This window comes from Brachyhypopomus gauderio, chromosome 8 (assembly GCF_052324685.1).
Source record: "Brachyhypopomus gauderio isolate BG-103 chromosome 8, BGAUD_0.2, whole genome shotgun sequence".
NCBI lineage: Eukaryota > Metazoa > Chordata > Actinopteri > Gymnotiformes > Hypopomidae > Brachyhypopomus > Brachyhypopomus gauderio.
The window spans coordinates 1,225,284-1,369,462 of NC_135218.1; the positions used below are offsets into that span (position 1 = coordinate 1,225,284).

Sequence of the window (144,179 nt, forward strand, 5' to 3'; positions counted from 1 at the left end):
TGAACCTTTTCCTTGGCCACCTCCTTGGCTGCCATATGAGCCTGTCCAAGCTCTCCTGCAAGCTTCACCAAGAAGTCTGCCCATCTCTCTTTTACACCTGTGCATGTTGTTGCTCATCTATTGTGATATGCCTTCCTGGGTTGTAAGCATTGAAGCAGTTGGCAACGAAAGACCCCCAAACATTAGAGACTGCAGCAAACGGGTCAGTTGCAGCTCGTTCACTGCGTGTGTCCATGCTGTACACACATGCGTGTGTCCTGGAACCGGTATCGCTGCATAATCTTCATGATGGAGGGCTGCTGCATTGCTGGATGAGGATGGCAATGAAAGCCATTAGTTCAGGGAGGGCCATGAACCAGTTTTCATGCTGTGTCGTCTGGTGTGCATGCTGAACAGTCCACTCCTGTATGGTCCGAAGCATTTTCAGAGAGATGAAACAGAGGAAACTCTGTAAGCGACTAGACACTTCACTTCTGGCAAAAGCAGTTGGCTCTCCATTCATGGGATGGCATTCAATTGGGCTGTGATGCCTTCCATAATGTCTACCAATCTGTTCCTCATGCCACACTGTGCCGTCTTTTGCCATCTCTGTCAGCTGCTCGTGTGACTCCATGTGACCTCTCTTTTCTGGAGGTGATGAAGTCTCGTGATCCACAGGAACATAGGTTTGAGATTTGATTAGTGAAAGGTTGAAATAATGTGAAATTGACACAAACATAATATTTGAATTATAATTCCAAAACATTTCAAGTAAGCCTCTTTTGTACTTATGTAGGATTGTTCTCACACTGCAAAAAGTAGCATTTAATTAGTCAAAATAGCTCTGATTTGTTTTACCTTTTTTGAAATAGTTTTCGTCTTTTGAAAAACTGCCACTAGGTAAAGATATTTTTACATTAATTTATACAAAAAAAACCCCTTAGCTTCTTGAAATAGAATAATAATCTTGAGCTATTTTAACTTATCAAGATGGTACTTTTTACAGTGTGTCTCTTCCAAAAACACAACAGCCATAACCAGTAAACAAAAAAGGACATTTAGTAAATCTTACCAGAAGAGATCAGCTGCTCGTGTGTCTCCATGTGACCTCTCTTTTCATACATATTCACCCAAACACATATACAGCCTCACACACACACACCCACAAACATTATTTTCAGTAGTTTTTAGCACTTTGAGTTGCATGTATGTATGAAAGGTGCTATACAAATAAAGGTTATTATTATTATTTATTATAAAAAAGGAAGGGCAGAAAAAAAACACAGCTCAAATGACCACTGCAATGGGGGAGGCCAGGGTTTTTTTCTTCTCTATCTGAGTCAGTGAACACATCCAGCAGAACAATGAACTGACACCATCACCCCCCCCCTAAGTGGTTGCATGTACATAACAAAGGGTGGCCTAATGGAATGCAAATGTCCCCAGAACTGCCCCCTGGTGGAGACCAGGTACAAAATTTTGGAATGAAAATGCTGGTAGTCCTAGTGTTAAGGTCGTCAGTAGAGCCAGTATCTGAATAACCGACAATGGTGTAAATGGCAGATATTAACTTACCCTGAGATGGATTTAGAGCAAGGATTTTATCCATTCTGGACTCAGGTGGACGGTTGGGAAAGTAGGGGAATAGTTTGGACACAAAGTGTCTAATTTGAAAAAAACGAAATAAGTGGCGGTAAGGTAGATCAAACTTTGCCCTTAATGCTGATAGAAAAACTCCATCAGCATACAAATCGTCAATAGTCTTAATGCCCTTCTCAGACCATACACGAAAGGTCGGATCAGTAGTTGAAGGGAGAAATTGATGATTGTGTGTAATGCGAGTATAAACTGCACTGCTTTGTAAGCCTAAACACTTTCTGAACTGGAGCCAAATCTTAATAGAATCCCGTACAACTGGATTGGCTGGTAACCATTTACTAGAAACAGGAAGTTGGGAACAAATTATGGAGTTAAGGGAGTATTGGGATTATGACAACTCCAGCCGAGTCCACAATGGACAGTCACTGTAAGAGGTACCCTTATTCCAATAAATTATTTTATGAATATTGCATGCCCAATAGTAATGACGAAAATTAGGCAAAGCTAATCCCACATCAGCCTTCCGAAGTTGAAGAGACGCTTTTTTAAGACGTGCAGGTTTGTTACACCAAATGAAGGGAGTCAATGCGCAATCGAGTTTATTAAAAAATGCTTTGTTAATTAAGATAGGGATATGCTGAAATAGGTATAAAAATTTAGGTAGTATGTTCATTTTAATTAAATTAATACGGCCAATTAGTGATAAAGGTAATGATGCCCATCTATTCAGATTGGATATGGTTTTGTCAAGCAGAGGGATAAAGTTTTCTCCCATTAAATCTTTAAAACAACGAGTAAATGTGATACCCAAATATTTAAATTTTCTATAAGCAACTTTAAATGGAAAGGAGGATAAGGGAAGCAACTGAGCAGCTGAATTGACCAAGAAAAGCTCACTTTTCTGGAAATTCAACTTATAACCTGATATATTGCCAAATTTTTGAAAAATGTCCAATATAAAAGGAATGGAAGAGCATGGATTTGAAACGTATAACAGAAGGTCGTCAGCATAAAAAGAAAGTTTGTGAACAGAATTGAAACGTGAAATTCCCTCGAACCCTTGATGCTCACGCAGCCATATCGCCAAAGGTTCCAATGCCAAATTGAATAACAAGGGTGAAAGAGGGCATCCTTGTCGCGTTCCACGGTGAAGAGGAAAAGAGGGTGAGATGGTACCATTTGTAAGAACAGAGGCAGTTGGAGCTGCATATAACAGATGAATCCAGGAGATAAACCTGGGGCAGCAACCAAATTTTCTCAAGGAGAGAAACAAATAATTCCACTCCACCCTATCAAAAGCCTTCTCAGCATCGAGAGAAATTACAACCTCTGGAGAGTCTGATGGCTGAGAATATAAAATATTGGCTAGTCTTCTGGTATTGAAAAACGAGAGTCTACCCTGCATGAAGCCAGTTTGATCCTGAGCTATTAGATCTGATAGAACCTGCTGCAGTCGGGATGCGAGAACTTTAGCCAGGATCTTAAAGTCCACATTAAGGAGTGATATTGGTCTGTAACTGTCACAGAGTGTAGGGTCTTTGTCTTTTTTGAGTAGAAGTGAGATTGTAGCATTAGACATGGATGTGGGTAGAAGACCGATATGGTATGAATCGTTATACACTCTTGCTAAGACAGGAGCGAGCAAGGAGGAGAATTCTTTATAGAATTCTATTGTAAACCCGTCCGGGCCAGGAGTTTTTGCAGAATTCAGCGACTTTATAGCTTGCTGTATCTCAGAAATAGTGAAAGGGGATCCCATTCCGTGAAGCTGAGAGGACAACACCTGAGGAAATGGCAATGAGTCAAGGATAGAAAGATCCCTCTGAGTTAAAGGCTGCGACTCTGAAGCGTACAAGTTAGTGTAGTGATCTGCAAATATATGATTAATTAATTTGAGGTCAGTGACAATGTCACCGCAGGTAGATTTGATTCTGGGAATTAATCTAGATGCACAAATGGATCATGCCTGGTGAGCCAATAACTTCCCAGCCTTGTCCCCCTGTTCATAAAAGCGTAACCTGGATTGTCTTAATTGCGTTTCAACCTTACGGGTCATTAAGATCTCATACTCTGAGCGAAGTTGGAGACGACGTTTATAAAGTGATGGAGAAGCGCTCACTGCATAGTCAGCCTCCACCTTTTGCAGCTCATCTAAGATCTCAGACAATCTCCGCTTTTCAGTCTTCCTCGAGTAAGAGATGAATGAGATGATTTGACAACGAATATATGCTTTAAACGCCTCCCAGAGAGAGTGGATGTTGACCTCAGGGGAATCATTACATGAAAAGTAAAGATCTATTTGAGACGCAATAAAATTTTTGAAATCAGTATCTGATAACATGTAAGAGCTGAATTTCCAGTGCCTATGATTAGGCCTGTCAATGGGAAAGTGCAAGTCTATGGATGTAGGAGCGTGATCAGAGATAATAATTGGATGATATGAGGATGAGGAGACTTGCGAGATCAATTTATTATCTAACAGAAAAAAATCAATTCTGGAATAAGTATGATGCACAGCCGAAAAAAAAGAAAAAGCTCTGTCTGAGGGGTGATTAGTTCTCCAGGGGTCTGAAAGACCCAATTGGGATGAATACTTTAGAACCCGACCCGAAGATTTAGACAAAACTGACTGCTTGGGGGAGGACCTGTCCAAAAATAAATCCTGTACCAGGTTAAAATCGCCCCCAATAATAATACGATGGGTATCTACATTAGGAAGACTACATTAGGAAAAAAATTTGTATCATTCCATGTAGGAGCGTATACACAAGCTAATGTAACCGAGAGGCCCTGCAACATGCCAGACACCACAGCAAAACGACCATTAGGATCCAAAACAGTATTTGTTGGCTCAAAGTTGAGATCTTTGTGAATAATAATGGCCGTCCCTCTCGCTCGAATGGAATATCTTGAGTGAAAAATATGGCCCATCCAGGGTTTTTTAATGCGGCGAACTTCTGAAGATTTGAGGTGCGTTTCTTGTAAAAAAATGATATCCGCCCGGAGCTGTCGTAAGTGAGAAAACACCCTACCTGATTTGACTGCATTGTTTAAACCATTGACATTCCAGGAGATCAATCGCAAGCTGCTAGTTCTGGTATTCATAGCATGGCTCTAAGGAGAGAGGTCCACTGCACAGTACTGATGTCCATTGTAAAGGCAAGGAAAAAATAAGAGAGGAAAGAGAGAAAAATAGAAATAAAAGGGAAAAAGAAGAGAAAAAAAAAACAAACGGGAGAACATACAAAACAACACAACATATACAAATACCACACAAAGCCCTAATCCTAATATGGTCCAATAGGCTAAACGCCGAGGTCCTAAACATCTTTAGTACACTTGCTACCCAGTCTCCAGTACACACTCAAATTATAACAGCAAAAAAAAAACTATGCTGAAAGGCATCATTATATATTCCCTTAATATTAAAATATTGACATAAAACAAGAACAACACCTCAAACCTAAACAGTAATAAATGGCAGAATCCCAGTAATAAGACAGTAAAGTAACAAACAAAAACATTCAAAATAGTTCCAGCATCTCACTAGTAGTTTCAATGCTGTACACACTAACTTAAAGCACATTTTACCGGTTACGATGTGAACTACCGGATTGTGTAGATTTAAGAAAGTCCTCCGCTTCACTGATGGAGTTTAACCTTCTCTTGCCGCCGTTTGGTGATGAAATAAAAAGTCTGGCCGGGAACCGGAGCACCGGTCTGTGACCTGACTCATATAACAACCGCATCACATCTCTGTATTTAGCTCGCTGCTCAAGGACCTCCGGAGCGTGTTGGAAAAAAGAAAATTAAAGGCTAATAACTTGATGTGTCAATTTGGTGTTTTTCAGGAAGACTGTGGGAAAGCAGGAGTAAGGAGGCCTCAGTGGCCTTGAGGAGAACAGAAGGGGCCTATTCAGTGCAGGATGTGTAGCAAGCAGTTTTTAGATAACCAGACACACAGGCTGGGAGAAGAGGAGCAGGTGAATTTCCATGGAGAGCAGCCAGGATTGGGGAGTTATCGAAACTTAACAAATCGAAACTTATGGACAGGGAGTATGAAAGAGAGGACATCGCCCAGCACGGGAGGCTTTTCGCTTGGACACTGCTGAGATCCACTTGGGTTAGGTAGATTCCTAGGCAACTAGCACCAGTGCACTGAAGAGTTTGTACCACATATACTTTTATTATATTGCATTCAATTATATTCTATATAAATCATTTTAAAAGAACTTTTGTTGTCAAGACTTTGCTTGGACCACTCAGTCAAAACCCAGTCGGTTCATCGGGGCGGTGTTGGGGCCCGTCTGGGTCGGAGAAGAAAATTCCCAACAAATTGGTAGCAGAGGATGGTTTTTGGCTGGAGTCGAATTCTGCAATTAGAACAAGAGAGGAGGTCAATCCGTCCGTGAGGTGACTGAACTAAACCGCGCGGTCTGAAAAAAGGTAAGGAGCCATTCTCTCCTATTGGCTGATGTTACTACGTCATAGGCTAAATTAAAGTTCAGTCACTAAATGGTCGAGGCGAAATACTCTCTGTAAATTTAGTATTGAAATTGTATACGTGTTACAAACTCGATATATAGACAGGAGGATTGCCCTACGACTCAAAGTCGGGAGGAGGACGCCCTGTAACTGCAGTAAACGGTTGAAGAGCAGGTAGCCCACGTTCTAAAAAGAACTTAGGTTCTAAAAGGACGGTGGAGGACGCGCTCAGGTGACGAGTAGGTAGCCCACGTTCAAAAAAAGGGGGGACTATTGTTCTAAAAAAAAAAAAAAAAAAGAGAGAACGGTGGAGAATGCGCTCGGTCACGGTTAAATGAATGAGTAGGTAGTGTCAGAATGGGAGATGTAGGGGACGGAATCTCCCGCGGTTGTTTTAAGATGGCGAACCCAAGCGCCTTGCCCGTACACTGAATAATCGCACGAGCGCGAGGGAAACAAAGACTCGGCGCGCTGGGTATTCAGTGCTGACGTAGAGGGTGAAACTGAAAGTAATCGCGGAGAAACTCGACGCGTGTAACGGGGGAAAACAGAAAACAATAGCGGAATACTCAACGCGAGAAACGGGGAAAACAGAGAACAATCGCGGAATAACTCAACGCGTGGCGAACACACAGAAAACCAAAAGGAAAAAACAAGGACGCCAGGGAAGGTAGCTGGCTAGCTGGCAAACGCCGCGAGGAACAAAAAACCCTTCCCAAAACCAAAACCAAACGGACAGGAAGAATAACAGCGGGAGGAAAACTTGAGAGAGGCCAGGGAGCGGCGCAGGAGGTAAGTACTCGAATGGACAGGAATACAAACAAAACAACTGAAACGAATAAGAGGCAGGGTGGCGAGACACCGAGCAGGGACAACAGGGAAATGGCGTGAGGTTGACGACATGAAGCAGACAACTCAGCGGTGAGGCACTGCGTCTGTCATCCTTATAAAGACGGGATGACAGGTGAAAGCCATTACCGCTGATTTGTCTGAGGTCTGACTCGCGGGCTCCTCCTGGTGGCAACCGGAGGGGCCGCCCTGGGACCAGCCCTGACAGGTAGCCTGGGATTCCAAGAATAATAGATTATTCAAAGAAATCCCGGAGGACACGCTCAGCCGGTTTTGGGGGGCCCCCGTGTGTTTTGTTAAAATTGCGTGCGTGATTGGTGAAACTACAGCTGTATCTGTGTATGCGTGTTTGCAAATTTGCAGTGTTTTCATGTATCGTGTGGTTTTATGTTGAATGAAGACCTGTATAAGTTGTTTGAGCATACGTGCTATGATAAAACTTGAGAGCCTTTCATTGGGGGACTTATAAACCCACGCCCATAAATCCATGAGCCTCTTATGTGAGGACATTTGAACCCCTGAGTAAATTGCATGAGCCCCCAAGAAAGACGTTCATCATTGTGTACACAAGCACAAGAGAAACATTTCATAAGAGGTTAAAGTGTAAAACAAAAATTATTATATATTTTCATGCATGAAATTATAATTTGGTTTATGACGCTCCGTAAACGTACGATTTAAGTGCTGGAAGTGAAACTCGCACGAGCTGTGTTGAGCTGAAGTTGTTTGGAGTGTGGAGATATTAACTTGTGTCTGTCCGCCCTTGGGGTGCGCGCTGGCGAATCAAAGCGCTTGCGAACACGACGATAAAGTGATAAAGTTTACTGAATTAATTCGGGGGTATTAAAGCGCTAGTGAGTACAACGAAAAAGGTGTTTTTACGGAATCGAATTGCAGAAAAAGTAATTTGGAAGTAGTTATATCATGGACAATATTAAGGGTTTGGAGGATTATTTGGTTGATACTATGGAGAAACGTGCTGTGCCGAGAATGAGGTCTGACACGGTGATGTATGCGAAAAAATGTTTTGAAAAGATGCAATCCGAAGGGTTGTGGCCAGACCCGGACGACCGTGGTGTGTATCAGGTTGATTGGGAGCAGATTGAGAAGTATTGGGTCACACAGGTTAATAAAGAGAAAAAAAGATTAGAGGCTAGCGGAGCCCTAACTAAGCAAAAGCGTAAAATCCAGCTGGAAGAAGCTGAAACTTATTTGTCGTATGTGAGAACATTTCGAAAAATTTGTCAGAAGATTAATGATAAAGAACGAGTTGAAACCAAAAAGACAGAACCCCCTGTGCCCCCTCCCTATGTAGAAAAAGCGTGTGAACCCAGTGCTCCTCAATGTCCGTGCGCAGCGCTGATAGCGCCTGTGTCTGTGGGAGAAATGAGTGAAATGAGTGACGTTGATGTGGACGGGGCTTCTGCACGTCCAAAATCAGTGAGAGAGCGTGAATGTGATGAGGGGAGACAAGTGGTAATGGAGGTTGTCAGTGATGTGGCTATGGATAAAATAGAGAGTAGACTAGCGAGGCTCGAAGACCGTGATCGCGAGAAAGCTGGAGAAACAGATAAATAATGCATTGCAAAGAATTGAACAGCGAATGGATGAGAGTTTGAGTCTGAGTGCCCCCACCCGGTTTGAACAGACGTTGAACAGAGCAGAGAAAGTGGTCTGTGACGTGGAGAAAGCCATCAGGCAGGAAGAGGCTAAGTTGGAAAAAGAACGTGCGAGACAGCAAAAGAAATGCGCTGCGGATGATAAAAGGAGAAATAGAGGCGCACCTGACTGTAGAGATACATTGATTGTGACTGGTGAAAATTTAGAATGGGAAGCGGAGAATGACGAGGGTGGGGCGAACAGACGAGTGAAAACTCCCTCTTCAGAGGAGAGTGAGGTGGGAGATGAATGTATTATTAACCTGACTGAATCCGAGCATTGGGTGAGGGTGCCCGCCCACTATGATAGGCAAGGTGTAGTCACGCGATCAAAAGCCAAGAACACGTCGACCCCTGGTGGTCATTACCCGCTAATGGCAGTACCAGGGAGCAGTTACGCACACACATATGCACCGTGGACACACAGAGATTTGCACACCATGATAGATAAATTACCCAATCCTAAAAAGGGCGTTCAGTATTTCTTGTCTAACAGTGCCCAATTAATTTGTTAGGTAGAGATTTGTTGTGTCAATTTTCAGCTATTATTGAATGCACACCGAGTGAAGGTAAATTAGCTGTCTCTGTCACCAACCACGATGAGCGCCTCAGAATACTTAATCAACAAGCAGCGGACGGTCCAGCTCACATTTACTGGGCCACACTACAACATCCTGAGGAACAAACAACTGCAAAAATTTTGCTTTACACGTTTAATTTATGGAAACCATGGTTCCTGTCACTTCAGAGTATGACCCCACCAATAGACAGCACACACTGCACTTTTAATTACATCAGAGGGGAGGATGGGGTTTACGGACAGCTGTGGAATAACATTGAAGGTCAATTACAAAATATAATTTGTGAATCAATGATTGTTGGACCTGAAGGTGTGGCTGCACTAGTTGTGTTAACAGGAGAACAGATGACGTACTGGAGAAACCCGGACCAGCAGGATTCACTACCACATGTCTCGCTGTTGGTCTCGGCTGGACACCCATGCTGGCCACTGCCATGAAGGAACAGTTTCGCCCAACCTGTCTGCCAGGGGTAGAGGGTACGTCGGATGGTAAGTACTGGAGAGTCGCATGTGACACCAGTGACTTGGCGTACTTCTGTAACCAGCCCCTGACAGCCACACACGGCAGAGCACTGTTGGATCACCCCCAGGCCAAAGAACAACTAGAGACGGTCCCAGCCAAATTGTGGACCACGACAAAGGTAGATGTAGGATGTGCATCACACCACATGGCTCCTATTAGGTTAAAGCCAGGAGAAACAGTTGTTCATCAGCCACAGTACCGAATCAAGCCAGAAGCCATGGCAGGTATTACAGACACCATTGCAGATTTAATCAAAGTTGGAGTTCTGAAACCCACAACGTCACCGTGGAACACGCCCATACTACCTGTTAAAAAACCTGGAAAAGATGAGTATCGTATGGTGCATGATTTGAGGCGCATTAATGATGTCACCGTAACTGAGAACATACCAGTACCTGACCCCTATCGATCTTTGCAGAACCTGTCGACTGAACACTGCAGCTTTTCATGCATAGATTTAGCTAATGCTTTCTTCTCTATACCAATTGATAAGAATGTGAAAAACATTTTTGCGTTTACCTTTAAAGGTCAACAGTACACATACAACAGGCTACCTCAAGGCTACAAAGACTCACCAGGCATCTTCAATCAATGTCTGTTGAAAGATCTGTCTAGATTAACTGAAATTGATTTGATTGACCCTAACACCGTACTAATTCAGTTCGTGGACGATTTGTTAATAGCTAGTACTTCACCTGATAAGTGCCTTAGAGACACCATAACCATTCTAACATTGTTAGCTGAATTAGGTTACAAAGTGAACAAGTCAAAACTCCAGGTGGCCAGGCTGATGGTCACCTTTCTGGGGAGAAACATCTCACACAAAGGTCACACCCTGACTCCAAATCAGAGACAGTCAATACTGTCATTTCCAAAGCCCACTACAGTGTCCCAAATGATGTCATTTTTAGGCCTGACAGGCTACTGCCCCATCTACATACCTAACTACAGTGATTTAGCTCACAGCCTCAGAAAACTCGCAGTGTCAAAAGGTCTGAGTAACGGGAAGGTGGAGCTTGACTGGACGGTTGAGGCAGAGAGGGATTTCATAACTCTGAAACAAGCACTTGCTAGCGCTACTGAATTAGCAGCACCAGACTACACACAACCTTTTCATTTAAATGTTTCTGTAAGAGACAATCATGTTCATGCTTGTCTCTTTCAGAAGGGGGAGAGTGAAGGAAGGAACATTTTATTTTTTCACAGTTCCAAATTAGATCAACCAGTGATAGGAACAGGACCATGCACAACATACATGGCAGGACTCACCACAGCGATAGAGAAGACAGCACACTTGGTAATGTGTCACCCACTAATAGTCAGCACCAATCACGGAGTAATGGCGTTCATAAACTCACAAGCCTTTTCTTTGTCAAGAGCACGACAGAACAAGATAAAAGCCATACTCACACAGCCACACATCACGTACAACACTGCGTCAAAACTTGTGAATCTGACTGATAACATTGAAGTAGCAGAAGATGCGACACCACATGACTGCGCTGACGCCACAGAGAGATACATTCAGCTCAGACCAGAACTGCACAAGGTCAGAATTACTAAACCAGGAGCATGGGAACTCTGTTCAGATGGGAGTTGTTGGAGACAAGGTAACGAACTGAAGGCCTCCTACGCTGTGGTACAAGCATGTGGGGAAGAGTGGGAGGAGGTGGAATCAGGAGTGGTTCCACAACCAGCTTCAGCTCAGCTGGCAGAAATGGTCACACTCACTAGAGCACTGGAACACGCGTCAGGACAGATTGTGAACATTTACACAGATTCAGCATACGTGCACGGGGTCATCCACCATGAACTAGTCAGGTGGATGGATAATGGGTACACTAACGCCACAGGACAGCCAATCAAACATTTAAGAGCAGTACATGAGTTGAGTGAAGCTATCATGTTACCCAAGGAAGTGGCAGTGATAAAGGTAAGGGGACATCAGGGTAATGACAGTTTTGTTTCTAGAGGTAATGAAGCTGCTGACAGAGCAGCCAAAGCTGCTGGAGGGTACAACCCACAGAGCTTGTTGTTGCTGGAAACTCATAACATGCCTGAGTTGACAGAGGGCCACCTGGCACAGATCCAAGAACAAGCCACAGTCTATGAGAAGCAATTGTGGATAGACCGGGGAGCCACAGTCACTAAAGGACTCTGGAGGAGTCCAGAAGGAAGAGTAGTTTTACCCTTAGAGAAGATGAAGTTGATACTACGCGAAGCACATGGGCCTACTCACTCCGGAGTGTCGGCCATGGTGACCAAATTAGAATGTTTATGGTGGCATCCATACCTCAGAGATCATGTGAAGCAATACGTGAGCGAATGCGATATCTGTCAGTCATACAATGTGAAGAAACCATACCGGGTGAGAATTGGAGGATACCCAGTGCCCGCGGGGCCATTTGAGGAGATTGTGATCAATTACACAGACATGGGGCCAGACAACAGGGTAAGGGGGTACAGGTACCTGCTGGTCATGGTAGACAGATTCACCAAGTGGGTAGAAGCTATACCCACCAAAAAGTAAGATTCAAAATCAGTCATAAAATGGTGGCAAAATGAGTTGAAAAGTGATTAGGAGTGACAAAAGTGATTAGGAGTGACAATGGGTCCCACTTTGATAACAAACACTTGGCAGAAGTAGAACAAAAGCTGGGCCTAACCCACAAGTTTGGCACTGTCTATCACCCACAGTCACAGGGGTTGGTGGAAAGAGCCAACCAGACCATTAAGACTAAACTGGCCAAAGCGTGCGCAGTAGGAGATATGGACTGGGTTCAGGCGCTGCCACTAGTGTTGATGTCTATGAGAGCAACCCCCACGGGAGAATACAATCTCTCACCACACCAGCTCATGACAGGAAGACCCATGCCAGGGTGCCCTCGACCGAGGATTGAGGGACCAACTTTAGAAATCCAGGAACAGGAGATGTCAGAGTACATGAGAGAATTAACCAAATTGCTTTGTGAAATCAATAAGTCTGTTCAACAGGAAAAAGGAAAAGAAGACCTGGAACCACCCAAGGTGAAGGTGAAGCCAGGGGATTGGGTAAGGATCAAGGTGCACAAAAGGAAGTGGAACGAGCCACGGTGGACAGGCCCGTGGGAGGTCGAAGGTGCCAACGAGCACTCAGTGAAAGTGAGGAAAGACAAAGGTAAGACTTGGTACCACATTTCACACTGTGTTGCAGCAAAAGAACCAACAAGAACCACAGGAGAGATCAAGACACACCTGGAGGAGACAGGAGAAGCCCCAGGGAAGGAGTTGGTGGTAAGTACCGACCCCAGTGTAGCTTTTTACAGAGAATACATCACAGCCAAGGACTGGTGGGAGGAAGGTGAAGGAGACCTGTTGGAGACTGACTGTGAGGCTATAGCACACTGTGTGAGCGCGGACCTGAACCTGGGAGCTGGAGTGGCTCTGCAGATCAGACAAGCGTTCGGCACTACAGGTATAGCCAAGGTGCCCATAGGCAAGTGTGCCACACAAACCACACAGACACACATTATATTCCATTTAGTGACCAAAAGATACTACAGGGAGAAGCCAGAATTAGGAGATCTGATTTCAAGCATACAACACCTGGACACATTGTTAATATCATTGAACATTAACACTCTAGCCATACCGAAGCTGGGTTGTGGACTAGACGGATTAGACTGGAGGACTGTGAAACCAATCATTAAAACTTTACTTAAACCAACCGGTACCAAGGTGGTGGTGCACCATCTTCCATCCTAGGATGGAACTGTGGGAAATAAGAGACATGTTGTCGGGACGTGTCGGACGTCCAGATGAGGCTCAGTACCAACAATATGTTAGAGTAGGGAGATTAACTTTGAGAACATGGACTTGGCTATGGGGGGGAACATTTCTAGCCGCGGTGATAATAGGAGCGGTGGTAATATTTAGTGTAGGAAATCAGAAACAACCCAATAACGTGAACGTAACTTTGTGTCGGTGGGACGACAATCGCACTGTCTGCAAAGAAGTGAGGCCCGATGAGATCCACAGCCCTAACCCGCTAGTAAACGTGACCAAACCAGAGAAAATAGACTTTAAAGTAAGAAAACCAAGAGAAGCTGGAACCAGGCCAGTAGGACAATCCAAGGACTGGTGTGTACGGACCTACGGAGGTGTGGAGTTGAGTTATAGAGATGGTACAGCCTCAAGCTGGACTTTTGACTTATGTGAGGTAGTGGACTGCGGGGGAGCCAATGCCTCATACAGAGGATGTGATTTGTACATATGTTGGACCAATCAAGTTAATGTGGGCTGTCAAGGAAGGGGGAGTTTCTATAGTGCAGACTGGTGTCCTGGTTGGGGGTCAGTGATAAAGTACTCGGGGAGATGGAAACCGACATTAGGAGATAAGAAGGGTAACCCGTCCACGACCTCTTTGAGCAAATGGTGGGTCGATGTGTCGTTTCAGTGAGATTATCACGTGTCCCAAAATCCAGTAACTTTTTCTGTCAGATGGAATGGGCAGATATGGGGTAATAACAGACCATTGTACTTCACCCTGGGGGTGGAACAATCAGGACGTGACATATGGGGAATAATTAAACTCAGCTATTTAGCCAAACCCAAGCCGCTCAGTCCAGCAAAACCTGAGGCAGAAATAGAAGAGGTGGAGGATTCAGCAGACAAGTTCACTCTAACCACAGATTTCACTAAATTATCATCCCAGCAGTTAATAGAATTAGCAATCGGTTACAGCGGCTCGAATTTGTGGTTGTCATGGCTAGAACAAAACAGTAGAGAAAATGGGTTAGAGGGTTGTGTGGCTTGTGCAGCGGCCCGACCCGCGTTAATAACCTCACCAGCCCCACTGAATCCTGAAACAGATCCAGTAGGATCACGGACGTAGTTTTGGGGGGGGGACGGGGGGGACATGTCCCCCCCACTTTTTCAAAAGCCGGTTTTGGTCCCCCCCAGTTTTTACAGTTAAAACCAAATATTTAAGTAGCGACGAAGTCATGTCCCCCCCACTTATGAAATGAAAACTACGTCCATGAGTAGGATATCAGTGTATGTTGAATTTAACTAAGGTGAGAAGTATTACGACCCCAAATTGTTCCAGCCTGGACAGTATTTTTCCGTATGTCAAAAATTTGGAAGGAGGTAACGCTCCTTTCGTGCCAGTAAAACTTACAGGGCAATACCAATGTTTTAACTTGACCGAGAAAGACACAATCATGAGTGTGGGAGAAATAGAACCAGACTGGTGTAACGCCACAACGAAGGTCCTGGGGATAGGGAGAGTAGCCCGGGCAGGGATCTGGTGGTACTGCGGAGGACACACTCTGTTGGCATTAATACCAGGAAAAGCTAAAGGAATCTGTGCTATGGTTAGACTAATCACACCAATAACAATGATAGGGCTGAGGGAAATCACACCGCAGCCTGCTACAGCCCAAGGGAGAAAGAAGCGTGATGCCTTTGATTTGTCCATAGGGTCACCAACATACATTGACTCCATAGGAGTGCCTCGGGGGGTTCCCAATGAATACAAGCTAGTTGATCAAATAGCTACGGGCTTTGAGAACATTCCAATTATATCAGCCTTGTTTCCAGTAACACCGAACAAGAATGTAGATAGGATCAACTTTGTCCATTACAATGTACTAAGATTAACCAACCTAACGAGAGACGCAATAGAGGGGCTGAGCGAACAACTGAGAGCTACCTCACTGATGGCCGTACAAAACAGAATGGCTCTAGATATGCTCCTAGCGGAAAAAGGGGGTGTATGTTTCATGTTTGGCGACAACTGTTGTACCTTCATTCCCAATAACACCGCACCGGACGGGTCGGTGACCAGAGCTCTGGACGGACTGAAGGCGTTATCTAAGGAGATGCAGGAGGCCTCAGGTATCAGTAACCCCATGGAGGAGTGGTTCACTAAGGTGTTTGGGAAATGGAAGGCACTAATTATGTCTTTGTTTATGTCAGTAGCAGTGTTTATTGCAATTGTTGTTATTTGTGGATGTTGTTGTATACCATGTATCAGATCTCTCACCCAAAGGTTGATCACAGCCGCGATTGAGAAGGGGGAAGCAAAGAACCCACCACCATACACTATGCCACTGATGGCGGAGGATGATGATGACATATCATCTGAAGAAGACGATTCTGTGTAAAAAACTTGTTGTTTTTGATTAATTATGCTTGCTTTGTAGGTATTGGCAGCGTCTGCGACTGATGAAGAATGAAGACGCACCACACATTAGAGCACAACCAACAGCACATGAAAGCCGATTCACTAGTTTAAAAGTAATATGCATGACACATGGGCACATTAATAGAACGGGTCGAGGTGATCTCCCAACAGGCGGGACCTGGGTCTCGGGGACAACGTCAAGTCACGAGACCGTGGGAGATGAAGGGGGGCATCTCCGAATAGTCTGAAAGGTCTCGGCCCACGACTGGGGAGTGATCCAGAACCCACAAATCACGTAAAAGAACACATAGATGTTGTACTAACTGACATAGTCACACTATGAATGTATACACATTTAGGGATTTTTATGATTGTCTTTCTTTTAAAAAAGTGCACTGGGCTAGATAGAATTTTGTATTAGACTAGAGTTAGACCAATGTTTTGGTCTAAAAGGGGGAATGTTGGAAAAAAGAAAATTAAAGGCTAATAACTTGATGTGTCAATTTAGTGTTTTTCAGGGAGACTGTGGGAAAGCAGGAGTAAGGAGGCCTCAGTGGCCTTGAGGAGAACAGAAGGGGCCTATTCAGTGCAGGATGTGTAGCAAGCAGTTTTTAGATAACCAGGCACACAGGCTGGGAGAAGAGGAGCAGGTGAATTTCCATGGAGAGCAGCCAGGATTGGGGAGTTATCGAAACTTAACAAATCGAAACTTATGGACAGAGAGTATGAAAGAGAGGACATCGCCCAGCACGGCGGGCTTTTTGCTTGGACACTGCTGAGATCCACTAGCACCAGTGCACTGAAAAGTTTGTACCACGTATACTTTTATTATATTGCATTCAATTATATTCTATATAAATCATTTTAAAAGAACTTTTGTTGTCAAGACTTTGCTTGGACCACTCAGTCAAAAACCAGTCGGTTCATCTGGGCGGTGTTGGGGCCCGTCTGGGTCGGAGAAGAAAATTCCCAACAAGCGTAATCCTCATAGATTGCAACAGAATGTCCACGATACTGTAGTTTACCTCATCTGGAGCGAGCTGCACGAATAATGTTCTCCTTCACCTGGTAATAGTGCAGCCTGATGATAACAGCCCGCGGTCGGTCGCCCTATTGCGGCCTGTTAACCAGAGACCGATGCGCTCGGTCTATTTCTGGAGGTGAGGAAAGCACGTCACCAAACACCTCCGATAAAAACTCAGAGAAGAAAGCGGTGGGACGTGGGCCCTCCATAGATTCAGGTAGGCCGATAACACGGATGTTATTGCGTCTGCTACGGGACTCAAGGTCGGTAACTTTAGCATGTAGCTTAGCTTTAGCATCCGTTAGCTCCGTGCAAACCGCCTCCAGCGCTTGGATTCGTTCATCCACAGAGTTCGCGTGGGTTTCGAGAGAGGAAATTTTTTGTCCGTGATCAGTCACAGTTGTTTGTAATTGATCAATTTTCGCCTCCAGAGCAGCGAGAGCAAGTCGGTGGTCGGCACAGATAGCGGTGCGGTGTTCCTCTAACAACTTAGTTAAGAGGGCGACACCGACCTGTTGATCCGGAGCGTCGTGAGTATCAGACTTTGTTGTTGCATCTTTTTTGCCTTGTTTCGCTGATTTGGAAGCCATTATCAGAAAAAATGTGACGTCCAAAATGAGCAGAAAGCATTAAAATATGATGAGCAACTAGAATATTCGAGCTTTAAGGTGTTGCATGCGGGAAATAATATTGTTCTGAAGACCGTGTTTAAAGCGTCCTAGTCACTAGCCGCCATCTTCCTCAGCAAGACAATTAATAAATTTCTCTTTCCAAAAAAAAGGCATCTTGTTTTATGTTAATAGTGTTAATGAACAAATGCAAACAAAATATTCCCTTAACTAAAGTAAGTGTTTGCATACATGTCCCTCACAGCTCTACCATCCATGTGGTCTGCAATTAAAATGTTGTCTTCCCATTGCTCCAACTGCACTCTTGGCATTTCTTCTTTTTGCAGTATTGCCACATTGTGCAAAACTGCACAGGGTGCTACAATATCACAGGCTCTCTCAGGGGTGACTCTGAGATGGCGCAAGCAGTTAAATCTGCTCTTTAACTGTCCAAATGCCATCTCAATGCATGCCCTTGTCTTTGAATGTGCACAATTGAACCTCCTCTCTGCATCTGTTGTAGGGTCTGCATATGGGGTAAGGAGAAAAGGTTGTCAGGGGTAACCCCTATCCCCAAGCAGTAAGCCAGGAAAAGCACCTACGATTATAAGGGGTAGAGTTAAACACTGAGGCCAAATCTGCACTATTTTGTGTGGTTGGAGTATTTTTACCTTGGGCAAACCTCTGTGCCAGTGATGAGGCACGAAATATCCTGGAATCGTGCACCGAGCCGGGACATTTTGCCTCAATGTTGGAGAATAGAAATTGGCTGGTGCAAACCATTTAGAACAATGGCAAAAGTGACAAAGGGTGAAAGTTATTCAAACCCATAAACTGACATGCTTTACATTTTCTGTTGGGTAGGCAAAACTTGCATGTACCTGTACATTGATGCTGTGAAATAATTTTTTGGTTCACATAGTCTGCCTCCATGGGTACAGATGGAGCCTTTATCCAGATGTGAGTACAGTCTATAGCACATTTGGAAATCCTAGAGAATTCAATGCGTTTTGAATTGAATGAATTTTAGCATGAAATAGTTGATTAAGATGAATACAAAGCACTTCGGTAAGTGCTCTGGATAAGAGCATCTGTTAAAGTCATATACATTTAACTCCAGTGCCAGCCCCCTACTGCCTGACCGGATAAACCTACACCATGATGGACATTACTACATCTTTTCCTTTTCTTTATTTTCTTTCTGTCTAAATTGTTGTTGTCATGGTGACCGGTGTCGGCCAGAGGAGGATGGGTTCCCCCCCTGAGTCTTGGTTCCTCTCAAGGTTTCTTCCTCATGCAAAAAAACTAGGGAGTTTTTCCTTGCCACTGTCGCCTTTGGCTTGCTCACTGGGGGCTAGGACTCGCCACTTGTAAAGCTGCTTTGTGACAACAACTGTTGTAAAAAGCGCTATATAAATAAAATTTGATTGATTGATTGATTGACTCCAAGTTACTGATCAAACCAACACTACTTCTCATGAATACATGCCAGCTGTTCTGAAAAAGATGGGAAGGATGCCTCTGTGACCAGGGAATTTGATGAATATATTAAGGAAACGCTTAAGCGCAAGGTAAACCTTTCGAATTTCGCGGCAGACCGTTGCCTTACTAAGATGTTCTGCATCCCCAATGCTGTACAGAAATGCACGACTGGCAAAGAAGCGCAAAGCGATACAGACCGTTTGGGGTTTGGTAAGAGCTTTACTACGTCTAGTGGTCTTCTCAATATATGGCCCCAGTAATTTACAAAGATATATAATACTGTGTCTTCTGAACAAATAAGTAGTCATCCAGGAAAGCCCAGTGGATCTGTCTTGTCCTGGAATGACCTTGGAACTGGTAGCATGAATGCTCTGTGCACTATACACGCTCCCTCATCTACTGGATTCTCTACAAATGGGCATGCCATGGTCAATCAGCCTTCAGCCTTCACTGTTAGCTGCTCTTTTATAGCATACATTTTGGATTATTTGTATCACCTGTATGAAAATCTTGGTAAGGTAGTTGTCTGTGTCCATTTCCTTTTTGCACCATTAAGTTAACCACACATTTACACTATTTATACTGAACATATATAAATTGCAGAGTGATATGATTTGCTTGTAATCTGAACACAAAAGAGGAAGTATGGGGATAAATATATACCTAAAAGTATCTTCACCTAAATTACTCAGTATTAATAATTATTAATACTCAGGTACAAAGAATTGTATTTTTTGTGATATAGAGTTTATACTAATGTATGTTTCTGCAACATAACTGCGATTAGACACTGTATTCCAACTCTAGCCTGGTACGGAGCAGGTTAGTTCAAACGTATATGTTGCTGTAGTAACTGAGCGAGGCTCAAGTCTAGCCTCTTTCATGGAACCGAATTTGAGCAAAATGAGCCAGGCTTGTCTTAAAAAGCCCGGCTTACTGAGTTAGCTATGGAGTCAAATTAGGGTCTATAATGGTGACAAAAAAAAAATAATATTGCAAATATAAGATCAGCATTTTGCATTTTACGTTCCTAATTTGTTTCTGCAATACTTTCCCTCTTTTGCGTTTTTCTTTTCTTTGCGTTTCACATTTTATGTTGCTTTTTTTTGCAATACTTTCTCCCTTTTGCGTTTCTTTCTTTTTGTTTGTTTTGTTTTTGCTTTTCTTTGCGTCTCGCATTTTACGTTCATAATTTTTTTTTGCGCTTCTCTCTTTGCTCCGGTTTTACCCTCTGTGTGGGGGCGGGGAAAGAGGCGTGGCCAAGAGCGAAAGGCGTGCTGTGAATGTTCAGCGTCAGTTCAGCTTCCTTCCACTCGCTGAACTGAACTGCTGCTGCAGCGCATCTGGTGTTAAAGGAAGAGAGAGGTCGGGTGTGTGCGAGGTGTTGGCGCATTTCAGGGCATTGTTTTTATTCGCTCAGGTTTTCAAAAGATCATTTCAAACCGACCTCAGTAAAATGTTAATAATAATAATAAATATTTTTTAAACGAAGTTTTAAAAGGGCACTTTCGTTGATAAAGGGCAGAGTTGGTGGTGCTTTAGCACCTGATGTCTATGTCTGCACGCATATACCTGTGGTCCAGCTGGGCGACCGTCTGCCATGATACCAGTAACCAAATTGCCGTGCTGTGTGACGGTTCAACTGATGACGCTGAACGTTCACAGCACGTCTTTCGCTCTTGGCCACGCCTCTTTCCCCGCCCCCACACAGAGGGTAAAACCGGAGCAAAGAAAAGAGAGAAGCGCAAAAAAAAATTATGAACGTAAAATGGTGACGCGCAAACAAAAGAAAGAAACACAAAAGGGAGAAAGTATTGGAAAAAAATGTATATGTTATATGTATATGTATAAATATTTAACTTAATTAAGTTTAACCTGCTGGGAAATATTAAAATGGACCTTGAAAGTGACATACAAGTGCTTTAATTCCACCTTATAAAGGTGTATGAACCCTGCAAACGTGACTTTGTTCATTGCGCTGAGGCGCGGCGCGGCAAAGTTCCAAATTTCTAGAGGTGCACGACCTCGCGAATCGACAGCGCGCGAGGCCCTCGTGCACGGGCGGAGCCACCGCGATTACGTCAATGTACATTGTGTGTTCTTAAATACACAAATCTCTTGCTCTCAGTAAGCTGTTAGAGACATGTGCTGCTTTACGTAACACTGCTTTAAGCACTTTGTGACAACGTGTTGTGAAAAGCGCTATACAAATATATTTGATTAGATTTTTGCTGCGCTGACCCTCGCGCCGCTCGCAACGCTTCAAGTATAAACCAGGCTTTATCGCAAGCAAAAAGAGTGTGACAAATTTTCTCCTCGCGAGAGTAGGTTTGCTCACGCGAGAGCATTTTTGCCCGCGCGAATAAGCACTTTTCCTCGCGCAAAATGATTTTCCGCGCTCACGATTTTTGAATTGGACTTGAAGCCATAATATATCCCTTTCTCACTCACGCACACAAAACGTGCTATCTCACCCCGCCCCCTATGCTTTCCCCCAATCACACACTTGTTTATGCCCTAAAGACAACAGAGCATTCTCAACCATTAATAAACACAGAACATTCATGCAGATTCGTTACATTACATATAGACTTGTAGACAAACAATTACCGACAACCCAAATGGTAAAACACAGGACTCGAATACACAGGCAAACCAAGAAACAAACGAGACACACCTGAAGATCATGATGAGGGGGCGGAGTACAAGGGACAAATGTGAAACCAGACACAATGATGAATTTCAAAATAAAAGTACACAAAGGAAATAAACCAAACCAAAACAAGGGAACTTTTGAGGGAACCGTAACAGAAATTAGATTCTTTTTTCAAGGTCATCACTGCAGGTGGGTTACTGAGAAAATGACTTGTGTGGCAACAGCTCAGCAGATGGGAAAATCTGCCATGCCTTGTGCTATGCCCAAACTTGCAGTGCTATCTCACACACGTATTTTTGCCCAATGCTCACACATGTACATTGTGTGTTCTTAAACAAATACACAAATTTCTTGCTCTCAGTAAGCTGTTAGAGACATGTGTTGCTTTACGTAACACTCAAATGTGCGGACTCCATAGGGAAAGTGAGAAAAAGGTTCAGCTCCTCTTTACCTTCCCCCAGAAACAGGTAAAATGTGCATTGAATCCTAATGTTTTTTTCTTTTACAAACTGATACTTTTAGAAACTGGTAATGTTACTTGGGCCAGTTTTAGCTATGGGCAATGTGGGCAACTGCTCAGTCTATTTGAGGCTCACGAGCGCCATCAAAAAAACAAAAAAAAACCTCAAAACAAAACTCTAGTTTTGGGGGTTAGGTAGAAGGTTAGGGTTAGACTACTGCTTATTTCCATGTCAGATTAGTGGAGTGGGCGCTGGGGCGCCCTCACTGTCACGTCAATCTGCTGTGGAGTGAGAGTCATACAGGTTGTGTGTGTAAGGAGGCGAGGGGGGCGAGGTGAGGGGATAGATTGATCCCAGGACACACAACACAACACTGCTTTAAAAGAAATTGTATTTCATTCTTAAAATTAACATATGTTAATGTAATAATTTGGTTAGCTATGTGAAAAATGTAAAATAAAAAAATTAAAAAGTCATAGGCTACGTGATTTTGTTTACGTCACGTGAGTCTGGTTGATTGATGCGGAAGGGACTGTAGTCGAAAGGTAAGATGGATCAAGGTAAAAGACCAAAGAAGCCATCATGTGCAGAGTTTAGAAAAAGAAGAAAATAAGAAGAGGATAAACGGGCAAAGGATAAAGGTATGCAGATTTCTGTGAGTGACTTCACATTATTGATATTGGGTGATATTGATATTGGGTGCTGTCACACCAACATATAATATATTTGAATTGGGCTAAACCTAAACTTGACCAAAGACATAATAACATAATTAAGATGCATTTCATGTTGAATCCACAATAGCAATGCAACTACCTGGAAAATCAGATTACAGTTTGTAATACATACTATAGCGACAGTGAGGAATGAAGCAGAGTGTAAGCCATTGCTCTTGCTTTTCTTTTATTAATGAAACCTCCCTTACATCAATCAGGTGTAAGAGGAAAGAAAGGAAACACACAACGCACATTCAGGGTGGCATTAACTAACTGCGTGCTGCCCTCTGGGGCCGCACAGACCCCTTCCAGAGATCAAAGGTCACCTATTGACAGGCGCTACAATACACAAATCAGATTATGCAATACATTTATTCCAGTAATATTAAACAAGAAAATGCCCTGCAAAACAAAATGTGTCCCATTTTTTATTAATGTGGTTAGTGGTTATGCATGTTTAGAAATTATTTCATATAAATTATATTGGAAAAGGTCCTGCTCAAAACAAAGGTACAACACTTAAAACAATTACCTCTCAGCTAAACACTGCCTCTCTCTGGTCAGAAAATGTATGTTAGGATGACAGCTTGATTTTCATCATTTGATCTCTCTGAGCCACCATACTTTATTCGGAAATGATGTTTAGAGAGTACAAAAAAAACGAGATATCCTACTGAATATAGTCCAGTAAAAGAATTGATATTCGAACACCTATGATTAAACGTACTATGGTCTGCCTTATTACAAAAAATTAAGTAAAATTTGACAATATATTTCTGGTTTTCGTCTGAAGCGTCAATATTGCGAATGCAGTTGTGCTCTCTTGCTCCTTTCGTGATCATCTTTGTTTTTAACGGATGTGACATTGTGAGGTCATATTTACGTTTTACACGTTCTGGTGGCCATAATATCGTTATTGAGGTTCCAAATTGAAGAGGATACTTGTATAATCGCACGGGTTATATTTATTATATTTATGTTTTTCTTTAGAAATCGATATTGAATACTCCATGTGGTCGGAAAAATAACTGTCAAACAATCAATCTACGTCGGGGGAAGTGTCGTTGGGCGAGCCTGCCTGCTGTTGTTGCAGGCTAGCTCGTTAGAATTGGTTAGCTAACTAGCTAAGTGGGTAGCTGGCAGATCTGAGGCGCTCCGCCACTGTTAGCGCTAACTACTATTTAGTGTAAAGAAAGTAGTCATGGCAACTAGGCGCCTGACCGATGCCTTCTTATTAATGCGGAACAATGCTATCCAAAACCGGCAGATATTGGCTGAGCAAGTGAGTACACATGCCCCCCGTCGTACTCTGAATACACGTAGCAATGCTGCGGTGAGTCTAATATTAATAGTCTGAATCGATTTGGTTTGTAGTGTGTGTGATAGCAGTGTGGCTAGCTAGCAAGCACATTCTTGGCTTGCTAGCTAGTTTGTTGTATGCTTACTGTGCTTCAGCGAGCGTTGGCTGATTTGCTGTGTAAATTACCTAGCAAGCAAAGGAGCTGTCTAACCTCTGACTTTGATCCCCTGTTAATTAGTTTAATCATTAATAATATATCTCTTACAGACGCAGTCGTATGGGCCATGCTTACGCTGCAAAAGTGCATCGCGGAACTATTGATATTTGGGTGCATTTTAAGCTTTTACACGTATCGATACGCTTAAATAATTATTTACCTGAAAGTCTTCTGGTTTATGTTGTATAACTATCATAAACAGCACCTACACAAGTTCAATGCTTAGACGCACTGTTGTAACGATGCGTTTGATGAAATGTAGTTTTTAGCTTTAGTAATGCTTGGAAATTGATCAGTGTCATTCAGGCATAACAACTATGCCAAATGAGGTTTATATATCTGTGGTTATTGTATAGTTCCAAAATGATAGATGAAACACAAGGGCTTAGCCCAGAGCGCTGTTTTATAACTTTTCGTAGATAAATAGTTCGCCTGCAATGTTTAGTTACGTTACTGTAAAGTGTTATTTTGTCACATTCGGTGACATTGTGATTCTCTGACATAAAATGTTATTACACTGTCAACCAACTTGGCTGAATGACCTTTCCATTAAAACTACATGGTGCTTGAGTAAGGTTAGAATGTTTTACTTATGGTGTCATGCTTTGCAACGAAAAGAGGTCAACCGAAGTGAATTCTGGCATTTATTCTCAATCAAAATGTATTTACATAGCGCTTTTTACAACAGTCCAAGCTCCCAGTGAGCAAGCCAAGGGCGACAGTGGCAAGGAAAAACTCCCTAAGAGCATGAGGAAGAAACCTTGAGAGGAACCAAGACTCATCCTCTAGGTATGAACTTGTAGTGCTATAGGTAGGCCTGTTTCTCTGGAAGTTTATCCACATGTACTACCAGTGTGAAAAGATAGGTAGATTTGTTCACTGTTGACTGTTGACATGAATTTTCAGGTAGAGGTGGCATGTATCAACCATGTTAAACTGTGAAACTAGTATCCTGCCCAACTAGAGATGACTATGACTCCAAAAATAACCTAACTTTCATTGTGGAGTACATGCAGGTAATGTGAGAACCAGCACCTTCAGATAAATACTGATATGCAATTGACTGGAGCTTGTATCTAGCTTGTACACAAAATGGAGTTTTCTCTTGCAGCCACTTTAGAATGCTGTGTGCTGCATCCCTAAAAGGCTTTTTTTTTGTTTTGTTTTGTCTTCTGGTTTTTCTTCCCAGATAGTCTGTCTAAATGTTTAGCATATACATAAGCTATATGTTAACAGGGATTATAGGATAGCATATAAAGTTATGTTTATACTTAACGTGTCGTGACCTGCTTGAGGGTCTGCGCGGCAAAAATGACGCAATCACTGTGGCTCCACCCATGCGCGTTGTGAGGTGGTGCACCTCTCAATTTTTGTAACTTTGCGTGTGCCGCAGTGCAAAGAACAAAGTCATGTTTGCAGGGTTCATACACCAGTCAACATGTCCATGTGGGCCCCACGTGGGTTTGAAATGGGCTGGCGTATGGGCGCTTTTTGGGCAACCCAGCTGGGGCCCACAAAGATTTGTCCATCGGCTCCACATGGGCCCCATGTGTGTTAGCCCATGTGGGCCAATATTGGTGTCAATGTGGGCCTCAGGTGGGCCCCGTATGAGCAATGATTCACTGGCCCTACAGGGACCTACATCCCCCTTGTTTGTGTGGGATAATAAAGGGGCCAAGGTGGCCAACAAGTAGGGCCCTTACGGTTAACTGCAGACACCCACTTCAGCCCACACCCACTATTAGGGGCCCATATGGGTCCCATGGGCAAATCTTTATAGGGCCCATATGCGTTGTGCAAAGGGAGCCCAAATATCAGCCCATTACTACCATGGGGCTCTCAAGAATGTCCGCTTGCATCACACTTTTGGAGCACAATTACTATAATGCTAACTTGAGTCATCCAATGTGGGTCACTATGGAGTCATAGAGGGCTTTCAGGTGAGGCTGAGCACACCTAAAGCAATATTCAGTTGCTTTTAATACTTTGCAAAACTGTTGGATAAGAGCACAGCATCGAAGACTGTATTATCATAAGTAATTTCAGTCACAGATGAGCTGTTTTTAATAATACTTACATTTAAATGATGACAAATGCTCTATCAATCCTAATAAAAATGTTTTATTGAAAACATACATGAATTAATTCATTAATAATTTGTACATAAAATCCAAAAATGTCCATAAAACCTGTCATATGTCTTCACTGAGTGTTGCTGAGTTGTGTAGTTTCACATATTGCAGAGAGAGAGAGAGAGAGAGAGAGAGAGAGAGAGAGAGGGAGGGGACAATTTTAATTAAAGCAGTCACAACAGTTGCACTGTAGATGATCTAAACCACTTTTTGCAATGAAAAACATCCCTCTCTGTATATGATTTGTGTTAAATCATAAATGTTCAAAAACATTCTGAACTGATTAACTGGTTAACTAGCCCAGCTAGTTAAATAACTCTGGATCACAAGTTTAACTGAAACAGCACATGCAGTTGGCTGAATGAGCTTTCCATTAAAAGTACATGGTGCTTGAGTAAGGTTAGAATGTTGTACTTATGGTGTCATGATGTTAACTGAAAACATGCACGTTATGCCAATAAACATAACATTAGGCATATTTAATGCTGCTTCTGTTTAGGACGTGACTTAATATTAACTGTTAAAATAAATCACTTATAACTAACAGTATAATTTTTTTTAACCAAAGCCTTTAGCAAACCTTCTCTAAACCTAACTAGCTAATTAGTGAACTAACCTAGGTGACTACTGAGTAGTCTAGTGTTTGCTAAGGTAGGCTAACTCACTAGCTTAGACTAATTTAGACTAGCTAGAAAATGTGCACTTGGCTGATCTGGGTTACTATAGTTCGTTATCCGAATGAAAATCTACAGTTAACTATATCTAGGTTAGATACGTAAAAAATGTGTAAACTTAATGTTTAAAATGTTTTAATGTATTTTTCGCTTATTATTAAATTTAGCCATTACAAATTAACTGCTCGTGGTCTAGCTTTCAATACTAACGGCTACCGGTTGCGTTTGCTAGTAGCTAGCTAGCTAACTAATTTATTTATTTTTGAATTGAAGATAATGTTAGGCATCATATCCTCAGGTAATTTTCTTTTTTTGTAAATTTGTTTTTGTACACATAGATAGCAAAAATACAGAAACTGGAACAGAAATTTACCTCAGTGTATGATGTCTCCAAAGCTGTTAAAAATCTTACTTTCAGTCACAGCGGGAGAACGTTCTAGACTTTCGTGGGGATGGGGGCGCATGAGTGAAGGCGAGGGGTATTGGGCCAATGCTTTATTCCACAAATCAGAGGCAGGTACATTTACTTTGTTTTGACTAACATTTTGAATGAATTTAGTTATTAAAATTGCTTCACAAGTTAAACTGAAATGGCATTCAATTCATTTGTTTGTGTGCCAGAGAAATATGCAGTTCTGCCATTCTTTTGCATGAGCTGAGATATAAAATTATGCACAATGGCGCTCAAATTAAAAAGCTAGCATTTTTAAATGCCCATGTGGGACCCATTGGGGCCAGCAACTATAACCCAGCTTAGGCCAGGATTTATAACCCCAGTGGGGCCCACAAATGTAACTCAAGTGGGGCCCGAATACAAACCTTCAAAAAGTCCGCTCTAAGCCCATGCCCAAATAAAACCCATACTGTCCAGTTAAATCACATATGGGGCCCATGTTAACATGTTGTCTGGGCCTTTACAAGGTGGAATTCAAGCAATTGTACGTCACTTTCAAGGTCCATTTTCAATACTTTAATTAAGCTTAATTAATTAATTCATTTTAATTAAGCTTAATTAATCACGAGACGAGACACGATATTAGGTTCACGAGAACGAGAAGAGATGAGATTTTAAGAACACTAAAATGACATTATATGACTGGACAACAGAATTTTATTTAACTGAGTTACACATGCATTTTGAAATTATTTATTATAACTCTTAACATGCATTATGTAAGCATGAACTTTTAATAAACTTCTTCCTCCACAAATTGAAATGAAAATAAAATTTCATAAAAGTTAAAATAAATTTAAATATTTTTCCATTTTTCAAGCACAAACAATATTACAGTGAGTCCCCACTTAAGGACGGGGTTAGAGACTGAAAAGTCCGTCGTAAAGCAGTTTTCATCGTTAAGCGTGACCCTAGATTTAGATACGCTTTGATCATAAATACAGTATAGAAAAAACGAACAATGTTCTCGTGCGTGCATACAGCGTGAGAAAGAGCGATCGCGTTGCCGAGATGGGCTGCAGCGAAGGCTGCACTGGCTCAGCTTATCGTACACAACACTCCACAACACTAACCAGACCCGTCGTTAAGCACTGTATTATGTGCAAAACAAAAAGTTCTTCTCTGTCAATACAGAGTGCAAATGGTGCAAACAGAGCCTGACCAAGTATGCCACTGAATTTGCTGCAAGTACACTGCCATGTTCATTTTTAAGAATATTAGCATCCCCACACTGCTCCCGATATCCCTTGCTGTCTCAACTTGCCAAAGGGCCGTTCTGTCCCTGCTACCTCTGTTCAAGTGAGATATGTTGATTTGAGTACTGAGCTGTGGTGGTGCTGTAAATGTCCCTGTATCGTGCTCGTATTAACCGATGTGTACGGAATTATTTTCATACAATGTTTGCATATGGTCCGTGTCTTATCAGTCACTGTCTTGCCATTTATCATTTCTGCCGGGTACCAGGGTACCCGCGGGTCCTTAAAAAGTCTTAAAATGTCTTAAATTTAGTTTTCCATATTCAAGGCCTAAAAATGTCTTAAAATGTCTGGAATTTTATGAGGGGAGGCATTAAATTATTATAAGTGTGTGTTGTTCAGTTGTTCTGGCGCGATGTGAACTTTGCCGAATCTAGTGCTAATGCAGAAAATAACCGCTCCAGGGTCCTAGTGCTAGATTCCTAGCGTTGGAGTGTACGTACGGCCTCAACAACGTCAACAATTTTCGTTTGCCAACCCCCCCCAACAATTCTCGTTCCCCCCCCCGTCAACGATGTGGAACACACCTGCATCCCCAGTAATAGTATTATTTTTTCTTGTGAGAGGTATTAAAAAGGTCTTAAAAGTCATTGAATTTGAGATTAAAAAATGTGCAGATACCCTGGGGTACCCAAAATGCTGCCAAGCAAATGATTTGAGTGGCGGGGGCATCTTCAATAGTAATACCTGTATTATCCCACATCATTTTGGCTGCTTGTTGGATCACGAGACAGATTTTTTATGCGACGAGAAATCTCACTGATTTACGTCTCACGAGATCTCGTGATACGAGATCTTGTCACACCCCTAATATTTATACATATACTCGATTTATACTATATGATTCGCAAAAATTAGCATTTTTTTTTGTTTTAAAGCTTCTTTTAGAAGAAATTATTTGAAATTAATTCTGTAAATAAAAGTTATGAACAGAATCTGTGACAATGGGCAGCCCTGGCGGAGTCCAACTCCCATTGGTAACCAGTCTGACTTACTGCTGGCCATGCAAACCCATCTCCTGCTTCGTTTGTACAGGGACTGGATAGCCATAGCAGCCGGCCCCGTACGCTATACTCCCGGAGCACCCCCAGAGGAATCCCCAAGGGACATAGTCAAATGCCTTCTCCAAATCCACAAAACATTTGTGTACTAGTTAAGCAAACTCTCATGCACCCTCTCTTCTAGGACCCTCACAAGGGTGAAAAGCTGGTCCAGTGTTCCACGACCAGGACGGAACCCACATTGTTTCTCTTGTAACTGAGACTATCGACTGGACTCTCTTCTCCAGTACCCCTGCATTGACCTTACCGGGGAGGCTGAGGAGTGTGATCCCCGATAGTTGGAGCACACCCTCCAGTCCCCTTTCTTAAAAAGGGGAACGACCACCAGAGGCACTGCCCCCGATGTACACGCGACGTTGCAAAGACATGTCAGCCAGGACAGTCCGACAACATCCAAAGCCTTAAGGAACTTGGGGCCCGGAGCCTTGCAGCCAAGGAGTTTCACAACTACCCTGGTCACCTCATGATGGGCAAACCCCTATGCGAGTCCCCCAGCTCTGCTTCCTCTATGGAAGATGTGATGGTGGTGATTGAGACGATCCTCAAAGTATTCTTTCCACCGCCATCCCCAGTCGAGGTCAGTAGATCTCCAGCCCCACTGTATACAGTGTTGGTTGGGAACCGCTTTCCTTATGATTTCCAGAAACTTCTTGGAGCCAATCAAAAGTCACTTTCCATGGTCTCACCGAACACTTTCCCCCACCCGAGTTTTTGCCTCTGCGAGTCCCACAAGTTAATCAGGACTGATAGGACTCTTTCTTCAGCATGACGGCCTCCCTTTCCCGAGGTGTTCACCATCTGGTTCGTGGATTGCCGCCACAACAGGCACAACAACCTTGCGGCCACAGCTCCGTTCCGCTGCATTGACCATGGAGGCGTGGAACAAGGCCCATTCAGACTCAATGTCTCCGGCCTCCCTCGGGATGCAGTCAAAGCTCTGCCGGATGTGGGAGTTAAAGACCTTTCTGATGGGTTCCTCGGCCAGACTTTCCCAGCAAACCCTCACAATACGTTATAGGTATATAAGGTATATCTGGCATCCTTGCCCGCCATCTGATCCAACTAACCACTAGGTGCTGATCGGTTGACGGATCAGCTCCTCTCTTCACCCGAGTGTCCAAAACACACGGTTGCAAGTCCGACGACACGATTACAAAATTGATCATCGAGCTGCGACCTAAGGTGTCCTGGTGCTATGTGCTCTTATGGACACCTCTGTGCTTGAACATGGTGTTTATTATGAACAGACTGTGACGAGCTCAGTAGCCCCATTAACAAGATTTTTTTATCACTATAATATTATTATCTTTTGCAATACGGTTAGGCCTATCTTAAAAGGCTATGGTTTACCAGTAGTGCTGGGCAGTATGACCAAAATTCTATATCACGGTATTTTTAAAAAATTTTATCGGTTTCGCGGTATTTGACGGTTTTTTCCCCCATGCATGATGTTAACTGCATTGATTGTGAAAAGCATTACTGCAGTATAGTGGTTGAGTACCCTATACCACTGTTAGAAAAATGTCTCCACCCAAGTATTACATGTAATACAGATTTGCATGGCCCCACATGATCAGTTTTCAAATGGCAGCACTAAAGCAGTGAATGAATCATATAGCATGACGGTTGCAGTAAAAATGCAAAACCTTTTAATTAAGGTTAATTAGGGGTCCAAGCACCCAAGGTGCTGGAAACCTATTGTATTTGTTCCGATTATTATTATTCTTACGTCTGCGCTAAAACGCGTTGTGCAGCCTAAACCGTAACACCTACAGACTTCTCCTTTGGCCATCTTGTAGTACTCCTCTCCGCTACTCAGGTGCAACACGCCGGCCCGATCCGCCCATAGGTGGCGCTACAGCGCACACAAACACAAACTTTACACAGGTGTTTCTCCTACACCGTATGTCCTAGAGATAAAATTCAAATTTCATCTGATCAGGCATCTGCTAATCTACAAAAAGTTCTATAGAACCCATAAGCTCCACCTACTTAGATTTCGAGCTAATTTGCATAATATGCAAATTTGCACACATTTTTGAGTGCGTACTAGTCCTAGGGTTTTTCACATACATGCACATATGTGGTATTCAAGCGCTCAGAAGAGTGTGAACTTTAATTATTATGGAGCAAAACTGCACATTTCTGCACATGGGCGTGGCCACATGCCTCACAAGTCAAAGGTCGAAAATTCCTTCGCCAAAAATATAATGTTGATATTGTTAAAGTAAATGTCTTGTGTTGAACGCCAGGTTTTCATTCTGTGTCAGGGCGATGATACTGATATTGTAGGCTCCGACTGCAGTGTTACTCCCCAGCTGAACCTTGGAGAAGAAAGATATATGATGTATGAATATGTAACAGATTATTCAAAGGCCAAAGTAAACAGATGAGTCTTTAATCGAGTTTTAAACATTGAGACCGTGTCTGAGTCCCGAATAGAGGCAGGAAGATTATTTCACAGTTGTGGAGCTTTAAAAGAAAAGGCTCTTCCACCTGCTGTGATCTTTTTGATCCTAGGAACAGTTAATAACCCTGCGTCCTGTGAACGAAGTGAACGTGCTGGGTTGTAATGTTCAATAAGTTCACTAAGATACTCTGGAGCTAGGCCATGCAGTGTTTTATATGTTAATAAAAGTATTTTATAGTCAATACGGAATCTAATTGGCAGCCAGTGTAATGAAGATAGTACGGGACTAATGTGATCAAATTTTTTAGTTTTTGTTAGAACTTGTGCTGCTGCGTTCTGGACCAGCTGGAGTTTGTTTATCGATTTACCAGAACATCCAGCTAGAAGACTATTGGGATTTGGACCCATAGTATTGTTAACCTTGTAAATCCTGTAAAGCGCTTTGTGACAATGTGTTGTGAAAAGCGCTATACAAATAGATTTGATTTGATTATTGCAATAATCTAGACGAGAGGATATGAATGCATGGATTAGTTTTTCCGCATCACTAGTATTTAATGTGTTTCTAATTTTAGCAATGTTGCATAAGTGAAAGAACGCTACCCTAGATATATTATTAATGTGTGTATCGAACGAAAGGTCTGGGTCTTTTGTGACGCCCAAGTTCTTTACCTCTGCGTTGGGGGTTATAGTAAAAGAATGTAGATTCATTGCTACATTACGTATCTTGTCTCTTGCTGCCCTAGACCCAACTATTATTAATCAAATCAAATATATTTGTATAGCGCTTTTCACAACACATGTTGTCACAAAGCGCTTTACAGGATTTTCAAGGTTAACAATACTGTGGGTCCAAATCCCTAATGAGCAAGCCAAAGGCGACAGTGGCAAGGAAAAACTCCCTAGATGGTGGGGAATAGGAAGAAACCTTGGGAGGACCAAGACTCAAAAGGGAACCCATCCTCCATTGGGCGGCCCGTTAACACACAAATTACACAAAAACAAATTATACAGATGAATACACAAGTCACAAACGAATCACACAATCAGGCTAAGTATAAGGTAACTAGAATGAAAGTTCTGGGTGTTGATATTGTCAATGTAAATGTCTTGTGATGAACACCAGGTTTTCATTCCATGTCGGAGTGATGATACTAGTATTGTAGACTCCAACTGCAGTGTTACTCCCCAGGTGAACCTCGGAGAAGAAAGATATGTGATGTGGTAAATATGTAACAGATTATTCAAAGGCCAAACTAAACAGATAAGTCTTTAGTCGAGTTTTAAACATTGAGACTGTGTCTGAGTCCCGAATAAAGGCTGAAGAGATTATTCCACATATTATATAATTAATATAATTCCATTATATAGGTTTTACAGTAAAACCTATATCTGTGTCATATATTGTGGCTACTCCACCTCCACGCCCTGTGATACAGGGTTGATGAACATAACTGTATCCAGGAGGAGCTGCTTCATTAAAACTTACATATTCGTCTACTCTAGCCCATGTATCTGTTAAACAGAGTGCATTTAGTCTGTTATCTGAGATTATTTAGTTTACTATCACAGCTTTTGATGCAAGTGATCTAATGTTTAGAAGTCCTAGCCTTAGCTTAATATTGCTGCTCACTTCATGTTGATTATTTAATTTTAATTACATTTTTAAAACATATCGCCCTGTTATTCCTATATCTGCCATGGTTAACAGACACAGTCTCAATGGTTTGGTAGGTAGGGAAGTAAGTTCTACTTAGCTGGGTAGGGAAGTAAGTTCTACTTAGCGAATGGCTGTTAGAAACCGTTTTTTTTTTCATTTTTGGGTGATGTTGTCCTTAACCGTCTGTCTATCTGTTGTAAGTTGTATGTATCGGCACCGTTATTTTGTTGTTTTGTTGTGTTAGCGCTTGCTAACAACTGTCCGGTCCCTGCTACTTTGTTGCCGTTAGAAACGCAGAGCCGTTGCTCTGCCTCTGCGCTGCTGAAGTTTCGCTCGGTTTCGGCTGTAGTTAAAAATAAACTTTTGGTTTTGTTCTCGGAAGATGCTCTGGTGTTTCTTCTATCCTTTATCATCTCTTACTCTGACATCATCTCTTACTGTGTATGTATAAAAATAACATTCTCCCATGTCTACACCAGAATCTACACGCACACACATGTATTAGCTCTGTTTTATCCGGATTTAGTGCTAGAAAGTTACACGCCATCCAATGTTTTATCTCTTCTACACACTTCTCGATTTTACTGTTTACACCTAAATCATCGGGTTTTGCCGATAAATATAGTTGGGTGTCGTCTGTGTAGGAGTGGAAACTGATGTCGTGCTTATGCATAATCTCGCCTAAGGGTAACATGTGAAGTGTAAATAGAAGTGGTCCTAGGACTGTCCCTTGTGGGACACCATATTTAACCTGCACAGATTTAGAGGTTTTATTATTAACATTTACACATTGGAAACAGTCTGTCAAATAAGATCTAAACCAGGAGAGGGCAACTCCTTTAATACCTACTGTGTTTTCTATTTGATCCAGTAAAATGTTGTAGTCTACAGTATCAAAAGCTGCGCTAAGATCTAACAGTATAAGGAACGAGATGAGCCCATTATCGGACGATATTAGTAAATCATTCACTACCCTGAGTAAAGCTGTTTCAGTGCTGTGGTTCGGTCTAAATCCTGATTGGAACTTTTCATGGATACTATTTGATTGGAGATAATGGTTTAACTGATTGGAAACTGCTTTTTCTAGAATTTTAGAGATAAATGGGAGATTAGAAATTGATCTATAGTTGGCTAAAATCTGCGGATCGAGATTCTGTTTTTTAATCAAGGGTCTAATTATGGCGCATTTTAATTGTTTGGGCACATATCCTAAGTTAAGGGAGGGAGTAAATCATATTAAGTAAGGGCCCTGCAATAGCTGGGAGTAGGTCTTTGAATAGATGGGTTGGAACTAGGGCTGAACGATTTTGGAAAATAATCGAATTGCAATTTTTTATCTATAAATTGCGATTGCGATTTAAAATCGCGATTTTTTTCCACTGTTTTCAGGAAACTCTGTTTCGGCATTTTTTTATACAGCGCAGATACAGGGTTGCCAACTTTTCAAGATCGCTTGGAGTGAGACTTGAACCTGGAGTGGGTGGCGAACTTAATTTGTTGTTATCGGGGCGGTGTAAAATGGACTAAATTTAAGTATTATTATTATATCGCGATCGATCGACCGCCTGTGGTTAGCGTCAGAGCGAACTAGTAACTTTTCAGTCTAAGACGCTCAATGCGTGAGAGTTGGCGACCCTGCAGGTATAGCAACTTGGCTAAAATATGTGTGTGAGGGCATTTGGTAGCGCATATCCAGTGTGTTTAACAAAGCCATGAAGCCGGGCTTGTTCACTATATTAACGGACATCATGTCTTTCACTATGAACTCCGTTACTACCCGAATTATTTCAGCGTGCCGCTTCCAATTACATCCATAAGGAGTTACACTTTCAAACGGTTCGGTCAGTGAACCCTGTCTGCTGGACCGCGGTCAAGCTATCCGCGCTTTCGCGATTCATCCGTGCTTTAAATCTTATTGCGCCTATATGCGTGATTTTACGGTATTTCGCTGCTCACCGCATACTAAAGCTGTAAAAGCGCAGGGAAACACTTTGGCGTATTTGAAGATGCAGCACTGGTCGTTGGCATTTTAGCCTTACAAATATCATACGAGGCTTTGTGGTGTTTTTTTTTATGCTGAAGGAGGTTTGTAGTGTTACCTCGCGTCGTAGCAACAGTAGCAAGACACGTTTTGCAGGGTACCTGACGTTGAGCAGCATCTTTTTAAAAGCCAAAGTAATTTCACACAACTGATGTGCTGCCCCTCTTTGGTAATTAGACTTTCAGTTGTGTCAGCTTCTGTCAAGCCTGAAGCCATTGTGCAACAAGTTAAAGTGTGCTGTGTTAACTTCACTTCTCCACCTCCCTGCCTCCTGCTCGAGTTTGCTCCGTTCGTCCTCGGCTCGGCTCGCTCCCAAGTCACGTGACCAGTTTAAATCGCAGCCTGTGCGATTAGAGAATCGCGTTTTAAAATATCGCGAGATTATCGCAAATGCAATTAATCGTTCAGCCCTAGTTGGAACTGGGTCAAATATACATGATGTAGGCTTAGACGAATTAATTAGTGTTGTGAGCTATTTTTGCGATATAGGATCGAAGCCATTTAGCTCAGTAATATTTTCGGGTGCTTAGTTACTAATACCTATACTACTGGGGTTGGATTGGAGGTTAGTCTGTGATGTATTATGACTCTGTAGTTGGATATTGTCTATTTTATTATTTAAAAAGTTTTAAAATTCATCACTAGTGTGTGTAAGTGCTGTATTAGAACTAGTGTTGATATTTCTTGTTAGTTTCGATACGGTCGCGAAGAGAAATCTATGGTTATTTTTGTGGTTTTCTATTAGTGTCGAATAATATGAGGCTCTAGCTTTTATTAGGTTATGTTTATATTTGATTACAGTGTGTTTCCATGCGATATATGCCATCCAGTTTTTTATTTCCTGGACACAGTTCTCAATTTTGGGAGTAGTGTTAGAAATTCGGTCTTCAGGAATCAGTTTCAGGAGTCAGGAGACTGGACGGCTTCAGTGTTGACAAGGTTATTGACACACAGAGCATAAGGTGGTTCATGACCAGTTCTATCTGTGGTCTATTTGGGAAGCCTTATATACATTGTGGAATGGGGAGGAGGAAGGAGGAGGAAGACGAGGAGCTTAAGGGGGGTAAGTGTGGGATGAAGGTGAGGAGGAAGAGGAGTTTAAGGAGGGGTCACTGTGGGATGAAGGTGAGGGCACTTGGGCAATCAACATTGGGTAAGGTAGTCGTCACCTTAGGGTTAAGACTTCAAAGGATATACAAACAAAGGACGGGGGATATACAAACAAAGGACAGAGGTGCTGGGCATGCAAATGTGGGCAACCATCACACTTCTCAGCCTAGTGGTATCATATACAATGAGAATAATATGGGGCTCAATACAGATCCTTGTGGGATACCATATTGCCGTATTCCGTCCTGATTTGGACTTTAATCCGAAGTGTGATTCTCTATAATGGTGGTGTAGATGCTCCTTTGCTTGCTTTCCTGTCTTGTCTACTGCTTTTCCATGGAGGTTTGCACGTGTGACCTATGGCAAGTGCACTTTGCATGCTAGTTATGCACTGCAGTTTCAGTTGAGCATGTGTCTGGTACCTTGAATTGGATAGAATCTAAATGCATGCTAAGTAATTAAAATGTAAATGGAACAGAAGGGTTTCTCATCTATTCATAAAATTGTAACCTCTTATTACCAAAGTTTAGGTTTTGGTTCTCAAAGAATACAGAGCAAGTGTCTTTTAATCATTAAATTTAATGCGATTGGAATTTCATGTATCTTTTTAAATGGCTCATGGCTCACTGAAAACTACCCCAGCTAGTGTTCTTCTATAATCATTTCAATGGGAATTTTTTGGAACGGAATGGACAAATCTAACATGTTTACAATTGGGGCACTATTTTACTACATAAGATTTGAAAGTCATGTTTTCTGATGTCTTTATGAGTACTGATTTGTCCAGTCCCAATGTGTTTGTGTTCATGCCTGTGTGTTTTGATGCTGATCTCTCCGCTGTCTTGGGCTCCTTTGCTCTCATTCTTCTTCCTGTCTCTACCTTGGTTCTCCCTCTTCTCTTTCTCTCCCTGGATGGAACTCCACTGGGCTCTGCCAATCACATTAGGAGTATGATGAGGTACTGTGCAATGTATTTACTTCAAAGGGGGAGTTGGTTCAACAGTGCCTTAGGAAATCTTCTGTTTTGCTTAATGTGCTAGGCCCAATACGGAAAGCTTTAATATTAAAATCGATCCATTGGTGTGCTGCTTCTTATCATAAACCCTCATTCTTATTCTTTCCTTCTCACTTGGTGATAGCTGGCAGATGACCGGATGGCTCTGGTGTCTGGAATTAGTTTGGATCCTGAGGCTGCTATTGGAGTCACTAAAAAACTCCCACCCAAATGGGTAGAGGGAGTGGATGAGGTGAACCAGCGTTTTCCAGCTTTATTAGTAAATGTACACTAAGGACATATTGTCAATGTGTTCTAAATTACTAAAATACTAAAAATAAGTTTCAGTTCATTAGTATTTTTTTCAGAATGTATGCCTCTAATTTCTCTCTAAATAAATACAGTTCTTAATTCGCTTCTGTTTTAGTAAGTGACTTCTCATCCTTTGTGGTTACTAATACTAAGAATAGAAATTTATATAGTGCCTTTCACTTAGCCTGCTGTACTGCTTAGGCTACTGTAGCTGTATTTTACTTTAAAGATCCTCCACAGTGGATCTCTTTACATACATCTGGCATTAAGAAGATATTTACATACATTCTTTTAAAATACATCAGGACAATAAGAACTACTTCTTTTTTTAGGTATTTAAATGTGCTCTAGGGTGATTCATAGTGTCATTAAGTTGCATGCCTTTAAAGTTATGCAGGCATTCTCAATAAAATGAAGAATAAGCAGCCTAGCAAGATCCTCTTACATAGGCTCACAGCAGAACTCTTGCAAAAAATATATAGAATGAGAGAGGTTAATATTTCAGGTTTATGTGAAACCATTTGGAATGGTTAGACTGGTTTGGAATTTGAGTCTAACAGTGAGTTTGTTATTCCACCAGATTCAGTATGAGATCACACGTATACGGCAGAAGATGAAGGAGCTGGCTGGTCTGCATGATAAACACATGAACCGGCCTACGCTGGATGACAGCAGCGAGGAGGAGCATGCCATAGAGATCACTACACAGGAAATCACACAGGTTAACACTCACATATTTTGAGAACTTCTCCACATAGAATATAGGTCAGCTAATAACTAATATCATAAGAATATCCAGAGGAATACATTTTAGACTCCATTGGTTAAAAGATTACATTTATTGCTGAGCATACAGTAGGTAAATTACAGACACATACATTAACTGTCCACTTTATTAGAAACTTTATTGTACTTCTGTTCAATCATGAATTATCCAGACCATAATATAGGAACAGCACAGTGCCCATCATGTAGCACATTCCAGTCATGCAGATATATGAGCTTCAGTCAGAAAATTACTGTAGCATGGATGCTGATGTTAGACATGCTTGTTTGAAATTCTTGCAATTTCACCATAGATAGATGGATGGATGGATGATGCTTTATTAATCCTCAAGGGGAAATTCACTTGTCCAGCAACATACCAATTACAAAACGCACACAAATGCAAACCAACACAAATTACACACAGAGGTCCACAGTTGTTAATGTGGGGTGTTGTACACCCGTATAGCAGTAGGAATAAAATATTTTTTGAATCTCTCAGTTCTACAACACAATGAGAGGAGCCTGTTAATACGGCTGCTCCTCTGAGCTGCCAGAGTCTCGTGCAGCGGATGTCTGCTGTTGTTAAGGATGGTCTGCACCAGACATCTCACCCTCTTCTCCGCTAGCTCCTTTACATGGTCCACTCTCCCACCCATTACATTCACACACTTCCTGTTCAGCTTATCAAGCCAGATTTGATCTCTTATAGAAATGCTGCTCCCCTAGCAAGCGGCACCGAAGAACACAACACAATAGCTTTCTCGACGTTACTCAGAATGGTGCAAAGGCCAAAATGTTTTGGGTTGTTGTCCTGTTGCGTAACCCATTTCCATCCCAGCTTCCATTCCATCCCAACTCCCTGACTGACGGCTGGAGATTCTGGTCAAGAATTCTGTCCAGAGGCAGAAGAGCAGGCCCAGACCTTCACATGTCCACCACCTTCACTGTTTGGAAGAGGTTCTCTTTATATGTAGTGTTGACTTTTCTCCAAACATTGTGCCTGAGATTGTGGCCAAATAACTCAATTGTGGAAAGGGAGATTCACATCATGGATGTGCAGCTGACAAATCTGCAGCAACTGAGTGATGCTACCATGTCAATATGAATCTGAGGAATGTTTCCAGTACCTCGTTAAATCTTTGCCATGAAGTATTAAGGCCGTTCTGAAGGTAAAAGGGGGTCCAACCAGGTACTAGCAAGGTGTACCTAATAAAGTGGCCGGTGAGTGTATATCCGTGAGACAGACAGGAAGAACATTCCAGGTAAGTAACTGCAGTGATCTTGGGTAAGATAGACAGAGATAGAGATAAATCTCTTGGAACTTTAGAAGCCCATGGAATGAGTGTGATGATTTAAATATCTACTTTTTCATATATAAACTGTTTCATCCTCCTATTAATTCAGAAGAACTTTGCTTGCACAGCTGATGATGGACCTCTGTCTGAAACATCCTGTTTCTCCTGTGTACTTTACTACAATTTTTTATTTCTCTGTCTGTCTCTTACTCTTTCTCTCTCATAATCTCTTTACAATGAACATTGCAAAGATATAGTCAAAAAATTATTTGATACATTCAGTGCATCATGACTATTCAGATACTCAAAACACTGAAGATTGTATATGATTGTATACTTTGCAGCAGGATATCATGAAAAACAACAGTAGATTACATGGTAACATTTGGCAGTATATGTAATGTTGTGTGTGTGTTTGTGCGCGGACAGATGTTCCACCGGTGTCAGAGGGCAGTAACAGGGTTGCAGGCTCGGTGTGGTCACTGTACACAGCAAGAAGAGAGGCTGCTCAGAAATGTGGTATCATCACTGGCTCAGAGTCTTCAGGAACTTTCAACCAACTTTAGACACACACAGTCCAGTTATCTGAAACGTGAGTGTACACACACATGTATACCATGGGTTAAAGTTCTCCGTCACTACGACGGATTTCCGTCATTTGATTTTTTGGGGAAAAAATCCGTCAAATCATAATAAACAACACTCGCACGTGCTATCTGTTTTGTGGCCGAAATATGCTTCTCACTGGCGCTCATCAGCGCTGGATGGATGACGGCGGTGTCATTTGATTGACTTGCGGTTCATTCCGCCTTCAGATTTGCGGATGTTACGTAGAAAAGTTTTTACCCCCCCTCCTGCCTGGCATGACCGTAGCGCGCGACTCTGTACACCTGCGCGAACGGCGGAGGCTACTTGCTGCGTCACATTCTTTTTGCAGTGTAGTCCCCTCAAAAACAGGGGAATGAACATTTACCTGACCAATTGTAATGTTGCATTAGTGCTGGAATTTAGGCTAAAGTACTTTAAAATGCTTGAAAATGTAACTACTTCGTTTCACAACAAATATCTGTCTGACTGAACAGTTATTACGCTAACAAATACGAGCCTCTTGTAATTCCAGGATGAAACATGAGAGAACGTGAAGTCGTTAAGATTGGGCGTTTTGAAAATAAACCACCATTAAATAATGTGATAAAAAGAGAATTATTTCGAATCATTTCGAGTATATGTATAAATATTTAACTTCATTAAATTTAACGTTGAGAACGCGTTGAAATGGACCTTGAAAGTGACGTACAAGTGCTTTAATTCCACCTTATAAAGGTGTATGAACCCGGCAAACATGACTTGGTTCACTGCGCTGAAGCGCTGTGCGCGCGAAGTTACAAAATTCGAGAGGTGCACGACTGCGAGGCTCTCGCGCTCGCGCACGGGTGGAGCCACCGCGATTACGTCATTTTCGGCGTGCGGACCCTCGCGCTGCTCACGCCACTCGTGCTGCGTCAAGTGTAAAGGCTTAAACCAGGCTTAACATGGGTGGTGTTGTTCTGTTTGCATTTAAAAGCTCTATCCAGTGGTGTTAATTTTTTTGTAACATACCTACTTAAAGCAGGTAATCTTACGGCTTATGTTTTTGTGATGGTGAATCTGATAAAAACAAGAGAGCTTCATACCTTTTAAACCAGGATTCACTAAATTTGACTTGATCTTTAAATAATTTTCTGGAAGAGGACCCCCAGATAACTCCCATTAAATACACATTTATGTACATTTACTGCTCAGGTGTTCATTCTCTCTTCTCTCCTTACACAGGCTGTTTAGATAAATATACTTTATAAATGTGTTTATTGTGTAGAATTAGGCAAAAGAGGCCGTGTCCCAACTACACCACATTTTCAGTAATTGCTGGCATTGTCTTTTGCCAAGAAAAAATTTTCAGTCAAATGAAAATTTCTTGCTTTAACCCATGATGTATACATACATTACCCTTCCATATGAAATACAAACACTAATGCTTTGGATTATGCATATGCCTCATAATGCTTCAGTATGTGTGGAATACTTTCAGTATTCCAAAACAAAAGATAAATATCAAAAATTAGGTAATTGACAAACATAAATAACCTCTTGTTCATATAGCCCTTATTTACCTTTTTATAACACAAGCAGCCTGCACCTTCAAACTTCAGTGGGTACAAATTCCGCAGTAGAAGAGTCATCTGTTTCAGAAATACAGTGCTGTGTTTGTCCACAATCCTTTTGCTATGTGCTTCAGGCATGAAGAATCGCGAAGAAAGGTCAAAGCACTTTTTTGACTCTGGTCCTTTAATGGAGGATGATGAAGACATAGCACTCTATGACAGAGTAAGAAGGATAATCATAGAATTCGCAAATATTTGGCAAAGCAAAACAATCAAGAAGTAAAACTGATCAACTTTTTTTTTTTATCCCAGGGCTTTACAGATGAGCAACTAGCTCTGGTAGAGCAGAACACCATGATGGTGGAGGAAAGAGAACGAGAAATCCGGCAAATTGTGCAGTCCATCTCTGACCTCAACGAGATATTCCGAGACCTTGCTGGCATGGTGGTAGAGCAGGTCAGTGTGTTCACCTCAGTCTTTCCAAAGTTATAATCTGAATCATGTTTCTTTTGATTAACATCTGGATCAGATTTTGATATGGCTGCATAGGTGTGGATATATGGTATAAATCAGGGGTGGGCAAACTTTTTGACTTGCGGGCCACAGTGGGTTCTAAAATTTGACAGAAGGGCCGGGTCAGGAGCATTTGGATATGCAATTTAATTTATTATTTTTATACATTTCAATTGAAGATGCAAAGTTAATGAAATCAACATTTACTGCAAAAAGATAAATGAAACACTTTCAACATTCAAAACATATTACCTAACGAAATACTTAAGTTCAATCATTTCTAATTGTTTTAAACCCTGCAAAATCATGGTCAGATTGTCCTGAGAGACAGACTGCATAAAATATCCTGCCTGCAGCAAAAACTAGAAAGAGCTCTTTAAACTAAGAGCAGCGTGTTAATTAAGCTACTGAACCCATGTGAGTAAATGCGCACATTGCGCTTAATTAAAAGAGGCTCCTCAATCCGTGTATCATTCGTTAATTTGATACTCAACTGAAAATCAAAATCGGAAAATCAAAAAAACAATTCATTATTTTGTTTTTCGTTTTGAATATAAAAACAAAAAAACAAACCAGGCTTGTATTTTTCTGGTTTTTATTTGATGATCCAAACAAAAATAGCTTCGGAGCCAAACTTGATTTTGATTTTTTAACTTGACCCATTTGTGTGCCCCGGAAGTTGTTTATCCTTCGTGGTCTTCGTTTGACTGCGGTAAAGTAAAATCCCATATTCGGAATTCTTTCTTCAATAATAAGTGCCAAAATGTGCAAATTCTCATTTCTGGCAAAAATATATATAAATAAATACCTACAACTTTGTTTAAGCCACGAATATACATATTTTAAGTTGTAGACAACATTTTATTTAAAATGTACTATTGTGACCGCTACAACGTCCAAGGCACCGTCTACAAATTACATTAACACGGTTAACACGGACGCAAGTGGCGGTAGTAAAGGCCCCAGAGCACTGCAAACTCTTTTTTTTTTTTTTCTTCAATAATTTCAATATCTTTTCAATGGTCCATCATAAGACCACCAAACAAGTTGTATTACACAAAGTCCATCCTAAATAACAATCTACAATTTTTATATAGTTGTAGATTGTTATTTAGGATGCACTTTGTGTAATACAACTTGTAATACAACAGGCAGTCAAGGTCTGATTGTAGGGAACTGGTCTTGTGACCGGAAGGTCGTGGGTTTGATTCCCAGGCCTGAGGCCATGACTGAGGTGCCCTTGAGCAAGGCACCTAACCCCAACTGCTCCCCAGGTGCCGGGCTAGGGCTGGCCACTGCTCTGGGCACGTGTGCACCACAGCCCCCTAGTAGTCACTAGTGTGTGTGTGTGTGTGTGTGTGTGTGTGTGTGTGTGTGTTCTAACTGCACAAATGGGTAAAAAGTGGAGGACAAATTTCGATTGCGGTAGAAAAAAAATCACAATTGACAAAATATGGCACATTTATATGGGTATTTCTACCTTGCACCAATTTGTGGTGGTCAGTTTTTGTCTAATTATGTCAATAGCTTTTAAACAGTGCATCATAAGATCATAAAACAAGCTCTTATATATTAAGCGCAATCCTAAGCAACAACCTACAAGTCATATATGGGTATTTCTATCTCTTACCTATTTGTGGTGGTGAGTTTTTATCTTATAATTTCAATAGCTTTTAAACAGTCCATCAGAACAGCACCAAACAAGTTGTATTACATTAAGCCCATGATGACCAGCAACCTACAACTCAAATATGGGTATTTCTACCTCTTACCTAATAGTGGTGGTGAGTTTTTATCTAATTATTTCAATAGCTTTTCACAATATTCTTATTTTATGAACAGCACCTGTAAATACTCATGTCTGAGATGTAGGTTGTTGTTTAGGGTGCACTTTGTGTAATACAACTTCTTAGGTGGTCTTCTGATGGACCATTTAAAAGCTATTGAAATAATAAGACAACTGAGTACTACAAATTGGTGCAAAGTACAAATACCCATGTAAGAGTTGTAGGTTGTTGTTTAGGATGCACTTAATATATGACTACTTGTTCTTCCTCCCCATGACTGTAGCATACAGAACTAGACTGAGAGACCAGTTTTAGTTCATTAGCTATTTAATATTGTCTTTAATATTAAATATTTATTATTATTATTATTATTATTATTATTATTATTATTATTATTTTATATTTAATATTGTCTTCAATATTGAACCTTTTCACAATATTCTAATTTTCTTAAATATATCAGTCTGCGTGCAACGAATGAGTATAATATACAAGTTTCACATTTTGAATGGAATTACTGAAATAAATAATATACCAATATCTGTGTAACGTGGTGGGAGTCAGGGTTGGACACAATCGCGATAAAGAGCTGGCACATACTTTAACGTAGCTAGTCTCCTCTAAGTAGGGTGACCAGATTTGGGTTTCTGAAAAGGAGGACAACTTTTGTGCTGGGTGTGGGTCATCGGTGTATCGGTGAATGATTTAGGTGAATGGTGTGTGTCGAACGTTTTTTTCTCTTTAACTCCTCCGTAAACGTACACTTTCGTTTAGTCATTGACGCAGAACCGGCGGATACACGTGCTTTCGCTTGTAAACACTTTTGCACTGTACATGTATTCTGTTTGAGGCAGTCGAACAAATTCCCCCCGGACATTTTTTTAGGTCTCAAAAGTAGGACATGTCCGGGGAAAAAAGGACGTCTGGTCACCCTAGCTCTAAGTGTGCGCGACTTACGAGGCATACGGAACACACTTCACAGAAACACTCACGAAGGAATATAAAGGACCACAGCGATTATGAAAGGAAAACACGTTTATATAAGTATGAATGCTGAAATAATACAAGGCACAGAAAACACAGCAGAGACTAAAGTAAACGAGCACTACAAAACACAACGACAAATATTAACACCGGACCACTATTATCACTGCATACCCATTTGCTGCAACGTGCACGAAATCTGTGCATGCGTCTTACCACCTTCAAATAAGTCTTTAATTAAACTAGTATGTGGTTCTAGTCCGGTCATGTTGTCTATACCAGTGTTTCTCAACCTTTTTTCAGTTGTGGCACCCTTTATATGCATGCAAAATTTTAAGGCACCCCAGTTTATAATGGGGGGTGGGGGTGGCGAACGTAAGTTGCCGACGGGGGGGTAAAATGGACCCAAATTAAGTATTATATTGCGATCTATCGATCCCCGGTGGTTGGCGCCAGAGCGAACTAGTAACTCATTGAATCATAGATGTGGATCAGAGGTAAATAACTTACAGTCAGTGGGAAACCTGTGTAATCACGTGCTGACCTTGGTAAGGGTCATATGCAGGTCATATGCGATTTCACACGCTCTCACGCCACACATCGAATTTCTCACGCTTGAATATTATTTATTTATTTATTTATTTATTTTTAAATAATCAAATCGCCGCACACCGCAGCATATTCAGCCAATCCATCGGTTGTACATTATAACAGGTTGAACCGATCAGAATATAGATCGCGCTGTTGCTTGGTAGACTTTAGCCAGCCCGCTCCCCAACCACACACACACACACACACACACACACACACACACACACACAGCCGCTACACTAACCATCGCGACAGATTCCAATCCCTCCCGCCTGAAAAAAGCTCACGCCCACCAAACTTGAGAGATCTGGTCGTATAAAATAAATTTTAATGATTTTTAAAGCGTATAATAACTTCAATTTTTAAAACTATAGTTTTTTATTTTACATCAGAATATTTTGACGGCACCCCCGATGAAGACAGACGGCACCCCAGGGTTGAGAAACGCTGGTCTATACCAAGCCGGGTTTCCATCCAAACCTTTCGAAAAAATAATGCGCAATTTCCAAGTTTCGGCAGAAAAAAATGCGAATTAAGCCTTGTTTCCATTCATTACAGTTATGCAAATAAACTTTAGATCACGTGAGAGGACGGCAAACAATAGTGATTTTACGTCCATCTGGCAGTTACGCATTTTTGCACGTTGAGGTTTTGAAACATTTTTTTCTTTTTCTTTTCTTTTTAAATTCCATTTTTGCTCTCTCCAGAACTGTTTTTGTATGCATTTGCCATTTTTACATCGCGATCGTGTACAGAACCACATGACTTGAGGCATGATACGTCATCGTTTATGCAAAAAACCCTTTTCCATCCAGTTTTTTCCGAATTTTGGCGATGCGATAGTCTAACTTTTCCACTTCCTCCTAGCGTAAAAATCTTTTTGCGATATTTGGGGCTTTTTTCGAATTTTGGTCTTTTTCCATCCAGTTTTTTTCATGCGCATTTTCAAAATGCGCAAAAACTCGGTGGATGGAAAACCCTATGTTCCAATGTCTAGGCTCAGAGTAGAACAAGTAACACTGCAGTGCACTCCCGCACAAACGAAGCCCATGAAGAATAAACATATCAGTAACTTCCGGGGCACACAAATGGGTTAAGTTAAAAAATCAAAATCAAGTTCGGCTCCGAATCCGATTTTTTATTTAGCTATTTTTGTTTGGATCATCAAATAAAAAACTGAAAAATACAAGCCTGGTTTTGTTTTTTTTGTTTTAATATTCAAAACGAAAAACAAAATAATGAATTTTTTTTATTTTCCGATTTTGATTTTCAGTTGAATATCAAATGAATGAATGATACACGGATTCCCCTCCAAACTTTAATATGCATTTGTGTTCATAACACAGTAGATAAACTGCCGACCTGTGAGCAGTAGCCACTCATCCTTCTGTTGACTGTTTGCTAGTGTAGTTTGCATGCTTCATAGCAAAGTGACGGCTGATATTGCCCTCTTTTAAACTGCAACCGTTTCTTGGCATATCAGACATATAGCCGTTGATTGGACCTCAGTGAAAAAATATTTTGTTGTCCACTCCTTATTAAACACTCAGCACTCAGTGTCCACTTCTCTTTTCTTTGGTCTGCTCATTTTTACCGAAGGGCAAAAACGGCAGCGGGAAAGTTACACTCCAACAGAGGTCAATGTGTCTGGACTAGTGCGCCTTCTATTGGGGAAACGAGGGTATTGCAGGGGAAAAGGGGAAATGTGTGCTGGGGGGTGTAAAATAGACACAAATTAAGTATTATATCACGACCAATCGCCAGTGGGTGGCGCCAGAGCGAACTAGTAACTCATTGAATCATATATGTGGATCAGAGGTAAATAAACTAGATTTTTTTTTTCGGCGTGAGAAATCGGAAGTGTGGCTTGAGAGCGTGTGAAGACGGTCAAATGCGTGTGTTTCACGCTCAATGCGTGAGAGTAGGCAACCCTGTAGTGTTACCTATGGATTTGCATAATTGGATAGTTATAAGTCAAAATGGCAAAATCAGTCAACTGATAAATTCAATTTTTTCAGTACAAGGATTAAACTAATCAGCACAGATGACTGTGTGCTTGAAACAGGGTACAGTTCTTGACCGGATTGACTTCAATGTGGAGCAAGCCTGTGTCAAAACAGAGGAAGGACTAAAACAGTTACAAAAGGTAAAGCTTGTTGGTAAAGATTTTCATATTAATTTAGGTAATTTAGGTAACCGTTTTTATCAGCGGTGTAGTTCACTTTGTGTATTAGTTCTTATTCCTTTGTTTCTCTTTAGGCTGAACAGTACCAGAAGAAAAATCGGAAGATGCTGGTCATTTTAATCCTGTTCGTCATAATTGTAATTCTAATACTTATTCTCTTTGCGACAAAATTTTGATGTATTATATATATGTGTGTGTTTTGTGTGTGTGTGTGTGTGAGAGAGAGAGAGAGAGAGAGAGAGAGAGAGAGACATGGGTACTCTCTTGAAGCAAGGTCCTTTGTGTGTACTTTCTCTTCTGACATTGATGCATTGCTAAACTACAAGATGGTGTCCACTAGTGGCCTCCGTGAGCAACGTCTAGATTGCTATGAGATATTTTCCTTCTGTTATGTCTTGACCAGCTCTCAGAAATTGCTGGAGTTGTAAACAAGATGGCAGGGTCTTCACCTCAGACTTCACTATCCAGTATTAGGAACTCAACTCTCAAAGAAACATGAAACATTTTTATGATGTTTTTGCCTGCCATATTCTTGAATTTGATCTTATCATAATCTCTCTGCATCTTGTACTTTGCCTCAAGTTCAATTGTTAGCAACAGCAGCAGCAACAAAAGCAATGATTCATTTCTTGCTTTAGCTGCTTTTTTGCACTTATAATATTCAGTTATTACATTTTGTGTTTGATATTTGACCAAGGCATATCACCAGTGTGGTTTTTATTTTCCTTTGACACTTTGGAATATGCATGCACACAGTGTGCATTCTGGGTTCTTGTTTGTGTGTGTTCTTTCATACGGTTCCTCATTCAGTTTTTGCTTCATCAGATCAGAAACTCAGTCAGTGCATCTAGGCTGAGGAAAGAGGAACATGCATCACATGGTTATCACATGCTTCAATGTCTTCTTTTTTATTGTGGGGGGCACAACATATTTTCCACCTACTTTGATTAGCTCCCTGTAAGACTTGTCTTGTCCCTGAGAAGCAGCTGAATGAGCTGAATGGTCCAATATCTTTTTGTCATTCTGAGTTGTGGAGCTTCATGTGGCACTTTACCATACACTATAGCTTTAGCATTAAATCTGTGTTGTCATGTTGTCGGTCTCAGTCTGAGTAGCCACCTAGTATATCCAGGGTCAAATGACTCCGTTTACTCCAGCTTTGGTTCAGCAAGCTTTGAGGGAGTGAACACTTTTGTATACTGAACTTGGATAATGTGATGTTATTCTATTTATTGTGCTACTTTGTTTCTTTGAACTGGTTGATGAACTTTGCCACCTTCATTAGCATGACCTTACGCAGGACTGAACTTTGTCTCCTAATCTCCACGTGTTTGGACTGATGCCTGTCGCGTCTAGTCATGTTACTGTACTACTGCTGTCTCCTGTACAATATGAAATTATTTATTTAAATGCAAGAATGTGTGACAAATATGTGGAGTGTGATTGTTGAGAAATAGAAAATGATAGCGAAGGGGTGTATGGGGGGGGGGGAGCTAAATTATATAGTTACTTATGCTTGTAGTATGACTATCCAAACTAATGCTTTTCCCAAAGAGCATTTGGGAAATGCTTTTCAAAATTTATTTTTTTGTTAATGAGTTTGTGTGTACCTCATTTTATGAAATATGTGTTCCTACATGGTTTGAAAAAATATTAACTGTTTCATCCATCATACATTCAGTGGATATTTTAAATAGAGGTGGGGTAATCAAAATCATGGTAAGGGTAAATTGTCTGTGATCTGTTATATTTGGCTCTTGTATGGGCCTAATCCACTCCTACCCATCTTGTTATTTCAGTTTCAGCTTGCGTTGATTTTGACATTGTGTGTTATTGAAAGACTGTGTCTGAAAGGCAGTGTATTCTATTCCTATTTTAGCTGATCTTTTCTAAGGACTGGACGTTAGGCAGTTTTTAAGAAAATAAAACATGGTGACTTTATCGTGTGTGTATCATTTGCATCGTTTTTTTTAAATGTATACATATGTATGTACTCGGTATTAAGTTGCCTACTAATCAATCCTATTTTAAAACTGTTTCAGTTCTACACTTGAAAACTTTTTGGTTAAATACATTCAAAGTGGAATAGATATATGTGTGTATCTTTGTTAGACTTTCTGCTATTTCACGAGTGGTGAAACAATTGACAACGCCCAATACTCGCGAGATCTGCATGAGTGCGGAGGTCAAAGTTCACCATGAGCGGGCTTCAGTCGAAGATGGCGAATGTAGCGCTGGAGTTCAGAGCTTCTGCCGGGGACTCTGAGCCCCCAACCCGGCCAGTCCTCATTGTCGGGCAGCTGGGAAACCTGCAGCAAATCAACTGGAGTAATGTTAAAGGGAAACTACAACCAGTGATCAGCAAGGAGGTAATTATATAGCCTTGTTGAGTATATTCCTAATTAAACTAGCTTGCTAGTTAGCTTGCTTCCTGAATATGTTAGCACGTTAAAGCTAGCGAGCTAAGCGGCTAGCAGCAGTGGGGACGATTCAGCTGGAATATTATACTGGATTATACTGGGTTATACTGGGTTATGTGGATTATACTGGGTTATGTGGGTTATACTGGGTTATGTGGGTTATACTGGATTATGTGGGTTATACTGGATTATGTGGGTTATACTGGGTTATGTGGGTTATACTGGGTTATACTGGTTAGCTCCTTCCAGGTGCTGTTACATTACTGACAGACTAAAACGAGCTTGGGTACCTAATAGTTAGACAAACCTATGAACACCAAGATTACGTTTCGTAGTTTCTGTGAAACATGACCAGTATTCTAGCTAATAGTTGGAGTAGCTATTCATACCGCGGGTTGTTTATTCTGCTAGTACATAAGCATAAATCTGGTAAATCAAAAGATGTACGTGGGTTCTTAAATGTGAAGTCAGTCTTTTGTAAATCTGCTTAACATATAGCCAAACCAGCCAGAGGTGGTTGGAGTCCAAGGGCATTAGATGGTCAAGTTTGGTTTAATGATCAGCAAACATCTTTATTTTATCATAACCTTGAGTAATTACATCCTATGCATAGTTGCCAGGTTCGCGGTTTTCACGCCAAATTGGGCTTGTTTGAAAAACCAGCCGCGGGTAAAAATTCTGGGGTCGCGGAGTGCGGTTTTTTGGGCTACTTTTGAGTTGCGCTACCGCGGGAGTTTCAAGTCAACACAAAGAATCGATCGCGATATAATAGTTAATTTGTCTCCATTTTACAGTCGCCATCCCCCCCCCCCCCCCCCCCCCCCCCCCGGTCAACAGCTTTGGGCTAGTTAAGGCTTCTGAAGGGCGGGGTTTACACTTACTTTGTGCGGGATATATTTGTAAGACCTGGCAACCCTGATCCTATGACCCTTTTGTTCATCACATCAAGTAGGTAAATGTGTTCACAGCGATTGTATTTGTCTTGAACAGCCCGTTTTTGAACCTCTGGATTTTTCAGGATCCTCCTGTGCTGTGAATTTGGTATATCCAAGAATGCAGACACAATCTTCAAGGGCATGTTTTGGACATTCAGGAAATAGCTTGTGTGATATAGTTTTGACAATTAATTAATCTGTATCACTATAAAAATAATAAAATCATTCTCTCTGAACCCCTTTTTTGGTATTTATAATTTAACATGGCCTACATGTATCTCTAATTCTGGTTGCAACTGATCTCTTTTACGTCATCTTTACGGAAGTAAAGCAGGATTAAGGTGAACAGTACCTAAACACATGAAACACATTTGTAACATTTTGGTGGTAGTTCTAGTCCAAAATGATTACAGTAGTCTCGATCAGATCAGATACTATCAGGTGAGGATAGGTCAGTTTTGGAATACCATCATATTCTACCACTACTATGCAAGTTAACAATATAATAACAGTAATACAACACAATGTTTTTTTTATGTGAAACATCAATAAAATGTATATGCTGGCAATATACTTGATAGCAATACAGGAAACAACCTGGTGTTGTGCACTGTTTGAGTATGAAACTAGGTTTTACTTGGTGTAAAACTAAGTATATAACAGTGTACTTGCTTGTTCATACTGTTTGTGGGTGGGTAAATGCTAAAGCAGTGATCTGTTTGGTTCCAGATATGGCAGTCAGCTTTGGGTGCTCTTAATCCCAACCCTACGGACAGCTGCTCACTGTATCTGAACTGTGCGACCGTGGCTGCACTGCCGTGTCGGGTGAGCCGTCACAACAGCCCATCTGCCGCCCACTTCCTCACCCGCCTGGTCCGCACCTGCCTGCCTGCTGGCAACAACCGCTGCATCCTGGTTAGTCTCCTTACAGCAGCCCTCTTCTTTAAGTGTTGGATAAAAGTTTCCTCTTATGTAGATCTGAGATTGCTTTTATTATTGTCTTTTTATGCTTTTGATGATCAATTAAATCTTTTTCTTTTCTGTTTAAACTAATATGTATTGATATCAGAATATAGGCCTGTCATGATAACAATTTTCAGAACGATATATTTTCCAGAAATTATTGCAATAAACGATAATATTGTCATTTTAAAGAGCCATTATAGAATGTTTTCTTGCTTCTGGGCTCCCCAAAGGAGCTTTAAGACAATGTGCCACAATAATAATATAGTAGCATAATAATACAATTACACCAGCTTGCAGTAATGTAATGTATTGTAAAGCTCATGTATGAGGTCATATTTGAGCTTGACCACATATCTGTAGTGGCAGAGTAAAATGAGATGTCTTTAATCTCCTTCAGTATGCCATCTTTCACTTCAATATATAAGGTTGAATGGCAGTTTGGGAGGTATAGGTTTTCTTTGGTAGTTTATACTGCTTGTCAAATCTTTGCAGCATGTTTATAAATGTTTTCTTTTCGACCGTATTTAACGGCAGCATCTCTTTGGCTATATAGCGAGTAAAGCCTGGTTTAAGCCTGGTTTATACTTGAAGCGGTGCGAGGGTCCACATGGCGAAAATGACGTAATCGCGGTGGCTCCGCCCGTGCGCGAGAGCCTCGCGCGTTGTCGATTCGTGAGGTCGTGCACCTCTCAAATTTTGTAACTTTGCACGCGCCGCGCTTCAGCGCAATGAACAAAGTCATGTTTGCCGGGTTCATACACCTTTACAAGGTGGAATTCAAGCACTTGTACGTCACTTTCAAGGTCCATTTCAATAATTCCCAGCACGTTAAACTTAATTAAGTTAAATGTTTATAAATATACTCGAAATGATTCAAAATAATTCGCTTTTCATCACATTATTTAATGGTTGTTTATTTTCAAAACGCCCAATCTTGACGTCTTCACGTTCTCTCATGTTTCGTCTTGGAATTACAACAGGCTCGTATTTGTTAACATAATACAAGAGAACTGTTTGTGAAACGAACAAATTCCAAAGCAACATTAAAATTCGTCAGGTAAATGTTCCTTCCCCTGTTTTTGAGGGGTATTTCTTTATACTACCACACATCGTTTCGAACAACACTGCAAACAATGTGATGCGTCAAGTATAAACGCAGAGGTTCGTGCGAGGTGGGTAGAGTCGTGCGCTATGGTCACTATAATAAACAACCATTAAATAATGTGATAAAAAGCTAATTATTTCTAATCATTTCGAGTCCTATTAGCCTCGAATACGTTCGCAAGCTAACACATCTCCACCTGTGTGTGTGGAGGCACTGTTATTGACGCACATGCTCTCCGTGTACTGCACTCATTTCCTAACCGGTAGATGTCGCTCTCTGATCACAGATTCGTCTTCCCTTAAGGGGGGTGCGAGAGAGCAGTGCCTTTCTGAAATCTCACATAGTTGCGTTTTATTCTCATGTAAACAAATTTGCGCGGAAACCCAATGGCCAATTATCGACATCAGTAAAAATGATCGCGGTTAAAAAAATTATCGTACGATAAGTCGATAATGTAATTATCGCGACAGGCCTCAGAAGCAGTTTTACAGGTTTGGTCTGGTTTTGTGTCTAGTTTGGTAAATTGCCATATATGCCCCCCACCTTCCCTTAGTGTGGTCAGTCTTTCCTGATTTTTCTGTGTCAATAACTGAGAGTTTAGCATAGACATTGTAATGTGTTTAGTGTCCTTTTATGTTTTGGTGTCTTTGCCCGTATTTTAAAGTTAAATTTTGGGACAGTATTTACTCATCTTTTATATTTGAGATACACAGACTTCACCATACATAATAAGTTTGGACTTTTACAAAGGAAGCCTGAAAGATGAGGACTACTGATCTATAACATCCATTTTTAAGATTCCATAACAATAACCATCTGCATATAGTAACCTTCCATCATTTAGTTTTACATGTTCTGATTTGTTCTTTTCTGGGGGGGTCTTAATCAGATGGTGTGTGAGCGTTCTGATATGTTTGTTCTTAATCAGATGGTGTGTGAGCGTTCTGATATGTTTGTTCTTAATCAGGTGGTGTGTGAGCGTTCTGATATGTTTGTTCTTAATCAGGTGGTGTGTGAGCGTTCTGATATGTTTGTTCTTAATCAGGTGGTGTGTGAGCGTTCTGATATGTTTGTTCTTAATCAGGTGGTGTGTGAGCGGTCTGATGTGTTTGCATCAGCGTGTGCCATTGCACGTGCCTTCCCACTATTCACTCGCCGCTCGACCTCATCACGCAGGATGGAGAAGAAGCACGTCACTGTAGAGTTCGTCATCGTCGGTCAGGACAATAACCCCCTGGAACTTTCCACTCTGGAGGTAAGCTTGCTAATTATCAGTACAAATGCACCAAATTTAAATCCTTTCCTGCTAAGTTTACCAAACCTGAAATGACATTTCACTGGGGACTTGCATCCTTTTTCAGCTCAAACCATTTTTTCAGGGCAGCCCCTATTGCTGCTTGTAATTGTGATTATATACCCATCTTAACAAGAGAATGTTTGCTTCCAGTGTCTTTCAAATGCAGCTGATGGCATTCGGCTGGCAGCACGAATTGTAGACACTCCTTGCAATGAGATGAACACTGACCATTTTCTCGAGGCAAGCACCCTCCCAATGCAACAGTTACCCCACTTTTTCCCTGTATGATTTCCTGATGTGCATGGTTTTGCACTGGGTTCAATGTTATAGCTGGAGTTTTAATATTTCGGTAATTTTCTGTGTAGGAGATCAAAGCAGTGGGGAATGAATTGGGCATCACTCCAACTATAATTCGGGGCGAGGAGTTGAAACAGAAAGGCTTTGGAGGTATTGTGAGCAAAATGAGTAGTTTGTGCTTGTTCGTGTGTGTGTGTGTGTGTGTGTGTGTGTGTATGTGTTTAAGGCAATTTTAAGTCATTTAAATATATGTAAATTTTAAATATTATTTGTTTTTCCCCCTCTAAAAGCAAAAACAGAAGTCTGTTTTAGACCAACTACATGTTATAAACAGTTTGTTGTTATTGGTCTCTGTGTTGCTTGAAAAACTATATTCAAAGTGTTTTCGGAGTGATTGCTCTTCTAATGACATTTAATTTTCAATTTTACTCAATCATTTTACAACATGAAACCAATTAAAACTATTTCAATTGTGCATTAATATGGGGCTGCTATGCTTTTCACATATGCATTGACATTTTATATTGAGTTCTATAAAATTTGTAAGATGGAGCATAAAATGTTACTGGTTGGCTTGTGTTCTGCTTTCTTAGGTATCTATGGTGTAGGCAAAGCGGCAGAACACCCCCCTGCTCTGGCCGTGCTCAGCCACACCCCCTCAGGTGCCACCCAGACCATCGCCTGGGTGGGGAAGGGCATCGTCTACGACACAGGTGGCCTGAGCATCAAGGGCAAAGTAGGTAACATGCTTTAGAGCTGTCTGTGAATCCAGATATGGTACCCTCATGGTTTAGGTCTGTGAGCAGTTTGATGCCAACGGTTGTCTTTGTTAGTGTTGTCTTTGGTAAATTAGGAAGTTTAAATTTGGTGTCCAAACTTTATCTCTGCTTTAAAGTGGACAGTTTTATTACTGTAGGCTAATTGATTAAATAAACATACTTTGATGTTCAAAAATGGTCAGCCCATCTTATCTGTTATGACTGTCCATCCACCAGTGCAGTTTCACTCGCGTCCATACCGTGGACATTAGAAACTTGACTAAGTGAATTGTGACCATAACATGTCTATCTAGTGATAAATAAACATTGCCTTATATCCACACATGTTTATGTAAGAGGTCTTGCAGCTGACCTTTTTAAAACAAAACCTTTAGAAACTATTTTTGCTGTCATATTTGTTGAGCCTTGTGAAGCGTACACTTGAGAATTTGAACCACAGCTTAGTTTCAGCCAACAACTACACATGAACACTCTTAGTAGTTTCCCCGTTTGCTTTAAATATCACAAATAACGCATACTTCCAGGTTGTGAACACACATCTTCATTAGGCCACACAAAGATGAAAAGTTCCATCCTTCAGGAGTAAGAACTACAAAAATTAAGTATTAAACTAGGCAAGGTTTTTGAAGCAGTCTGTGAAGTGCCATGCACACAGTTATTTGAACAGTGGTAAAAATTAATATCAGCCAATGACTTTTTATTGTTCTACCTTTGGAACAGAACACAAAAGTAATTTCTCCACTAAACGCTGAAAGCAGTAGCTCCTTGACATGGCTTCAAAACTGGACACATGCTTGCTGGCTTCCAGTAGAGTTCCAACAGACACATGCACACGTCTTATTACTAATTTAAACTAAAATTGCAAAGAAGCCACAAAGCTGTTGAGTTGTAGCATGCATAACAAATAAGAAACCCCCTGATTTAAAGGTTTTACATAATTCCAAGATCAAACACAGCCAGAAAGACATCAAAACCTTATAGGATTCTGATTTGAATCCATATCTGGATATGCAGTATGTCATGACATGTCAGTATGGACAAAAGTTAATTCTGTAGCTGAGAGAATTATTAAAATTAGCAGCCGATTCCCAGATACATTAGTTTATGTAGTTGGTTTCTTTCTGTATTCTAACTTGCTCTAGGTTAGCTTTTTGATGGCAAGTTCATATGTTTTTGATATAGACTGAAACAACAAGAAAATTTTTTAAAAGCTATGTAATGATAAAATCAAGGAATTAGCATAATAATGAAAGTTCACTTCAGATAGTTCAGATAATTCTCATGGTCGTGGTCCAAACACTTTTCCACATCCCCTCACAGACGACTATGCCGGGGATGAAGAGAGACTGTGGAGGAGCAGCTGCCGTTTTGGGAGCATTTAAGGCTACAGTTAAACAGGTAAAGACCCAGACAAATCAGTCTCGTGATGCTACGTTATGATGATGGGGGCAGTCATGGTCCTGTGGTTAGGGAACTGGTCTTGTGACCGGAGGGTCGTGGGTTCGATTCTCAGACCTGAGGCCATGACTGAGGTGCCCTAGAGCAAGGTACCTAACCCCAACTGCTCCCCGGGCACCGGGCTAGGGCTGCCCACCGCTCTGGACACGTGTGATCCACAGACTAGTAATCACTAGTGTATGTGTTCTAACCGTACAGATGGGTAAATGCAGAGGACGAATTTCGATTGCGGTGGAAAATCACAATTGACAAATATGGCACATTTTACATTTAATTTTCATTTCACATCTCACATAGCTGCGTGTACCTTGCCGTTTGTCGCAGGGGTTCAAGGATAACCTCCATGCTGTGTTTTGCCTCGCCGAGAATGCAGTTGGGCCTGCAGCCACACGGCCAGATGATATTCACACGCTGTACTCTGGGAAGTAAGCACTTTACTGTGCTTTTCTCTCCTAATGTTGAATGTTTGTGAAGTCATAACTATGAAATATCAAATCAAATATATTTGTATAGCGCTTTTCACAACACGTTGTCACAAAGCGCTTTACAGGATTTACAAGGTTAACAATACTATGGGTCCAAATCCCTAATGAGCAAGCCAAGATGTAACTAAGTCAATGTTTGGGAAGTTTGGGAATGTTTGTTTTGTGCCATTATGTATTGCACCAAATACAATGAAAATTGCACACAAAGTACAGTATGGCAACATAAGATTTAAGATGGGCATGAGTTTGTCAGGAGCTGATCTTGGATCAATATGAGCAATAAAATTAGTTTCTGCTGTGGCAGTCTTTCACATACGTGTGTGTCTGTCCTGTGCAGGACGGTGGAAATCAACAATACTGATGCTGAAGGGAGACTGGTGCTGTCTGATGGTGTTGTGTATGCCAGTAAGGACCTTTCTGCAGATATTATTTTGGATATGGCAACTCTGACTGGAGCTCAGGTGTGTATCACCTATTAATTTCAAGCATACAACTGAAAATCTTTATCATGTTTTCCACATACAGTAGAACCCAGAACCCGACGCTAATTAGTTCCGGAAGGAGCGTTGATGCAGTCGAGTTCTGAATCAATTTTCTCCATAAGAAATAACTGAAAACAGATGAATACATTCTCAACCATGAAGTTGAATTCCAATGCTAAGTCTGTCACACACGAATGCCTTTTTCATACTTCTCTATGATCGCCTTTTTCAACTCTATTGTTTGTTCTTACTGTTTTCCTCTTCTGCTTTTCTGTCTAAAACACACACACGCACACACTAGTGATTACTAGAGGGCTGTTGTGAACACATGCCCAGAACAGTGGGCAACTCTAGCCCAGTGCCCAGGGAGCAGTTGGGGTTCAGTACCTTGCTCAAGGGCTCTTCAGTCATGGCCTGGGAATCAAACCCTCGACCCTCCGGTCATAAGACCGATTCCCTAGCCATCAGACCATGACTGCCCTACAATCCCCTTTAGCTGCGTGTGTTTTTGATTCATATTCTCTGGGAGGTTTTCAGATATACAACTGCTTTCTGTATGCAATTATATAATTTATATAGATATCTGGTCATTTACTATTGGTTGCTGATGTGTCATGAAGTTCTTCATGCTTCAGTCTTATTTCATTTTTTTGTGTGTGTGTGTGCGTGTGCGTGCGTGTGCGTGCGTGCGCGTGCACGGACATGCAGGGGATCTGCACAGGGAAGCACCATGCAGCCATCATGACCAACAGTGGGGAGTGGGAGGCAGCGTGTGTGAAGGCTGGCAGGAGCAGTGGTGACCTGGCTCACCCTCTGGTCTACTGCCCCGAGCTCCACTTCAGTGAATTCACATCTGCAGTTGCTGACATGAAGAATTCAGTAGCGGTGAGATGGATGAACGGGGAAGGGAGAGTAGGAATAACATTGGTGTAACTGCAGAAATAATAACCAAACTTATTTTCATGCAGATTGCTGCCTTTAAACACATTTCCTTAAACTCCTGGTATAGAAAGTGCTTACAGTATAGCCCAGTCAGGTTCTTGTTAGTTTTACAGTTTGTACTGTTACATGTTTAATGGCTCTATGACTGGTCTAAATGTTGTTTTTCTTTTCTGTGAAGCACGCCTTGCTGGCCAACATGATTGGTCTAGACCAGGGGTCGGCAACCGTTGGCACGCCGAGGCATAATCACTGGCACGCGACACGCTGGACCAGCATCAGCAAAAAAAAATTATAATAAAAAATAGAGCACGATCCTCCAATCGAAATCACTCCTCAACACTCTGCTCGGCAGAGGCGTTTATACTGGGCGATCAATCGCAATATAATACTTAATTTGTGTCCATTTACACCTCCCCTCCGCTAACTATTTACACTCGCCACCCCCCACCCCCCGTCAACAACTTTAAACTCGCTAGTGTCACACTCATTGACTGGACATGTTAAAGTTGGCACTCCATGTCTCAAAGGTTGCCGACCCCTGGTCTAGACTATATGTGAATCCACTTAAGTCTTAGTAGTTGTCTTGGAGAACTTCATATATGTGGAGATGTCCTAATGCCATGATCAGACTACCCTCCCTTTGCATAACATTATGCCTGGTTACATTATCTCATCTGAACACGAAAGTGTTCTTGTTGGTGTCTGATGGAATTTAACATTCTGTGCGGAATGAAGTATCTTCTTGCTCAAGGACTGATTTGTATTTTACATGTTGTCCTTTCTGGGATCTAACAGTTTTTGTAGGCTGAATAGTCTCTTTAGGGTCGTCCTAATGCAGTGGAGCCTTTGGAGAGGCCTCACAAGCCAGCTGGGTGCTGCCCATGTCCTCTACTCCAACCAAGTTGGGATTATCGGTAGAAGCCGTGATCAAAAAATGTACTGTTGGTGAACACGGAGCCTCCCTTTTACTAAGTAGCTGGGCTGGGATCAGTTTTTCACCTCCCACTGATGTACTGATGGGAAGTGGATACAGAGCACATTGTTTACTGGAGCAGCACATTTTTATTTTCTTCTTCAATCCAATGGCCTTGACTTTCCAGTATGTCCTTTGTGTTTGTGGACTTATCACTTCATTCCTTTGAGAGGGGCTGTGTGCCCACGTTTGTGCTTCACTTGTCTCTACATACTAGCATGTTGCTTGTCTGGGAGACTAAAGATGTGTTGTTTCCTGCAGGATCGTGAAAACGCTCAGAGCTCCTGTGCAGGCCTGTTCATCGGCTCCCACCTGAGCTTCGACTGGCCTGGAGTGTGGGTGCATGTGGACATCGCCTCACCTGTACATGCTGTGAGTAGAAAACTTTGAAGATACAAGAAACCATTAACAATGTTTTACTCCATATGGCTGTGACACGTCTCCTCCCCACAAACACTTAATATCCTACTGTGAATCAGGCAGTGGCACATCCTAATGTACTAAATGTTGGCTTACATTTCAAATATCATGTTTAGCTGAATAAACATGTTATCAACCCCTTTTAATGTACAGTATGTAGGCTTACAAATTCATGTTTAACTGAATAAACCGTTGAACACGAGTAGCCTACATTTAATTGAGCATGTTTTTTTTATTCTTCAAGTATCAAAGTAGAACAGCTTCTTCAAGCAGTCATTGATGCATTTTGGAAACAGGAGATGAGCCCCTGGTCTAATGCACCCTCTGTATTAAGAAACCCTATCTCAAAAACTGACTTTTAATCATTACTTGGGTAGCACGCATATGAGCCATTTTAATATAGATTAATTTCAAGATTTCAGTGAGATTAATCTAGACCGCGGACAAATTTAGTTGAGTACGCCTGCTTTAGGACAATCCACCAGGCCAAATTGTCACTCCACATTGCTCACATACGCAAGGGTGTCAAATTTAGGCCTACTTTAGCTTTGTATTCATATTTTCTCATGTGTTGAGGGGTTTGTGGGGTGCTTCCTTTGAATTAGTAGTTTTTTAATATTGGAACGTAAATCCTACAGAATCATTACATGTGCATGTAGTTTAATATTTTTTTGTTCTCAGTACATCATAAATGATTGTAAATGTAGATTTTAAAAGTGAATAAGGCATAACCACTTACTGAAACAACCATTATAAAACTCTTAACTCTAGATGAGATGGTGCTTGCAGTACATCACGTTCTGATCAGTAGTTATAGCTCTCTGAAGTGAACAATAACGCTTTAATCATTCACAAAATGAATACTTAGTCACTGGCAAATATGCTGGCAGATGGTTTTCATGATCTTTAGAATTGGACATTAGCCTAACCTACCTGTGTTTTGTGCAGGGTGAACGTGCTACAGGTTTCGGAGTGGCCCTGCTCCTGGCCCTGTTTGGCCAGGCATCTGAAGACCCTGTGCTCAATATGGTGTCTCCACTGGGGTTCACTGTAGTTAACCCTTCTTCCGTGGACCAGATGGGGAGGGACAGCAAACGCAGAAGACTGGTCTAAATATCAGTTCTGACCGCTTTATAGCTTGTGTTCTGAAGCCAGTCCACAATATGATCCTTTTTAAACACTTTCCATCTTCTCTGTACCAATCATAATTTTTTACACACACACACCAATCTTCCATCAAACACTGAGGAGAAAGAATAACTTGTGGCAATCAAAGTCTTCAGATGTTGTAATGTTTTGCTGAAAAAAAGTGCAGAGTGGATATTTTGAATGTCATATGATGTGTTTCTGGAGAGGGAAGCTGTTTTCTTTCTTTACTAACTATAATCAAAAGGCCCTGTGAAGCAAAATCATGTTGCATCAAATTATGCCAGATTGAACATGTACAATTGTATAGCAGATTTCTCTGCTACGTTTACTGTTACTTTAACTTTGATGCCAATGCTGTAATTGTGGCAAATGCAAATACTGACTGATGTTTTGAAGTAAAGAGTAAAAGTATGAACACGGTGGTATTTTAAAACAAATGTAATTGAATTAAATACATGAAATGGTTATCGCTGTTCTTTTTTTTTTTTTTTTTTGAAGAAAATTTAGAGGTCAGCAGTTTTACACCAAAATATATAAACCGTCTAATTGCTATTAACTAGGGACTAAGCACAAGAGGAATCAGGTTTGCTAATGGTGTTTAAAAAAGAAAAGTACGTTACCAGACCGGCGCACACGAAGTTAATTGCCATTGGTGTGTTTCAGATTTGAGTAAAGTTACGCCCCGACGCGGCTGTATAAATCAAGTGTGCGGCGGTCATATGACACAAGGTCCAACATGGGTCGGGTACAACTACTGCTGCTTCTGTTTACGCTCTCCGCTGTTTTTGCCGGGCGCTATTTTAACGAAAATCAGCCATGTTTCAGACCTCTGGCGCGAAGAACTCAAATGGGAGTCAAGTATGTTATTTAGCCTTTCTTTAACCTCTTCTTTCTATGTTCCCTGGACGACAACCAGCACGATAGCTGGATTGTTGGTTTAGAGACTAGTGGTCGCTACTTCCTTCTGCTCTCTCACATGATCTTCGCTTTTGTTTCGCTGGTAAAAAAAAAATCAGAATACGATGACGCGGCTCAATAAACCGTAACACTAATTTATGTAGATAAAAATTGACCTATTTTGTGTCAACATATCCATCTAAGAGTAATCTGAAATTTAGTTTTCGGTATTGATTTACGCATTTGTCTATCCCGCAGTGGTCCAGGCAGCACGTGTTGCATAATCCAGTGATCTAATGATCACTAACACGGGTGTACCTGAGGTCTGTGGTGTTGTAATGCTCATGAATAAATGTGAACGTTTTCACTGGCAAACTTATAAATCCGTTGACAGGTTTACATGATGGTCGTAAATCTGTTAACTTTTGTGCTCATTTATTTTAGGTTACCTTTAAATGTTGCAAAGACCTTATGGTTATTTACAAAAGGTGCCTCATGCACAACACAAGTCCGATCTATGCTTTCGTACAAAATAGACGATGTGTTTTATAGCTATTGTTAAACTCCGAGGGGAAGGGGTTCCACCTTTAGAAACCTGACTAGAGATACTGAGGATGACAAAAATATAATTTCATGTGGATTCATTAGATAAGTGAAGCCATTCATCTTAATTGGTAAATAAAAGTTGTTTCCCCACCTAGTTGAGTGCTAACTGGTGTAAATGGTGCTGCTAAACGCAGGGGTCACTGTACTTCCTACATGCCATTTGGGTGATGAATAAATGGGGTTTCTTGTTTCACTCTTGTATACACTGCATGATTTGTTTGCTTTTGAAATTTCACCCTTTTAAGCTTGAAGTGAAATCACTACATGGCTTCTCATGTTTCTTGTTTGGATCCATTGTTGCCCAGTGTACTGCAGGTGTCACATGTCGTGGCAATTCGGCGTTTGAAATCATTAAGAGAAAAACACTTCAAAGTGGTGAAAAGGTAGCAAAATTCCCCAAAAATCTCCATAGATTGAAAGTGCTGAGTTCCTCAACCGCATGGTTGTGAAGCACTGCCTCTAAATTTGAAGGCAGGGTTTTTGCCTATGCTCTGCCTTCCTCTTTATGTACTGAGCTATGAATAGCCTGTGCATGTCTGTGTTTGGTGAGCGTGCATTGTGGTCACATGCTGTTTGCTGTGAATGTCTTTTGAATGTAGGAAGCCTGTAAGTTTGCCAGGTTATCAGGGCATTTCAAAAGCTGCCTGAAGGTTTTGGGTAGCCATTTGTTCATGCTGGTATGGCCTTTCAGGTAGCCCACTGTCCATTTCCTTTCCCGTTTGCATTTCAACACAAGTCCTTTTTCCTTAGGACAGCACCACGTCCACATGAATACCTGAACACTGCTGAGCTGCCCAAAGCCTGGGACTGGAGAAACATCAACGGCACCAACTTTGTCAGTACGACTCGCAACCAGCATATCCCCCAGTATTGTGGATCATGTTGGGCTCATGGTAGCACAAGTGCACTTGCAGGTACATGCTATGAAGAACTTAAACAGAGAAACATTCTTCATATTATTTTGTGTAAAGCAGTAGGGTTTTTACAGGAATTACTGAGGCGTGTTGAGTCATGTAGAGATTGTTGTAATGATTGTCGTTTACCACCTGACTTGCACATGACTTCTAAGGAAATGGGATAGAATTAATTCATCTCTTCTGACATGTATAAAGGATTGTACTTGTATCTTCGTTATTTCAGATCGAATTAATATCAAGCGGAAGGCAGCATGGCCATCTGCATATCTCTCAGTACAGAACGTTATTGACTGTGCAAATGCTGGATCTTGTCATGGGGGTGATCACTCTGGCGTTTGGGAATATGCCAACTCCAATGGCATCCCTGATGAAACCTGTAATAATTACCAGGCAAAAGACCAGGGTAATTCAAATACACTTGTTCATATATCATGCAGATGTGTAGATTTCCAGTCAACCTGACATCAGAGAGCTCTCATATAGTTGTTTGTAGCAAGTTGCTTTTAGGTTTCTTATTTAAATTACATTTAAAAGCGAGTGTTTCAGTGACTAGTTCTCATTTGTGTCTGGTTGATTTGCCTAACTGTAGTAACATTGCCTTGGAGCGTTTCACCTATGCTTGGCTCCAAGATTAGAATTTATGAATGAGCATACTCTGACCACACACTCAATTTATGAACGGAATAGGATAAAGTGTCCTCTAATAAACACCAATGGAGGCAAACCAAGTGAAATTTCACAAGTTTAAGGAAGGTGGCAGTAATCTAATACCACGCCATTCCATTATCTACTGAATGACTGCATAGGGAAATTAAGCTGTTTGTGCTTTTGTTTTCAGATTGTAAGCCCTTTAATCAGTGTGGTACATGCACCACGTTTGGCCAATGTAATATTGTGAAGAACTACACTCTGTGGAAGGTTGGAGATTATGGACCTGTCAGTGGCCTAGAGAAGATGAAAGCTGAAATTTATGCTGGAGGACCCATCAGGTACACAAACTGAATATACCTGAAAAAGTTCAGTCATACGCTGGCCTGTTTACAAGTAGGCATGCCTCATTCATTGGCTCATAAAAATGTGGACATAAACATGTTACAAATTTTTTTTTTTTCTTTTTCAAAAGTATATATTAGTTCAGGTAAACATGGTATACATTTTAATACCATTTTGCTAAGAACAAATTATTTATGGTTTCATAAATATTTGTGTGTAGTTGTGGGATCATGGCTACTGACAAGCTGGATGCATACACTGGTGGTCTATACTATGAGTATGTGGATAATCCCTTTATTAACCACATTGTATCTGTGGCTGGCTGGGATATTGATGAGAACGGAATTGAGTACTGGATCGTTCGGAACTCGTGGGGAGAGCCGTGGGTAAGAGAACACTGCACCTATTCTTACCTTTAATGTAATCTGTTCAGTCGTGCCCTTGTACTTCAGAAGCAGCTGAAAATACTACAACTTTCAAAATAACTCATGCAGTTCATTTTCTTGTCTGTGAACTGGTAAGAGAAGCACATTTTTTAAAAATCAATATCTGGTTTGCTAATCTGTACATCAGATAATCACCTTTAAACTGTCTGGATCTCTAGCTGCTTCACCTTTTGAAATGTAGTCAGTAATTATAACAGCAATCCAAGCAGTTTCAGCCTTTAGACTGGAGTCAAAATTAGTTTGGGTTTTTTTGTTTTTCAAAAATAACAAAAATGAACAGTAGATGTATCCAAACATTTGACTGGAAGTGTGTGTGTGATTAAATATACATACACATGTATTATATATATATATATATATTAGTGTATTTCCTGAGTCAGTATGCTTTTATTTTTGATTTATTAAAACAATTACGATTATATACCTAACCATGTAGTTCTGCTTCAGAGGGGAAGTACCTGCTTTCTGTTCTTCTGAATCTCTTGTTGCCGATCACATGTACCTGAACACCTTTGCTCACTGACAGAAAAGCCTATCCGTGCACCTTGGAGAACGTTTGTATTTTATCCCTCTTATGTATAGGGTGAAAAAGGATGGCTGAGGATTGTGACCAGCGCTTACAAAGGTGGCAGTGGGAGCAAGTATAACTTGGCCCTTGAAGAGGACTGCATGTTTGGGGATCCAATCGTACCAGCAGGCTATGTGTGAAATGTTTAGCACAGAGACCAACTAAATTGTACCTAAAAATGACTTTTTTAAGATTTAGTCAAGAAAAGTAATCTTTCAGTGCTACTTTTGGTTTACCATTCAGGGAATATCCAAGTATGGACTGTTAAAGCTGAATCCAAAGAAGTTTTCAAAATTGATTGATTATAAGAATCTATACTGCATTTAGTTAAATTGTGCACTTTTTTTTTATACTTGCTGCATGTAAAATTGATCTCTGCATATTTGCACTGGAAAAAAAGTGTTTTCTTCCAAAGATAGGCCTGTATGAATGCAGTTTGATTTTAATATTCCACACTCAAATTTTACTTCAGCTGAAAGGGATGCACCTCTGTACAACATGGGGAGTCCTGTTTATCAAATCTTGTTTTCAACTTTGTCCAAGTTTTTTCCGGTGCCCAAGTTTCACGCTAGATCAAAACTGTCATTTCAGAAAGTGTGAATGATCTGGTGTTGAATGTTGCTTAATGTTATGTGCAGAACAACAACTTATGACAGTATGTAGAAACTTCAAGAAGAATACCCTGGTGTTTTCTGGAGGTACACTTCTTGAATATTTAAAACAACCCACAATATACAACTCAACTTTATTAATAAAGAAACACAAAAGTAAAGAAATAATTACAAAATCGGACAGTCTAGAATGTAAATATGTCCTGTACATTAGTTTGCCACAGTGTATTTTTGCACCATAATCAAACATATTTGAATAACAGAATTCTGTTTTAATTTCCAGTAACCTGTGAAAAGTTAGTCAGACCAGCTGCATAAAGCGTTCTCTGTAAATACACTTGTGCAGCATCAGTTTCAGTGTCCATAAAACATCTACTTTAATTTGAGTTGTTAAAAACTCCCTTAACTTACATTCTCCCAATTCTGCATTGCAGGATGTGTGTATACTGGTTTTTGTGAGGTGCAGTGGCTCTCTGACTGGATGATATAAATTTCTTACAACATGTACTGTGGTCTTGTCAGCCCAAAGTCAACTGCAAAGCATTCGAGCAGGTTTCAGTTCATCATGATAAAGTTGGATTTGCAGTGTGCTGAGGAAGGAACACAGACAGAAACACACAAATACATGAATACAGGATCGATGGCAAGAGGAAAACACCAGCACGCGCTGCTCGTAAGGTACAAATAGTACCTTCAGAGAAATGTGTGGGTGAGAGACAGTGTATGAGTTTTATAACACCAAGCTCTATTGCATTCAGGAAGTGTTCTGTCACTCAAGGCCTTGTGGTCCCATGATCCACAGGTGTTTTAAGTAATCCGTGATGGACCATCTGCTGCAGCACGCTATAGGACACACTTGTTTCATTACAGCTGATGAAACAGCTCATGTGCAGTCTGAATTATAATTAACAACTTTTGGTTGGCATGGCAAAGTTTGTACTATAGCACATTAGATATGAAATGAAACAATGAGCATAAGTAACTAAAGAAATTGGTTGCACAGGTAGTTCCAGCTGTATGTGAAAGTGTAGACATGATTTTATAGGCAGTATTCACTTATCCAATCTGCCAGTAAATCAGTCCATCAAGAGGTAGATTAAACATAAAAAACCTGGAGAAAATCAAACAGTCTAAACATCAGGAGTGTAAAAAAATTAGAGAAAATAATTTCTTCCTTAAATTGTGCTACCTGCACACTAGACTCGGTTCCCTCAAAGTTATTAAAAGAGGTATTACCAGCGGTAACTGAACCTCTTCTAACTATAGTTAACTCATCCATTACAATAGGTCACATGCCCAAATCATGTAAATTAGCAGTTATTAAACCTCTGATCAAGAAACCAAATCTTGATCCGACTGTACTATCTAATTATAGACCCATTTCAAACATCATTTATATCTAAGATCATAGAAAAAGCTGTTGCCCAGCAATTATGCCTATATCTGCATAGGAATCACATATTTGAAAAATTCCAATCTGGTTTTAGGCCCCATCACAGTACTGAAACAGCATTAGTTAAAGTAACAAATGATCTCCTCCTTGCTTCAGATCAAGGCTATGTATCACTGTTAGTGCTTCTTGATCTTAGTGCAGCTTTCGACACAACTGATCATAGGATCCTGCTAGAAAGGTTAGAACGCTGGGTTGGAGTCTCAAGCACAGCCCTTTCATGGTTTTATTCTTACCTAACAAATCGCTATCAGTTTGTAGAGCTCAATAATATTCCATCTAAACGTACAAAAGTTAAATATGGGGTCCAAGGCTCCATTTTAGGACTACTATTATTTACATTATATATGCTACCATTGGGCACAGTTATAAACAAACATGGTGTCAATTTTCACTGCTATGCAGATGACACTCAACTTTACATATCAGCCAAACCTGATGACAAACTCAGTTTAGGAAAAATTGAGGCCTGTGTAAGAGATATTAAATGCTGGATGTCCCTAAACTTCCTCCAACTTAATGAGGACAAAACAGAAGTTCTCCTTCTGGGCCCTAAGGCCTCAAAACAGAAAATTCCAGATCTAATGCTTAATCTCGCAGACTACCCCATTACACCTGGCACAGTAGCCAAAAACCTAGGCGTCATACTTGACTCTGACCTATCATTTGATAAATACATAGATAATACTACTAGGATAGCTTTTCTACATCTCCGCAACATTGCTAAGTTAAGAAATGCATTATCACAGGATGATGCGGAAAAATTGGTGCACGCCTTTGTTAGCTCCAGATTAGATTACTGTAACTCACTACTGTCAGGATGTTCAAATAGGAATTTAAATAAACTTCAAATAGTTCAAAATGCCGCAGCCAGGGTTCTGACCAGAACTAGAAAATTTCAGCATATCAGTCCAGTCCTATCAGCCCTGCATTGGCTCCCAGTTAAATTCCGTATTGACTTTAAAATTCTTTTATTAACTTATAAAGCATTGCACGGGCTTGCTCCTGAATACCTTCAGGAACTTATTTCCTATTATGAACCCCCACGTCCACTAAGATCACAGGGTGCTGGTCTTTTATTAGTTCCAAAAATTAACAAGGTAACAGCAGGGGAAAGAGCCTTTTCTTGTAAGGCCCCCCAGCTTTGGAATGATCTTCCTAAATGCGTCCGGGACTCTGACACAGTAACAATCTTTAAGTCTAGGTTGAAAACCCACTTATTTAGTTTAGCGTTTGATAATTAATATCCCCCCTTAGATAAAGGTACAGATCCAGGGGTTCATAGGCGAAGGGTTTTACGGTAGACTGGGGCGCTGGTGCTGTCATCCTGTCACTGCTCGAGGTCAAACTGCTCAAGTTTGTTGACAGTGCAGTGGACGGATGCCATTGTCTCAGGATGCCCCCAAGTCTATGTTACCTTCTGGTTCTGCCTTTTTTTAGCTAGGCTGTAATAGTTTAACTTAATGCCGGAGTTGCTGCCACACTCCGGAAATGTTTATAATTTCACCTGTCCTGTATATGTCCGCATGCAGCACTAATTTTCCCTGTTTCATTTCTCCACGTGGCTGCCTGCCTGCTTGAGGAATAATGAGATGAGGAGAGACAAGCGATCCATCCTGGGCCGGCCACCTCCTGCCTAACCGGATGCCTACACCATGATGGACATTATTACATCTTTTTCCTTTTCTTTCTCTTCTTTCTGTATAAATTGTTGTTGTCATGGTGACCGGTGTCGGCCAGAGGAGGATGGGTTCCCCCCCTGAGTCTTGGTTCCTCTCAAGGTTTCTTCCTCATGCAGAAAACTAGGGAGTTTTTCTTTGCCACTGTCGCCCTTGGCTTGCTCACTGGGGGCTAGGACCCGGCACTTGTAAAGCTGCTTTGTGACAACAACTGTTGTAAAAAGCACTATATAAATAAAATTTGATTGATTGATTGATTGAAAATTAAAATGAATTAAAAAACGTAACTTAGGAAGTTAAACATGAGCTTGGCAACAAAGAAACAACTTGACACAAAAACTATTCAGGACATAAGCATAGATGTTTCAAAGACTGCTGTTAAAAGAACACTGCCAATTTACCACTAAACCATTAGTAAACCTACAGGCCAGACTACAGTTTGCTGAAAACTATAACGTCTTTTTAAATTATTATAAGAGAGACTATAAATACAAGCTGTGCCAAATTGGTGTAATAAGAAATTTGGAAGACAAATAAGAAAATATTTCTGCTCCAACGTAAACTACCATATGTGTGAAGCATAAGAAAATGGTGGTTACTGATAACATGACCACTGCCAGACAAATTCTGAAGTGAAGAGTTTTCTTTCAGGCCAGTCCCAAACCCAAGGGATGGTGAAATCAGACATTCTACTAAAGATATGGAGGTCTTCACATCACATCAAGTCATATTTATTTGTATGTTGCTTTTTACAACAGTCATTGTAAAGTGACTTTACGTATGTCTGAGTCCAAAACCCCTGTGAGCAGGACAAAGGTAACAATGGCAAGGCAAAATTCCTTAGAGCAGAAGGAAGAAACCTTCGGAGGGACCAAGACTGAAAGGGGGACCCATCTTCCTCTGATTGACAATGGACAGTACAATAGCAAAAAAAAAAGTGCCAAGAGAATGATATTCTGGTGATGGGTCACATATATTTACCAGGACTGAGCATGACCATTAAAAAAACATTTGTCCCCTGAAATGTATTACTTCTTTGCTACGTAATTCAGTCATAGAAATATTTCAATCACATTTCAAAACTTAAGCAATTTTGTGTTGAAAGATTTCTACCTCTATTCCCAGTCTCCTACTGAATCAACATGCATCAGCCTATCAAGGACTGAAATATTGCAGAAGCCTGTATAGTGAAACGCATCAGAGGTTTACTCACCAATGAATTCAGCCACAGGGTCATGTTCTCCCTCCGTGCGGATGGTTCCAGCTATGCTGTCATTCTCCAGGATTGGTAAAAACAGGTGAACAAAGTCAGAAGTGTATGGGGGAGCAATCACATCCAGAACCTTTGGAAGGCAAAACATTAATTATTTATCTGCAGAAGAAATGATCCAAGTCACCACCAATTTTACTCTGGGCTTAAATAAAGTTGATACAGAACTTGTACCTGATACATTGATAGTACTCAAAATTGCATAATCCAAATGTTTTGGTGAAAGAGGAGCGTAAGATTTAGTGTCATTTACTAAATTCCAACCTCTCACCTCTGTGACAAAGTATCTGATGAGTGAGATGTCTGTGTTTAGTTTTTCAAGACATTTCCGGATGTAGCCGACCACTGGCAAGACATACCCTCGACTTAACAGATGAACCATGCGATCCAGTAAAGTTTTCTTCAGCTCCAACTAAGAAAGTAGATACACATGCATATTCACACGCATTACATTTGTGTCTTGCCAAGTGAGTCTCAGACACTCTTTCATGAGAGTAACCTGGGAGTGTGTGGTGAATGTGTGTACACAGACAAGTGCAATGTTAACATACTTGTTCCATGACATCGAGTTGGGAATGTTCTGTTTCAAAGAGTTTGACAAGTAACTGCAGCACCTGTGGGTGGAGCAGTTGATGACATGCACTGATCTAAAAAGGAAGCACAGGGTTTCTCCAATGACAAAAAAATCACATCCTAGAAACTACAGATCCATAATTACAGCTGTAGCTACTCTATATATGCATAGTAAAAATGTACTGTGCCAAGTTGGCAAATTGCCACAATTATAAATTTGACTCATGTTTATGTAACAAGTACAGCACAGCATCAAAAGCCTACCAGCCCTAATGGGCCAATGCACAGCAGGGTTATTCCTTGCCAGGGTCCCAGGACATTAGATAAAAGTCTGATTAATAATTCCATTATATCTTTGCCAGAGTCATTTACTGCCAGCTGCCGTATCGGTCCGTTTGACCAGTCAGTATTATCGGAGTAAAGCTAGCAGAGACATTCTTTAGTAGGCCAGTATCAAGCTTGGAAGCACAGCAATGTTTTACCTCATCCAGTAAGGCCAGATGAACAGGGGTGTGGTCTGTCTGCAGCTGGAAGTAACGAGGCTCTGACACAGTCCAGTCGACCCACTTCAGCACTCCCATTGCTACTACTGGAAACCTGACACACGTTACACACATGTGCATGCGCACACAAATACAAATCCAAATAAAAAATGTAATGGCCTGGAAACCACTTACCTCACAAATCAAGTATAGGTTTAACATCTAAATGTGTGTATGTAGTAAAAGGCTTCTATGTGGAAAAGGAGGATTAATATATTGATTGTGTGTGTGTGTGTGTGTGTGTGTGTGTGTATGTATATAAACACACCTAATACACTGTGTGTGTGTATAAACACACCTAATACACTGTGTGTGTGTGTAAACACACCTAATACACTGGGTGTGTGTGTGTGTGTTTGGTGTGTGTGTGTGTATATATATGTGTGTGTGTGTGTGTGTGTGTAAACACACCTAATACACTGGGTGTGTGTGTGTGTGTGTGTGTGTGTGTGTGTGTGTGTGTGTGTGTAAACACACCTAATACACTGGTACAGTGTACTAAGTTCTGCCACCAGCTCTGTAGCTCCTTTATTTTCATTACAGCACAAATTATGTACAGTCTCAATGGCCTTGGAGGTGGACTTCAGCTCGTCCTTATTGATATTAACACGCTTGTTCTGGAAGAGAAGTCACAGATACTTAATACAAGAAAGCAAAAATTAGATAAAGGGTATTCTTGTGCAATGTACTTTAAATGTGTGCACCTTAATGTTAATCTTTAGAGAAAGTGAAGCTGTTTAATGCCACCACATCCCAAGTTTTGCTTTTACTAATCACAAAGGTGCAGAATGATGTACAAAAATGATTACCTTAATATTACAGGTCATTTCTATCTTACAATAAATGTAGAATTTGTATTTATTTATTTAGCATTAACATGTCTTCAGTGAATTGGTACCTTCTTCCAAGTCTCCACTACACTGGCTGCATAGGCCAGAATGTGAATGTATTTGTGTTTGTGGTCCTGGTTGATCTTGGCCCCAGGTTTAAAGAGGGACTGCATGAACAAATCCAGGAAAGCTGGCACACGGATCTTCAAGCAAACAAATAGATGCATACTTAATATCACTTCTGCATACTTGTGAAATAGTAATATCTAAATGCGACTCGACCTAAAGATTAAAATACATAACTTGCTAAAGCCTGCTGCTGAAAATGACAATTGACAGTGACCAGTCTTTACTTAGCATTGAAATTGATCATGAGATCCAAAAATGAAGTGAAAACTTAACATCCCACTTATTCAAACATTTGGATGTGATTTAGTTAAAGTAAACAAACCAGCTCCACGGGAGGCGGATCCATGCTGCTGAACATCTTGAAGAGGACTGTGATATCTGCTGGATTGAGTGCCCCTTTGGACAGCATGGCACCTAGGGCCTGGCACGCTCGTGGGTATGCAGCTGCCGTGCCCAGTGCCAGTGTGATCTGACTTGCATCGTGCCCACTTAAAACATCACACCAAAACACAAACACTCTTTTATTAAGAAAATCCCAACCTACTCTCTGAATCTACCTTTCAAACTATTGGGTGCACAAGGCTGCAAAGTTTTTGTTACTTTAAACGTAAAAACTGGGAGTTAGTTGGCCTACCAAAGCAAATCCATTTGCATAGATCCTAATATATAGGAATAGTTTCACTTAAAGATGTTAAGAGTTTGGTCATCTATACATTTTTACATATACAAGAGAGAGAGTGTCACTGGACATCCTCCAGACCTGTCTGGGCCTTTTCTGCTGCCATACCAGTCCTCCCTATTGTAATTACACACAGGATACAATGCAAATATCCTGCACTAAACCAATAATATATGATCAGTGTCACCAGTTCCACTACTTCAACAGCAAGCATTACATTTACCCATTGCAGTGTTTCTGCACGGTCAATCATGACAACTATTATTAACAACAATTATTATTATTACAATATCAATTATTATTAACACAATAATAACTGTAAGATGCAAAAACAGCAATAACAACTGGGACAATGCATGCATCTATAAGCTGTAGATTGTAAGTAAATCACTGGTGAGTGGAATATCTGCAGCACCTCTGGAGGGCGTATTTCTGCACTTCCTGTCCAATGCGACGCACAGCTGATCCACCCTGCTCTTCCTGTGCCAGAATAGACATCATGGCCTGAGCAAACAGGTACGTGTGTTCGCCATGACACACCATCTTCTGCTCACCGAACACATGCACACAGACACATATAAAGACACACGACAGCTTTTATCAAGCAACTTAAAGAAACAAGAAACACACAACTATGAAGATGAAACACAAACCTTGACACAGCAAATAAAGGAACTGGAGTAACAGTGGGTTTAGACTTATACTAAAGCTCATGAAGCTCTTTTCAAATGGAATCAAATCAAAATTAATTTATATAGCGCTTTTTATAATCGTTGTTGTCACAAAGCAGCTTTATAAGTGTCCGAGTCCAAGCCCCCCTTACACTGGTGAAGCACATTATAATGTGTTTTGCCAGATTTTGCCATATGTTTTACCAACACAAACTATTACTTAAGCAATGGGCCAGATTAAAAGCATAGTTCCATTGAGAATGCCATAATATTAATAGAGTAGGAAAATATCAGTTTAACAGAGTAAAATTAAGCTCTACTTTATACTCTATGGTGGTTTTAAAAAGTATAAATTAACACTACTGTACAGTGCTTTGTAAAACTCACAGCAAACTCAGGCAGGTTCTTTTCCAGGTTTTGTTCTCCTCCATCAAGTAGCGCGGAAAGGGATGTTCGTAGAACCCTGGAGAAAACCTCCAGCTGCTGACAAGCTGTAGACACACTAGTGATCTCACCTTGGTATCCTGCATCGGAGATCAGCTGCAATCAACCGCAATAAAAGCAAAAATAGAGAATTACTTTACCATGCTGGACTGGGAAAAAGAGATCAGGTTATTTATTCCTGCAAATCCTTTTTCAGCAGGTTAAACACCACCTAACCTGCAGTAGCACTACATAGAGGTTCCTGAACCTCCACAGTCTATCCGTAACTAACTGCACATCTCACTCATCAGCTTTTAGAAAAAATGATGATAGCGGTGAATTTATGAAAGAGGTCATTAAAACACTGGTTCTGTTGTGCATTAAATTCTCACATAAGAAGAACCGGATTAGAAGCTTTGCCATTATCCCCAGGTACCTTGACTGTAAAGTTGAGCATCAGGCAGTCTGGATGGGCCTCAGCAAGTTTATAAAAGAGGTCTCTCCACGTGGTGTGAGCTATCATTTGCTCTAGCCACGCTGGCGTCTAAACAGATGCAAATTGAAGAGACAGGTAACAATATTATATATAAAAATATATACTTACATTTATTTTACAAGATTACAAGTTTAGTTTTCCAAAATAAGTTGTGAAGTGTGGTATTATAATAGAGTCATTATACAAAAAACTTAATAATATCAACAATAATAATAATGGCCAATTATTAGGACATAAAAAATTATCCTGTGTCACAAAATACTTTACCTCTCCTTCTACAGTGAAAATGGAATCCGCCTTTTGTGGATCAAAGTGTTTTATGAGGATGCTCTTCAGATGATTCTCTACTCGCTCTTGTACCTGGGCTGGCTCCACACCTGGGCATGCACAAACACTTAATAATGCTAGATTCCTGTACTGACTGAATGGTATAATAAATAATAATAAATAAATTTCTTGTGGATGGTTAAATATAATCCCACCCATCTGAATTAGCCACTCTGCCAACAGGTTTACTGTCTGTGCAACTGCAGAATAGTTCTCCGACAGCAGTTGAATGACGTGCTCCGGTGAACCACCCGCTTGAAAATAGCTTGGAGGAAACAAGAATAAATTCCTTAAAACTATGTATAGATAACGTAGTCTATTTTCTTTGCACATTTTTTCTTTTGTATATGGTACTGTTCCAACGTGCTCACGTTTTTAGTGTATTAAAGACGGTCGGTTCCATGATGTAGTCCCTACTGGAGAATTTCTGCAAGCATTCCTCCTGCAATGTCCCATCCGCTTCTGCATCAGCGTAACCATCCTCCTAAAGACAAATCATCCAAACGGCAATTATTATTTTTATTATAATACCTACACATTAATTTAACAATTACAAAATATTTTATTTTTAGCTGTTACACTGAGGCTAATGTTAACTAACTAGATATCCCAGCTAAGTTATCTACATACAATCACTATTACCACTGATTAATCTGTTGGAATAAGACAAACAAGCAATTTATCAGAAATCCATTTAATCAGCTGAAACATAAGAAACGTAGATCACCATATTGCCATCTTGTCCGTCCCACTCTCCAAGACCGGCATAATATTCTTCCATAATTAGTTATAAATTGTAAAGTTAAATTGCTTTAATATATCGGTGTGTTTATAAAACACGCAAGAATGAAACTGCCTAAATGGCGCAGATATAATACGTCACCTCCGCCTATAATACGTCCCTTCCGCCAGCTCTTGTCCTGGATGATGTTCTATTTTCTAACTGCATCACAGACATGATAGATAGGTGGATGTTAACATTTGTATTGAAGTACACAGTTTTCACAAAAACAGTACGTTCGGACACACACACACATATAAAATCTGGAATAAATGTAGTTTGGTTTGTAATCTTTATACACTATTATACCAGGGCTCTCAAGTTTTGGATTCATGTTGAGCGGGGGGGGGGGGGTTGTATATCGCGATCGATCGCCAGTGGAGGGCGACATAGATATGGATCAGAGGTAAATAAACTAGATTTTTTTTCTCGCCGTGTGAAATCGGAAGTGTGGCGTGTGAAGATGGTCAAATGCGTGTGTCACACGCTCAATGCGTGAGACTTGAGAGCCCTGATTATACACTAACATAATTCTAAACTGTTTTCCACGATAAGTTGCATGTTGGGTCCTTTAATTCCCCCTCCCATTCCCTGCTTTAAAAGCAAAAGTTGTCTGATTCGTGTAATTTCTCTGCTGCCGAGTACGAAGCAGTTAGTCATTTAGACTTGGTTAAAATGAAACCAAAATCAGTTTTCAGAAACAAACGAGTCTGAACTGTGCAGCTAACGTTAAAATAACGAGCAATTATTCAGATACTTTTTCGAGTTATTTTTTCATTTGTAAAAATAGCAAGTAGATCAAGGAACAGTATAAGTTCCATTCAGTGCAGCAAGTAATCATTTTTAAATGTAAGTCAGTGTTTCTGCTGTCATATCCAAACGAAGTAAGCAAGCCAGCCAATAGCAAAGCTGTTAAAAGCATAGTTAGTCCCAGAAGCATCCACAGTCAGAGAAGGAGAAAATCAAGCAACTTAGTTTCTGATATTTAACCCTTAAATGTATAAAGACATTATAAAGACATACAACATTATAAACTAATGTTTTCTCGGGAGGTAGTTTGGTGGAGGGCTCTGGACTATGATTGGTTCCAGAAATATTGCAGTATTCCCTAAACACACACGCACAAATTCTATAGGATATGATCACACATCTGCAACTAAACAATTTGCCGACCTAAAGGACGTAGACCACGTGAAAGACGCCAAAAGGATTCGCACTAGAAGTATCTGAATATGGCATTAAGAAAAAGCTGGGTGGCCTTTTTGTCTTCATAACTTTAGTTATTCTTGGAATGCTGTTATACATGTTTTGAACAAACACCAGACCACTTTTCTAGACAACCAGGCATAGTATCATGTCGAAGACTGAGGGAGGAGGCAGGACTAGCTCAAAGACTAGGTCAGAGAGTTAAAGTGAACACTAAAAACAAGGACTTATCCTACATTGACATCCGCATATCAGTTAACATTTTTGCCTCAGTTTCCACTGAACACTTTGTAATTTAAGCACCTGAATTTTCATCATGATTGTTTTTAGGAATGTAAGTAATACAATTTTTAATTATTACTTCCATATGTTTCATTTTGCATTTGTATCATTGTATTTACCTCCTGAAGGTCAAATTATACAAGTGATTTTGATGTAAAGACTTACTGAAATAATTGCTGGCTTCAGTCAACATCCAATTCAGGTCTTCCTCCAACCAGGAATCACAACTTCAAGAGATTTTTTTTTACTTTGTTATATAGTACAAATGACGTCACCAAAATGGGCCCACAAATGCACAGTTATTAAAGTGTTGGCAAAACACTTTCATATATTTTATATGTATGTATGTATGCATTCTAAAGATTGACCATTGACCATAATTCTAAATATTTAGAATGGCTGATTGTTCAGTGTTATTATAATTCGTATATCAAAATTCTATTTTGTTCTGTTGATGCTATATTTTTCTATCCAATAAAATTGAAGAATTTTACCTGACTATTTCAAAGAAACATTGTCAAATCTAAAAGCCAATATGTTTAAACCAAACAAAGATAACATTTTCTGTATTACTGCAGTTTGTGTAATATGGACCAGGATGGAACTCCCAAGTTTCAATGTACAGTAATACTGTCCAAATCTGAACTAGTAGTAGCAGCACAAGTAATTATATCTATCTATAAAAGCTGTTAAAATATGTATCACTGTAAGAGTAGCTATATGTAGTCGCTACAGCTTGATTTGGGACCAAAACATGGTCGACAAACCATGCCATGGCAAACATGTATGTGCGTGCGCAATTCAGACATTGTTCCACTCTTCTTTTACCGCTATAATTTGAATCTTTGTACAAAATGTACAGCAAGTGTGAGACATGGGGGTAAAAAGCAACATATACACTGAAAACATGAATCTTGGAGATAGAGAGTCAGGCAGGAGGGCATTGGACACTCAAAATCTCACTTATTGCTGCAACGAGGCTGAACTAGGAAACAAAAGCAAGAGGGTAAAAAGAACAGCGTAAGTAAACATACTAGAATGTCAGAGCTTGACATCCCACCAGGAAAACACTGGTACCACATTTTGAAAAAGACATTACCGTCTCGGACTGGTCAAAAGTTATCACGTTTTTTTCTGGTTTTTTTTTTGACTCAGAAGATGGTGTTTTGCAAAAAAGTATAAAATGACAAATAAAAGAGAATAAATACAATGCTTTGTAAGATGGACCAATAGAGCACCAAAAAGCTAACCCCTGCTCTTGTGAGATCATGACAGAAAGCTGTGATGTGGACCAGCGGTCACCAACCACCAGGCCGAGGACCGGTATCGGTATCTGGGCCGCACAGAAAACACACAGTATTTTATATATATATATATATATATATATATATATATATATATATATATATACAGTTGTGATCAAATTTATTCAACCCCCACTGAAATAAAGTGTTTTGGCCAGTTTGACATTGATTTTGATCATTTCAGTCATCTTATTTACAATTATATCAAAGAGGCACTTATAAATTAGACAAACATAACATAATATTTATGATGGAATAACCACAAATGTCTTTACTGTGCTCACATCATTATCAGTTTTATTCAACCCCCTAGTGACATAATTTTTTAGTACTTAGTACAACATCCTTTTCCAGTTATGACAGCTTTCAAGCGTGAAGCATAGCTTGACACAAGTGTCTTGCAGCGACCTATGGGTATCTTAGCCCATTCTTCATGGGCAAAAGCCTCCAGTTCAGTCACATTCTTAGGCTTGCGCACTGCAACTGCCTTCTTTAGGTCCCACCAGAGGTTCTCAATTGGATTTAAGTCTGGTGATTGCGATGGCCACTCTAGAATGTTCCAGCCTTTCATGTTCAACCATGCTCTAGTGGACTTGGATGTGTGCTTCGGATCATTGTCCTGTTGGAAGGTCCAACGTCTCCTAAGCCGCAGGTTTGTGACTGACTCCATCACATTTTCCTCCAAGATCTCCTGGTACTGAAGGAAATTCATGGTACCCTGCACACGTTGAAGCTTTCCTGTACCATTAGAAGCAAAACAGCCCCAAAGCATAATTGACCCCCCGCCATGCTTCACAGTAGGCAAGGTGTTCTTTTGTTCATAAGCCTGGTTCTTCCTTCTCCAAACATAGCGCTGGTCCATTGTCCCAAACAGTTCTAATTTAGTTTCATCTGACCACAGTACACTGTTCCAAAACCTTTGTGGCTTGTCCACATGACTTTTGGCATACTGCAGTCGACTTTTCTTGTTCTTTGGAGTCAACAAGGGGATGCGTCTGGGCGTTCTGGCATGGAGGTCTTCGTTATGCAGTGCGCGCCTTATTGTCTGAGCTGAAACTTCAGTGCCCACATCTGACAGGTCTTTTTTCAGTTCCTTAGCAGTCACGCGGGGATTTTTCTCCACATTACGCTTCAGGTAGCGCACAGCAGTCGCGGTCAGGATCTTCTTTCTGCCACGACCAGGTAACGTTTCCACTGTGCCCTTTAACTTGAACTTGCGAATGATACTTCCGATAGTGTCTCTTGGAATATTTAACAACTTCGCAATCTTTTTATATCTATTGCCATTCTTGTGAAGAGCAATAACCTCTTCTCTTGTCTTCTGGGACCATTCTCTTGCCTTCACCATGCTTGGAAACACACCAGTAGATGTCTAGAAGGAGCTGAGTATCACAGTCCTTTTAAATCTGCCTAATTGGTGCTTATCATGCTTGATTGCTACTCGTTGACATCCACAGATGTTTTCAATACCTGATGGAAAACACTGGAATGAACCTCTGTTCTTAGGAGTGGTAGTCGTAAAGGGGTTGAATAATTGTGTCAATGAAGAAATCACAAAAAGGCCATTTAATACTTTATGACAAAAAAAATTGATGCTATCTTAGTTGCATTTAGTTCTTTAACAAGTCCTTGTAAGATTTCATTATGAACACAATTACAAATGTGCACTGAATTCCATAAAACCCTTCGCAGCATTGGGGGTTGAATAAATTTGATCACAACTGTATATATATATATATATGGGACGTTGTTGTTGTATTTCGCGATTGATCGCCAGTGGAGGGCGACATATATATATGGATCAGAGGTAAATAAACTAGATTTTATTTTATTTTTTCGCCGTGTGAAATTGGAAGTGTGGCGTTAGAGCGTGTGAAGACGGTACAATGCGTGTGTCTCACGCTCAATGCGTGAGACTTGAGAACTATATATATTAGTGGTGGGACTTTAACGCATTAATTTCGATTAATTAATTACAGGAAAATTAACGAACTAAAAAAATTAACACTTTATGCAGGAAGGAGTTCGCTTATCACAGGAGCACTTCCATCCTTCGTTACCACCTCATCGCAAAACATGTTGGGGCTAACGCGCAGGTCAGTAGCCTAATGATAACTTAGCTGCTAAATGTATTCCTAGTACGAGCAAACAGTGTCGCCAGTCAACACTCGACCACATGTCGGGGTTCAAATTAAGAAACAAAATGTCAAAGTCCACGTCAGACAAATTGACATTGACTGGCGAGATGGATTGCTGTGGACTGTAGACCGCTCTCTGTGGTCGAAGATAAAAGCTTACAAGAAGCGTCAGCTCACGTCCAGGGGTGAGTTTCCCAAAACATTCTTAGCGCTAAGTACTTCGTAACCTCGTACTTACGAACATTCTTAAATTTACGCCGGTTTCCCAAAAGCCTTCGTAACCCACGTCGTACTTAATTAACCTCGTTCGTAAATCTACGAGTGGTCTGACCCTGTCGTAACTCGCCAAGTTGTTCTTAACCTGAAGTTCACGCGCAGTTCTGTCTGAAAAACGATAGAGGCAGCTGATTATCCCTTTAAAAACGCTCCGAACTACGCACGCTTGTGTGTACAAACACGAATCCACGAACAGTTAAATGTACTTTTGAAAGCGTAATTGCGTCACATAAATTAGATCCAATGTCCTTAGTTCAATACTGCGCATAAATAGGCCTATATATACGAAATTGAAATGACTGTTTTCACGAAATACAACATACTGTTTATTAATATACACATATAAATTGCATAAATGCAGACGCTCTTTTTCTATCTGGAGCCTTTGGCTTTTAATAGAAATTAACTCCTCGCCTAGGGTTGCCACCTAGGTCTGACAAAAAACAAGGACACTGTCATACGCGAACGTTAAATGTTTCCGGGGGCGGGTGTAAAATGGACACAGCGAGAAAAAAGACGGATTTTAAGTGTGCAGAAACCGAATATTAAAAAGAAGGAAAACCGGGACAACGACGGGAAAACCGGGACAGGTGGTAACCCTATCCTCGCTGCATCTACATTCATTGTCAAGAGCATGTGAAGGCCTTTCAATATGTTGTGCAGAGGAAGGGCCAGAAGATGGGACAGGACTGTTGGAGGGAAAAGAAGGCTGCACAGGGGATGCAGGTTGAGGTGGGGTAGTCGGGAACTCATTTGAGGCTACATCTATCCCCCCAGTGATGCATTGGGTTGCAGTTGGGCCCAGTATTCCCAGGGCTTTTTCCTCTTCTGGCTGTTGTAGATGATTGACTTCCACCAGTCTTAGCCCTCTCTTTACTAAGTTCCACTCCCTTTCTTTTTGCATGACCAGCGAAATCATGCAATTTTTTGCGTATGTCCATTGCAGTTCCCACTTATTTTCTGGGCAATTTCTTCCCATTTCTGTTTTTTTTTCTTTATTTGTTGAGTATGCTCTTGTTTTCTTCATTTTCTTCCAGCATTTGTGTTAGTTCTTCCTGAGAAAAATTTGGTTTGTGTGGTCGGTTTTCCATACTTGCTGTTTGCTTCTAAAGGTTATTAGAATAGGTTAATTGCCTATTTATAGGTAGGCTTGGCATGCGATGGACAGCAATTACAAATGAACTACTTAAAAAATTGTTTTTGATTTTATGATAACGACGCTTTTGTGGCTTAATAATATAGAAATTTATGTAAATCGGTGGTTCAGTTTTCGACTGGCAGACCCTGTTCTGCGCAAACGTGGAGGCGGAGTCAAGTAAGTGCTACTTAGGGACGCATTCGTAAGTTTGAAAGATAAGATGGGTTTTGGGAAACCGGCGTAAAAAACAGCATTCTTAAAGTTATGTTGTTCTTAAAGTTGTTCGTAAATCGCTTTCGGGAAACTCACCCCAGAAAGACAATGGCTCTGTTCGAAATAGCCTACTACATACTGGATACTGCATACTGGACTCAGTATATACTGGATACTGCATACTGGTCCTCATAGTAGTATGAAGTACAGTTTCCAGTATGCGACAAAAGCAAAGCATACTACGGGGTCACGTGAATGTAGCGTTGCATGATGGGATGCAGTACACCACGAAGATAGCTCTGTTCGCGTACTGGAATATTTTTTTTGGAAGTAGTAGGTCATCCGGGTATGTTTCGCATACTGGAAAACTTCATTTTGGTCACATACTGCATACGGCATATTGATTTGGGGCTCAATCAGTATGCCAGTAGTATGTATTAGGGTATTTTCGAACAAAGCCTAGGTCGAAGAAAATCCAGCAGCTGTATGATGAGGAAAGGGAAGTAAAACAGGTTATTGTGAAAATCGCCACAAATGTGGCTCTGACTGGGGATCACTGGACCTCTGTTAGCAACAAGAATTATCTTTGTGTGACGGCTCATATTATAGATGATGAATGGAAGATCCAGTCATTTGCTTTGAGCATGCAGAAGACCACTTCTAGGCACAATGGACATGCCTGTGCAGAGGACTTTATGGCTGTGGCAGAGGCCTGGGAAATTAAAGAAAAAGTTTACCATCTAAAATGGTATTAAAAACATCTTCTGATTTACTTCAGTTCTTCTTATTCCAATATCTTGTGCAAAACTCCCAAAATTAAACATTTTTGGTCAGAATTTCCAGTGTTCAGAAAACTGTTTGCTCTGTTTTCTGCACTCATCTATGTGGTCTGTGTAGTAGACTGGTGGAAAAATAAACAAGATGTTGAAGTTTATGCTTATGTTCACTGATTCATTCATCATTCAAATTTAAATAATATTTCTCATGTTAAATATTGAAATGCGATTAAAATGCGATTAATTTCGATTAATTAATTACAACGCTTCTAATTAATTTTAATTTAAAAAAAGTTTTATTTTTATGCGGTTTAGATTTGTTTTTATGCCAGTCGTTTCATTGTATTTACCCCCCCACAGTTTAAAGGCTGGTCTGTGAAAAAATGGTCTGATATGTAACCGGTCCGTGGCACAAAAAAGGTTGGGGACTGCTGGTGTAGACAGCACAGGCCATTGTCCTGTGATGCACAGCAGGGGGGGTTTCTAGTATGTGTTTGTAAAGCAGCTTTTTACAGATGACTACTAGAGGGGAGGACATTTAACCAAATCTGACTTTGTAGCTCTCTGAATAAATTAAATACTTGGATACACTTGACCTTTTCTCCCTCTTCTTTGTCTGTTCGTTCTGTTTTAGCAAAGGGATTTGTTGAAGAAACAAACATTTTTAAAAAAAGAGTTTGAAAAAAAGGAATCATGCCCCATTCCCTGCTTCCAAAAATGTAGACTATTAGTGGAAAAAAGCAAAATAAAACCTGTAAAACGCAAACAAATATATATAAATAATATATTTACACACACACACACTCACTAATATATATATATATATATATATATATATATATATATATATATATATATATATATATATATATATAAAATCAGAAACAGGGTAAAGTGAAATAAACAAAAGGTGAAAGAATGCTTCAAAAGGAAGGCTGTGATGGTGGCTGTCCCACACACCTGATGATCTGATGAGCGGTGTCATAAGTAATTGTCCTTTGCTCTTGACCCAAGACCAGTTTCTCTTTTAATCATTTCGATTAGGTATCAGGTTAAAGGAAACACTGGTCCTAGTTCAGAAAGAAAGGGGCAAATCTGAGCCAGAGTTCCAGTGTTCCAGTCAGAGGTGAATGTTGCACGGGAACTGAAGGAGGCCGGGTGGAGCTGAACCGCGCAATGAAACATACCTTACTTACATCTTAGCTCATTTTACACGTACACTCGTGATCAAGGCACAGGGAGCTTCTACAAGTTACTTTTTTTTCCTTCAATAAAGTTGTACAAAATAATACATTTTACAGTCTGTACAAGAATAACGATCCAGCAGAGAAATAAAGATAGACAGAGCAAAACGGAGGTGGGGAAGGCAGAGTGGAGAGGGGGAGGGACAGAACATCAGAACATGCTGTTTTAAGTTCTGGACGCCTCCCCCACTCCCACAGAAGAACATCGTATCATCAGTCCCACCATGTCAGTGTACAAGGATAAATCTGCAGCAGCAGAGAGGAGGAGAAATGCAGGAAGAGAAAGGAAGGGGAGGGTGTAACGGAGTAGGAGAGCGACTGGGTATTTTGTGAAACAGAATGTTCGAATGGTGCACAAATGCATATTTGAGCACAATGCACACCAACACACAACTGGGAAAACAAACAAACAGAAAAGTGTATTATTACAGGAATATATATTTGTGTGTGTGTGTGTACGAGTGTATTATGACTATCTGTATATGTATGTGTAAATGTGTGTACATGTAGGTACATACATTTACATAACACACATCTACATACACACATACACATTTATATAAATATCTATATAGATAGAGAGCTTGGATTTTTTTGCACTGTAATTCACTGTTCTGCACTGTAATTCCCTGCATGCTCTCGCCTCTTCTGTGTTGCATTTTGAGTAGAGAGTCATGTGATGGGTCTTATGTTCAAGTCAATCTCCACTAGACACAAACTCATGGCAGAAAATACTCTAAAATTCCAACCCCAGAAAAAAGGGAAAATGAAATAAAAGTAGGAAAAGAGATGTACATTCTTTCATCCTTTGCATCAGTCCATCATTTCCTCTTCTCCATCAGTCTGTCCTTTCTGAGTGGAGGAGATGCCAGGCTCACTCAGGCACTAAACACTCAAGAGGTCTAAAGAGTGAAGGATCAACATAGTGGTGCGTGTGTGTTTATCAGTCTGTGGTAGGAATATGATTACAAACAGTTGACGTCATACAATGTAAGTTAATGTAATATATGAGACAGCGAATGGTGAGGAGCTGAACTGTGTGTGAAAGCGTGTGTGTGTTTGTGTGTGTCGCAAAATGTCTTCCTGGTCCTGAGCAGAGCGTCAAAGTATAGGCAAACATTCAGAAGTCCTGTTCAGTTCTTTCATCTCACTATGTGTATGTATTCTCCTTTACTCATTCAACACTGGTGGCCATTGGCTGTGTGTTTGTTGTAGTTGTTGTCAATCAGTTTGCACGATCACCCATAATACAATCTTCTCCCTGCCCCTCAGCCCCGAGTTTCTCAGTATGGAGAAAGCCTGTGTGTGTGTGTATGTGCGCGCGCGCGTGTATGCACGCATGCTTGCCGGCAACTCATGAGTAAGAAGTTTCATGGTTTTAATTTTTGGGCCAGAAATAGGGCAGCCTGTATGAAGTTCTGGAACAACTTGCTGTCAGTCCTGATGTTCCGGAACCACGTCCTGTCAGTCCCAAAGTTCTGGAACCACATGCCATCAGTCCCATGTCAATCACAAGAGCTCGTACTGGCGGAGGTGCATCCGCTGGATGATGTCCCGGCAGTCATTAAAGACACGACGGATGTTTTCTGTGTCCACAGCACAGGTGAAGTGGGGGTAGCAGTAATGACGACCATCCCCACTTGCTGTACTAATCCTCTGGTGGATGAAAAAATAAAATTAAGCAATATTAAGCAGATAAGCAATACAGGCTCTAAAAAATAAATCCACATTTATTAAAAATTCAGAATGTGAATATGTGCATGTGGGTGTTCATGCATGTGTGTATGCACAACCATATGAGTGCAATTGAATCCACTCACCAGGAACTCATCCCGGATGAAATATTTTGCTCTTGTAACACGAGGGTCCTCCCCGGGCTCAGGTGTTGCTAATTGGAAGAAAAAGGAAGAGCAGGAAAAATAAAAATACATATACCTTCTGAAAGTGAACTGTACCATGTTCTGTGCTTGTGTGAAAGAAAGAGGAGAGTGAGAGAGGAACCATTCAGTGGTTCTTACTGACCATCATCTGGTGTAGTATAGCGTGCAAATTCAGGGAAGTACTCTTCTATTTTTGATTTGCATGCCAGAACCTTCTCAGCTAGCAGGTCTTGCTTGTTTAGAAAAAGAATAACAGAAATCGTTCGAAGCCATCTAGACAGAGTGAAAGACTCAAGATTAGTCAACTTAAAAAAAAAATGTCCACAATAGTAAAATAATGTGTTATTACCAAAACTGATAACCAGACGCTGGCCATCATAGGTGATTGAAAACAACACAAAGAATCCAACACCTGTTGTTCCAGATGTTCTTGAATAGGTTCAGTGCCTCCTGGAGACGGTTGGTTTGATTGTCTTCTCGGATCACCATGTTGTAACTGCTACTGGCCACCACGAATATAATGGCAGTCACATCTACAACCACACAGACAATATCTTCACACTCATATGACTTTAATGGCAGTCACATCTACAACCACACAGACAATATCTTCACACTCATATGACTTTAATGAATACAAGTGTAATGTGTAGTGTATGGCGATGACAGACCATGCTGATAAAGGGTCTAGAATACTTTTCAAATGTTTCATTCTTCAGACATGTGAAATATGGAAATCTCTATGTTAAATGGCCAAGCACTTCAGAGTTGCCTGCTTGACATATTGCATTTATTGCAGTCATGCCTATAAATGGTATTTACGATGCAGCCCTGGTGACTGGTGAAGCAGCCATATAGATTATGCTCGTAAAAAATTTTGAATTCTTTACCAATTCATGTTCTTCATGCACCCACTATTTTCTTTAATATAAGACATGGGTAAAAACATTTAGATTAGCATTTTTTTAACTGATATTATTCCTGTATTTATTTAAATGTTAAAATGTTATTTATTTCCATTTAATATTCAGTGTTCAGTGTATTCATAAATTTATCTTTTTTCCAATTTGTTAATTTTTTTTATTATACCCTGGTTTTATTTTTTGCTGTGAAGCACTTAGACTTACATTTTTATGTATGAGATATTTGTGTATAAAGAAGTACTTGAAAAAGATGGCACCAAATGACTGAAGAAAACTGCATCTAAATAAATCTCAATAGAAAGTAAGAAAGGTTTAATGTGTATATTTAACTGTCAACCAATTAGAGATTTACATTTAACCCATTAATCACATCCAATAGGAGAGAGAACCACCATTTAACTGTAAACACACTTGTTTGTTTGTTTGTTTTATAAAGCCACAGCTGGATGTGAGAACACATTATTTATGATTCTATAAAATCCATTTCTGACTCTTTTTTTCTGACTCCATTTCTGACACTGTTGTGAAAGTTACAGAAACAACATCTAAAACATTTACCATTAAAGCACTGGATCCATTTCCTGCGTTCGTCTCTCTGACCACCAACGTCAAACATGCTGGACAGAAGAATGGGTGTTAATGGTAGGAAAAGACAAAATGTGCACAAAAACAGAAAATAACACAGATGTGTTCAACAGCAGTGTTCTTCTGTGGCTTTTCTTTTAGCGCCTAAATAAGGCCAGAATTAATGTGGTCACGGTTTCAAATATATATATATAATATATATACATGACAGATTTTTTAATGTAGTCTTGTGGGCTACATAGTACCATCAGTCCTACCATTGCTGTGTACTGTCCTGTTGGGTTATAGAAAAACAATCCTAGTGTCTGAAACCAACACTTAGGTCCTTGTGTAACAGTCTATACATCTTGATAAAAAGGCTAATTTGAATAACAATAAATCATTGCTCCTTAAGGCAACAGTGCCAGCTTGACTGGAAGAAAAACAGAAATGCAATGTTCTTACTCACTGAAAATTCACTTTGTCCACCTGGAACCTGGTCTCAAAAATCCCCGAAGTGAGAACTCTGCATCTCAGCAAATCCTAAAAGAAATAAAAGAGGGAAACAATAAGAGAAAAAAGAAAATAACAAAAAGAGGTGCTTTTAACAAAATACCCATATTTTGTTATATAATAACATTATATTATATAATATTATATAATAATAATAGCTGCTGTAGCTTCACGTTTTACCTGATCAGTAGGTGTATAGTCACTTTGTTTTATAGTATCAATCTTATCCAGGAAGCTGAAAGGGAGGTAGAGATCATTTATAAAGTCACATTACAAGGCAAATAAAAGGAATGCAACAAACATGAGGTTTAATTCGTATACTGGGTACCAACATGCACCCATGCTAAGGAGTTCAAGCCAAGTAGGCCTTCTGTGAAACTGGAAACATTATCATTTGTTGCTCTGAAATAGGGTTGCAGCGGTATCCGGTTTCACGGTATAAAAATGCACGGTTATCATACCGTGTGCGTTTGCTTATTACCGGTAAAAAGCAAGCCAGCGGAGAAACTGACCCGCGCATGCGCAACTCCGCTCCGGTTCAGCTACTCAGCACAGCGGTGAGAATGGCAGAAAGTGTATCAGACTTAACACATTTTTTAACAAAAAAAGCTAAACTAATGTCAGCGGCGAAAATGACGTAATCGCGCTGTCGATTAGCGAGGTCGTGCACCTCTCGAATTTTGTAACTTTGCGCGCGCCGCGCCTCAGCGCGATGAACAAAGTCATATTTGCAGGGTTCATGCACCTTTATAAGGTGGAATTAAAGCACTTGTACTTCACTTTCAAGGTCCAGTTCAATATTTCCCAGCACCATAAACTTAATAAAGTTAAATATTTATACATATACTCGAAATAATTCGCTTTTTCATCACATTATTTAATGGTTGTTTATTTTCAAAACGCCCAATCTTAACGTCTTCACGTTCTCTCATGTTTCGTCCTGGAATTACAAGAGGCTCGTATTTGTTAACGTACATACAAGAGAACTGTGCGGAGTCGCGCGCTACGGTCACTAGTGAAAAGTATAAACCTAGCTTTTTATGGTCCTTGCTTTCACTGGATGTGAAAGACGCCATTAATTTACATGCGTTCATTTTCAAATTCTAACGTGCCTGTTTTTCACATGTTAAAACCAGACTCGGTGTGAAAGCCTTAAAATAGAAATCTCTATTGTGATGATGTCAGAAATAAATCCTCTCTTTCTACAGTATCTGGTGGCAGTACAACGGACGTTTACAACTGTTGTTGATCAGATATTAAATAATTTAAACTTAAATAATTGTACAGAAATCCATGATTTAGGTTTCTCTAATTTTGCAGTATTTATATAAACATGTTTACAGCTTTTTTTTTTTTTAAAGGAGACATTTTATATACAATAGTTGCAGGTTTCTACAATAAATAGTTAATTGAACAAAAAAAAACTTGTTGTAATTTCTTTAAGGGTCAGTGTATCTTTTGATAATATACAAACTGTGATACCGTGATAACCGTGATACCGCGGTATTTTCTGAGACGGTTATCATACCGTGAAAATCTCATACCGTTGCAACCCTACTCTGAAAACATCCTCACAAAACACCTGAAAACATCTTGGCAAAACAGTCTCTGAAATAATTTAACCATCACCATCACTCTCAAAATGACGTCTGCTGACATGCTTCAGATAAACACATGGAAAGTCGGCCATTAGAAAATAAAATGACAAGCTGCAGTCCCATAAACAGACAGCAGGTGGCACATGTTTGCGCTGATCAAAGGTAGGGTTCTGAGTCATAGTGATCAGAGTATGCTCAGTCAGATGCCGCTCTAGTCAATGGATCTGATCTGCTCCCTGATTTCAGCCAATTCCAGGCTGGGAAATACAGAAGGAGTTTACTAGAAGTTTACTTCTGGCTGGAACTAGTACTTAGTATTTGAGTCCAATAAGTAGTAGAGAGAAAAAAACAAAATAAAAAAATCTGATAATCTGTGATTGCAACTCTCAAGCAATACCCTGCTCAGTGATTGACTAATGTGAGACAGACATCATGAGGAGGTAAGGAGAGAGGGAAAGAGAGAAGACAGAAGGAGAGAGAAACAGAAAGACAGATAGACAGAGAAACAGAGAGAGATAAACAGAAACAAACAGAAAAACAGAGACAAACACAGAGAGATTAACAGAGAGAGACAAACACACAACAAACAGAAAGCATGAGGGAGAGAGAGTGTGCAAGGGAGATTGAGAGTTATTCAGCAGCCCCCAGTACAGCAAGAATGTGACACAGAGGGTTGAAATGTGGCAATGGACCTGTAGGTCCCACAAAGACAGAGGCCTTGGTCTGCGTACTGCAGCTGAATTACATACACACAAAATATACATCTGCAGGAGCACTTGATATAACACTTCTGACATGGTTGAAATGCCATTAAACAAACATCCAAACACATTCATCAAGGCTAAGAAAAACACCAAAAGAAGTGGAAATGTGTTTTACTGGAAAATACATTTGAAAATTGCCTTTTGTGACTGGATTATGTAGCCATCCATGTTGACATGCTATAGGCAAACAGACTGAAAAAGTAAAACAAAGCTTGATAAGCCTATATAAGTAAGTATAAAAACTACCTACTAGCAGGTTTACTTGACCAGTAACCATAATGTAATTTACAATGATGGCAAGTGCACAAATATGTCAAGAAGCCACATTTATATAAATTTTCATGAAATTTTCAATTGAAATATATCCCTGGCAATATCAGCTGCTGTATTTTAGAGATGGTGGCAATATTCAGAACCAGAAGTCAAAAAGACTTTAAAGCATGTCAGTAAAGACTCCTGACATGGAATTTAGGCGAATTTGCACACAGAAGGAGAGGCCTATATTACGCCAATCCATCTCCGTTTTGAGGCAGTGCACTATATAGCGCTATCCTGTGACCATTCTGTCTGGAATATTTGGCAAAATCCCACCACAAGACTCTCACATCAGCATACTTAGGACCGCTATACACATTTTTTCATGACTCGAAGATCTATTGATGAATTTAGCATTTTCAGGCCATGTGAAATTTGCTAAAACAAATTAATTTGTTTAAAAATATCGGAAATTGCTCAGTGGTATAGTTTTCATTTAGAAAGCACTAGCACTTATATGATATGAATGCGTTCAGGGATATTCCGCCCCAGTGGACCCGGAATTTGAACAATGAAAGGATAGAAAAGAAAGAAAAAAAGGATGAATTAGGAGCTACATGTGACAGTAAAGAGGCATGGAGTGAGATGCCGAGAGGAGGGGGGGGAGAGAGAGGGAGAGGGAGAGAGAGAGAGCTCATCCCAACAGCATACATTATGAAAGATGCTCAGACAGACCGGTAGACAGAAAGGCAGACAGACAGGCAACTTAAGTGTCCAGCTTTGTTCCCATAGCTCTTGTCCAACACCATATCTCAATTATAGCCTCTCTTTCTATTAATAGAGCAGTGCCAATAATAGCTCAGCCTACGAGTCAGACGACAGAACAGCTCCTGAGCCTCGATGTGATGCAGTTGTAGCTGCTGATCTGTTTTCAGGGCTCATGTACCTACATGGGCAAAAGATCTGCAGCCAAGCACATTTACGCCTGTTTCCCAAAGTCAAAACAAACAAATCAAACTAATTATGTAATGGCCATTATAATAAGACTATAGAGTTGGACCTGAGCTAATTCAAGAGTACAAGCCAGTGGCGCAAAAAGGGGGCATGCAGCGTATGCGACGCATAGGTGCGCTGCACTAGAGGGGGCGCCAAATCGATTAGATATAATACTTAATTTGTGTCCATCTTACGTTCGCCACATGACCATGAACAGTGCAACCACTTGAAAGAAAAAGGACACCCAAGAGGAAAAACACAATGAACATCACCATGCTGACTAGGCCAAAGAAATTAAGAAACCTTTCAACCTTCGGATCAATTTCTTTAATATCCATTTCTTAAATGTATGTTTATTATGAAAAATGTACCTTTACAATAAGGAAAAATATATAATAATAAAAAGAGTGAAATGGTAAATGCTTATAACATAGAAGCAGTGAAAATTCTTCAGCAGAAGTTTTGAAGTTGACTGATATCCTGCCACTAGCCATTGAGCAATCCTGTGCTAATCATAAAAAACGAGAAATAATTCAGATCATTTAGTAACATTTAGTACCAAAATTAAGAAAACAAACTAACAAGCTGGACTGAAAAACAAATAAATCAGACAAACTGTCAAAGGAAGCCAAATGGAATCATGGTGGGTGGGGTGCCAGTGGACACCCCAAGAATATCTACATTTGATTTAGAATGCAATGCCAGGCCAGAGTTTGACTGAAAATATCCTACATTATCTTGCATTTTCTTTCACATGCGTTCACAAAGGAAAAGTTTACGGTGACACAGAGGAGCAAAAGAGCAGAAGACCGAAAGAGAGGGAGCGGAGAAAAGAAAGAGAGGGAGCGGTAAAAAAGAAAGAGAGAGGGAGCGGTAGAAAAGAAAGAGAGAGAAGGCTGTGTCTGACATTACAGCAGCACTCCAAAAATAGCTCCCTGGCGCCCTGGCCTCCAGCTCAGTTGTCATAGCGACAGAACCACAGGCACTATAAATAGACTATCAGCTCCAAATCTTGTGTGACTGGAGAGAAGCCAGAGAGAGCGAGAGAGAGGAGAGAGAGACCAGGAGACAGAAGGAGAGAATGAGTGAAAGAGAGAAATGGAGAGAGAGGGAAAGAGGCAGAGGGAGTGGGGGGATGGAGAAGAGTGAGTGAAAAAGCAAGGGAAAGGCGAGAGCAAGGGGGGAGGGGGAGAAAACAGGTTTGGCTTAGAAAAGGAGGGAGGAGAGAAGAGAGAAAGCATACAGGGACAGAAAGGATAAATGCTACAGTATTAACATATCTGTAATGCAAAAGTGGAATAATTAAATACTGAAGTAGAATGTAATGTTCAGTATAATTCAGAAGCACTTAAATGACTAATCGTTTAGCAAATATGCTGTTTTACTCCAACATGGTGTATATACAGTGAAGCACTTTTAGAGTCAAACAAGTCTTTCTGTGAAACTTCCCGAAGTTGAATTTCCCCCTGACAGCCAAGAGAACAGAGTGTGCATTCTGGGACCCTGACCATGCAGGAACAAAGATTTCAATGCTGGGGAATGTTTCTACACTACCTCCGCATTGTTTTTACAAAACACTGTTGTAAAAGCAGTTTACTCCATAATTTTAAACTTTCTTTAAACTCATTTCACTAGCTGCATGTTTTTTCCCTTATTCCAATTTATTCATTAATTCTCCTTCTACTTAAAAATTTTGTTACTGAGTAACAAAAATAACTACAAAAGTGTGCAAAAGTGTTTGAAGAGGAAATTTAAAATGTTTTCAAATGTTTTTGGTAAGCTTAGAGTTCAACTATTCAACCAAAAGCACAATTACAACACATCCAAATTTTGCACTTTTCACTTTCATTCTGTTCCAAAAGTTCAGCCTGTAAATAAGAAACATTAGACCACTGGGTTGGTATCACCTTTCAATTTCACATGCCAATAAAGATAACGAAAATATGCTGATTGATGTGAAAAACATTTTGAGCAACTGGACAAATGTGCCTTTTATGTAATCAAAATCACCGTGCATGCTTCCTAAATTTTTGTTAAATTACAGATTTTCCAAAATCTGTAATGATTTGATTTTTTGGCTTTCCCCCTTCCTAATCTGTATTATGCAGGCTTGCATGGCACTCTGGTGGTAAACGGCAGCATAAAACCAAGCACGGAGATGCTCTACAAAACGCAAGGTGGTGTTCCAGATATAGAATAATCTTTGCACTAGACTAATAAATCTTATGAATGAGGCAATCAGCAGGGTAATTTTAATCAAAGAATAGGCTTAATCTTTAGTGGGAAACCTTTATTTTTTCCAGAAGATGTATTTGGTTGTCGGAGTAAGCCAGAAAATGTTAAAAACCAAAAGCTTGATTTTACAGCACAAACAACTGGGATATCCTATATATAATATTTTAAGAATCTTATGTGGGTTCACTAACCAATATTCCAAATAGTCCTGGGATATGGCTTTGCAAGATGTCTGCATCAATTCAATGCAATTATTCTAAAGGAAACTGGTCTTTCATATGAGAGATTTATTTCATATCAGAGATTTAGTCTAGGGTACAAGTAAACTCTTGTAAAATATTCAACAAAGCAAATTATAGAACAATAACCAGTGCCATATGCTAATTAAAGTTGAAGATATTCCACTATTCCATCTAAATTGCTGGTGACCTGCCATCATAACATGGGCAACACTTATTAAAAAAAAATTGTGTGTCATGAGATTCTACTGGATTCTCACACACCATGCATGCCATGGTATCAAATTAACACGACAAAATTGATTTTGGAACAAACATTGTAAATGGACAGTGACAATTTTGCTTTGTACACCAGCACATGACAAATTGATGGAAAATAAAAACAAATAAATGTAAATATCCTCAATAAATGTAAACATCCTCTTAGGGGACAAAACGCTCCTGGACAGATTCTGGCCAGACATGTCACTGCAGATCCAATGCAGATGTAAATACTATTATATTAATAATTAGAGGTGTGCCAAAAAATCGATTGACATATCGAATATCAATTCTCATTTACTATGATTCAGAATCAATTGTAAATGTCCCAAAATCGATTCTAAGTCGTGGTGAAGTCTCGTATTACGTAATTACAAAATTACGCGAGACTTTACGCAGCAGGTTCTGGGACACACGCATGCGCGGAAAAGAGATATTCAACCTGTCCCGTCTTCATTTAAGGCAAAAATATGGGTTCAAAATATGGTTCATATGTGTTGTGAAAGCGCTATATAAATTTGACTTTGACTTTTTTACGGAATGCCAGGGAAGACCGAACTTGACACAATGTAGCTTGTGTGCAAGGCTTGCAAAATGAAGCTCAAGAATTTTGGTAACACAACAAAAAACATTTTATTTTACCAAAGCACTTCATTTTAAGTGCTAAATTAAATGTGAAATACACTTTATTTTCTGTATTTGTCATTCTATCTTGCAAAGCAGACTGTAGTAGATCATGCAGATTTTATAGACTGAAGCAGAAATTTTTATAAATCAAATCGTTTTTTAATCGAAAATTGATTTTGAATCGAATCGTGCCCCCCAAAATCGGAATTGAATCGTGAGATAGTAAACGATTCCCATCCCTATTAATAATACTATTATATTAATAATGAAATTATATTACATTTGACACTGCACTTTAATCTTCAAAGTCAATGTTTCCATCTTGCTTTTGATTGATTATTTTACCAAATCTGTGTCCGCCACTGCCAAAAAAAACTGTAAAGACGAGATCTGCTAGGTTACTACAGAAAGCTGTTAGTAGATACAATAAATCAACTGTAACAATTTAAGCAAATTCAAAATAAAGGAAACTGTTACATAAATGTTTGAAAAAGTTGCCTACAATAATTATTCAGGAAAAATATGCTTCGTCTCTTTTTCTTTGTGTTTTGTCAGCCTCAGACATTCACTCATTGCAATGATGCCACTACTAACTAATGGGGAGCAAAAAACTAAGGGGTGGGAAAAATGTTGGTGGTGGAAATGGGAAAACAAACCAAACAAACATTTATGGTCAAGCTGCTTGACTGGTTCTTAAGAGCTCTTCTTTCTTTCCACATTCATGCACACGATTTCTAGTAGTTAGCCTGCGTGAGATTTTTTTTTCCTACCATTGTCAACAATTATTCTGACTAAAGAAACAGAGAAAAAACACACACGTGCTGCACCTGAGTGCAAGCATGTGTGATTTCTGTGCACGTGCACACATACACACAACAACATGCATGAAACAAGAAAAACCTTCAAAACAGTCAGACAGAAAAATCTGCTCATCATGGAGCATCGGTGCAATTGAATTATCTGTTCCCCCATGTGCACAAGCGCACACAAGCTATTACACATATGCCTTAAACTGCACCATCATCCCCCTCTTAAGTCTTCTACTGATTTCTCACTCCCACCATTTGGTACACACAAACATTTTTAGATGGATTGCTGGCTTAGGTTTCCAAATAATTGCAATTACTAACTTGTTTCAAGAAATACTGCAAGACTATTAAACTTCAGGGTATTCCACCTTCTTTCCCTCCATCTAGATGATCCCCCTCTAAATCTCACTCTCTCTCTCCACCTCACACACATATACAAGCCCTGTCTCCTTGTGCAGTGACTGACTGAGTGAGCGAGTTAAAAATAGCTCTCCCTCTCTTTCTCTGCTCTCGTTTCCATAAGCGGGGGTGGGGAGGTTGGGACTTCCGGACTAAAAGGCTCAGCCCTGGGTCTCATCCACAACAAGAGTCAGTGACTATTTGCTATTTGAGCGAACAGGACACACATATACATGCGCAGGTATATGCATGCACACACATACATGTACACATACATACACATTTTATTTTATGATTAGGATTTAATTTAACTCATTAGTAAACCATTATTTGAAAACATTTAAGAATAATCTAAATACGTTAATGCATTCTCAAAGATATTTAACATATAAACACAAAAGGTTGGTTATTGCATATTCAGCAAGCAATATGCCTCATTAAAATAATTATTACATTTGTTGATTGATTCACACATGTTGACGGAGTAAAAAAAAAAGGAAAAACAATACAGGAACAATAGATAACCAGACACGAGCTGGTAAAACAGACTTCCTATGGCAGAAATGCAATAAGAAAGAGCTAATGACAGGACTATGAAAAGACTAATGACAAAGAACTTCAGCATTACTTAGAAATATATTTTTGCTAGCCATGGGTTATTTTAATGAGTGTTTTAGGCTAATATTTCATAGGCTGCCATAAATCAGGGATGAATGGAAAAGCACCATGGTTTGCTCAAACTAGAAACTATTCTGTAAGGCACATGTTCCAATATAAACAGTAAACAAAACACAAATAAACATAGGCCAAGATGAAAACCCTACACATGTACACCAAAGTGTATATCAATGTCTGCTCATTGACAATCACTAGATAGACAAATAGTAGATATGTTTAACTTCACATCACGCAACACACCAATAATCAATACTGATAGGATAGTCTTCAGATGTAGGGAAGGGTAAATTAGCCATCATCAACATAACCAGTTCACATCATCCAGACCACTAAGAGCTGCAACTGTACATACATCAACATCAGACTAAAGTGAATCTCCGTAAACACATGTGTGCACAAGCAGGTACAGACAGACAAAGAACAGAGAGAGAATGCATGCAGACAGAAGCATGGTTTGCATGTCTAATAAAGCTCAATACTCACTACTGAGCACAGTCAATCAGCTGGTACTCATTGGATCTCTCGAAACAGGCTCTCACTCCGTCGTCCTGCCACAGGGTCTTTGTGTGTTCATAAAACTCCTGCCGAATGGATGAAAAGAGGACTCAGTCCGAAAAAAATGGCAAAAAAGGCAGCATGAAGGAGAATGATCAAGTAAATGTCATTGACATTTGCACATTTCTCATACTACATATAATTTCTCCAAAATGTGATTACAATCAGAATATTAGGAATTCAATAATCACACATTTTATTTTTAAACAATTAGTGAGAGATGTTTAGACATATTCCACCTTTATTAGATTTTGTTATACAAATTGTCTACCTCTACCAGCCAAATATAAAACAGTCAATATTTACATGAAAAAATGAGAATTAGATTGTATTGGCTTACTAGTGTAGCTTACTTACTAAGAGTGGGGAAAAAATCCAGAATGCAATAATAGATCTAATTCTGGTTGGAATTTCAATTTCTTTCTGTAGAAACATCACAGTTAAACTAAAACATGGTTTGAGCCATGTTAGAAAAACATTTGGATCATGACCAAATTCCAGATTTTTACTGGGTCAATTTTTATGCCCCAATAGGTAAACTCATAACTCCTTGCTACAACTGTGCACCAGAAAGAAGAACAATTCAATGTGTTGTCTATAACATTAGATAAGAGAACTCACAAGGATACTGCAACCTCAGTGACTTGCATTCTCTGCTCCTTTATATCTCCTCATAGTTACATATGTCAAATTCCACAAGAACACAGAGTTCTCAGTCAAATGTAGGAATTTTGATGTACAACAACTTTAACCGGCCGTTTAAGACGTACTTTTTGAAAGCAATAAGTGAAGGTTTTGGGGGATGCAAGAACGCATGCCATACAGTAGTTATACACATATTTATCAAAGTTATACACATCTCTATAGATCTCTTCCTCAACCAACCTGAGGATTGGTGAGCACTAGCCTCCAATCATGTAATTCTGATCTGCTGGCAACACGCCATTCTTAAGCAAGACGCCAACATGGCCCAGCAAACAGCACTGGCATGATGGCGTAGGCATTGACTGGGGACAGGGAAAGTCTCCCACTAATTATAACCTGGCACAGGCCAGGCTACAGATGGCAAGGTGCGTCCATGTCTGCCCCCTGAACACATTCATTTATAGACACAATGGTTTTGCTGTTTGAACTCATGGATGTCTATGTGATCTAGCAATGCCTAAGGTGGAGTTCACACTATACTATACTTTTCTGACTGATGTGCCCTTTTCTAATGACAGCAGAGCATTTTGCCTGCTCTTTTAGCTTGCTGGTTTAGTGCACGGTGCTTTTCGGTGCCCTGGTTCACATCGAAGCAACCAAGGAATCAACATTATTTGCTTTCTTCGTGTGTGGATCAGACACATTGGAAGCAGGACTTCAGTGAGACTTGTGAACATGCACCAGAGGTTTGAGTCTGCAATCACAGATTACCTTATACTTCAGATTATTGTTTAATCATTTACACCACCTAAAATTCTGTGTGATCGTCACCTATAGTCTCATGTTTGTAGTCAGAGGTTTTCTTCTCACACGCAAATATCTAAACTTTACATTTGCAACCTTCTCTCTGTCAAAGCAAGAGGTTTCATAAAGCCATCGCTTGTATGATATTCAGCTTCAAAGAACTCCGATCTTCTCTATAGCTAATCTATCAATAAAAATATAGAAACATTAAATGATTTCTATTCAGAAGTTACCTTAGTTCATGCATGTCAGACAAATATAAGCCGACAGCAAGCATTAACTTAGTGAAATATTCCTGTTAATACCGTTTTCACTGCTTTAACTAATAAAAGATTTGAATAATAGCCAATGCAATGTTGATGCTTAGATTAGACTGTGCAGACTGCTTTGCTTCTGTCGCCAATTGGTCATTAAAAAGAGTGCAACCATTTGTTGGCATGAGTTAAAAAAAACAAACAAACAATTTAAAATCTTGAAGTTAAGGCATGGTTTCTTTTAAATACACAAACATATGCTAATACTTCTCATTTATATCTCATTAAGAACTACACAACAAAAATCAATAGCAATAGAAAAATATCCATGTTTATCATCTTGAAGTCTTACAGAAATGCTTTAGGAATACAGCAATAAACCTAGGGTTATACCAATAAGCACTGTTGTGGTTTACATCTGCATCTACAAATAGCAATATGGATTGTGTATATAGATAATGTATTCATTTAAGCAAGAATATAGTCATCAATACCAACTTAATAATTTTCAAGAGGCTTGTTATGACAAACGTGCTCCCTGCACATATGTTCTCTTGGCTGAATGATACCTTCTGAACTGCCACACGTCACGCTCACTCATTGCATTGGTATCATATTTTCAGATATAAGATTGGACCAATATCAGAATCGTGATGCTAAGCAATCATTAGCCAATGCATTATTATTACTCGCATCCTATTAGATGTAAACAGCTGTTCCTTAATTTGTTCATTTTATATTAATGATAGAGATAAATGTTTTGCATGGGCAAACTTACACATTTTTCCACCTACATGGAGGAAAGAACTCAAATGCATTTGATAGAACATTAAATTTGTGGCATATAGTGAAAATGTCAAATTCTGAAAAAAAGGTTAAAAAATAAAAATAAAATAGAATATATATATATATATATATATATCTTTGAAAGTTATCTGTTTTTAAAATTCCCCTCATCACAAGCATACAGGTGTTACTGGCATGACTAGCAATTATAGCTATTTAAACATTTGTTGCATCAACTGATTACATAGTGCCAAATCTTCTGTTAGTGTAGTGTATGTGTGTACACTTCTGTTAGTGTTTGTTTTTAGCTTGGTAGATATGTCTAAAATCTGTGCTTCACTGCACAATTCTAATGAACCTTTGCAAAAAACAAAAGTTGATCATAGGCTACAGTTGAACATGGCATCCAAAAACTAAAAAACTATTTCCACAGACAATTACATCATGATCCTGGTCTCTGCATACTGGCTCATGGTAATGACGACAACAGTTCTAGTATAAGAAAACCTTTCACTTTTCTTTCTATTCCAGAACAGATGTGGATTCTGGATGCCATCCATTCCAATGTAATCATAAATTGGACTTTTTTTCTTTTTTTGATGAAAGGGTAAATGCCACCTTGTTACAAGTATGATGCAATATGATGCAACAAGATAACAAAATGACAATTATCCCATGTGGTGGTTCTGTATAGAAAGAAAATAGAATAGAAATACAAAATAAAAGTGAAAATAGACATCCCTCACTGTACAGCACAATGTTGGACTATATATACAATCAGTGTTCTCTTTTGTCTTTAACTTTCTCTCTCAACCAGTTAGACAGGTTCCCAGCTCACCCTGAGGCCAAGGGGTGGGGGGAGGCTTATGGTCTTCAGTAAGCTAATACCAAAAATACATCCATCTACTGTGCAAAGCTCTGGTAAGATAACACTTAAAATAATAGTAAAAGTGCACAGAGGGTGGATTTGCTTGTACTTCAAACTTCAAAGCATTCACACAAAGTACGTCCAAAATAAGTAAATAAAAAATACACTCTTCTACACATAAGATCACTCCAAATCAAGCTAAACATTACAGCCTGACAAGCTTGAGCGAATGGCTAATGGATAGCACACGGCTCAAAGATTTGAAGGCATATTCTTAAAAAACAAACAAAAAAATATCTCCACCAAGTTAAACCATTAAATTTCTTTATGCAGACTAACATAAAAAAAAGTTTACAAATATTTTTTTTCACCATTTACATTAGTAACTGGCCACAGCACAGTGATAACACAAGTCAAGCATGAAAGGCTGAAGTTGCTCAACATTTCCATTACAACCCAGAGGAGCCCCAGAGCCCCAGTGAGTTGTAATTAAACGAGACACAAGCCCAGTGGGCCAGATCAGGGTCTCTCCCCTCACAACACAGGAACAAAGCTCCTGTCTGGGTGAGAAGAGTGCAAGAAGGTCATGAATGACACTATGCAGAGTATATGAGATTCTCTAAGGAAGCATTTAGAAGTTATTACAGGTAATCAGTAGTAATGAGGACTGTGCCATGACACCTCAAGGACACACACCCCTCTCTCAGGTCACACACACACACACACACCTCTCTCAGGTGGGAAGCTTATTCAATTCACCCATTTGGCATCCCAGAGGAGCGAACAGGTGGAGGATACAACTAAGAATGAGGCATTTATTCTTTCTCTTTATCTCTGACTGACACACACACACACACACACACACACACACACACACACACACACACACACACACACACACACACACACACACACACACACACACACACACACACACACACACACACACACACACACACACACACACACTAATGGGTGGCTATGCATCCAGACAAGTTAACATTATACGCACCGGGGTGAACTCAAAGTCCTTCTGATTGGCTAAATTGAAGATGTACTCAATTCGAAACTGGTTTGCAGAATAGGCTAACTGGACTGGAGGTGCCAAGTTGCTCATTGCTGTCACAATAGTCTGTAGAAATACAAAGAGGATTCAGTTATTCAAAACATATCTTGACATACAGTCCTTCTATAGATTACAATAAAGAGGGTGTGGTCAGGTGAGGTTCCAGAAGGGTTTCTAAGTGTAAAACATGATCAGCACTTACCTCTATAGCTTCTTTTATGTTATTCTTAATGTCTTGAATTTTCTGTTTTTTCTCTCTGTAAAACAAATTGTCCATCATTACTTACACTATAGCAAGTCTGTACTCCATTGACCAATTTTCAAAATTCCTATTATTGAGATTCTCATGATTCATTTGCTCTTGCCCAAATGCTTTCTCTCTACAGATCATGAGTGTAGTGAGCTCTATAATCACGTGAAAAACAAAATTTGTGTACACAAAATCATAAAAAAAATAATAAAAATAAAAGATTTCACCTTTGTGCAGCTCATGAATTGGTTGTTGAAATTACATCAGCTAACACTTTATAAGTTATAAACAAGACCAATTATTGTTAACATTTTTGACTATATGACATCAAATCTACTATCCAACTTTTCTTTGCTTCCAAACTCCCTCCAGGTACCGGGCACTGTCGGACACAGCCATACCCACTGAGATGATTTAAAACTAGCTTGCCCTAATGAAAAGCTAACTTAAACCAAGTTATAACCAAATGACATTCTGGTCTTGTCAACATCATGTTTGAAAGAGGAGGATCAGCTGTTCTAGATCCAGGCATGAACTGTTTCTTGCAAAAAATACAGTACTGCCTTAAAACAAGGTCCTTCAAAACAAAAGCATTCAACATTAAGTTACAATTTGAAATATAAAATCATGTAGAAGTCATTCATTTATACAATATAAAATAACAAATATACATAATAAAAGAGCACAAATTCCTATAAAAAAATATATTATGGTCTTGCAGTATCATCTATCAAGAGACTTGAGAAACAAAATTTCATTAAATATGCCACAATGAAATACCAGTGAATATTCTCTAGAATCATATAGAAAAAACAGACAGGTAAAAATTATATTTGTTTGAAAACATAGCTATAATGAAATGCAAGTAATATCTGCAATAATGGCAAAATATGGCATTAGCAACTTTCAGGAAACTGTATTTCAATAACAGTATAAAATATTGTAAAGGCGTTTCTAAGGTTTAGTATATAATGTAAAATAAATAAGACATATAAAATTGTGCTTACTCTGCATTGAAGCCATTGACATGTAAAATTCGCATCTGTTTTACTATAGTGCTTTTGCCTGATTCTCCAGCCCCTAAGAGAAAGAAGCAAAAAATGGGATGGAGATCAGGTCATTGACACATAGGTAATACAAAAATAAAATTAAAAACATAAAATTTTAGAATTACACGAAGAATGTTACTTCACAATTATTCAAAGCATTGCTTTTACTGACTTTTTTTGCTTCACCTGATAAATAACCCAGAAATAATTCTGTAGAAAAATCAGATTTGCATTTATACATCATCTTTTCAAATTTAACAGAATATTTTCCATTATATCACTGTCAATGGCCAATTAGGTATTACCCAGAAGGATTTAGAGAATTTAGAAAGTTTAACATCATGCCAAAGAGCTTGTAACCACACTCCCAGAAAACTTTGATATTACAGCACTGAAAATGCATCTGAGAGTATAAGAGCTGATATTGACACCAGTATCTTGCTGTCGCATATATTCTGTGTGCTCTGTGATGAGTAATGACTTGCAGGCAAAACACAGAAAACACAACATAGATGGTGCTTTCTTACTCTATTACTGAATTTAATAATCAGTAAAGTCTGGGTTCCACCACTGGACTGAGCAAACAAAAGCTGCAAAACTGAAGAATTCTGAAATATGTTGAAACAAACTTAATTAAAATAGAAAGTGACAATGGATCTAATAATTAGTAAGAGCCATCAGCTACATCTGAAGTGGAGACATACAAGTAAATGACTAGTAAGAAGGGCAATGCAGGCGTATAGAGACATAACACTAAACAAAGCATGTTGTTAGCATTTATTGTGGCATTGCATAAAAACCCAAATCTTCCAGCAGTGCCAACATTCACAATTACCAGCCATGAAGCACCACTGACTTAAAAATCCCTGAAAACCTGTATTTATCTGTATGCCCCACATACTGAGGCCAACACTCATACTTAACTATGTGGAGAAGTAGCCTGTTGCATGTAGTAGTGTGATAATGAAGCATGGTTCTTACTACAAAAGAAAACAACCATTGCACAACCCATGTTCTAAGTTCTACCCTGTAGATTTGCCTACTTTGTGGTATAACAGCACTCTGCATTCAAGCTGTGGACACAGCTTCTCATATGTACTCTCTCCTGCTATGCTACAACCCTGAACCCGATTAGTCTTGGCCTTGCTTGGTATTGGATAGTTAAAAAATATTCCGTCAGTTAAAAATAAAGTGTAATTATACCTAATTCTAGTGATTCTAGTGGATTACTGCATTCATACAGTCATTGTCTTTACTTGTCACTTACTCAAAAAATTTAAGAATAAGGACAACCCGAATAAGGTTAAAAGACAACACTCTAGAACAGGGATGAATCATGAACCAACATATAGTTTTGATAACCACAATCAGAATTAAAGTTAATATATAGAATTAAGTTACTGAAGATTGCAGTTGTTTTGGTCCAACTAAAGAGCTAAGCTAAACTCCATCACAAACTGCATGACATGAGCAATACACTACATTTAGCAACATGCCATCTGCCTATAAGGTATGCACTTGTTTAGAGCTTATAAACTTAGACTATGGCAAACAATGAGGACTTTAGTCTTTTTGGTAAAGTTGCAACTCAAAAATAATTTCACACGTTTTTATTTTACAGACTCACATCACAGCAAAGTAATGCTTAAGATGGTATTCTCAAAGTCCTGATATCTGGATGATTTCTAAGATTCACTCTGGCATTAGTGATGTGGGGAAAACAAACTCCACCAACAAACGGGACTGGTCTAAACGTACCATTAGATGTAAATTACTTTTGGCATTAATTCGATAAAAAACAAAACTATTCTTCCAAACAACTAATTTTTGATCCTATACAAACTCAAAGGTATTTAAAAAGAAATAATATTGCTTTTTAAGTTTTAACCCCTAAATCGAGGCTTTTAGATTTTTTGTTTGATTGTTTCAAGATAATTCATCAAATTGAATAGTTTATATTACATTGTAGTGAGTATTTTCCAGAAACACAGACAGGTCACGTCTAGCCCCAGCGATTATGACATACAGAACATCACCTGCACTTTCTGCCCTTACTGTAAACCAAATATTAAGACAATATTCCATGTAATGTCTTAAACGGGTTTAATTATGTCGGGAAATTAATTAAAACTCTTGGATATTGAGAAGTTAGTAATGATATACACCATGAACCTTTAAGGTTTATGGAAAAAGGAGCTGTGATGATTTCTTTAGAGAAGAAAAAAAAGGATCAAGTGTGCAAGGTTAGGTTCTGCACACCTGGCGAAGGGCACAGAAATGCTACTCCTTCTCACTATGTTGTACTCCTCACACCTTTCAGGTAGGCTAACAGATTGTAACATTATCAAATACTTTAAACTACAGGAATTTAGTTATAATTATAATACAGCATGGCCCTAGTATATCAATAATGGGTAGGACAGTGTTCAAAAGATATTTGTACTCAGATAAGCTATAGACCCAAGCATTGTCCACATTATCTGACACAATAGCCCCCACTTAACTCAGATGTAGGCAGGAGAGTGAAGCAGCTATATATCTAATATTGGCCTACAGTGCTGGCTCCTTGTGAGCACAGTGCAGGGATCTACTCAAATATGTGAGCCCACACTCACACACAGTCACTTGCAGTTTCTCTCTCACATAGGCCTATATACCTGACTCATTTCAGACAAATTACCAGGTCATCACAAAACATTTGGTCAGGTACATATATTGGCAACAGTCAGCTATAGTTGGACTCCTCCATTCAAAGACCTACCTAATAGTAGTAGTCGATGGGTTGCTCTGTATATCTGTTTGTCTTTCTGTAGCTGTTTCTCTATCTTTTTGTTTGCTTCTCTCTGTGCCTTCTCTTCATTTCGCTGGTCTTCAGTCTTACTGTTTCCCAAACAACCCATCTTCCCCCCCAAAAACAACAAATATTTCGGGGGGTGGGGTAGGGGATGAGTATAATGTATAATAAAAATTATACAAATTCCTCGATTGGCTGCTGATTAAAACACATTGGTTGAGAATGGTGACATTTACACCTGTATAAACACTCCCTAGAATAAGAATAGCGCACAAGGAGGTATAAGGACCAATTTGTAAAGGAATGAAGCTGAATAGACAGAAATATCAATGCTATTACTATGGGAAACTATTCAGTATTAACTATAGGTGAGAAGAGAGCTTGTAGTGGCAATGAAAACACCAAGGCCGGCCTACAGACGGCCGAGTCTGTAGTCCTATCGAGCTTGTACCACAATATTCGAGATGAATTATACAGTTGTATTTAGATGTGAATGTGCATCCACTGCAGGCTTCGGCGACACATGAATGATTTTGTTTCGGTGTTCCCACGACGTTTTATAGGTTAGAAATCCACAGTCGATTTAGTAAATTTCCCGTCGAGAATCCATACTCGGCTCCCAAAAATGACGATTGTAGCCACCAGTCATATCAAAATCATTAACTCCACGAAACGTATTTTCGGTCAGGTCCGTTCACCACCACACCGAGAGAGGCAAAGGGGAGATTGGAAGGGTGGCTAATAATTAAAAAATAAATATTTCCTCCAAAATTACGGCATGTGGATCATTCCGCCTTGCACTGTGGCCGACATGAACCTTTCAACTCCACTGTGAATTAATGTACCAGATAGAAAATGTCTTTATAAAATTCCCGTAGGTGAATATATTTTCCCTTCTATTCTGCAATGGTAGCTGAGGTGTCCAAATCAAAAGAGGCCTTTTTCGTCTTCTCCGTTAGCTGCTGCAATTTGAATTTCTTCCCACATCCGTAGACTGGCTTAACACAAACGATAATCCTTATGACTTTAACAACAGTAGATGCAGTTACACCTATTCCAGAGAACGTAATTCTAGAGAATACTTTGTTATTTTACCAGGTATCGTAGAGTCCGCTGTCAGGCTATGCTTTGTATCCCTTTTGAATTCGGGTGGTAGACAGGCTATGCATGTGCATTTAGATACATGAAGATAATCTGTTTAAAAGGACAAATACCGCAATGACAGCACTTCCTCCATGGACGGAACGTGTTGCTTCTCAAGTAGACGCGGTCGAATCCTTTTGTTCAAAGTATTTTTGGCAATTTTTCCTTTTCAGTGAATTGTACATTGAGATAGATAGCGTTGAAAAGATGGGTGGGGCAAACAGCTCTCATTGAACCCTGTGTACGGGCAGCGGCTAATCACATGACAGCCGGAAAACGTCAGCAAGTTGCGATTCTGCAGCGAAATGGCGCCATCTTTAAAAGAAACCACAGTGTATTTAAGTTGATACACTTTGATATACTATATAAACCTTTCTTTCACGAGCTGCGCACTTCCACGAAATGTGTACTTTATATAAACAGTAGGCTATTGCATGTATATGCAGTGTGTGTGTGTGTACAACAGCCATACGTTATTTTCCATTAATCATTTATCACCAGATAAAGACAAGAGGTAGGCTATAGATTTACTAAGTAGGTTTCTTTTAAAGTTGCTTTTCTACGAGTATATGCTCAGAGGTCTCATTAAACAGAAAACAGTTTGCTATGTCTAGTTCATTACAACATTAATGTTGCTTCTATCATATATTAAAGTGCCTAATTATGGGGATGAGATTTGACTCCACCAACTTTGCCCTAGTCAATGCTTTTAAAAATTAACACAAAAATCTATGCAATTATATGCCTTTGAAATATGAAATAATTATTTGCAAATATGTTTTAACCTTAATGTTATCATTAAATTGTAAGTGTGCCATATTTTTTCAATTGTGATTTTCACCGCAATCGAAATTTGTCCTCCCCTTTTACCCATCTGGGGTGGGTTTCCCGAAACGTTCGTAACGCTAAGTACTTCGTAACCTCATATGAAACGTATGAGGTTAAGAAGTAGGCCTAGCGCTACGAACGTTTCGGGAAACTCACCCCTGTGCAGTTAGAACGAACACGAACACACACACACACACACACACACACACACATACACACACACACACACACACACACACACACACACACACAAACACACACACACACACACAATAGTGATAGGGGGCTGTGGATCACACGTGCCCAGAGCGATGGGCAGCCCGAGCCCTAACGCTCCTCCTCATACTCTACAGTCACAGTGACTCACAATTTCTGGACATTACATAAACATTTATAGGACGTGACAGATCTCTGAAGAATATTATAATTTGAGTTGTCTTTTGTGTTTATGACAGCATTTGTCAAAAACATGACATAAGACACAGATTTGATCAAATATAATATCTTTAAAAGTCCAGCATGTGCATCATAAACATAAAAATTTGCCCTCAAAGAAATATTTAGTGGTTCCTAATATTCAGAATTTAGAACAGAATGTAGGATTTACAATAGAATGTGCAGAATGGGGGGGGATTACAGGGAAAAGTAAAAAAAAAAAACGATGTGTACTTGAAACATCTTTGTTTATAAATAAAGTTATACAACGAATATATTTATTTTAGTTGTGGTGATAATCTTATTTTTAGGTGAACAATTTAGCAATCTGCACATTCTAACTACACTATTATAAAATAACTTAAACATGGGTAACATTTTATGTAGTGTTATAACTTGTGCATTAGTAACAGCTAAATATTCCATTTTGATTTATTTTACAGTTTGAAATCAAGTTTTTGAAGGCAAATGCATAAAACCACTAAGTCCACTAAGTAGTGTGAAAATATATGACTGACAGCTGAAATAATTGTCTATGAAAGAAAGATAAAACTTTAAAAACCAACGAGCAAGATTTATGTTTTTCCAGCACAATATTTTTGTGTGATGTTCAGTAATGAAATTAAAGGCTATGTTTGTGAGGCAAATGCTGAAACAATTCTATAACATAGTTCTATATAACTATTCCATACCATGACGCAACTCAAGCTGAAGCTAAAACAGAGAGACCACCACACAAGTCATAATGGTTGGAGTTGCTTTGACAGATATGTAAACGTACGTACACTCACTCTAAAGATGTCAGGAATATATTGCTGTTTCATTTTATACTGAAATGTTTATGTAAAGAATCTCACAAAATTAAATACTTTTCAGACTTGTTTAGAGAAACAAGCTGTTCATTGGTTTAGGCCAGGCAGAGTGGAGATGTTGCAATTCAGTATACTTCTAGCAGGTGGCAGTGTTTCTTTAATATTTGTTTTGGGAGACAAGCAATTACTAAGCTGAATTTAAGTGGACTATCCACTCAGCCCTTCAAATGACACTGAAAGATTTGAGAACATTGCAGCCAAATTTAAACACAGGTGCAAACGTTTTTTGTGAAACATGCAATCTGCTTGCAAATCTGTTTATTTTTAAATATCAACATCCGAATAAAAGCAAATTAGTGGCTAATTTTCCAAATGACAACGTGTTGTAAAAAGCGCTAAATAAATTTGACTAACTGTTTTCATTTATTTTTTCATGCCTCCTGGTTTGGTCCTGTAGTTATTGGTTACACCTGTGTCTAGTTTAGTTTACTTCCTCACTGGTCTTGTGCATATACACCCGTGTTTTCCCTTGTTCACAGTAAATTTGACAGACAGAAAATAACTCTATGGGTCTATAATAACACTTTTATTAAAGTGTCTATATGGGTCCACTCCCCAGGGTGTTATTTTAACACTTTTCAAAGTGTTGTAGTAATTACACTGTAAAATAGTTATTTTTAACTACTTAAAATGTACCACTGTGCAACACTACTCAGTGTTCACTTTTCAGCACCAGGGTGCATTGTTATAAACTGACTCCCTTACAGTGTCAATTTTTTCCCAACCGATGATGACATTACCATGATGACATGGATTTGCATACTGCAGCTTTGAGTGTGCACTTAATTCAATTTAGCTTGCAAACCTAACCTAAACTTCCAAAAACAAATCAGCTCAGCTCAGTGGTTAGAGGAAGTTTTTATCAGCTCAGGAATATAGCTAAGCTTAAAAGCATTTTATGTTTTAAGGATCTGGAAAGTTATTTACGCTTTTATTTCGTCACGTCTGGATTACTGTAATGCACTCTACTTGGGTGTTTGTCAGTGGAGCCTCTCGCATCTCCAGCTGGTGCAAAACACAGCTGCTGTCTCCTGACCGGCACAAAGAAAAAAGTCTCACCCTTGTGCTGGCATCACTACACTGGCTCCCAGTAATATTCAGGGTAGAGTTTAAGGTTTTATTGTTTGTTTTTAAAGCTCTTCATAGCTTAGCTCCTTCCTACATCTCTAATCTCCTTCACTCTCGCTCACTACGTTTTTCTAACCGGTGGACTTTAGACATTCTGCGGTCTCGGTTAAAGTTCAAAGGTGACCGGGCCTTTTCGGTAGCATCTCCAAAACCTTCCACTTTTTATAAGGGAATCAGCTAAATATTTTTAAAACCAATTAAAAAACATATTTATTCTCGCAGGCCTTTGAGTCCTGAGCAGATTATATTATTAGCCATCTGTTATGGTTGTAAGCTATTTAAATGTATCAATATGTGCTTTATGTTAGTGTTGTCAAAAAAATTTGATATATCGATACGTATCAATACTGAACATTCTGAAACAGTACAATACTCGTTTCTCTTAAGTATCAATTCTTTTTACATAAAATGCACTTTTGTTTGACCCACCCAAGCTGCCGTAATGCACAGGACAGTTTGTAATGCTAATATGGCAGCTAAAGCAAATGCAGTGCTGTTGGATTCGAAGCAGATACAGATGGAAAACCGAAGGACATGAACAAGCCCGTTTGCAAGCGGTGCTTTTGGAACATTTCAACGAAGGGCGCTAAAGCCTGGTTGAGTGACCATTGCGCTCAACTCCGCCCCCCTCGTGCGAACCTCCGCGAGCAGTGGAGGCGTTTATACTTTCCGCTTTGCAGTGTTGTCCGAAACTATATGTGGTAGTGTAACTGGCCTTCCCTATATCGGCCCTTGCTCTCTGCGTTGTGTTCTGGTAGTAGTAACAAAGTGACGCAAGTCAGTTGCTCTTGGCGTACCGAGGTTTATTGTAAACTGTAGTGAAATAATAATAAAAAAAGAAACATCACAGTCAGGCTCCTCATTCACAAAGAACATGCACCTCTCTCTGCCGTATCCAATGCAGACTGACGAGAGGCGTAAAAATAACGGTCACCAACGTCACCCAACGGTCACCAGAATTCGTGACATTGCCCATCGCAACACTCCCAATATTTGGTGAAATTAATATGCTGCATAGTAAAATAAATTCCATAAACAAAAAAAAAATCGCTAAAATTTTCCTTCTATTTTATACCCGTTACATTCACCCCTCCTTAATTTCACCAAAACAGCCCTACACATGGGTGTCACGTCGGCAAATAGGATGCTCTACAACACTATGCAAGTGCATCCCATGGGACCAGCCAATATTGAGATCTAATCACATAGTTCAGACAGAAGCTATCCGTAAGAAACGGATCAGAGGGAAAAGAAGGTTGATCAAGCCTCCAACCCCTCAGGAACATGAAGGCGCAGCCTACACCTTAACGACCTGGTCCCCCTATACTTAAAGATGACAACACCACAACAAAGTATACACACACATACACACACACACACAGCATATACAGCGGGACTCATCCAAAGATTACTAAATTACTGACAAAGCTTTTCGAGGTGATGCCATACCTCATGTAATGGGTCTCTGAACCATGTTCTCCAGAAGCCTGTTGACCGACTTAACTACTCTGCCTGCCCTGGTGACCACCCTGTTTCGAACCATAACCCTGTCAGAGTCACGTTCGGGTGAGGTCGGCTGCGAGTCATCGAAGACCAGGGGTATGAGATGCATCGGGAACAATGTCAGGATCAGCCTGTGTCTCCTCAGAGCCAACTGAAGCAGGGGTTCGAACAACTGTCAATTCGGGTAACATGAGAGCAGCGCGTGCATCATCCATACCGTCCCCTTTTCCACAGCACTGTTGTCTGTGGAAAGTGACGTGACCTCCCCTGCTACAGTGTCTCCGATGGCACGGTCTGTGTCGGACAAGACCCACAATGATGTCCGTGACTGGGAAGACTCCTCCCCCAGACAGCTAAGTCCATCAGGTTCGCCACAAGCATCCAAGTCACCAGCAGATGAGCTGTTCGACGGTTGATCCTCCAGTGCACCTTGGACAGGAAGGAAGCTTACATCTAGCAACAGGTTCCTGTGCACGACCTTCAAATGACCCAATGTATCACAGATTCTGTAGATATGAGTCTTGGGGCATCTCTCAACAACAGTATACACCATGGGTTCCCACCTATCAGCCAATTTCTTCTTGCCTCGTTCTCCTTTGTTGGCAAGTAGAACCCGGGCACCGACCTCTAGAGAGACGCCTTTTACTTTCCTATCATACTGATGGGCCTGATGTTTTTGCTCACTGGCAGCGTGCTTCTGAGCAATACTAGCAGCTTCAGATAGATATGACAGCAGAGTTTTGGAGTAACTGCCGAAGTCTGCCACAATGGAATCATGCAGGACAGATTTGAACATCACATCTACTGGAAGTCTCGGTATGCGCCCAAACATCAGATGGAAAGGTGCGAAACCCGTAGTCTCATGAACAGTTGCATTATACGCAAACGTTAAGGTCTGGATCTGCTGCGGCCATTCTTGCTTTGCTCTAAGGGGAAGGGCACGTAACATATTGCCGAGGGTGCGATTGAACCGCTCTGTACCACCGTTGCCCATGGGGTGGTAGGCGGTAGTATGGGACTTGGCAACCCCAGACAATAGCAGCAGTTCAGCAACCAATTCACTTTCAAAGCCGGGACCTTGGTCTGAGTGAATACGCTCAGGGAAACCATAAACGCAAAAAACACAATCCCATAGCTTCCTGGCAATCTGCTTAGCAGTCTGATTCCTGCATGGAAAAGCATACGCCATCTTAGTGAAATGGTCGATTGCCACGAGTACATCAACGGAGTTCTTGTTCTTATCTTCTGCTGACCAAAAGTCGATGCAAACGAGCTCCATAGCGGCTGATGTCTTTATGCTCTCTAAAGCGGCCCGTGCGGCTGGCTCCGGCGTCTTGGCTAGAATGCATCTCCCACAGCAACGAACATACTCCTTCACATCCCTTTCCATGTAGGGCCAGAAAAAACGTTGCCTCGCTAGATGGAGACTCCTGGCCTGACCCTGATGTCCAGCCAAGTCGTGCACTCCTTCCAAGGCAACATCCCTTAGGCTCACCGGCAACACCAACTGAAGCCTCTTTATCTTGCTCACACGGTCTCTCGTCACCCGGTACAGGATACCATTCTGAACTTTAAGTCTATCCCAATGCTTCAGCATGGCCAACGACCTGACGTCCATAGCGTGTCTCTCCCGTCTGGAAGGGCGCCGTCTACGAACCACCAAAGGCAAGACTTTGCAAATGGCAGGATCCTTAAGCTGGTGGTCCTCTAGCTCACGCAAGGTAAGTGAAGGCAGAGTACCCAAACCCACAGGTTGCAGCTGTTGAACATGATGGCATAGGAGGGTAGCTCTGTTCTCAGCATCCTCCACCCAGTCATTGTGACAAAGCAGAGCAGCCTTGACCTCTGAAGGGCTAAAGGAAGCTCCTGGTTCCCGAGCATGCTCCTGCTGCTGGATCACCTGAACGAGTTGAGTTCCTCGCCTAAAAACGTCCTGCACCCCGTCAACTCCTGAGCTCTCAGCTTCCTGTACCAAGTCGCTGTAGGGCTCCTGGATGAGACGCTTGCTGACACAAGTAGCGAAAGGATCACGGCTGAGCGCATCTGCCACAATGTTTTTTGGGCCTGGAATGTATTTCAAATCGAAGGAGTAGGACGACAGCTTGGCCACCCACCTTTGCTCGTAAGCATCAAGTTTGGGCTTGGTCAATATATGGGTAAGAGGATTGTTATCCGTCCACACCGTGAAATCGTTCCCTTTCAGCCAGTGACTAAATTTCTCAGTGATGCTCCACTTCAGAGCTAAGAACTCAAGACGATGAGCAGGGTATCTTTGCTGCGATCTACTGAGAGCTTTGCTAGCAAAAGCGATAGGACGAGCCTTGTTTTCTCCTGCAGGCAGCTGAGATAGCACCGCCCCCAACCCATCTAGAGATGCGTCCACAGACAGGATGAAGGGCACTGAAAAATCAGGATGGGCCAACACAGCACAGTTGAGAAGCTCCGTCTTGAGCCTGAGAAAAGCCTCCTCACATGCCGGACTCCAGTCCTCCACAGTCAATTTCCTGAACGTGCCAGCGCTCCTCCCGACCCGAGCAGTCCTCCCCTTCCTCCTCTGACCTGCCATTAGAGCAAATAGAGGTTTGGCAATGGCCGAGCATGCTGGAATGAAGCTCTGATAGAAAAAGACCATGCCCAAGAAGGATTTGATTTTCCTCACAGATGGGGTGCAACCATCCTCCTCCATAAGAGCCTCTCTCGACATGTTGGAGATCACGTCTACCTTAGCAGGGTCAACTGCAACGCCATGTCGGTCAATTACATGACCCAGAAACTTGACCGATTCCTGCAATAAGTGACACTTCTTAGGGCTCAGTTTGAGATTGTTGTCCCTCAGCTTCTGGAAGACCATCTGGAGTCTGTTTAGAGCATCCTTTTCTGTCGGAGCAAAGACAAGAAGGTCATCCAAATAACAGAGCAGACTGGTGAAATTGAGACTGCCAAAGATGCTCAGCATCATGCGCATGAATGACGCTGGGCTGTTGCAGAGTCCCTGTGGCATTCTGTTGTACTCATACAGGCCAGCAGGTGTTGTGAAGGCCGTGTACTTTTTGTCTTCTTCGCACATTGGTATGTTGTAAAACCCAGAAGTCAGGTCCATTGTGCTGAAAAATGCATTGCCTCCGAGGGCTGCAAGACAATCCGCTTGATGGGGTAGCGGATGGGCATCTTTCAGGGTGCGTGCATTCAGCCACCTAAAGTCCGTACAGACCCTGAGTCCACCGTCCTTCTTCCAAACCATCACAAGAGGGGATGCATACTCACTGGTAGATTTGCGGATTATCCCCTTCTCCTCCATATCTGTGAGCACCTGCCGGAGATGTTGGTAATGAGCAGGAGGCACTCTCCTGTATGGCATGCGAAAAGGACGGTCATCTGTCAGACGGATGCGGTGCACAAACCCTCTGGCTTCACCACAGTCAAGTGCATGTCTCGAAAAAATGTCCTCGTATTCCTCAATAAGTTCAACAAGCTCCCTCTTAGACTGGAAGCTGGTGTGGCGAAAGTCAATATCAAGATCACTTAATCCCAAGCTGGAAAGTCTGTCCTTCAGGTCAGCGTCAGTGGCCACTGATCTACTGGTACTGGCCGACGTCCTGTCCCCCAACTCACAGGAGCTCTGCTGCAGGTCGAGGTCTTCCACTGCGAGACAGGGTGACACATCAGCGATCCTGGAGTTTCGTCTCAGAATGACCGGCATCGATGATAGGTTAGTAACTTTCATAGGCACCCACCGGTCTCCCCACATCGGTGTTATGATACGCCCTACAAGAATATCCCTTGGTGTGGACTTTGAGGTGGAGGGTTCCACAATAACTGTACTGCCAGGAGACACTGGTACGTTGCTAGGTAGTTTGCCCCATACAAGGTGCTCACACTTGGGAAGTAATGTGACTGCACGAGGTAGCCTCACGGTTCCAATCCTGTCAGGGATGTCGTCACCCCTCCATCTAATGGTGCATGACATCATATCCAAGAAATGCTCATGGTCGTGCCTTGAATGTCTGCACCCTGCAGACATAAGCTTCCAGTAGTCATCGTTACCTTTCATGACGCGCATAAGGTGCTTAAGTACATTAGAGCCAATGATGAGATCATCTCGTTGGCCAGGGACCACTATGACAGGGACTAAACATTTCACTCCATAAACCGTCAGTGTCAAGTCATATATGCCTGTGGGGCGAGTCCGTTTTCCTCCACAGCCAACCAGCACAATCTGCTCAGCTGGCTGGAGATCACCCGTAATAACACCAGCCTCTCTGAGCGAGTGCACAGCCCCCTCATTTAGAGTGCAAGCCATGGAACCTGAATCAAGCATGCCCCTCAACTCAAGGGTGTCATTCACTCCAACTTGAGTGTAAAACAATTCACTAAATGCTGGCACCTCCGCCGATCCATGAACCACGACTTGGTATCCTTCTGGTGTGACTGAACAAGTGTTGACATAATGAAGCTCAAGGTCTGATCCATCCCTGTTGAGGGTGTCATCTCCACCTCCCACACTGCCCCTCATCAAGTGTGGGTGTTCTAGTTTCCCAAAGGCAGATTCTGGTTGATGGCCACCTGATCCATTCCCCTCTGCCCACGTCTGTTGCATTCTCGCCTCCAATGGCCAGGAGCAAAGCATGACAGGCAAAGATTCTCCTTCCTGCAGTGCATGAGAGTTGAATGCCGAGTGTCACCACATACCAGACAGGACCCCCTCCGAGAAGGCCCTGGAACAACCTGTCTTGACTGAGCTGGCACAGGGGATGCAAACTGCACATCCTGATGAACCACCATACGATCCAAAAGACCAATCAGAGTACGCATGCTGTTCACATCCATGGCTGGAGCAGGGGTTGAGGCGGATGGGCAGTCACTGTGCTGAGCAGATGAAACGGAAGCTGGCTGCACAGGTTTGGAGGTGAGAACTGGCACTGGACAGGAGGGCAGTGGGAAATGGGAAGGTTGCTGGTCATAAGCAGCTGCTGAGGCTGGGATGAATTGGGCTGCCGTGGGTGAGAGACGCGGGACATGAACTGAATCCGATGTCATGCTAAATGTGACTGCAGGCGGAGCCAGTGGAATGACGTCAGAAACTGCACAGTGCCGTGAGATGGGAGCAGCATGTATCGTGTGAGAGGGAATGTGTTCCTGAGACATGACAGACTGGGCATGGCTGACAGTGTGGCCCTGTATGGTGCAAGAACCTGTTTGAGAACGCATCTTGAGCTCACGCTGGAAACTGTCGATGCGGTCTTGTACTTCAGCGGTCGTCCACTCCTCAGCTGCCTTGAAACTGAGTCTGTTCGAGAGGATGGGGTCCGGGCAATATTTAATGAACATCATTGACACTTCACGTCCTGGATCCCCAACACACCGTCCCTGCCTCCGTAAACACTCATCTGCAATGTCAATGGCATTATTGAGTCTAATCCAATATTCCATCACTCCCTCATGATGCAATGGCTTGGTATTATAGAAATCAGCCATCGGCATAGAGGAGTAAGTCAGTTCACTAAAGTGCTGTTTCAGAAGATCAAAGATCATGTCAGGAGTCTTGCTCAGTGATGGGTTGTGGCGCATTGTGACTTTCACTACATCTCTTGCTCTCCCCGTTAGCCTAACCAATATCTCCTGGGATTGCTGGTGTGTAGGAATGTTTCTTTTCACAAAATATATCTCCACCATTTCTACCCACTCACGAACCGAGCATTTATCACCACTGTCACCTCTGAAAATTGGGGGCTCTTTAACATCTGACTGCATTACAAGTTTCACACCAGACAGGTTCAACTCATTGGGTCCCTGTTCTGAGCTAGAAATCCCTAGGGGTGCAGAGTTGTTATGCCCTCTGTCATTCTGCAGCTGAGTAGCAATGGACCTCCCTATCTGGTCAGCCAGTTCTGAGATGAGAGTACTCAACTCAACATGAGACGTTGTCTGTGGGCTCTGCAACTCATTTGCAGGAGCCTGAATACGGGTCGAACAAAACCCAGGCGTATTCAACCTTCCCACTTTAGGTGTGTGGAGTCCATCCCTGAGAAACCACCCTCTCCCAAGACCCACAGTGAAAGAACCCTCTGGGCTAGCATCTGATTCCATATTGACTAATAAAAATGACAAATTAACAAGAAAGGAGAATAAGCGGTGGAGAAAACAAAATCACAAATCATTCAAAAGAGTTGTGTAAGAAACTCTTCTTCCAAATAAGGAAGGTCCACTAAAATGTCTCTTACACTAAATGACCAACTTGCAACACAGGTGAAAAGGCTGGTAACCCCATGTGATCGAGATGGCGTCGATGCTTGATGGATCACGAAGGTCACGGCACCAATGTAACTGGCCTTCCATATATCGGCCCTTGCTCTCTGCGTTGTGTTCTGGTAGTAGTAACAAAGTGACGCAAGTCAGTTGCTCTTGGCGTACCGAGGTTTATTGTAAACTGTAGTGAAATAATAATAAAAAAAGAAACATCACAGTCAGGCTCCTCATTCACAAAGAACATGCACCTCTCTCTGCCGTATCCAATGCAGACTGACGAGAGGCGTAAAAATAACGGTCACCAACGTCACCCAACGGTCACCAGAATTCGTGACACTGCCCATCGCAACACTCCCAATATTTGGTGAAATTAATATGCTGCATAGTAAAATAAATTCCATAAACAAAAAAAAAATCGCAAAAATTTTCCTTCTATTTTATACCCGTTACAGTAGTATAAAGAAACACCCCTCAACAACAGGGGAATGAACATTTACCTGACAAATTTTATTGCTGCTTTGTGTTTCAGGTTTGAAAAGTGCTGGAATTTAGGCTAAAGATGAAGACCAAGATGGCGTCGCGAGCACATCGCGGGACCTTGTGTCTCTGCCAGTATTTGCGATTTTGCAGCATTTTTCTGTTAATTTCGAGTCTGTTCATGCAGAATAGCTTGACTTTAAGGTCATACACCAGACAAGAACTTTTGGATGTCGGTTTACATTACTCCGACAGTTTTATCGGCGAACTTCAGCACATTCCGGCCAAGATCACCAGAACACCGGTGGCTACGTGCTGCACGCGACCGGACGGAAGCGAGCGCATTCGGCGTCAGGACCGCAAACAAAGGTGTAGGAAACGCGGTGGAATTAAGGAAAGACTCAGACAAACACCTCATCGGCTTTCATTACCCAGCGTTTTCTCTCTAATGTGCGGTCTTTGGTAAATAAAATGGACGAACTACGTCTCCGCATCACCTACAGTAAGAGACTTATGGACTGTAATGTATTTATCTTCACGGAAACATGGCTAAACTGCAGCGTACCTAACAATGCTATCGAGATGGATGGACGATACACACTCCGGGCAGATAGAACAGCTGATGACTCCGGTAAGACTAAAGGTGGAGGACTGTGTATTTATATTAACAAAGCTTGGTGCACAAACTTTATCGTTGCTGGGAGTCACTGCTCAGCTAACCTTGAGTTTCTTATGGTTAAGTGTAGACCTTTTTATCTGCCTAGGGAATTCACCTCCACCATTATAACAGCAGTCTACATACCACCGGATGCTAATGCTAAGACTGATGACCCCAAAGATGCTTTTATAGTTGCTGGTGATTTTAATCACTCTAACTTGAAGACAGCACTTCCAAAATTTCATCAGAATGTCTCCTGCAGCACAAGAGGAAACAAAACTTTGGATCCTGTCTACACAAACATCAGTGGAAATTACACCGTTACCCCCCTCCCCCACCTGGGGAAGTCTAATCGTATGAGCAATGATTCACTGGCCCTACATGGGCCCCTTGTTTGTGTGGGATAATGACGGGGCCAGTGTGGGCAACAAGTAGGGCCCTTATGGTTAACTGCAGACACCCGCTTCAGCCCCATTAGGGGCCCATGGGCAAATCTTTATAGGGCCCATATGGGTTATGCAAAGGGGGCCCAAATATCAGCCCATCACTCACTAGAATGTCAGCTTGCATCACACATTTGGAGCACAATTACTATAATGCTAACTTGTGTCATCCAACGTGGGTCCCTATGAAGTAATGGAGGGCTTCAGGTGAGGTCTCTGCTGTACATACCTAATGCAATATTCAGTTGCTTTTCTTTTACTGTGTGTTGCTGAGTTGTGTTGTTTCACATCTTGTAGAGAGAGAGAGAGAGAAGAGGGGAGGGAGATACAGACAACAGTATTAATTAAAGTACACAACAGTAACACTGCAGATTATCTAAACCATTTTAGCAATGATCAACATCCTTCTCTGTGAATCTAAAACATGGTAAAGCATAAAAATCCTGTTTGTACTATTGAATTAGCCCACTAGGCCTGTATTTTCTGCACCACCTGGGTCCTGACCATAATCAGACCCCCCAGAAAGTCGCGATGTTGCGATTTGCAACTTCAACACAACTTCAAGCAAACCCCGCGAATTCAGGGCGGTGTTGCAACTTCAGCCAATCACCGCAACATTCCCGCAAATTTGACCAATCACTGATGTCGTCTTGATGTGACGTCGACAAACTCCCGCCTTACTTCTGTATATACGTTCAAGAGGAGCAGACTGAAAGCAGCATGAGCGACGAAAATAACGGCAAAAAGATCGGGAAAAGCAGTATCCCGGTACACTACATGAAAGCGGGGATAAACTGTCCAGATCAGACCCGCAAATTGATTATCTATGGCCCCCTGGATGATATTTAATTACTATTAGAACTGGACCGCAGGCCACAGCCGCCCGATGGTGTTTTGCACGCACAAACACTACATTCCCCACAATGCAACGGTAGCCCGCGAAGTCACTGCAGCGCACGCAAGCGGCGAGGGTCTGAGATAAAGTTTATAAGTTTAAACTTTAAACTGAGATAAAGTTTAAAGTCAGAGATAAAGTTTATTTATCTCTGATCCATATCTATGAGTTCGCTCTGGCGCCAACCACTGGCGATCGATCTCGATATAATACTTAATTTGTGTCCATTTTACAGGCCGCCCGGTAACAACTTAAGTTCGCAACATCCCGCAACATCAAACATTTTAGCCCGCAACAATCACAAAAAAGGCCCGCGAAATCCTGGTGGGACTGCATAATACACTGTACAGAACTCTATGAAGGCTCTTGCCAGCTTCTAGTTTGCACAGGATAATAAAATCCTGACCAGTACTCCTTCAAATATACTATACAATTCATTAATTTGAGCTGCTGCAGTTACTCAAAATTTCCAAAGACACTGATGTCTAACACTTTAATCACCTCTTGGGGGAGATTTTACAAAAGCCAAGTGATGTGTTTACAAGTTAGGTGTACATAAAACATTTAAAAACTCCAATATAGGAGCTGTCAGGGTTTTGGAAAGTAAAAATGACAATGATTTTCACATGCCTTCATAGTCACATTATCACAAACGTGTAACTCACTATTGATTACTTACATCTAGGGCTGGGTATTGATTCAAATTCCAAGAATCGATCCGATTCCGATTCTGAAGATTAAGAATCGTTTTTTTTCGATTTAATCCAATTTAATCGATTCGATCCGATTTGATCCAATTCGGGGTTTAGTGTTATTAAAAATGTATTTGAGCTGTTTCCTGACTGTGTACAGAAGCAACATGTTAAAACTAGTATTATATCGATATTAATCAGCAAATAGTTACTGGTAGTGGGTAGTTACTGATGGCTGGAAGACTGGTGAAAAGGGTCATCATAAATCTACCTTCAAGAAAGGTAATCCAGGACAATAAACAGAGGACATCTTTGAGGTGTCTATATCTGCAACAGTGGGTTCCTACTGGGACACTAACCAGTGCATTATTATTATGATTTAAATAATTAAGAATTCACCCATAAGCTGTTGCTACCAAATGCATTTTTATTTTAAAAGTGCTCACACTTAATAAACTGAAAGTATAAAATGTAAACGTGTATTTTTCTTTAAAGTGAGAATATAAGAACAGAACTGTCACGTTACGGTCCCCGACCCCTCCCTTTTGGGCGTGTGTTAATGTTGTCTGCGTCTAATCGTCTGTCGTCTCCGTGGGTGCGGGTGCGTCTTGTGATAAGTCTCACCCAGAGACCATATATACAGTCACTGGTCTCACCTGTGGCTCGTCTCGTCATCACTGGGGTTTTGTGTGGTTTGTCTATTTAATGTGCGTTCGCGCAGCGTCCTGTGCTCGTCGTTGTTTGAGTCACACATGTTCTATGTAAACGTGTTTTATGTGCGCTGTCTGCGCTTTGGTAAATGTAATAAACGTAACGATTTGGAAAGTGCAAAGGATTCTGTGTCCATCGCCTTGCGCCCAATGTTACAAGAACATTTCCAACTTTTTAAAACTGTAAAAACACTGGGTAAACTGTCAGTGACATGGACTAACTGTAAATAGTCACCGACACTGGATAAACTGTCCTTCTGTTTTTAGATTGCCGAATTGACTATCGTCGTTACCGTCACTGTCCGACGCCATGTTGTTTTACAGTTAGTTAGACCGAGCGCGCCTGCGTGAATTCAGTGACGAGGCGGGGGTAAAAGTTCACTAAAAAATCGATCTTTGGACGTACGAATCAATTATCAGATCATCATATGCGAATCGATTCTGAATCGGAAAATCGATTTTTTCAACACAGGCCTACTTACCCGGTTTCGTCACTAAATCCGCTTTCTGGAATTACCCCCCTGTTCAGTCAGCTATTTGTCGTGAATCGAAATACAGTCACAATTTCAAGCATTTTCAAGTACTTTAGCCTAAATTCCTGCACATTTCAAACCTGGAACACAATGCAACATTAAAATTCGTCACGTAAATGTTCCGCCGTTCGCGGAGGTTTGCGCGCTACGTTCATTTGCGAAAGTATAAATTCAGCCTTAACTTGTCGCTGATCACCTACCTAACCCTACTGTTTCTCGCACAGCTCACACACGCGCACGTACGTCGACACGGAATTAACACAAACGTAGCGATTTCAAAATAAAAGCATCACAGTTGTATTGCACGCACGACATAGATATTTGTTTCATTTATGATTGGCCTCTCGCGGGCCGGACAGGGACGCACAACGGGCCGGATGTGGCCCGCGGGCCGTTGTTTGCCCAGGTCTGGTCTAGTGTATTGTCTCCGCGTGTTGGAATGTTCACATGTTGGAAGAAACGTGGGAGACGGTCAGTAAGATGTACATGATTAAAATCACCTGCAACCACGTAGAACGCCTCCGGATGCTTATTCTGAAGAGAGCAGATGTTGTCATGGAGCTCCTTCAGTGCGATGTTAGCGTTAGCATCCGGTGCTATGTAAACAGAAATGATAAACACAGCCGTGATCTCGCGGGGCAGATAATGTGGTCTGCACTTTACAGTCAGCTGTTCTGCAGCGTCAGAGCACTGACTGTTTACCACTACACAATTTGTGCACCAGCGATTGTTCACATAAACACACACGCCTCCTCCCCGTGTTTTAGATGAGCGCTGGTCCCGGTCTGCTCGGAAGAGCTGCCGGTCGGTGAGCTGAAGTGCAGAGTCGGGAATGTTGTCCTTTAACCAAGTCTCTGTAAGACATATCACCGCACAGTTCCTCATCTCCGCAGAAACATTCATCCTCAGCCGCAGAAGGTCCAGAGAGCGGACGTTGGACAGGAATAAAGACGGTATCGGGAGTCGGTTAGCTTTAGCCTTTAGCCTGGCTAGCACTCCTCCACGCACCCCCCGTTTCTGCAGCCGCTGACACCGCCTCCTCCTGCTCTTTGTTTGGCTGGGACGAGCCGCTGTCCGGAGGAGCTGAAGTCTACCCAGCATGGCTCGGAGATTGTTGTCGATTGTAGCCGCTGTTGTTGATATATTGTCCCTAAACTTAAAAAGTTCTGCTCGTTTGTAACTCACACGCTTAAGGCATGTGAAGTCTGGCTCAGAATCGCCAAATAAACAACTAAAAACACTGTATTTACCGGGAGCTTGAGAAGCCGCTGCACTACCGCGCGCCGCCATCATTGCAAGAATTATGTGACTGGACAACAGACTTTTATTTAAATTTTAGTTAACTTTAAACATGCATTTTGAAATGTTTATTATAACTCTTAACATGCATTATGTAAGAGACTGAAAAGTCCGTTGTAAAGCAGTTTTCATCGTTAAGCGTGACCCTATATTTAGATACGCTTTGATCGTAAATACAGTATAGAAAAAACTAACAATGTTCTCGTGCGTACAGCATGAGAAAGAGCGATCGCGTTACCAAGATGGGCTTATCGTACACAACACTCCACTACACTACACAACACTCCACTGCTCCTCTGCGCACCGCGCAAAATTAAATTAAAAGTCGTGGTAACTTCGGTCCGTTGTTATCCAGACCCGTCGTTAAGCGGGGACTCACTGTATTATGTACAAAACAAAAAGTTCTTCTCTGTCAATACAGAGTGCAAATAGTGCAAACTGAGCCTGACCAAGTATGTCACTGAATTTGCTGCAACTACACTGCCATGTTCATTTTTAAGAATATTAGCATCCCCACACTGCTCCCGATATCCTTTACTGTCTCAACTTGCCAAAGCGCCGTTCTGTCCCTGCTACCTCTGTTCAAGTGAGATGTGTTGATTTGAGTACTGAGCTGTGGTGCGTGCAGCTGTAAATGTCTCTGCATCCTGCTCGTATTAGTCGCGGTGTACGGCATTATTTTCATACAATGTTTGCATATGTAGTGTCTTATCAGTCACTCTCTTGCCATTTATCATTTCCGCCGGGTTCCCAAAATGATGCCAAACATTTCAACTATTTGAAAGTGGCGGGGCATCTTCAATAATAATACCTGTATTTTCCCACGTCATTGTGACGTCATCAAATCTCGCGAGACAGATTTTTAACACGATGAGAAATCTCGCGGAGTTGAGTCTCGCGAGATCACGAGACACGGAGATCTCGTCACACCCCTAGTGCTGAGTCCATTCCTCTACTCCCTCTTCACTCATGACTGCAGGACTGACATGATTCCAACTGCATGATCAAGTTTGCTGATGACACCACAGTGATCGGCCTCATCAGTAACAATGATGAGGGGGGCGCTGCTGAGCATCCATGGAGTAAGACGTGAGTTTTGAAGCTCCTGCCGATTCCAGTTAAAATTGTTATTTATTTGCGCGGTTGGGTTATATATTTATTATTACCTGACTCATTAGTAATTTCAGCGGTCAGTATACAGCTTAGATTATGTCTAAAATGTCTGGAAAGCCTGCAAAAACGAGTAAGACGATTCAGTCAGTTGCGGCCCAGTTCTCGCACCGAGACCACAGCCTCGAGTGAACCTCTGGCCTCATCTGAAGATGCCTCCGCGTCCGCTAATTTGGACGTTGCTGCCCTCAAACTCGAGTTGCTGGCCTCGTTGAGGAAAGAAATCGCAGATATTTTTAAAAAGGAACTGCATGAAACACTTGGCGACGCTTTGGCTACCATTAAGCTCGACTTGCAAACTGTGAAAACGCAGTTGGCAAACGATAAAGCTGCGACTGATGTTACAGTGTCGGAGATTAAAAACACGGTCGGAGAAATGGAGCACGCGCTCACAGTATGCTCTGAAGAAATCACCGCGATGAAGACTACCATTGAGTGTCTCACTGATACCGTGGCCAAGCTGGAAAATAAATGTGAGGACTTGGAATCGAGATCACAGCGTAATAACGTCCGTATAGTGGGGGTACCGGAGGGTCCAGATACCTGTTCCACTACTGCCATATCTGCTTTATTGAAAGAAGCGTTCAGCTTGGAGAAGGAGCCGCTTTTGGACCGGTCTCATCGGACCCTCCAACCCAAACCCGGTGATCGTCCACGTGCGGTGGTGTGCAGATTTCACTATCATAGTGATTGTAGTGACATTCTTCGCCGGGCCAGAGAACTCCGACAGATTACCGTCAGGAACTTTAATATCTCGGTCTTTCCCGACCACACCACAAAGATCGCTCGAGCTCGTGCGACATTCTTCGCCGGGCCAGAGAACTCCGACAGATTACCGTCAGGAACTTTAATATCTCGGTCTTTCCCGACCACACCGCAAAGATCGCTCGAGCTCGTGCGGCTTTTAACGAGGTCAGACAGCAGCTCCGCGTTATAGACGGAGCTCGGTATGGTCTGTTTTATCCAGCACGACTCCGCATTACATACAACGGTGTCGAGAAAGACTTTGTTTCATCAGATGAAGCCAGTAATTATGTTAAAAGTATGACTGGAAGGTAACCTCGAGGTGTTGCGGATCTGTGCTGTTATTTGAGTTTCAGGTCAAGTAGCTTTAACACTGCAGTGTTACATAGTTATATATTAGTGTAATTGGTTAATAATTGTATTGTTTATTCACAGTATTGTTTATATACATATATATTTTTTGTTTCTCAGTTTTCTATTTCAGTTTATTGAATATTTATATATAATAAGACTCAGGTTTTGTATTTTTATATATGGGTCGATAATCTAATTTTGCAGGCCTTACTATAACTTTCTGATCACCGTGATAACCGGTTTTGTTAGAAGTCTTATTTATTTTGAGTTGGTTTAATATCAAGGGTTTTGAAGTTTTAGGGTATGTATATATGCATATGCAGGCATATGTGTAGTTTATTATTGTGCGCATATTGTTTATTTATATTGTAATCGGTGGGAGGGTCTTTTCTCTCCTTTCTCTTTTATTTTGCTTCAGATAGGTTTTGGGTGGGTCAGCACGAACGACCTTAGTTTATTGTGGGTAGCACTGCTGTCTCCTTTGTTTGATTTTATGGAGACTTTGGGTGAATTTTTGGTTTGGGGTATTTTGGGGGAGGGCATCCCATCTCGGCTTTCTCTGACCAATTACATTTTTGTAGTTTTTTTTCGTGTGCGTAATGGTTCGTAGCAATATTGATCCCAGCTCTGCTGGGTTAGGCACAGATGTCAGATTTATTAGCTGGAATATCAGAGGTATGGGTAATCCTATTAAGAGATCCAAAGTTTTTTCTCACCTGAAAAATTTAAATTCTGATTTGGTGTTTCTACAGGAGACTCATCTTCGTAATACTGATCATCACAGGTTGCGTTGTCCTTGGGTGGGTCAAGTGTTTCACTCAAATTTTAATTCAAAATCGAGGGGAGTCGCCATCTTGATTAACAAAAAGGTTCCGTTTTCATCTTCAGATGTTATAGCTGATAGGAATGGCAGGTACATCATAGTTGCTGGTTCTCTAATGCAAAGGAGGTTCTTGCTGGTAAATGTATATGCCCCAAATTTTGATGATGCTGAATTTGTTAACAAGTTGGTAAGTAAAATCCCCTTCTTGAATACACACCTGATTTTTGGGGGGGATCTAAATTGTGTTTTTGACCCAACTCTGGACCGGTCCAATCCACTTAGGTTGTCTCAATCTGCAATGTCTACTGCTTTCTCTGATATCATGAAACAAAATGGTCTTGTTGACCCTTGGAGATTTCGTAACCCATCTATTAAGAAATTTTCTTTTTTCTCTCAAGTACACAATTTATACTCTAGGATTGATAATTTTTTTATTGACAGTGCTCTCAATTTTTATGTAAAGTCTACTGACTATTCAGGTATTGTAATATCTGACCATTCCCCTTTATTACTAGACATTCAAATTTCTACCTATAAACGTAGCCCACCACTTTGGAGATTTAATACTCTTCTTTTGGCAGACAAAGAATTTTGTAAATATATTTCAGATTCAATCGATGAGTACTTGTCTTTCAATCAAAATGATTCTACGTGACATTCATTGTTATGGGGAACACTTAAGTCATGGGTTAAAGCAAGAAATTTTCATTTGACTGAAAATCTTTCCTAGCAAAAGACATTGCCAGCAATTACTGACAATGTGGTGTAGTTGGGTCAAGGCCTCTTTTGCCTAATTCTACTCAATAAACACATTTATAAAATATATTTATCTATACAGCCTGTGTAAGGAGAGAAGAGAGAATTTATGAAGTGACAAAATGCAAGATCAAATGTCAAGTCAAATTTAGTGAATCTTTTAAAAGCTCTCTTGTTTTTATCAGATTCACTAACGCAAAAACATAAGCCGTAAGATTACCTGCTTTAAGTAGGTATGTTACAAAAAAATTAAATATCCAAAAATGGCAAATTAAATCACACCACTGGATAGAGCTTTTAAATACAAACAGAACAACACCATCCATGTTAAAATGGTTTAGAAATAAAAAAGTTGACATTTTAAATGGAAGAAATGCACCCTGCAAACATGACTTTGTTCATTGCGTTGAGGCGCGGTGCGCGCGAAGTTACAAAATTGGAGAGGTGCGCGACCTCGCGAATAGACAACGCGCGTCATGTTTGTGGAGTTTATACACCTTTACACTTGTACGTCACTTTCAAGGTCCATTTCAATAGTTCCCATCACGTTAAACTTAATACAGTTAAATATTTATAGATACAGTTGTGATCAAATTTATTCAACCCCCACTGAAATAAAGTGTTTTGGCCAGTTTGACATTGATTTTGATCATTTCAGTCATCTTATTTACAATTATATCAAAGAGGCACTTATAAATTAGACAAACATAACATAATATTTATGATGGAATAACCACAAATGTCTTTTACTGTGCTCACATCATTATCAGTTTTATTCAACCCCCTAGTGACATTATTTTTTAGTACTTAGTACAACATCCTTTTCCAGTTATGACAGCTTTCAAGCGTGAAGCATAGCTTGACACAAGTGTCTTGCAGCGACCTATGGGTATCTTAGCCCATTCTTCATGGGCAAAAGCCTCCAGTTCAGTCACATTCTTAGGCTTGCGCACTGCAACTGCCTTCTTTAGGTCCCACCAGAGGTTCTCAATTGGATTTAAGTCTGGTGATTGCGATGGCCACTCTAGAATGTTCCAGCCTTTCATGTTCAACCATGCTCTAGTGGACTTGGATGTGTGCTTCGGATCATTGTCCTGTTGGAAGGTCCAACGTCTCCCAAGCCGCAGGTTTGTGACTGACTCCATCACATTTTCCTCCAAGATCTCCTGGTACTGAAGGAAATTCATGGTACCCTGCACACGTTGAAGCTTTCCTGTACCATTAGAAGCAAAACAGCCCCAAAGCATAATTGACCCCCCGCCATGCTTCACAGTAGGCAAGGTGTTCTTTTGTTCATAAGCCTGGTTCTTCCTTCTCCAAACATAGCGCTGGTCCATTGTCCCAAACAGTTCTAATTTAGTTTCATCTGACCACAGTACACTGTTCCAAAACCTTTGTGGCTTGTCCACATGACTTTTGGCATACTGCAGTCGACTTTTCTTGTTCTTTGGAGTCAGCAAGGGAATGCGTCTGGGCGTTCTGGCATGGAGGTCTTCGTTATGCAGTGCGCGCCTTATTGTCTGAGCTGAAACTTCAGTGCCCACATCTGACAGGTCTTTTTTCAGTTCCTTAGCAGTCACGCGGGGATTTTTCTCCACATTACGCTTCAGGTAGCGCACAGCAGTCGCAGTCAGGATCTTCTTTCTGCCACGACCAGGTAACGTTTCCACTGTGCCCTTTAACTTGAACTTGCGAATGATACTTCCGATAGTGTCTCTTGGAATATTTAATAACTTCGCAATCTTTTTATATCTATTGCCATTCTTGTGAAGAGCAATAACCTCTTCTCTTGTCTTCTGGGACCATTCTCTTGCCTTCACCATGCTTGGAAACACACCAGTAGATGTCTAGAAGGAGCTGAGTATCACAGTCCTTTTAAATCTGCCTAATTGGTGCTTATCATGCTTGATTGCTACTCGTTGACATCCACAGATGTTTTCAATACCTGATGGAAAACACTGGAATGAACCTCTGTTCTTAGGAGTGGTAGTCGTAAAGGGGTTGAATAATTGTGTCAATGAAGAAATCACAAAAAGGCCATTTAATACTTTATGACAAAAAAAATTGATGCTATCTTAGTTGCATTTAGTTCTTTAACAAGTCCTTGTAAGATTTCATTATGAACACAATTACAAATGTACACTGAATTCCATAAAACCCTTCGCAGCATTGGGGGTTGAATAAATTTGATCACAACTGTATACTCGAAATTATTCACTTTTTTATCACATTATTTAATGGTTGTTTATTTTCAAAACGCCCAATATTAACGTCTTCACGTTCTCTCATGTTTCGTCCTGGAATTACAAGAGGCTCGTATTTGTTAACGTGATACAGGAGAACTGTTCAGTCAGACAGCTATTTGTTGTGAAACGAAGTAGTTACAATTTCAAACATGTTCAAGTACTTCAGCCTAAATTCCAGCACTCTTGTGCGGAGTCGCGCGCTACGGTCACTCGCGAAAGTATAATCCAGCCAGGCAGGAGGGAGGTCACTTTTTTACGTAAAGTCCGAAAATCAGAAGGCGTGATGACCCTCAAGTCAATCAAGTGACACCGCCGTCATCCATCCAGCGTTGATGATCCAGTGAGAGGATCGTATTTCCTCAAAACAGATAGCACGCGCGTGTGTGGTTTATTATGATTTGACGGATTTTTCCCCCCAAAAAACCAAATGACGGAAATCCGTCGTAGTGACGGAGAACTTTAACCCATGACTTAAGTGCTACCTGAGAGGTCAGATTATTTCGTACTCTGCTCGTTTAAACAAAAAGATTAATACTAGGCTTAATGAACTTACATGTGCGATTAGTGATCTTGATCAAAAACATGCACTATCTCCATCTCCTGAATTACGTCTTGATTTGCTAGCAGAATTTGATCTAATTTCTACTAGAAAGGCAGAGCGTTTGTTACTACATAGTCGTGGTTCATACTACGAACATGGTCATAAGGCAAGTCGTCTGCTAGCTCATCAATTACGACGACAGGCCGCATCACGTTTGATACCTAGTATTAAAAACTCTCAGGGTACTATTATTACAGATCCCGTAGCAATTAATGATATTTTAAAATCATTTTACTCATCATTATATAAATCTGAAGCTCAGACAGACAAGACAAATTTAAACAAATTTCTTCTAAATCTTTCGAATCCTGTAGTAGACACTGATACTGTCAATCAACTAGATTCCTCACTTTCCCTTGTAGAGGTATTAAATGCAATTAAATCCATGCAATCCAACAAAGCACCAGGCCCAGATGGGTTTCCAATTGAATTTTTCAAGTCATTTATTGGCAAGTTGGCTCCATTACTATTGTCCGTTTTCAATGAATCCTTGGATGTGGGTTCATTGCCACCAACTTTGACACAAGCCACTATTGCTCTTCTTCTCAAAACAGACAAAGATCCTACTTCTTGTGGCTCTTACAGACCATTGTCTTTGCTTAACTCTGATATAAAGATGTTGGCTAAAATTACTGCATCCCGACTAGAGAATGTTCTCCCTCATATTATTTCAGAAGAACAAAACGGGTTTATAAAGGGGAGGCAATTGTTTTTTAATACCCGCACACTTTTTAATATAATTTATTCAAGGCATCAGGCTGAGCTTCCTGAACTTGTGATTTCCTTGGATGCCGAGAAGGCATTTGATAGGGTAGAGTGGGAATATCTGTTTGCAGTTTTGAAGAAATTTGGATTTGGTGACAAATTTATTTCTTGGATTCACCTCCTTTACTTTAAGGCCAGTGTCCACACAAATGATGTTTATTCCGAGTATTTTCCTCTTGGAAGGGGAAAGCGACAGGGGTGCCCGCTATCGCCTTTGCTCTTTGCCATCGCTATTGAGCCGCTATCTATCGTGTTACGATCTTCCCCTTTATTCAAAGGCATCACTCGGAATGGTATTGATTATAAATTATCATTATACGCAGATGATTTGTTACTGTATATATAGAATTTTGGCACTTTATCAGGTTATAAATTAAACTTGGACAAAATGTGAATGTTTTTCCATCAATACTGCAGCTTGTCATCTTCAACAGTCAGATTTACCATTTCGTTTGAGTCCATCAGGGTTTAAATACCTCGGCATTAATGTGACCCGTTCAATAGCTGGCCTTATACAGTATCTGCGAATTTCACTCCTCTTGTGTCAAGGTTAACAAGTGATTTCCAAAGATGGAGTAACCTTCCTCTTTCATTGATTGGCAAGATAAATGTCATCAAAATTAGCATTTTACCAAAATTTCTTTTTTTATTTCAATCGATCCCTCTTTTTCTCCCCAAACGTTTTTTTGATACACTAGATAAAACAATTTTGTCCTTCATCTGGGGTGCGAAGTCGCCTAGGGTTAGTAAAGCTTCCTTGCAGTGATGCAGATTTAGTGGTGGACTTGCATTACCAAATTTTGTAACTTATTACTGGGCTACTCACATCCACAAACTTTGCTATTTGTTAGAATCCCCTCAATACTTGTGGTGCAGATTAGAGCTATCATCGTGTAGGGGTTCTTCTCTAGCTGCTTTGCTTTATTCTTCCTTACCAGCGAGGCCCTCTTTGTTCTGTGTTGAGATCAGGTAGAGATCCGGTACGTGCGTTCAGATCTCCACAGATCAGCACACTTCCCTGGGCCTGGAAGATGCTGATTTGATCATGGAGACTGGGCAAAATATCTTCGTTGTAGTAAGGGGATTCACAAGGAGGAATGTAGATTGAACAAAGGAATATATTGTTTGGAGTGTTTAGAATTTCTTTATTAATTTTAAGCCAAATATGTGTTTTTTCTAATTTTAGAGGAGTTATGAATTTAGAGAGTTCTGATCTATACCAAATAATGATTCCACCTGAGTCTCTGCCTCTTTTGATGTTGGGCTGTTTAACAGAAGGGATTATTATTTCCTTGTAGTTTGCGGGACAGGGAGTGACTGAGTCTGATTTACTCCAGGTTTCCTGGAGAATTATAATGTCATTGTCTTTTGTGTTGTTTGTGAAATCAGTGTTTGTGGTTTTGTGTCCAAACAGGGATGATTTAATACCCTGAATATTCCACATGGAGATAGATAATGGTTTCATTCTTTAAATGTGATATATAATACAAGTACAAAAGAATTAGAATGAGATAAACCTGTAAATATGAAGTATTGCTATTATATGTGTAACCATTCATGCATATAAACATACATGTTAAGATGTCCAACGACCAACAAATATATATACAATGTTAAATATTTATCTATTTATCTATTAATTTATTTCTCAATTTATGAATTGTGATCATGCCATTTTTAAAACCCAAGGAGAGAAGTCTGTTCCTTGGTCAAACGCCGAGGTACAAACCTTTCTGTTAATAATCAGCGATCAAAAAATCCAGGGCGAACTGGACGGGGCCACTAATGTAAAGGTTTTTAGCGAGGTATAGCTAGGGGGCCCATCAGCGAGAGTTTCGTTTTCGTGTTCTCGTTTTTGGACAGCAGCCAGATGAGTCGGCGATTCCCCAGTCGTTTAATTCGTGAGCCCGCGTTGCCGATCAGTCATGTAGTGTGAAAGCCACAACAACTGAAAGACTTGCGATTACAGCACAACCAGGTCGTAGTGCGAACGGCACAATAACCTGACGACTGAAAAGTGTAGTGTGAACCTGGCTTAATCAGGGGGGCCCTACAGTGGGTTGCAGTGGGAGGGGCCCAAGGCAGTTGCCTAGCCACGACTCTATGCAAAGACCGCCTCTGGGTCCAAGCTAAAAAAGCTTAAAAGCGATTACCGGGCGGTGAAGGACCATAACGGACGCAGCGGAGCAAACCGCAAAGACTGGAAATGGTTCCAGCAAATGGATGCCATATACGGTCACCGGCCAGCCAGTAACGGAAGAGAAAACGTGCTGGACACGGCAATGTCGGTGCTGGAGGCCACGGAGAATGGTGAGTGTATTGTGATTTCAGTTTTACTAGGTTCGTAAAAGATGTAATATGAACATAATATGAACGCATCTATTGTAAACGCAGGAATTTAGAGCTGTGTTTGTAGTTAATGTTACCACCACAGTCACTACTGTACAATAGCTAGCTCTTAGCCTTGCTAGTTGCTAGTTAGCTGTAGCCATAAACAAAGCATGAGCAGCGATGACGTGCTACACATTTTGTGCAGTTACGCTATATTGTTGTTGCTTTCACGGGAATGCTTGTGTTTAATATTTGTTATTATTTACGTTCAAGATTCCCCTTCCACTGACGAAGGACAGAAACAATTCTCTTATTCCACTAGAGTGTAGCAGTAACAATTTTATGAAATTCTTTAATGATAAGATTGATAAAATTAGGGAAAACATTAGTAGTGCTATCTCAGAGCCTGTCAACATGCCAATGCACCTTGACAGCTGTCTGGTCAGCTCTGATGCCCTGTTAGAGTCCTTCTCCCCAATTGGTCGTGAGGAGCTTATTTCACTGGTGAAATCTGCTAAACCCTCCACATGCATACTAGATGCTGTACCAACCCAACTACTTAAAGAATTACTGCACAGCAATGTAGAACCGTTGCTTACTATAATAAATTATTCTCTGAGCCTGGGCTACGTTCCCAGTTCATTTAAACTTGCAGTCATCAAGCCGCTAATGAAAAAACCTGGACTTAACCCCCAAGAACTGTCCAACTATAGGCCAATTTCTAATCTGTCATTCATATCCAAAATTTTAGAGAAAGTAGTTTCTTCACAACTCTCTTCCTTCTTACAGACAGAACATGTCAGAGTTATTTCAGTCTGGATTTAGAGCTCATCACAGCACTGAAACAGCACTAACTAAAGTACTGAATGATCTCTTAATATCCTCTGATAAAGGACACATTTCGTTTCTCATACTGTTAGACCTCAGTGCTGCTTTTGACACCATTGATCATAATATTCTACTTAATAGACTGGAGACACTCATTGGCATAAGAGGTCAAGCACTCTCCTGGTTCAGGTCCTACCTGACAGATCGTTACCAATTTGTGCTAGTAAATAACGAATGCTCTGAGCATTCTAAAGTAAAGTATGGTGTCCCACAAGGATCTGTACTGGGCCCCATATTATTCTCATTATATATGCTACCACTGGGCACTATCATTCGTAGGCATGGTATTAGCTTCCATTGCTATGCAGATGATACTCAGTTGTATATATCTTCTAATCCAGATGATACCACCACAACTCTCAAGATTGAGAACTGCGTCCAGGATATTAAAAACTGGATGGCGTCTAATTTTCTTAAACTAAATTCTGACAAGATTGAGGTACTGATTCTTGGGCCTAAAGCTGTTAGAAGCAATTGGGCTGATATTCCCCTTACCCTAGATGGTTTTTCAGTAACACCAAAATCTACTGCAAAAAGTTTAGGTGTCACTATTGATTCTGATCTTTCATTTGACACACATGTATGCAATGTCACTAAGGCTGCCTTTTTCCATTTACGTAATATTGCCAAGCTGAGACACTTACTTTCATTAGCTGATGCAGAGAAGCTAGTTCATGCTTTTGTTTCGTCGAGATTGGACTACTGTAATAGTCTTCTAATTGGATGCTCTAAACAGTCCATAAAGAAGCTACAACTTGTACAAAATGCCGCAGCTAGAGTCCTAACCAAGGCTAGGAAATTCGATCATATTAGTCCCACTCTCGCCACACTACACTGGCTGCCGATTAAATATCGCATAGAATTTAAAGTTCTCCTGTTAACCTATAAGGCGTTAAATGGTCTTGCCCCACAATATCTGAGTGAATGAGTTCTACAACCCATCTCGCCCTTTGCGCTCCCAAAATGCTGGATTTCTCGTAGTTCCAAAAATTAGTAAAACTACAGCCGGAGGCAGAGCTTTCTCTTTTAAAGCCCCTCAATTATGGAATAGCCTTCCAGCTCCAATCCGAGACTCTGACACAGTTCCAATCTTTAAATCTAGACTCAAAACTCACCTGTTTAGTCAAGCCTTCAGCTAAAATTCCCCTTGTAAGGTGTAGGGGCTTGGGGGCCCCCAGACGTTGAGATTTCTGGTGATCTGAGATGTTGATGCTGTCATCCAGCTGTGTCTTGGCATCACTCTATTTGTGACTATGACTTGACTGGAAAGCAATGTCTCAGTGAGCCCTCATGCCTGTGGTCACCTCTGAACCCCTCCCTTTAGTTATGCTGCTATAGATTAGCCTGCCGGAGCCACATGCTCATCACTGGCATGTGAGCTATGTACATTTAAATCAACGGTGGTTTAAATTCATGTCCACTCAGTCTGTATTATCTATCTTCTTGCATGGCTCTACCCAAGACGATTGGATACAGGCACCTGCAGGCACCTGGGGGATGGTCTGGCTGCTGGTGGATGTGCTGATACCAGGGTTCACCTGGGGAGTAACACTGCAGTCGGAGCCTACAATACCAGCATCACTGCTCCGACACGGAATGAAAGCCTGGCATTCATCAACAGACATTTACAGTGAGAATATCAAAACCCAGAACTTTCAATTCTACCTTTTACCTAGTCTGATTGTGTGAATTATGTGTGACTTGTGTATTTGTGTGTTAACGGGCCGCCCAATGGAGGATGGGTTCCCTTTTGAGTCTTGGTTCTCCCGAGGTTTCTTCCTATTCCCCACCATCATAGGGAGTTTTTCCTCGCCACTGTCGCCTTTGGCTTGCTCATTAGGGTTCTGGACCCATAGTATTGTTAACCTTGTAAACCCTGTAAAGCTGCTTTGCGACAACTTGAGTTGTTAAAAGCGCTATACAAATAAATAAACTTTGAAACTTTGAAACTTTGACGAGGCGAGCAGAGTTGGCGGAAAATGTTTCCTTCAACTGGGCTTTCCTCGGGGTCCTTGGTGAAATTGTGAACACCATGCGAGACAGACGCTAGTAAAAGCACACAAAATGTTGCTTGTAGTACTATAAATATTTATTTCATATAAAGCTATACGTTATTAAAAGTTTGATTTCATTTGATTGTATGACTGATGCTTTTTATGCAGGGTGTGTTCAGCCTGTTTGAGTAATACCAAATTATTATCAATAATTAGAGCAACCACATACAATATAAAGATAAATAATATGGTATGTGTTAAGGGGCATCGACCAGTGTTGTGGTCGCATACACGACACTACAACCCACGCGCCAACAGCGACTCCACCCACATTGTGGTGGTCCACCATTGTAATGGAAACACAACGCGACCGTACCGTTCCGTTGCGAATCGATCCGTATCGAACCGTTCCGCGCCAAGCAGGCCCTAGTGGAAATGCGCCAATAGTTGTCACGGTGAGGCGGCCCTCTACCGGTAGCCTCCGTCCACAGCGGCTTTTGTTGTTGTTGTTTTGTGACGTCGTGTGCGTCCCTCAGGTGGGCGGAGCCCGTGATCCGTCTCACCTGAGGGTCGTTTGTTTGCCTATATATGTCTTGTCTTTGTACCAGTTGTACCAGTTATATCCTTAATTTGGATCTATTGCACGGGTTTTGGTTTGCACACTTTCTATTAAACCATCCTTTTTCCCCTGAGACTTGGCGTGATCGCTTCCTTTTTAGTTCGCACAGAATGACCAGCCACCCTTCGGAAGCCGCCGGTCACTTTTTCTTTCTCCTTCGTTCGTGGTCATGTCTCGTGGTAAGTGTTTGTCTGCGTGGTGTTTTGTGAAGAGTTCCGCCGTGCTTTTGTATTGTGTCTGTGGCACGGCGAGGACCAGGGCGTCTTCCTGGGAAAACTCTTTGTGTCTGTTGTATGTTTGTTTTGAAGAGTTCCGCCATGCATTCGTGTCGGTGGCACGGCGAGGACCAGGGCGTCTTCCCTGGGAAGACTCTTCATGTTTTGTGTGAGCAAAAATGTGTGTACTTGTTGACGGACGTGTGGATCAGTATGCGTGCTCGTCGTGTTTCATGTTGAATGTTTAATGCAGTGGTTCCCAAACTTTTTCTGCCGTGCCCCCCTTTAGTAGATGAGAATATTTTTGCGCCCCCCCCCCCCCCCCTTGACTAGGGATGTGTTGAAAACTTACAAAAACAATAGGTTCACAACTTTGGTCAAACATGAAAAAAATAAACTGCAAGAAACCTTTTAAATTGTTCAAGAATTCTAAATATAATTTAAAATAAATAAGGAGATGAAATAAGAGAAACAGCAATACATATGCACATGGACGTAATTTTGATTTCAAAAGTGGGGGGACATAGATTCGTCGCTATTTAAATATTTGGTTTTAACTGTAAAAACTGGGGGGGAAAAGCCGGCTTTTGAAAAAGTGGAGGGGACATGTCCCCCCCGTCCCCCCCCAAAATTACGTCCGTGCATATGCAGCTAGTTTGCAAGCGCAGACATCACGCAGAGCACAAAGCATGTAACGGCCAGAAATATGTGTACTGTCTCTTTAAGGGAGCGAGTTGAGCGCGCGTATGGAATATTGTTGTTTTATTTAGCTATTTTATTTCTGTAAGTAATGCATTAAATGAGCTTTGGACAACTCACCAGTTCATGTATGAACAATGAAGTATTGCTGGAGCCCAGGTTTATTTTGGTAAACCAGCAAATAAACGGACTAAGTGGAATACCACCAGCGCGAGTATTAAGGTTGAACTAACACCAAAAAGCAAGCAATACAAGCATAGAATTAGACTGAATAGATCTGTTTTTATGGATCGGTCACATTGTCCCCGATACCCGATCTAGAATTTTTTCAGATATTAATATCGGAATCGGTGCATCCCTAATATTGACACATGTGCACGTTTTACTTTCAAGCTCCGCGCCCCCCCTGCAATAGTTCCGCGCCCCACCTAGGGGGCGCGTCCCCCACTTTGGGAACCACTGGTTTAATGTGTGATGCGCGTGCCGCTCCTCACCGTCGCCTCGCTCCCCGTTTTGTCTTGTGTTTCATGTGGGGAGCGACTGCGAACATGAGCGGCGCGTCACTATGTATGTTTATGTAGAGCGCGCATTTGTGGGTCCCGTCTGTCTGTCTGTACACCGTTTTTGTTTGTCTAGTATTAGCGTGTGTGTTTTGTCCTAGCGTGTTGTCAACTGTTACATGTAATTCCACGCATGCTCCTCCCCTTAAATGTGTGTTTTGGGGGGGGACCGGCTGTGGTCCCGTGCCACTGGGTATGGCATGGAGGGTGTCTGAGGCGCGTTTGTGTTTTATGTTGGGGTGTGTGTGTGTATGTGTGTGGGTGTGTATGTGTTCTGTGCAGGTGCTTCTCCCTGGCGGTGTTCCTGGACCATGTGGGGGTCTCCACCTGGCAGGAGCCCCCTTATGTTGTGGGGTGACCGGAGCCCGGTCATGAAGAGCCCCTCCCTAAAGGGCTAGGGCCCCCGGATGTTTGGGGACCATGGGGCTCCGGTCTGAGAAGCTCCTGCTGGAGATGGAGATCCTCCCTCCTGTCCGGAGTGACCAGGAGGCCCTTGGGGCTGCTCCCTAGCCCGCGTCGGGGGTGCTCTGGGCCTCGGTCTCTGGTGCTCCTGGGTTGGGTGGAGGAGTCCACCTTGTGATGAGAGGCCCTGGGAGGGGTTGGCTCCCCAGGAGGCTGGGGTGACCCCTAGCAGAAGGCAGGGGTCAGCTCTGGGAGGAGGTAGGTCCAGGAGGTAAAGTAACCACGCCTTGGAGAGGTAGCCTGCACACACATACATACACTAAGGACGATAAAGGAGCCATAGCTCCTCGTCCTCACACCTGTGGGGCTCACCGGCTGAAGGCCGGTTAGGGCGCGAGGGCCCTGTGACCGACCGGGGCGTGGTTTTGTGTTGTTGACGGCCCAGTCAGTCCAGGGTCCCGCCCAGGGAGGTGAGCTGTTTAATGTTGAGTGTTTTATGTTTCAGCTCCTGGACTGTAGGGGGTGTGTTCCTGCCTGTCCCTGCCTTCCTGCCCCTTCGTGTTTTGTGTGCAGCCGCTGTGTGCCACACACCCAGTGGAGGGGAGTGCGGCTTGGTGGGGGGGGGTCTGTCACGGTGAGGCGGCCCTCTACCGGTCACCTCCGTCCACAGCGGCTGTTGTTGTTGTTGTTGTTTTGTGGTGTCGTGTGCTTCTCTCTGGTGGGCGGAGCCCCGTGATCCGTCTCACCTGAGGCTCATTTGTTTGCCTATATATGTCTTGTCTTTGTACCAGTTGGCCGCTGGTCATTATATCCTTAATTTAGATCTATTACACGGGTTTTGGTTTGCACACTTTCTATTAAACCATCCTTTTTCCCTGAGACTTGGCGTGATCGCTTCCTTTTTAGTTCGCACACCCTGCCCTGTCACAATAGTACATAATTACCTAATGTTTTACATATGGTTCTAACAGCTGAGCCTCCTGCAGTTGTAAGTCATTTTAAGTATCTATATCTTATGTGAAGTGTACAAATATTTCTCTTGTAAACCACAAGAAACATGAATCCAGGGGGGTATTCCAGAAAGCGGGTTTAACAAACTCTAAACTTAACCCTGAACTCTGAGTTGTCTTACCCCGATCTGACATACTCGGAGTTTTCGGTTCCAAAACGGCTGATCGAAGTTAAAGTAATCAGGGTCGCTCAACTTTGAGTAGGTTGACCCAGACAGAAGCACATTCACGCGTAACTATTAAAGGCATTCTTAATGGAACGCAGAAAAATAAGATTTATCATGGACTTAAATGCGAAAATTAGCTGAGCATCGTATTTCACTGATGAAGAAAGTGTTGGGATTTCTTCTCAGGACCCAGATGGACCCCAACACCGCCCCGATGAACCGAGTTTTGACTGAGTGACCCAAGAAAAGTCTTAACGCCAAAAGTTCTTTTAGATCAATTTATATGGAATATAAATGAGTATAAAGTAGTCAAAATACACGTGGTACAAATTCTTCAGTGCACTGGTGCTAGTTGCCTAGGAATCTACCTAACCCAAATGAATCTCAGCAGTGTCCAAGCGAAGAAGCCCCCTGTGCTGGGCGATGTCCTCCCTTTCATACTCTTTCTTTCTAAGTTTCGATAACTCCCCCACCTTTGCTACTTTTTATCGAAACCCTCCTGCTCTTCCCCAGTTGTCTGCTTGCTTATCTAAAAACTGCTTGCCTTACAATTTGCACTGAATAGGCCCCCCCATTCTGTTCTCCCACAGTCTCCCTGGAAAACATTACGTTTAAACATTTAGTTTCGTTTCACCTTTAAGTTTCTTTTTTCTTACAAAAGACAGTCAGCATGTCAAAAAATTGCCAACAGAGTTAATGCGTGAGTGAAAATTATATTTATATTATTATATTCTCCACATTTATAATACTGTATTGAGTTTTTAAAATAATTTTAATTGAACACTTACTAATTCCAGGTCTAATCTGAGTGGTGTGAAACACACATGGCATCAGATAAAAATGAAGTATAAAAATATAGTACAAAGTGGTATGGCTGTACATAACTATATCTTATTCTTAAAATATATTTATAATAACAGTGAATTTGACTGTAATGTATATTAAAAGGTTACAGGGTGGATGGTGGGGTGGGTGGTGGTGGTGCATGATTTAATGTGAAAGCAGTGATTGCAGATGGAGTCTCTCACAACTCTACCATCTCTGTTGTCATCCACATGCATGTAAGGTTCCTTTTCTGTGGGCATGTCAGAGATGGTAGGCTGTCTCGCTTCCTGGTGGTTGCAATGTTGTGTAATACCACACATGCCATCATTATGTGGCACGCCCTATCAGGGGTAACTCTGAGCCCCTTCAGGCACTGGAACCTGGCCTCAAAGATTCAATTCTTGCCCTGGTTTTGCTGTGAGTCTGATTGTAGTGGGACTGTGGTCCAGGTGCAGGATCTGAATAGGGAGTCATGAGGTATAAGGCAGGCAGGGATATCCTCTGTCTCCATGAAGGAAGCCTATAATCAAACTAGGGTTTGCAATGATTTAACTATTACACTGCATGTGAACAACTAGCAAAACTACCACAGGCCTACCCTGTTCAAATTTGTTGTACAGTGAGGAATCATGCACAAATCCTGGCCATTTGGCTTCAACATTTGTGATGAGGTGGGAAGCATCACATATGATCTTGATGGGGAGAATGGTCAGTTACAATAGCTACGTAATTTTTGTTACCATTAAAGATAATTACATTATTCATTAAGGGTTATAAAGTTAGTACCTGTACATTAATGCTATGGATGCTTCATGTTCTGATGGTGCTGGAATAGGTAGCATATGTGGGTTCCATCAATGCAGCCAATCACTCTAGGAAATCCTTAAAATGTAAATGAATGAATGATTCAATTTATATAGCGCCTTATCTAGATACCCAAGGCGCTTTACAATTATTAACACAGCTACGTTACAGACAACCAATCACACACCAGCGAGAAGCGGCAGCCAATTGCGCACAGCGTACTCTCTACCGGGATCCACACCCCCTGGGGGACTGAATGGGGTGCAGGAAGGGGAGAGAGGACAGACCCTAGTGGCAGAGCACCATCCACCACTGGGCACACAAGCACACACACATTCATGCACACACACTTAGACAACAACTTGTTTTTATTGAACAGAGAGAGACATACACACACACTCAGGGAGAGTGACACACTCAGGGAGAATTTGTCTGGGACTGCCAGTTTACCTAACCTCCATGTTTTTGGACTGTGTGAGGAAACCGGAGATCCCAGAGGAAACCCACACAGACACGGGGAGAACATGGAAACTCCACTCAGATAGAGACTTAAACCCAAGACCCCAGTGCTGAGAGGCAAACGTGCTAACCACCAAGCCACCATGCTGCCCTTAGATGGAATGAAGTTCGTTATATACTGCTTCTCCTTTGCTTAATTTCTTTATTGTCCGTGTGAATTAAAGACAAA

At 40.9% G+C, this 144,179-nt stretch overlaps 5 protein-coding genes across 13 annotated transcripts; 3 read left to right on the plus strand and 2 right to left on the minus strand.

Annotated features, from left to right (window-relative positions):
• Nucleotides 1–23,664: 23,664 nt before the first annotated feature.
• Nucleotides 23,665–50,612, plus strand: stx16 (syntaxin 16). 8 transcript variants are annotated; one of them, XM_077013731.1, is made up of 10 exons: nucleotides 23,667–24,068; nucleotides 24,992–25,092; nucleotides 38,048–38,059; nucleotides 38,241–38,348; nucleotides 38,988–39,128; nucleotides 40,900–41,062; nucleotides 42,746–42,834; nucleotides 42,924–43,067; nucleotides 48,552–48,632; nucleotides 48,746–50,612. In XM_077013731.1, exons 4-10 carry the CDS (start codon nucleotides 38,256–38,258, stop codon nucleotides 48,845–48,847), a joined length of 813 nt encoding a protein of 270 aa, XP_076869846.1. In that variant the 5' UTR covers nucleotides 23,667–24,068; nucleotides 24,992–25,092; nucleotides 38,048–38,059; nucleotides 38,241–38,255; the 3' UTR covers nucleotides 48,848–50,612. The 8 variants fall into 8 exon arrangements, with proteins under 8 accessions (XP_076869842.1, XP_076869844.1, XP_076869843.1 ...); XM_077013732.1 differs by having other exon boundaries at nucleotides 23,979–24,119; XM_077013727.1 differs by lacking the exon at nucleotides 24,992–25,092 and having other exon boundaries at nucleotides 23,665–24,119.
• Nucleotides 50,613–50,858: 246 nt separating this feature from the next.
• On the plus strand, nucleotides 50,859–62,844 carry npepl1 (aminopeptidase like 1). The gene is made up of 12 exons (XM_077013726.1): nucleotides 50,859–51,040; nucleotides 52,756–52,941; nucleotides 55,182–55,352; nucleotides 55,545–55,634; nucleotides 55,760–55,841; nucleotides 56,285–56,427; nucleotides 57,791–57,868; nucleotides 58,253–58,353; nucleotides 58,751–58,874; nucleotides 59,604–59,780; nucleotides 61,072–61,182; nucleotides 62,179–62,844. Exons 1-12 carry the CDS (start codon nucleotides 50,870–50,872, stop codon nucleotides 62,341–62,343), a joined length of 1,599 nt encoding a protein of 532 aa, XP_076869841.1. The 5' UTR covers nucleotides 50,859–50,869; the 3' UTR covers nucleotides 62,344–62,844.
• Nucleotides 62,845–63,079: 235 nt separating this feature from the next.
• ctsz (cathepsin Z) lies at nucleotides 63,080–67,922 on the plus strand. Its single transcript, XM_077013739.1, has 6 exons — nucleotides 63,080–63,237; nucleotides 64,633–64,796; nucleotides 65,023–65,202; nucleotides 65,638–65,788; nucleotides 66,013–66,178; nucleotides 66,821–67,922. The coding sequence occupies exons 1-6, from the start codon at nucleotides 63,116–63,118 to the stop codon at nucleotides 66,944–66,946; spliced, it is 909 nt and encodes a 302-aa protein (XP_076869854.1). The 5' UTR covers nucleotides 63,080–63,115; the 3' UTR covers nucleotides 66,947–67,922.
• Nucleotides 67,535–77,372, minus strand: nelfcd (negative elongation factor complex member C/D). The gene is made up of 15 exons (XM_077013736.1): nucleotides 77,214–77,372; nucleotides 76,858–76,970; nucleotides 76,642–76,751; nucleotides 76,427–76,536; nucleotides 76,100–76,207; nucleotides 75,628–75,780; nucleotides 74,985–75,115; nucleotides 74,213–74,378; nucleotides 73,830–73,964; nucleotides 73,409–73,548; nucleotides 72,872–72,986; nucleotides 72,368–72,463; nucleotides 72,088–72,228; nucleotides 71,760–71,889; nucleotides 67,535–68,007 (listed from the first exon to the last, which is right to left on the minus strand). Exons 1-15 carry the CDS (start codon nucleotides 77,265–77,267, stop codon nucleotides 67,973–67,975), a joined length of 1,737 nt encoding a protein of 578 aa, XP_076869851.1. The 5' UTR covers nucleotides 77,268–77,372; the 3' UTR covers nucleotides 67,535–67,972.
• An 8,232-nt stretch (nucleotides 77,373–85,604) lies between these two features.
• gnas (GNAS complex locus) lies at nucleotides 85,605–109,029 on the minus strand. Of its 2 annotated transcripts, XM_077013737.1 has the most exons (12): nucleotides 107,624–109,029; nucleotides 104,821–104,893; nucleotides 103,766–103,820; nucleotides 103,510–103,629; nucleotides 99,069–99,166; nucleotides 89,905–89,959; nucleotides 89,681–89,754; nucleotides 89,206–89,264; nucleotides 88,137–88,257; nucleotides 87,867–87,997; nucleotides 87,665–87,732; nucleotides 85,605–87,500 (listed from the first exon to the last, which is right to left on the minus strand). In XM_077013737.1, exons 1-12 carry the CDS (start codon nucleotides 107,760–107,762, stop codon nucleotides 87,354–87,356), a joined length of 1,140 nt encoding a protein of 379 aa, XP_076869852.1. In that variant the 5' UTR covers nucleotides 107,763–109,029; the 3' UTR covers nucleotides 85,605–87,353. The 2 variants fall into 2 exon arrangements, with proteins under 2 accessions (XP_076869852.1, XP_076869853.1); XM_077013738.1 differs by lacking the exons at nucleotides 99,069–99,166; nucleotides 103,510–103,629; nucleotides 103,766–103,820; nucleotides 104,821–104,893; nucleotides 107,624–109,029 and adding an exon at nucleotides 97,830–98,329.
• Between the last annotated feature and the right edge of the window lie 35,150 nt (nucleotides 109,030–144,179).

Excerpts from the sequence above, each read along its gene's own strand:
- nelfcd (XM_077013736.1), bottom strand. The coding sequence starts at position 77,267 with ATGGAAGAATATTATGCCGGTCTTGGAGAGTGGGACGGACAAGATGGC. Across the intron at positions 74,379-74,984 it reads CAGAAATACGCCCTCCAGAG|TGGGCACGATGCAAGTCAGA; the intron begins GTGCTGCAGATA and ends TGATGTTTTAAG. Across the intron at positions 73,549-73,829 it reads TAGTGGAGACTTGGAAGAAG|AACAAGCGTGTTAATATCAA; the intron begins GTACCAATTCAC and ends CTTCTCTTCCAG.
- ctsz (XM_077013739.1), top strand. The coding sequence starts at position 63,116 with ATGGGTCGGGTACAACTACTGCTGCTTCTGTTTACGCTCTCCGCTGTT. Across the intron at positions 65,203-65,637 it reads TTACCAGGCAAAAGACCAGG|ATTGTAAGCCCTTTAATCAG; the intron begins GTAATTCAAATA and ends TTTTGTTTTCAG. Across the intron at positions 66,179-66,820 it reads ACTCGTGGGGAGAGCCGTGG|GGTGAAAAAGGATGGCTGAG; the intron begins GTAAGAGAACAC and ends TCTTATGTATAG.
- npepl1 (XM_077013726.1), top strand. The coding sequence starts at position 50,870 with ATGAGCGGGCTTCAGTCGAAGATGGCGAATGTAGCGCTGGAGTTCAGA. Across the intron at positions 55,635-55,759 it reads ACACTGACCATTTTCTCGAG|GAGATCAAAGCAGTGGGGAA; the intron begins GCAAGCACCCTC and ends TTTTCTGTGTAG. Across the intron at positions 58,354-58,750 it reads CACACGCTGTACTCTGGGAA|GACGGTGGAAATCAACAATA; the intron begins GTAAGCACTTTA and ends TGTCCTGTGCAG.
- gnas (XM_077013737.1), bottom strand. The coding sequence starts at position 107,762 with ATGGGTTGTTTGGGAAACAGTAAGACTGAAGACCAGCGAAATGAAGAG. Across the intron at positions 87,998-88,136 it reads AAGAACATCTGGAACAACAG|ATGGCTTCGAACGATTTCTG; the intron begins GTGTTGGATTCT and ends CACTCTGTCTAG. Across the intron at positions 87,501-87,664 it reads TCATCCGGGATGAGTTCCTG|AGGATTAGTACAGCAAGTGG; the intron begins GTGAGTGGATTC and ends TTCATCCACCAG.
- stx16 (XM_077013727.1), top strand. The coding sequence starts at position 23,988 with ATGGCAACTAGGCGCCTGACCGATGCCTTCTTATTAATGCGGAACAAT. Across the intron at positions 41,063-42,745 it reads ACAGTCCAGTTATCTGAAAC|GCATGAAGAATCGCGAAGAA; the intron begins GTGAGTGTACAC and ends TATGTGCTTCAG. Across the intron at positions 43,068-48,551 it reads CTGGCATGGTGGTAGAGCAG|GGTACAGTTCTTGACCGGAT; the intron begins GTCAGTGTGTTC and ends TGCTTGAAACAG.